At 38.6% G+C, this 144179-nt stretch overlaps 2 protein-coding genes across 4 annotated transcripts in view; one reads left to right on the top strand and one right to left on the bottom strand.

Moving 5' to 3' along the window:
- Window positions 1-32622, bottom strand: part of LOC113992575 (gamma-secretase activating protein) — a 44369-nt gene extending 11747 nt beyond the window's left edge. The window contains exons 1-24 of one of the 3 annotated variants that reach the window (XM_039383525.1): window positions 32380-32622; window positions 29308-29381; window positions 26405-26461; window positions 25612-25681; window positions 25145-25201; window positions 24924-25012; window positions 24445-24514; window positions 23745-23794; window positions 22367-22471; window positions 21394-21453; window positions 20671-20714; window positions 19753-19838; window positions 15253-15330; window positions 12979-13056; window positions 12416-12508; window positions 10909-11126; window positions 10539-10608; window positions 9819-9901; window positions 9150-9203; window positions 4784-4909; window positions 4305-4360; window positions 3854-3885; window positions 2245-2306; window positions 654-749 (exon numbers count right to left, since the gene is read on the bottom strand). In XM_039383525.1, the coding sequence (XP_039239459.1) occupies window positions 654-749; window positions 2245-2306; window positions 3854-3885; window positions 4305-4360; window positions 4784-4909; window positions 9150-9203; window positions 9819-9901; window positions 10539-10608; window positions 10909-11126; window positions 12416-12508; window positions 12979-13056; window positions 15253-15330; window positions 19753-19838; window positions 20671-20714; window positions 21394-21453; window positions 22367-22471; window positions 23745-23794; window positions 24445-24514; window positions 24924-25012; window positions 25145-25201; window positions 25612-25681; window positions 26405-26461; window positions 29308-29381; window positions 32380-32464 (1893 nt within the window). In that variant the 5' untranslated portion in view covers window positions 32465-32622. The remainder of the gene's footprint in view (window positions 1-653; window positions 750-2244; window positions 2307-3853; window positions 3886-4304; window positions 4361-4783; window positions 4910-9149; window positions 9204-9818; window positions 9902-10538; window positions 10609-10908; window positions 11127-12415; window positions 12509-12978; window positions 13057-15252; window positions 15331-19752; window positions 19839-20670; window positions 20715-21393; window positions 21454-22366; window positions 22472-23744; window positions 23795-24444; window positions 24515-24923; window positions 25013-25144; window positions 25202-25611; window positions 25682-26404; window positions 26462-29307; window positions 29382-32379) is intronic. The other 2 variants (XM_027730008.2, XM_027730009.2) reach the window with 2 other exon arrangements.
- A 37800-nt stretch (window positions 32623-70422) lies between these two features.
- On the top strand, window positions 70423-140558 carry PTPN12 (protein tyrosine phosphatase non-receptor type 12). Its single transcript, XM_027730018.2, has 18 exons — window positions 70423-70711; window positions 102314-102422; window positions 106025-106101; window positions 107132-107227; window positions 108254-108292; window positions 109039-109110; window positions 111488-111547; window positions 113216-113358; window positions 114836-114902; window positions 115486-115563; window positions 115654-115752; window positions 124051-124136; window positions 131439-132391; window positions 135280-135357; window positions 136689-136777; window positions 137734-137764; window positions 138541-138657; window positions 139249-140558. The coding sequence occupies exons 1-18, from the start codon at window positions 70613-70615 to the stop codon at window positions 139308-139310; spliced, it is 2355 nt and encodes a 784-aa protein (XP_027585819.2). The 5' UTR covers window positions 70423-70612; the 3' UTR covers window positions 139311-140558.
- The last annotated feature ends 3621 nt before the right edge of the window (window positions 140559-144179 follow it).

Raw genomic sequence — 144179 nt, 5'->3', positions numbered from 1 at the left:
CTGTGCTTAAAGAACATGACGATGAGACAAACAAAGACAGGTACAATAATTTCTGTGCACAACAGTCACAGTTTTCAGAGCTTTTTTTTCTTTTAAAGTTTCTCTTTAAGAGGAGGAAAGACAGAAAAATTTTCACCGTAGTTTACACAGATCTCTTCATGCAAAACTCTGTCTCCTGTCACACAAAAAAAGCCCAATGAAGGCAGTATGTAGGAGCGGTGATGCTTTACTCATGTGTCATATTGTAGTGAAATCTCTTTTTAATTAATTTGTATTTCCCCTGGTGGCACCTCTATTATTCAGAACTTGCAACGATGTTTTCTAAAGGCAACTAAATGGATCTAACAATCATTCTTTGAACTTAGCAGTTACCATTTTCATTTCTGTGAGTAGAGCATATTCGTACAAGCTGTAAAGAGAACAGTTTCTTCTGTATTCTGAGCGACCAGTATAACTCTTTTAAAAATACTTAAATATTATTAATTTCCTTTATCAATACATACAATATTAAACTGAAAAATATGTTTAAATATCTTAAAAACAACCTCATCCCATCAAATATATACATATATATACAAATCCTACATACCCAAGGATCTACCATTCAAATAGTGCATGCTTACTCAAAACAGTGACTATGAAATCCAACTAACCAGGTTTGCAACGTAATCCAAAACTATTTGGTCAATCTTCTTTTTTCCTACGTACTGTAGATGTCTCATAAGGTGATCCTTTAGCTGAGCAACCATCTAGGAAAAAAAAACAAACCCAACAATTCAGTGTCCTTGAGCATCTTCAAAGAGATACAAAAGCTGCAGCAGGTGCAGGGCCAGATCAATAGGCACTGGCTCAACAAAATGTTTCTGCATTATGAAACTCCAGTTCAGAGTGAGATCCCAAGCTACAATCCAGTCTTGCTAAATTCAACAGCAGATGTGAATATTCAAGATGGCAAATTCAGCAAATGAGTGCTAAGTTGAACTTTCAGTGACATCGAAGAGAAAAAGCTTACAGTTCTTACATCTCTCTGTGTCAAGCCAAGTGAATGGGGAGAAAGAAGGATTTAAATATGAGCACTGAGTCCTGAGAATCTAAGTATTACATAAAATCTCTCAGAGAAAACTAGCTCAAGTACAGTTCGTAGTAGTAGCCAAGAACCTGAGAACCAGAGTGATTAATAGCAGTTTCAGGTTAAACATTAATTGTAAAGCCTTTAAAATTGAGTGTTTGTTATCACACAGTCCATGCCACTCCCTACCCTCTCCTTTCTTAAATAATAACTGACCTTGCATAGCTTCAGATTGCAACTCAAGTCCATGCTGGCTCTTGGCTGAGAATTACTAAGCAGCATGATTTGTTTCAAAGCTCAGAGTAAAACTGGAGCAAATAAAAATCTCTGTCTCAAGGAATTTACATGTAGATTTATCTGAAATGTGTCAAGACAGCAACACAGGTATGAGGAAGGCATAGACAAAGGACAGCAGTGACCTGCTTTTTGGATCTGTCTGAATAAACAGTGGGGAAGGAATGCAGAGAAGCTTCACAAAATGAGAGGCAAGACTTGGAAACAAGGTGACAAGACTGAAAAGACGAAAAAATTGCCTCAGAGGTGAACAGATAGGACAGTGTTGATATGCTCTTCACAGATGCACTGCTGAGACTTTCCAGTGCATGCCAAAGAGTTTCCTTTGGGTTAAACAGTAAGAGAAAAAGACATAAGTAAAGATGTGTATTTAGACAGAGGAAGGACAGGCAGGAGTTTGAGACAGGATATATTACCCATAAACACATAAATGGTAGATCGTTTAGAGAGGTCACTGCTGAAAACAGTGCAGGAGATGAAGCAGTCCCAGCAGTGAGGTAGAAAGAAAAGGAGACAGTAAAAAAAAGCTTTTAAATTGAGGAGCAAGAAGATCTGCAATCTTCAATGTTTTAAAGATGTAAAATAGTCCAAAAAGAACTGACAGATTAAGATGAACTCCAGGAAGACAGAATAAGTTTCTAGCTGAAGTTGTAATCGGAAAACACATTTTGACAAATCAACTTTCAGTTGCTGTTTTTCCCCTATGCCTTATGATGACCTTTAAGATGGTATCCTGACTATGAACTCTAAAACTTAGGAACTATGTTTGCCCCATAGCTACTCTCGGTGAGACTGAGCTCAGCACTGGAACTTAGAATCTCACTTTCAATATATTTGTGGAGGTTGTGCGTCCCCTAGTGCACACTGACAAAAGCACATACCAGTCCCATTAGTAATTGCTGCTGATAATCCTCCTCTTCAAAGAGAGGTACGAGCCTCGCCTCTGAAATAAACAGAGCAAGAATCATTCAAGGACATGACACTGCAGAAATACCCCGAAACTTCAACCAGCTTCAAAAGCACTTAGAACACACTTAGAAACAACCAGAAGTTATGGTTTGATCTACTCAGCTACAGAACTAAGATAGTGAAGAATCATGGACTGCATAAGAGAACTGAGAAATGGAAAATCACCCTTTATCTGCTATCTTCTTCCTCTTTCCTCTGATATTTAAGAGTTGTCACAGTGTGGTGACTCAAGAAAGCAAAGAGACACAGAGAACCTTCTGGGAACACCAGTGCAAGTGCATATGCTATTTAGATCTTGTCATTTACAAACAAAACAAGCTAAAACAGCTGCACGGGTCTTCCAAAGAAATGGCTAGACAGGAAGGAAATACTCCAGGGAATCACCTCCCACTTTCTTAGTTCTCTCCCATGGTGTGGCTCCTGTTACTCAGATTTGCAGACCATTATGAAAAGAACATAACTTTCTAACTAAATGGAAGGAGGTTATAGTATCTACTAAAACTAATAACCTGTATTTCCTAATCAGCGCTTCCCATCTAGGAACAGCAAAGGAAGAAAAACAATCTCCTATTTCATCATGTAGCATAAAATCAAGTTAACATTTTACAGAACCAGGTGCCAATTTTTTACAAATTTTCAGCTATTTTTGCTCACATTGAAATATAATTACTTCAACATTTAGCAGTACAAAGATCTGTGCTGCTTGATTTTAAGGGACTTGAGGACAAATCTACAGGGAAGACACGCTACATTGATGCTTGTTACTGGCTGGCAGCTATTTAAAAATTCTCTATTAACAGTTAAACATCTGAATGCTTCATCAATCACCACCTTTGAAAGCATGAAGCTGAGGCTCACTAAGTTGATATAAGGCCCCTTAAAGTCAGAGACCACTGCAATAACTAGCAGCGGCACAGATGACTGGTGTTAGGGGCTAGAAATGAGTGCACTGAAAATTCATGGTAATAAAAGGTGAGAGCACCACTTAGATCAGCATCATTTCACAGCACACAGTGGCAGGGCACACAGAAGGCACTGATGTGTGAAGAGCAGGAACACAATTCACTACTAAATTCAGTTTTAATTATTTGTGACAAGAACTGAACATCACAAAATCTCCAGTGCTCCTGGCCTAGGGAAACTGATTACATCTGCCTTCTCCACACCATGATTTTTCACCAGCTCTAATCTCCTGCACAAGTTCTGATTGTTGCAAAGGCAGCTGTAAGCAGACAAAAACTCAACAGTAACATGGTGTCATAGAAGAAGAAAATCCTTAGGCAGGCAAAGTTCTACTGCTTATATTGTTAGATCCAATATGAAGTAGGGACTTTATCTTCAAGCATTTCCTAGTCAGTACATGAAAGTTTTCTTCCAGTTTAATAACTGCTTATCTTAATTCCTCAGAGTCTTCTGTGCTGAAAACACACACAGCAATTTATTTTTAGCAAACAACGGCTAGATGGAAATACTAAAATAAACCTTACAGCTAAGGCCTACATTGAGACAAGTTTTACTTACCAGAGTCCCAAGTGTCCAGATGAGAAAGCACCCTGGGGTTTGAAACAAAAATTAGTGTGCTTCATATGCAATACCCTACAGGATTTCATAAGGTCATAAAAACACTTTAATGAATCTTTTATCTTTCAAAGATAGCTAAAGAAATATGAGAACAGTACTCGTGACTACATTTAGTAAAAATATTAAAAAGCATAAAAAAAAATCTATATGTCTAGGTTGCATAAGAATAACTCTTCATATCGCTCATAAATTCCCCAGATCTAGAAGCCTGTGTGTATTTCAGATCATCCCATGGTGATTACAAGGACTCCAATAATTGATTTTCACCTGAATAATCTTCCTTAAAGCTTTCTAATCAGATATCTAACTAACCAATGAAATTACTCACTAAATCCTCCAATATTCTTGCACAAAGTAAGAAAGCATAAATACAATAGAAACCAGTACGTACTTTTTGGCATTTTCAAAAATATTCCTCAAATATGCTGTGGTTCTTCTCTCTTCTCTCTGGTTTGTAAACAAACAAAAATCCACAAATGCACAAAAAGTAGAAGACCAATTAAAGTACTCCCTGACAGAATGCAGATGAGAAATGAAGCTGTTTTTCCCTTTGAATGGGAATAATGCACAGTGGGACTTCAACCCACCTTCCAACTATCCATGCTCATAGGGACTCACACACATCTAACCCACACAACAATACAGTGCAAGCTCTGCTTTTGTTTAATTTCTTGCATTATTTTTAGAGAGTCAAACTTACACGCTTAACTTCACCTTAAGTGAAATGACTGCAAGTCTTTGCACTTCTCATAATCAGATTACAATTTCTTTATCTTCTTCAAAATAAAAAAGACAACTCGTCCATGCTTGGCTTTAAAACACCCACTTCAGAGGCAGCACTGGAGGCTGTTTCAGGGCACGTGCACTCACCTCTTCTGAAAGGTTACGCCATTCCCTCCTGAGCACATTATTGTGGTAGTGCAACTGTGGCTCTGCATACTTCACACTCTCCAAGTTTGAGCTGAGTTTCTCCCAGAAGCCTTTGGAGTTTTGGAACTGCAAAGTATTGCAGGGAAAGCATGAATACAGGCTGCACTGTTAAAGAAATACCTCATCACCCTCTCACTAAGTGACTGCAAAGACACGTGATTAATGTACCTTCAGAACAATCTAGGTGAAAAAAGTTAAACCAAAGCAGCTAAATTAATTTATCTTGATTTCATGGCAGGGGTAGCACTTACTTAAACTTGAGGTCAAGACTTGGTGCCTGTAGTGTAGATACTTTGCCACCTCAGTATCCTTTTAAGTCACTGGGAAGAAATGAATACTTCTGTATCATAATTCATCTGACCCATTTCACAAGTTTGGGATGGGAAGAACTGCACCACAGACTACACTGGCCATATTGTCTAGACTTCCTCTGATTGTAAAAGGAGCCTTAGGCAACTAATATAGATGTAAATGTTTACATTTGGTCAAATAAATCCCATTCTGGGTTTCTGGTAGTTCCAAATAGAGGAATATCACCATGGCCCCGACAGCTGCCACTATTTTCAATCTGTATTAACATTTAGATTACAAACATCCATTTACCAACCTCAAAATCAGTGCCTCATCCCAGAAAAGAAACAAAATCCAAACATTCCCATATCAATTCTAAAACATTTGACTCTAATGCTAAAATTAATTTAAACTCAGCTGTGAACAGACAGGAGGAAAAAACCCAAACAAAACCACACTGGTTTCCTGAGCTAGTTCTTGGACTGGGTATAAAGATTTGAAGCTGTTGTTTATAAATGTGGGGAGATGTGATCATGGCTGAGGAAGAGATGAGATTAAGGCAAATCTTTTTGGCAGTTTTAAAAAAAACAAGAGATGGTACGAGCTGTTCTTGCCCCTCTTAATATACATTACCTCCAAATACAGACACTACAGACACTACACTACATTTGAATAAAGACAAGTTTGAGTTCACAGGATTTCTCCATCTTGCATTAACATGTTGGATTTTGCTCTCTCCCCTCTACTTTTCTACAATGACAATAACTTTAAAAGAAAACCTCAGAAGGAAGAAACCACTTCCTACTATAAACTACAATTTGTCAAGGAAAATAAATTTCAAAGACTCAATCCTGCCAGCCACTTTCCTCTTGCTGCCAGTGTCTATTGTCACTTTATTATTGTAGCTGCAGCAGAGAAAAATAAATCTCGGGTTTTGCTTCATGTTAGTTATCTTTAGCAGCTGCAAACTAGGAGTGCATATGGCACCATATGTTCCCCCTGTTGGAGCTGACTTATGAGATCTACACTCTTACAATCTTACGAGATTCTACTACTGCAGGATGTTGCCTAAATGTTACCAATATGAAACCTGAGAAACATCAAATACAGCAAAAGAGTATCATCTAGTGACTGATCCATGCAACTGCGGCAGCACCACCACTGCAAAACTGTGTTCAGGCTGTACCGAACTTCGTTTGATATGTGGTGGTGAGAAGCAAGACAGCAATTTTCTTTCATGTACTAAATCTGTAACAGGAAGTGGTAGACTTCAGTGGTGTCTGCTTTTAATTCTGAAAACCTGCATTGCATTAGATCTAATTAAAAAGTCAAAAGTTTAAAATAAAGGATTTTTTTAATTATAGTTGTTTCTTAAGGATCATCAGGGCAAGGACTAGAAAGAGAAGGCTTCCTCTGCTTAGGTGTTTATTTTGCAGACATTTCTAGAGTCAAGAATACATATCCAAGCATGAACACCTAGAAGATGTTGTATTGCCAGAAGCCAAAGCAAGGCCTTACCAGATTGCAATCCATGAAAAGCTCCCATGAAGCCTTTCATAAGTAGTGGATTTTTAACTGAAGATAGAGAGCTCTCTGCTCTACCCCTTTGAAAAGATGTAGGGGAACAATTACCTCCAAGAGGCCCATGTCCTCTCTGGACTGTAGTGCTGTATCTCCCCAGCAGTGACAGTATTCAGAGAGCTGTGTAACAAACTGTGCAGCTGCACAGGCAGCTACTCCTTAAAACATCACTCTGTGCCCCAGTGGCTCAGTGCAGCATGCAGGAGAGGTTGTCTCTTCCTGTGCTCTGACAACTTCTCTCACTATCCATTCTCACCCTTCTCCTGGACCTCCTATTTTATTTTCTTCCCTTCTTTCTCCTGCCCCTTCCTTCTCCCTTTCTGATCAAGTCTGTTTGCACCCCTTCAAGTTTGTTTTTTGTTTAAAAAGGGAGGGGTGGCATCGGACATTAATTGCAATCCTTATGTAAAGCTTTTTGACAATTGGACTGACCGTTCCCCCTTTCTCCCAGACTCTCTCAATATATCTTGCTGAACAGGAATTTAGTGATAAAAACACAACTGATATCCAAATAGCTCAATTTTTTTGTGAATATGGACACAGCCCTCCCAAAGGCTCTCAACAACTCATAGGCTCAAGAACTCCAGAAAACCTTCTCAAAGTCACAATTCACCATTCTGTCCGTGAAATGCCATAAAATCTCTGCAGAAGAAATACTACTTGTAGGACCAGATCTTTCACCAGGGTCTGACTCCTGATGCCAACAACATGCACCAACTGAAACACCAACAGACCACTGGAACTTGAGCCATGGTGGGTTTGTGACACTGAAGTGGTACAAAGCAGTCAGAGCACTAAACCTTACCTTGTGTATTACCATCTTTGTCCTCATGCAAGAGTCAGAACAAATGCAGTCAAAAGTAGCAGGAAATATTTGTCATTAGTTCAACTCTGACCTTTTCAATCTGTTTAGGTTTCAGACAGAAATAGGAAATGAGTTCCACAATCAGGAAGTATAGCTGCTAAAGGCATGTGCCCCCAGGGGCTTGAGGTTCAATCTCACACAAATTAAAGGCTTGCTAACTTTGACCTCAATGAGTTACATGGATTATCTAGCAACAAATTTTCTCAAGATCTGATTTTCCCAGGTGTCCCAGTTCTCAGGGCAACCTTCCCAAACAAAGCATGTGAAGCCTGATTCCCTGACAGGAACCAGGAACCCTATGAATTTGTGCAGCACAGCTGTAATGCACTGCTGCAAAGTGAGGAAGCAGTGGACTATTTCACTGACTTTTAAAACATTTTGTGAAGAGTGAAGCTTTATGACTAATTATAAGCACTGGGAAAGAAACAGATTCTCACCTCTTCAAAGATGGAACAAATACTGTCATGTATCGAGAGCCTAATCCCATGTGTTGCTGGTACTGTTGTGTCTAAACTCTTAACTCTTCCCATAGCTCTCCACAACAAACTGCTTATTAAAATCCTCTTTCGGATTTTGTACGAGAATACTTAGAAAAATTTTAAGTTGCTTCTCTAAACTGGAGCTGAGGGAGTGGAACGGGAAGACAGGAAGAATCATTCATGTTGTTTTCAACAGAAAGTACAATTTCCTACCCAAACAGTGTGTGCTCTCCCTATCCAGCTCACTGCCCTTTCCAGGCTGTGCAGGAATTTGTCTAGATTTAGTAGCCAAAGCCCTGACATCAGTGCAATCACAGGATGCTCCAGACAAAAGAAAGTGAGAGGGGTCAAAAACCATTCATACCAATGGCAGCACAATGAAATATTCCTTAAAGTGGGCATATGTAGACATACAGAGAAATCCTATGTGCCTGTTATGCCCATGTCAACTCTTCCTTCAGCTACCAAAGTCACAAAATGAAGTGGTTTCATTCAGATCTAACGAGAATTAATTTTTGGAGAATCCTCCCTGTTGAACAGAAGTGTCTTCAGAAAGGGAATTAAAAATACATCTTTGAGCTAGCAAGCATCAGTCTGAATAACTGATAAATGCATAAATAATTTCAAACAGGGCAATTTTCTGTTCACGCCTATTTTTGGATAGGGCTTCAGGGACACTCATCATGGCTGGGCTTTGTGAACGAAGATTTGGGAAGGCTCTATCCGCATTTGCCACAGGCACGCTGGTGGCTTATGAGGCCAATACGTGACAGACATATCCGATTGCAAAAGGCACAGCAGAAAGACTCCTTAGATGGTGTATTCTGCAAGACACGGTTCTTTCTGCGTTGCCTTTTCTCCTCAAGAGTGATCCTGCATGTGTTCTCAAAGGAGACAGCTGCGTTATAGATGGTGTGTCTCCAGGCCTCCCGATTGGAGGCCAGAGTAGACCAGTTATGGTGATCAATATGGCCAAGGCTGAGATGTTGTTTCAGGGACACTGCTTCATTAGTATTTAGCATACCCCTCTCCCACAAAAAAAGCAGCTCCTAATCTGCAAATACAAATGTTGTTTTATACTGGAACTTACCTCTAACACAGGTAGGGAAATAATGTCTGTTGCACATATTACTCCAGGCACAACCTAGAAATACAGACAAATTATTTATAGTCTTATAATTTAGCATAGAACGTGGGCCTGTTTGGGATCTAGATGAATCTCCACTATCCATTTCCTCTGTGAAAGTAGCTAGCTAGCCAAAACCATACCCTCACTTTAAAAAAGACAACATATTAGAACAGTGTCTGATAAGAGAAATTAAAATATGCTATTTGCTCTAACTCTAAAGTCTTGCCTGAAGTTATTTTACTTCTGCAAGCTTACTAGCAAATCTTAACTCTATTGATACTGTTTGTCTTGGAAATAACTGCATGATTTTGCTGTTAAATGTATTCTGTATTCATTATAAACCTCATACGATAAAGAATAAATTAATACTTCATTATGAAAACTGAGATATTTAATCATCCATTTGATTGTAGTAGCTGTTCTTGTTTTATAAATGCTTTTGTTGCAAAAAATCTTATTTATGGAAAGCACCACAAAGGGTAAGACTTGGCAAACTAAAACAGGCATAAAGCAGAGATATTGATTTAGAGCATATCTATGAAAAGGTAAGACACACAAGTTAAAAGCTGTATTAAAGGAGAAAAAAACAGACCCTCTATCTATCAATTAAAGCACCAGCTGTTATCTTACCCCAATCCAGTCAAGCAATGATGTGTAGGGCAAAAGTTTATCCAGGTTTTGAGTTTCTGGACACATTCTGCAGTACAGGGAGGCTGAATGCAATGTAAAAACACTTATAAGGGCAAGATTGTATAAACTATCAGTTAACAAGAGTAGGCTTCATAGTTCATTGTCTGCCACTTTTTTTTGGGACAAATCCTGCTGCTGCCCCTGAAACAGCTTCCTCCATGGTGGAACTGGTCCCATTCTGTGCACAAAAGGAGGAAGAGAAGTCCAGATGGCTGCAGGGCTGGGTCAGCTGCTTGGCTACAGCTCAGCACTGCAGGGGTCCTTTGAAGAAAGACTATGCCCTGGCTAGACTGAGGAATCACCTACTAGAAGAGAATATCATGATATGCCAAATCCTTATGAAAAATGGTTTGGGCTAGGCTAGAGGAGATTTGTTACTCAGCTCCAATCTCCGGAGACCTAAAATAATGATAAATCCATTTGTCCCATTAGAGAGAAGAAGAATGCATTTGAAAAGTTTTACTGCCAATCTGATTTTGAGATATCTGTATGTCTTCTAAACTACTGATGATGTCTCTTAACACCATAAAATGCAGGTCAGTTAACATAAATCATAACCAAAAAGTTTGGAAATAAGAGAGTTTGTAACATAGTGGCTTCTTCTTCAGTGACAACTAGAGTGTGCAGGAAAACTCAGGACACAGGAAAAGAAATACCTACCGACGATAAATTCTTGAATGGGGTCAAAAGAATGACATGTCGACAGGTTCTCAGACATCCACCGAATAATCTGTCAGAATGAGAACAGGGAGTTTGTCCCAGCTCTCTGTTTGAGAATATTTATAAAAGACTAAAAAACTTTGGGTTTGATAGTAACACTTGGCATAAGTAGTGATGCAGATACAAATGTTTTCAGGACAGCCTAGACCAATAAAGGGGTTTAGGGCAGCCCAGCTGATGAGCCTCCTGGCACTGCCAAAAGGTCCATGTGAATCAGGACCTTTCATTGTCTGATATCATTTATGCCCTGACCCTGCTTCATGTAACCATCAGTCACTGAAAACAAAATTAGAGGAAGCTCCTTTCCCACCTGCATTTCCAAATCTTCTGTGTGTTGGAAGTAGAGCAGGGCACAATGTAGAGCTGCCAATCTCTCACTGTCTTGTTTGCTCTTCTGTAGGAGCTGCAGCAAGGTGCTGTCACTGATGCTTACAGCATACAGACTCCCTGCTTCGCAATCCAAAACTGTTGACACGAGTGGGGATCGGATGGGACAATTTTGTAACGTGTCAATTCTTGCATCCTCACCTGAAGGACAATGGTTTTCACAACAAAAAGAAGTAAGAACATAAAATTCAGCTGCTACCAGTATTTCTCTTAAGACTCCTAGGTCCCCAGCAGTAAGAAACAGTCTGCCTCTTGCACTAGCTGCCCTGGTATTTTTATGCTCAAGAGGAGGAGGATTGGTGCTGGCTGGATACAGGAAGTAGATAAGGAGCACAGCCCGTACTGAGTTCTCTCCTTCCCTATTGCTGACACAGAGAAGGTGCACAGATTCAAGACTCACTGTGCTGTCTTGAGGCAAAGCAGAGTACATGTGATAGAACAGAGAAGGGCACAAGGCCAGTAGTACAAGTTCAACACGAGAATTAGCACCTATTGGTATCGTTGGTACAGTTCAGAACTGCTCACATGCAGAATCATGATACAAACTTGTACTCTTGGATCTCTTGCCATCAATCACAGTGGTCACAACAGGAAGGTTCTGCTCTGTGATTACTCACTGAAGCATCAGACCAAAACCACTTTATTTATGCTAGTACTAAGGTTCACCACCATGGTACTGTACAGGTACCATATTTCAGACCCTTTGCATCAGAGGGATCAGGCCCACCATACAACAGTGATGCTTCCCACTCATTTTAAGCAGAACAGTACATCATTATCCATATAAAGCAGGTATTAGCTTCCTGTGATGCTGCCCCTGCACCAGTTTCCACAATCTCCTTCACCCAATCAGAACAACAGATTTCTGTTTTCAAACAGAGGCACCCCACTTCCAAAAATAAACCACTTCCCACAAGGACATGTTTGTTGGAAATGGAATAACATGCCTCTCAGATGAGACTCTAAATTTAATTGCATCAGCCTGATCAGGTGAAGGAAACACAGATTTCCTCTCTCCACACCCTCCAAACACACACATTTAGAGCAACTCAATTGCAGGAAGGAAATGTAAAATCAAATTTACATCTCCATGTGAAATTTGAGAACAGTGGAGGACCAAGAACCATGTGCAAAGATGGGGGAAGGGAAACCATGAAACCAAGGCAGAGAATTTCAAATTCAGTGAAAGGTCTTCTTCCATTTCAGAACAAGTTAGAAATATGTAATACATGAAGTATGAAATGTCACTTCATCTTTTCTTTCTAAAATAGAAAGTGGCAAAAATGCCATTCTTATTTTTTCAGTACCTCTCTTTCTTCAGAACACTGTGCAATAAAGGAAACTTTGAGAAATACAACTTTCATGTAAAGAGATTTGATCGAATTTCCACAACAACAATAAAATTATTTCAAGCAGCAGTCTTACTATACCTGTCAGAAATAAACTATGGCACAGCAGGTCAGGATGTTGAATATTCAGGAGGTGCAGGAACTGGCCAGGCAAATAAGCAGCCACATAATAGTCTATTTAAAGAAACAACAGTGGTCAATTTAGCACTTGATCCCTTATTTGCTTTAAGAGGCTGTTTCATATGATTCTCAATTTGGCCCAGTTCTCTGTGTTGGAATTGATTATATCTAGGAAGTATAAAAAGGAGTTAATTAAAAGCTGCTGTTGTATTAACACAGGAAACACTAGTGGTACATTTGAGTTTCCAGGGAAGGATTCAAGAGACTTGAGACACTCAAGAACTCAGCAGCTGATGTCCAGAGCAGATTCTGAGGCAATTTCAGAGGAAGCTGCTTACTAATAGTGAGGTGTTGCAATATCTAATGCCAAATATAGAAGTTAAGCAGAAAAAAAGCAGCAAAATAACATAACTACTTAAAGCCAAGAAAAAAAATCCTTTCCTTCTAGAGAAGGGTTAGTGATTTGTCTCACTACCAGGGACAGAGAATGGCAATCACACAGGGAAGTAACCCAAGTAACCTACCAAGATTCATAAAAGCTACTTCCTTCAATTGATGAGATTCTGTTCTTTCTAGAGAAACTGTAAAAGTTTTGTTGTAACCTGGGGAAAAATAATAATACTTTAAAAAACTCCGAACAATAAACACCATTTGTTACAACCCAACTTTATAGCTAGAAACTTCATCAGTGCCGATGCACCCAAACAGGGATATTTTAGACTGTTTTATGAGGTTGTCCGCACAGACAGATCTACTTCATCCTAAACAGACTCGCTGCACACTTAGCAGACTTGTACCTACATAGTGCAGTTCTTTACTGCTCGAAAACTAGCCATGCACTGCACAGCCTGTGTTTGTGTTTAAAGAAACATTCCATCCCAAAGCAAGCTTGTGTAAAAATACCTTTCCTCAAAAAAAAAAAAACAAATACAAATCCTCTATATAGGTGTGCTTCACATTTTGGTGATCTTTCAACTGCTCTAAAGAATTTCCAGCTGGTTTATCTGCATGCCCTGTTGCTCTAGTTTAGTTCAGCTCAGTTTAAGCATAGGCCAATGTCAGACCTGCTGTGTTTACATGGGCTTTGCATCAGCACAGCTGTTGTTTTATTCCAGACTTGTACCACACTTCTTCTGGTACCCAGCAAGAATGGCACAAAGCCCTCAAACTTCGTCTGTCTCTGAGAAAAGCTGAAGATTAAATAATGGTGTCATGATCACGATGCTACTTAATAGTGCAGGAAAATTCAATATAAAATCCACAGCTGACAGGACCACCAAGGAAAAAAAGCTGCTCATGAGCCACATTTCAGTCACTCATCCAGGAAATGACTTCCTGACCCTAGCAGAGAGATGTGCTTAATATAGGCTGCTAAAAGAGAAAAAAAGAGTCCTCCAAGACCAACAGCACCATCAGAGATGAAGGGGTATCAAAACAAATAGTTTTTCACACAAAATACTGACTGAAATTTGCTTGCAATGAGTCAGTATACTCATCATCACCACTTTGTTACTTGCCTCAAAGTGCATGCAAGCTAATATCAGCACTGCAGGATAGAACTGCAACATCATAATCCCCCTGTTCATGCAGCAGTGACAGCTTTAACAGGGATAGGAAGTTTCCAGATGAGTTTACAGATGCTGAACAAACTGAACCCCTTATACATCTCCAAAATATGGCTTATGGGCCCAATATACCACTCCTTCTGTGATCACCGCAGGACCAGTCTTAAAAGTCTCTTGTATGACTGGTCAATCTTACATGAACCCACAAACAGCTCTGCACCAAACATCTCCATTCCATGAAGGTCATTTCAGACTTAGCTACTCAATGTAACCATATTTATCTTCAGTTTCTTCCTAGTATAGATCAGGATGTACAAGGGCCATGGTTGACTCAAAGCAATGCAACCAGCCTTTGGCTACACGTCAAGCACATCTGGGCAAATCAGCCCCTCACAGCAGTGCAATGTACAGTGTGTCACACCCAGAAAGGACTCTTCCAATTCGTTAATGCCTTCAAGAACACAGAAATGTAGTTCATTCCATCCCAAAATGTTCCAGTAGCAAAGCAACATGTCAGTGCAGTTCTGACATAAGGAAAGCGTCCTGACGCAAGAAAGTAAACACCTAAGGTAGAACAGAGCTATTTTGTCCTCTTGAACACAGTTATTCCATACTATGCAGCTTCTCAATTGAGAAATAATTCGTATCTCTCATCCATGTATCAAACGAGAAAATCTTGCTAACAACAAGTTTTATTCTGCTCAAAATCAAGCAATGGTTTTTATTATTTTAAAACAAAGAAAGGTCTTAACTTTAAGAGTTAGAGCACCACTTACACAGCAACTATTCTTAGAGTCAGTGGGTGTTGCACCTCTTGCTGTGAAAATGACTTTTTAAACTGGAACTCCAAACAGACATTCAAGCTAAGAGCTGTTGGCTCTATTTCCCATACAGATGCCTTATGGCAGAAGTACAACACACCTGCAAGCTCCCACAGATTTCATTGATGTCTGTGCTCAGCACGCCTGAAAGTCTGGCTAGAAATAAGGGACCAAATTAATAAGCATTTACAAGGCCACTGGTTTGAAGCTACTCATTCAGCATCAGGCAGGAAGTCTACAGCAGGAAAGTCAACTTTGCAGCTAAAGGCAGCTGCTGTCTTTAAACACCAGCCACAGTAGTTTATTGTCTGCAGACTTTGGTAGTTATTTGTTTTGAAAGGCATTCTGTGACTCTTTCAGCACAGTGACATTCTCCAAAACAAAGCATAGTAAGTTAACAGGTTAATCTTACCTTTATGTAAAAAATATATGGAGTACGTGATTTCATCAGGAGTATCACAGGCTAGACTACAACACACACACAAGCCTCCTAAAAAGACAAAACAAGAAAACTGATTTGTTCACCTGAATATCTAGACATCTTTATACTGCAAAAAAAAAAAAAAGCATGACTGTTTCAAATCAGAAACTAAAAATAATCTCTCAAAAAATATAAAGATTAAAGAAATATCTATTATGTACCTTTAGCCATCATTTACCTAGCAAAACACAAAATCAAGAAAGAACAGAGGAGGCAGTCTGGCACAATGGAAACGTGGGTCCTGACATTGCCAGTTCTTCCATTTAGGAGAAGTACATTTTAGCCCTTCCCAGTAGAAATCCTGCTTGTAGCCAAAAACTGGATCAAGTCTTTCTCTCCACAGACTGCCTAAATCCAGATATTTTCTGTTCAGGGACTGTCAAATATTCTCAGAACAACATAGTAAAACACAGTTTGTTTGCTTTTCAAGTAATTTCATACTGGCAGCAGCATGATAGACTGCTAGAGCTTTCTCACACCAGAAATGATAGTCACTTCTCCTCTTTCTAGTCCAAAGAAGTGTTAATTCTTTCTCTAGGAGAAAAGTCAGTCCTTGGCACAAGTTTATTTCAGCCAAGGTACTGTGTACAGGAACGCTCCCTGCTCCCAACTTAATTCTACATCAGACTGATCCTGTTTTGACCCCACTGGATGGTAGCCCTGCCTCCATCTCTTATAAAAACTTTAATCCACTTACTCTGATGCTTTGGCACTCATGTTAGAAACAGCTTCCAAATCACATTATCCCAATACAGTTGGGAAAGCTTGGCCACAACTATGACCACTCACCTTTTTCCTTTATTGAAGGCTTATGACTTAAAGAAAAAAATAATACTAATACAGATACTGTTCTGTAAAAAAAAAAAAAGGCTATGTATACAAGGTATATAGAAAATGGCACAGTACAGAAAAAGCACAAGTACAAAAAAGCACAGCTACCAAGATATTTTATTTGATTTAATGCCTCATATTTCACACCCCAAAGCCGTACCATAGCTGTGACACAGATATGGCTGAGACACCTCACACTTCTGCCTTCTGTGGAAGGTAAATACTTTCCTCAGATGTAATTTTTCTTTCTGCTTATTCTTAGCTGACTGAATATTGTCTGATACAGTTTTGCTTGGATATTTGAGTCATTCAGACAACAGACAGGGCATTTTGCCAGAGCATTTGGCTTCTTCCAGAGCACGCATAATTTTTAAAGTAGCAGCATCAGGACCCATGAGGAAGACTGGAAAAGCTCCAGCAACCCACAATGCTGTTTTATTATCAGCAGCTCCCTTCCAGCACTGCAAATTTCTTTCTTGTATGCTGGAGGCTACTGTGTACACTGTTCTGTAAACTGCACACCATGCCAGTGAGTCTGTTCAGACTGAAGTGTCAGTGGGTAATATATGCAAGATGGTCACAGAAACAGCAGCTATGGGGGACTATTAATAGCATGTGCATCTTTCACCCTAAGGATACTGGTCCAAATGTCAGCAAACTGAACCCCAAACAACAGAATGGTGCTTCATTAATACAGATAGAAACAGGGTAGTCTCACATCAGCAAGGATCCAAGCTGTGTTACATCTGACACAGTCCCAGCAATTCCACTAGAGCAGCCAGAGATTGAGAATATACAACAAACTCCTTTCCTATCCTTACCAGGGCCCTCTGCAAATTAGAGCTGGGTTGTGCTGCTGCAGGGAAAGCTTGTTATCCTATTGCATCTGTATGGTGTTTCATGCAAAGGCAGAACCAAGTCTTCTACAGTACCAATTTCAAAATAATTTGCAAACAGTAAAGGCTGTAGCTGAATGCTTCAAGGTGAGAAGACTCACATGAAGATATACTTGGATGGAATCTTATCTTTCCAGAAATAAAAGGAAAAAAATATCTCAACCACAAAATTAAAAAAAAAAAAGAAGCATTTAAAAATTAAGTTCTGCTCCTATCTGAAACAATTACAACTCTTGTCACTTGAAAAATATACATCATACCACTGAGACTGTAAGAGTCACCTAGGAAACTTTAACTTCAAATTGCTCATTTCTGTTCAAGCAAAAGCTCAAGATGTGAGGTTTTTCCAACATCTCAACATGGCATCCAAGTGCCACAATTCAAATACAACATTGCATCAGGGCATTTTGTCTAGTTGTACTGGCTTAGGAGTGACTTGCCTCACTTCAGCCATCCAAACATCTCTCATTTAGACTCCTATACAGCAAATAAAGAAATATGGATTGAAACAATCATCCTCTGGAGATGCCTATTTCTCTCTAGAAACATAGTCCAGATGCCTAATTTTCAGGCAGATAGGTGATGGTAATCCACTGTTTATGTCCTCTCACCGCCTGCATTTTGTTTTAATGCTGACAAAATTTAATTGAAAAGTATTTCTAAAGCACTACAAGAAAACATAGCAGTGCAGTGTTTTTTAAACAATCACTGAATCCTGGACACACAAAGTTAATTCTGAGACTAGAACTGCTTGATCTCAGCTACTCAAGAAGTACATCAGGAGTTTTATCTGGAGACATTTTGTCTGTGCCGAGTGTAAGGAACAGAGCTACTTTTCTGCTGCGGAAGTCTGAGAAAGGAAGAGTGATTTCATTCAGAGTTCAGATTGGCAGGAGCCAATAACAGTTTTATTAAATGGGAAATTGCATGGAATATTCCAGTTTGAAGTTATGCCAATTATTCTTTGCCAGAGATGTCCAAATGGTACAAATAGGGATATTGGCCTTAATATCTGAGACATGCTGGCAGTTCCACAGAAGGCATAGTCTGAGCCACAAAGAAGTTTTGCAAATCACCACAAACAGAGGCACAAAAGGGAACTTTAATGTGATTACCCACAGTATTCTTCAACAACTAGATATGGGTTTAGCACCAAAATAATTCGCTCCAAACTGTTAGTTACCCAAAATGGGTCATGATAGGTAACCTTCAGTTTCAAACAACATTCAAGGAAAAGTCATATACGTTGTGATTACAAGTAATCTCATTTAGTAAGTACAATTGTCAAATTATGTGCTTTACATTAAGTGCAATGAAAAGCAATTGTGAAATGTTCCCCACAGAATTTAGATACTGTGCTGTCAGATAGAAAAGAACATTTTACTTGCGGGTAACCAAATGAGTCTTGTTGGAGGATGACTTAATTTCATCCTAAACTAAGGAGGTGCTTCAATCTGAACAAACCTCAGAGGAGTATATGTTTAAAAGGAAACATATATACAAATCAATATTATTTTCCATTTCTGGACAGGCTGTTAGTATAAGAATTTGTCTTGCTAACAGAGAAAAAGTAGCCTCATCTACATTTGGTAGATAGAAACTTGGCCCTCTTACTTCTAATTCCTTCCCTCTAACCTTTCTAAGCATGCAGTCTGCCTTGGTAAGAGAAAAATCCTTGTAAGGAAACTCTATTTCACTTGATTTGCATTAATGGTCACTTAAGTGCAACTGGCAAACAGCTCAGCAATTGGCTGGTGTGCACAGAACACAGCAGGCCTTGGGGAGCGAGATGTAAAGTCACTTCTGCAACACTTCCCTGTACAACTTTGCAGATGATATAAAGGTTAAACAGATACCATCTCTGCTTGTCTGTATGGTCTTGTCTAATTTAGAAGCTGAAAACAGTTGTGATACCTCTGAACAGATACCTCTTGAGACCAGTTTTCAGTCAAAAAATTGTTCATGGCATGCACTAGAATGTAGAGAGACTCCTAAATCCTAAAAGTTTAAGAAGCATTTCAGGTTTAAGGAATCATATATACGCTAAACTCTTGAGTAGCACATACCAAGTTTAGTATCAAATACTTGGACCTTCCAAGTACCACATATTAACAGCAATATTAAGCTTTCAGAGTCTGTAGTGCACAAACTCTGTGTACCTATGTCCACCCTGTAACACAATAAACCCAGACAACAGACCCAGCCAAAGCCTTCCTTGAATTTACTTTCTAACACACTTTTTGTCAGCTTTAACATTAAATTGCTTTAATGTAATACACAAGCACACTTTGATACACCTGTGTTCTGAAACTAGCAGGAAAATGCTAGTACAGTGTGCTTAGACTGAGATATTTCACTAAATGAGAGCATGATACCCGTTCTTTGAAGTTGGGCTACCAGAAAATTTCTGCGTGACTGTTTTGTTGTTAATATATAAAAACCTGGATACTTCAGCTCAACTTCAATGCAGCTTTCAGAGGGTAAAAAAAGTCACTAAGACAAACCACGGTTGCCTTCTGCCTCTCCTCACTGTTACCTGTCAAGTATATTCTAATGGAATACAAATCTCACACTCATATTATATGTATTTGCATTTTGTGTGTTTTTTAATGTCTGATGAAGAAATTTAGTAATCAATTATGATTATACTGCATAATAATCACTAGTAGAGGTAACTTTGACTATACTTGTATTTATTCATTACCTGCTTTACTTGTAAAAACCTGAAGGTTCAAAGATTTAGATGCAACACCTTGGTCTTGACAGTAATCATATCCAAAATTCACAAGTCTATGAGCAAATAAAGATCACTAAATAAATCATTTAATCCACAGAGATTTGTCACAACAAAAAGATCACAAGAACAGTCACCGTGTAATGAAAACATACTAATTAAATTATAATCAAATGTTCTCTAATGCAAGGTAAATTAGGCTTTAACCAGTCTGCTCAATGCTGTTAGAAATGAAGACTCCAAGACTGCACAGTTACCCAACAATTTTGATCACATCTGCCAACTTCAGGCAGACTAGGTTTTTCCTCAGTTAAAAGGGAGCCTTAAGGAGACGAGCTCAGATGCAATCACGTGCATGACAGACACAGACAGAATCAGACAAATCTTCATCTTTCAAAGTGCAGGCTGCCTGGAAAAAGCATGCTGGAGGAGAACAGAGTATAGGCAGTGTCTCATAGGCTATAAAAAGGAGCTACTGGTCTGGTTAACTGCCCAATAAAACTTGCAACAGCAATTAGAAATGGAGAGCTTCCCTTGGCAGAAATTTTGGCATCACCACTACAGCAAGCTCAAGATTAAACTAAATTAACTTAAGCAGGTACAGCCTACTCAAAGGTTTAGCCTATAGCTAGCTCTTCAGACAAATAATTTTTAAAAATGGTACTAAGAAGCAGTTAAGGATTAAATTACTTTTTACAGTTGACCCTGATGAAAGTAAGAACTAGAGGTTTGGACACAGTGTTCATGTTATTCTTACATTACGGTACCATGTAGGCAACTGGAAACAGAGATACCGTGGTTTGCACAAATTTCTCTTAGGTTTGTAAAACATTACCATATATATTGAAAGGAAAGCAAAACAAAACATTAAAAATACAAACAACTTACTTCAATTGTGTGTCATTTACAGAAATATCCAGGTGTGATTCCAGCTGTTAACCAAAAAAGAAAACAAACCTGTTATCTAGTGAGGTCAGTGTATTATGATTAGTATTAGTAAAATGTGTCACATTCACATTTCACCAGAATTAACATTTTAACAAAGTTTATTTATCCTCCTCCAATCCTTACAGTCACTCCAAAAATACCTATAAAATAGATTCCTTTTGAAAAAGAGAAAATAAATTGAGAGATATTTAACCTCCTGCGTTAGAGCAAATTTCAGCCACTGGGACAAAGGTCTAGTAATAATTATACATTGTAAGTTTTATGTTCTGTTCTCTGTATTTTGGCTGCAATGAATGTTCCTGTTTCACTTAAAACTGACACAAAATTAACAGGTGGTTTCTTTGTCTAGTGCATCTGACAGGTCTGCTTTTTCAATAATTGAATATAAGATCAGTATAGTGTCATGAAGGTCCCTTACTTTCTTCTAGGTTAATAACAGTAATTCCACTAAAGTTACTTTACTGTGGCACAATCTGACTCTGAATATGTTATTGACAATAAAATAATGTAAAAACCCCCAAAAAACAAATGGAAAACCAAACCCTGGTTTTCTTATGAAAACACTTCAACAAAAGATACTGAAACAGATCTCTGTATTCGTGCCTGAAACACATAATTACATCCCACTAAAAACCATTATATAATAAAATACTCATAACTTACTATTGAGTTAAAATTTTCATCAGGATAAAACTGGACACACCTTAAAGTACTCTTTGATTCCTGGAATTAAAAAGGATATGTTTTGTGACTAAGGAAGCATATTATATAGACTGAAAAGCAATTGGATACTCCACACTGTTCTCCACACTCAACTTGTTCTGCTAACAGATATGCAGAAGTTGGGGGACAAAAGCTGAATTTAAAAACCACATATAACCCCTCACAATAGCACTACAACATGCTTCCTTCCTGCCCCAGATCATTATCTGCCAATCATCTATAATTGCGTGGGCTCTCACTTGAAGAACAGCAATACATGTCTCACACATTCTAGAAAGTTAAAAAAAATGTTTTCCATAGTTACTTATATGGCAAAAAGAACTGTATCTTGGTTGGGTCAGTTCAAAAAGGGTATCTCAGAAACAAAAACAGGAATACATTTCTCCACCACAGTTCATTTCCTGTTACTTCCTAACACTCACTCCTTTTGTGGCTAAGAAGAGTTTAGAAAAATCAGTTTTCATTTACACAGAATACATCAACTCCAAATAGTCCTTCAGACAAAACAAAAAACCCAAACCCAAAGAGTTTTAAAGTTTCTAGCCAAGAACCTGTCCTCACTTGGTAACTCAATGTCTGCATACAAAATACTTCCTATATGTGAATTCTCTAGAACAGAAACATTATATTCACAACAGTTTTGGGTAGATTTAGATACTTCTGAATAAAAGATCTTTCTAAAGCCAAAAACCTAACAAACCCACCTTTTTTTATAGAAAGCACTAAGACCACCAATCTTCTTGGAATTTACTAAGCACAGCAGCAGCTAAAGCCAGTTAGACTTTTGTTTTTTAAAGGGAACAGGACAGACTACCCTCATGAAAACAAACTCCCACTTGTCATCCCACACACAGAACTTTGCAGTTTCTAGAGAGGCAGGGAAAAAATCTCCAAGAATGACTTTCATTCTCACCTTTGGAACAATGTAGAAGAGCCTCTGTTCCATCATATCCCACTGTGCCCAAACGAGATCATCTGCAACTTTGGCTCTTGGAAGCTGACCTGACTTTTGAATCACCTAAAGGGAAAGAAAGAGCATTAGAAGTTGGCAAATAAGGTTCTGTAACAATTATGCACAGCCTGTGCTTTAAAGAAAAAAAGCAATGACAGTAGTGGCACAAACACTAAGGTGCTTGTTAGTGGCACAAAGTCCACCTTTGTTGTGTGCAGGGTGCTCAGCTTAAAGAGATCGGAAGCACAGTTGTCAAGGTACACCTACTAACAAATCTTTTCTTTCAGACTTCCTTGCTTGCAAGAAATTCACCACTTAAGCTGCTCAAAGTGAACAAAATAAAACACACAGCACTCTTCAACATAGAGGAGGGAAATACCATAGCCAGTTCAGAATCAGCTGCATTAACTACTGAAAGATGTGTCAGCTCCAAAAGAGATTTCTGTCCAAAGTCTCAGCCACATGACAGAGAGTACTGGAGACAGGAAAAGGACTAAATTGTGGAAAACTGTTAGGACTGTATAAATGCACTTGAAAGATGTATGGAGATTTCATGCCAACCAAAAGAAGTCTGTTTGTTAGAAGGACATCAGACCAATCTGTTTCCTGATTACACTTAGTATTTACTCCATTACTGTGGTCTAGCATATAAAATCCATCTGCATTATGGGTTACGATGATAAATTTGGAGAAAACCATGAAAAACAAAGTGACTGAAATCAGGTCCTTAACTTTTCCTTCCAAGCCAACATTTGTCTCCATGAAGCAAAACATTGGCTTTTATGGTACAATTCTTTACTATATGAGATGTATGTTTATTAATAATAAGTCTTTTAAGCAAAACACCCACAATTTGTTGAAGACAAATTTATGTTAAAAACAGGACAAAGAAATGAGGTGAAAAAGAGATTGGAACATTCACTGTACTTGGACTATATCTAAGTTTCACATCTTTTGTTTGCTTACTTTTTAAGCAAATCCTTTACTGGGATTACACAGACTCACAAAAGACAAAGTTAGGAGAGTGACACTGCAAATACTTAAAATGGTTTAAAAATGAATATACATCATGTTTACTCCCAACTTCTAACACACAAAAGCATTCAGCAACAAATAAAATCCAATAAAATAAGTAATTTTCCTCAGAGATTACAGGGTATACAGGTTTATCAATCAGCTTTATGGTTATCTGCATAAGTTGTCATATTATCAATACTCTCTCTAATATACTTTGTGTTGTTCAAGTATAAAACTACAAAAACTGTTAGCTAAAATCACAGATTTTTACATTTTCAATTAAAGCAAAAAAACTCAAACCCCAAGATTTTTCAAGGCTTACCACTTTCTGTTCTTCTTCTGCAACAACACGAATGTCAAACTGTTCAATATCTTTAAAACATAGGAAAAAAATCATTACAAACATACATTTTTAAATGCTTTTATGCAGCTAATTAAACAATCTCACCTCTTAGACTTCTGTAAGAACACTATAAGAACTCTGCCCACCTAAGTCCAGCTACTCAAGGCTGGTGTCTAGCTCAGAGAAGATGGGCCTCTCCAAAGAGGTGGTAAAAGCAACCTCACTCTACAAGACTGAAAAGGCAAGAGCAATAAACCTTTTCCAAGTGTCCACCTTTATCCATTCCATGCCAACATGCAATATTAGCTGAATCCAATGAACTATTGTGCTATTCTTATCCCACTTGTCACATGTTAAATCACAGTCCTTCTTTCACAGTCAATTGATCTGCTCTGAATTTATATAGGCAGTTATAAAATGACTATTTTAGCTGTTTAATAAAGATAACTGATGAATGCATGAACTAAGCAACTAATTGCAGTCAAAGATGGCCATTCAGTTAAAAATGAAAAAGATTCCAGTAAATGATACAGTTCTCGAAAGACCTTCGGAATACCTAGAATAGCTTGCACCATTCTTTTTCCTGTTTTTTTCCCAATAAAAGGCTTCCAAAAATATAATCTATAATGATCACCTTGAAGTAAAAGAATGAATATTTACTTTGAAAATATTAACTCACATTTATCTTCTGAAACTAGCAAGAGGCGACTTTCTGTAGAAGCATTTCTGTCTTCAACTGGATAAAGAAACTACAGAGAAAGTTTCCCAAAAGTTAAGTAAATAACCAAAGTAGTTTAGAACACTCATCTAAAATGGGTGGGGTTTAGCTGGATATTTACATACGTTTAAATTCAGTCAGACAAAATAATGATATTTAATTAATAAGAATAACTATTATTACATATTAACAGTCACCAATCACTATAATGGCAAGCTTTGGGGGATTAAAGAGAAATAAAAAAGTAGCCTTCATGTCAGAGAAATATTCTGCATCAAACATTTTATGAAGTTTCATTTTTTTAATTCTATGAAGGAACACGGGGACACTATCTCTGTAACAGCTGCAAGATAACACAAGATATTTCTGCACTCAACCATGTTTTCCCCCTAGTATAGTGGATTACAAAGGCTTATCTTTGGATTAGTTGAATAATTTACCTGCACTCGAACACAGCTATCCACAGCCTTCAGGACTCTCACATTATTAATGGGATGAATTTCAATTAGCAGGGTTAAATACTTGGAAACTGAAAAAAGAACATGTTTTAGATAACACTTTTTTAAGTATACAATTTTGTTTTCTAAACAGAAATTATGTGGGAAAGCAAGCAAAAGGGTATGATATTACAAACAGTGTTAAAACAACCCACTTGCAGTACCTGACTGTAATAGCTGACTTGCTGTTTCGTCCTCTGTATAGTGACGGAAGCTGACAGCTAAGGGGGGGGAAAAACACCAACACAATTACAGTGAGTTTGCATATTTGATATAAATCTTATTAAACATTCACGAAGAGCAAGCATCACAATTTTTCTACCAGAAACATATATGCTAAAGGAACAACAGATGTTCTGCTGGAAGTAGGAGGCAGGCACAAATGCAGGAAGGAGGAAGTGAACAAAGGGTCAGTGTGTCTTAGACTTTCATTTTAATAAAACAGCAATATCATTACAGCTGTGTCTTTATATTGTTACCTACATTATTTGGTGATGGATCCACTGAAGAGCATAAAGTGCTGTGGGCAACAGATAGGTCAAAATAGATTTAACCAATTCTACACACAAATGTATGATCCTACTAAACTAAATCTTTACCAAAAAAATTTAAAGATAAAACACATATTTACCCAATAATGTCCTTTCATTATTGACCGAACAGCTGATTATGTGTAGATCCTTCTCAAACGTATAGAGGTGCTACAGAGAAACATGGTAGTGTTAATAAATGCAATTGCTTAAACTACATAAAGGAAACCACTTCTAATCACTAATCACTTCTCCTTAGGAAAACACTGCTGTCCAGTACACAGGTTTTATCTTTAAACCAAATCTTTTCATGGTCAGAAGAACCATATTTCAAGCCTCAGCTGTATCAGTTCTCCTTTTTCTCATTTGTTTTTTTCTTACTGGTTCTTGTGAGTTCTGTGTTGCCACTTGAGCAGCGCAGCAGGCTTTTATGTAAATACAAAATTTCACCCATTTCATACTGTTATGGGGACACCTGCAAAGTCCTGTTATCATGAATCTACTTACTGAATTGCAGTATGTTCAGTTTTAGAATAAAATAATTTCTTATAAATGGTAGCATCAAACTGACTGAGAATGCACACATAAAGAAAACCGCAAACATTTACTTCTTAGCACACATGTTCAGTGTGAAGAGAAGTGGAAAGGACTTGAATTGGTTGTTTTGAAATAAAGATTTCAGAGGTGATGCTTTACTACTGTTAAGCCTTTCAGATATTCTATAATGTTCTGCATTTTAATACTACTGAGAATCATTTGAATACCTTCTCCAGTCTCTTCTGTTTCAAACAAGGATATGCCTCTTAAGGACATAACACACTGTGTTGCAAGGCACCAAAATCTGAAACACTACAGCACTGCCTTCACCAGAGAGAAAACTGGTATTGCTCTCACCTCATTTTGTTTACTTTGAAGATCGTACAATCCAATATGAGTATTTCTCTGACTTCCCTATGGATGGAAACAAATTAGCACTGGCAATATAAATACATACAAAGTTAAACATTGCTTTTATTTTTTTTCATATCTCCTTCTTCTCCCTGCCCCTTGACACACATCTTTGCACACTTCCCTGTCCTATAAACAGACAGTTAATTATCTAATTCCAAGAAAGCAAATTCTAATTCCAAGAGAACAAAGATTTATTTTTTCCTTTTAGAACTAACACATGGGATAAAGCTGAAATGTGGCCAATCCACAGCCCACAAGCCATTGCATAAGCCAAGTGCCTCTCTCTCACTTTGCTTCTAAATGGGTTTTAGCTAAAGGCAGCAGGGTCAGGAAGAGAGATGTCTGTACAAGAATCAAAACGGATGCTATGGCCCCTGGAGATCTAAGGCTAGTATTCCAAACCTCACCAACTTGGTGGGTTATTGCTCCAAAAGGGAGCACAGAAACATCAAACATCCAAAAAAAACCCAGCTCCCAGTGATCTAGTTGCAGCCTGGAAAGAGGATTTCTCTCTGCCTTAAGAAGTGATTGTTTGAAGGCTAAACACATTTCACAAGCTTACCATAAGCCTTCTGCCTTTGAAGAGAAACATAATACACATCCTTTCTAGCTTATTGATAATAACATACAATAATTTTGTTTGGGGCACTTAGAAATGTTTGAGACTACACAGATCAAATTTTCTTCTTGTTAACTTTTACCATGCCTTAAATTTTCCAAATATATTGAAAAAGAAAATTCTGCTAGCAGCATATACTGTATATCAAATCAAACTGATGTCTATTAATGTACTCTAGGTATAGGCACTAAATCACTAAACTGTTGAAATTAAATCCAGCCACAAAGGCTTGTACTCAAACAGTGAGCATCATTGTTTTTAACTACAGCTTGGGGGAAGAGGGGAGAGATCTGTGGTTATTTACAAAGTTATGGCATCTTGCTTTGTGAAGTTAAAACAAAAGCCTGAGTATTCGCTTCCTAAGGGGTCTATTTCTGAGTGTCTCATTATTGTTGTGGCAATGACAAAAGTCTTTGACTTGTGATTTAAACAAGGAAAACAAAATGTCTTTATATTAAGACACAGGCTCCAGGCCTCCTAATTTAAGATTAAGCAAGTGCTTTCACAAATAACCATTCTTTCCAAGTGTGTCTGAAACGCTAACACCCTCTGTACTTAGACACTGAAAAATACACTTCACAAGACTGGTAACAGAACTACATCAATGCCCATAACCATGCATAAGCTAAGACACTTGTTTTCATGTGCTCTCTAAAGATTCTTGCATTGCCCTGCAAATAGAAGTCACTTCTGTTAAAAATATCTTCCTTGACACCAGTTATTAATGTCAGAAAAGACAGATACTGTCAAAACCACAGTACAACGCAATACTCTAAAATAAGCTTGAAAATAAAGCTCATTCTCCACCTTCCCCTAGTTTCACACAAAACACACTTGACTTTCTCTCACGCAGAAAACAAAGGTTGCTTTCTATTTGTATGTGTTAGGAACCAAGCCAGGGCAGCTCAGTTTAGTTTACATCCCCCACCCCATACAACAGCTCTCAAAAAACAAGCTACAAGTTCCGTGAACTCCATCCCCTGTTTTGACCAGACCCCTATGAACTACAGTGGGAGCTCAGACAGCCAGCATGCAGGCAGCCACCTGTGTTTGGCTGTGTGAACCTTGAGCTACAACTCATCCCTTGTGCCAGTTGCAAGAGCCTGAAGAGCGTACAAGGCAGTTAGACTGTCAAGAGGCCCAAAAAAGCTTTGTGTGAGATTCCACAGATGCTACAAAGCAGCAACATCACATACACACAGCACCAGGTCTCCTGCTGAGCTAGTTACTTGAACTAAGTCTTCCAGAGTTTTGAGCAATGAAAAAGAAACAACAATTCGATACATTTTTTAGTATTGTTTTTATGGTTACTGTTGTCTTGTAGAGACTCCCCTCCCTATGCTTGTACTAAAGGAAACATCCACCCACAGTATTACACCTTGATGAAGACCTCACCTCTTCCCTTAACCCTAGGCAAGCTGCAGAGTTTTAGCATTGTTGTGCCAGAGGGGAATGAAAGGCAGCCCTACTCTATTGGAGTTCATCTCAGATCTGCACTCTTAAAGAGCCAAGATCCTCCAGGATCCAGCTGGGTCTACAGACACCTCTGAGCTGCACAGTCAAGAAGCACAGCTTCTCTCATCAAGGGAACAAGACAAGGTGTCACCTTCTGAAACTATTTAAAAAATCTCTTGGAACTAAAAGCTAAACATATGCCATGGAGAGCAGAATCCTATGTTAAGGCTAATTCTACATACTTTGAGATATCAAATAAATAATGGTTACTTTACTTGCAATAAAGTGCTACAGATAAATCTTGAAGTCACAGAGAAGAAAGGTACATGCAGAAATAGTGTTAGATAAATGGCATCTTAACACATATATACTGGTAGGAGAAAACACTTAAGTAAAACAGTGCCATGAGTTTAATAGTTTAGACTTCCCTAAGAAATTCTGAGGGTGAAAAAATGTGCCACTTACGAAGAGTTAGCTGTTAAAGAAATTGCCTTTCATTCAGCGTAAGATTCTGGCCCACCAAAAACTCAAGGGTAAAAACTCTACGGACTTAATCAAGTCAGTACTTTACTCTCCATTTCATCATTCTTAACCTTTGTCTGAAGTGGAGACAGACACCTTCCTACTGCCCAACCCCCCAAGGTGTAATCAGTCGAGTTTTCGTTTTCTAAACCTCAATGCAAAAAAAAGAATTAAACTACGAGAACTTAATTAGATTCACACGTAGTGTTATTCTCAACTATATTTTTATAATGTTTCAAGAGAGACTTACCTTCCAGGTATAAATAATTTTTCCATTTCTTTCAACATTTACAACATATAGTGCTGATGAATTCTCAGAAGTATCTGAAATAAGAAGTATCAAAAGGCACCGGATTTTCATTTGAGCTGGTTCAGTGTACAATACATACACACTTTAGGAAAAGATGCTAAATACATGTAATGATTTTTTACATGTAAATACTTACTTACATTTCCCTCCTGGAAACAGAGTATCTTTTACACCATGATTTAAATCTGATAAACTTCAACACAAAAAGTTAAGAGATTTCAAAACAAACAGGAATTAATTATTTATCTAAACCCCTAACTCTTCATTATAATTGTGATTCTAATGGCCACTACCTTTTGTTATGAAAATGGAATGTACTTTTTCACAGAAAATCAAGTAAAAAAAAAAAAATCCAAAAACCTTGCATTTATTCACTATACATATGGGGTTCAAACAATTAAGTTGCACTCCAACACTAGCCTAAAGAAAGTGTCATTTGCTCCTGTCTGCCCCTTCAGCATCTCAAAGGAAAGCCTGGAAATAAACTATACCTTCAGAGATTAATTCTGTGTACTTTCCTCATGCTGTTTTTATGTTTTCTGATCACTGCAACCATGAAAAATGTGTTTATCTCAGATGAATTTTTTATTAAAATTGTAAATTTTGCCCTTAATAAGGTTGAAGCTGCATGATTGGTTGTAGTTTTATCATAAAGGCAGCCTGTAGTTCAATAAGCATCAACAAAAAGAATTGTCCACAACTCTTGGCAAGCACGTAGTCAAGTTTGACACTATTTATTTGGCAGTTATCACAAAGCCTTGATAGAAGGAAGACACTTAGTAAAACTTAGTTTAACAAGCCTGATAATATAAACTGGCTTGTACAGCTTTCAGTGATAAGGGAAAAAAACCTATTTACAAGTATTATCAGAAGGAAGTAAATTCTCCGTTTTGTCATGGGAGGACAATGAAAATCCTTCATGTACATTTAACAACGCATCACTTTCTATTTGTCTCACATCACTCAAAGTACACTACAATACCACTACATCAGGGCTAGCTGGTGACAACTGAGTCAGCCTCAGATAACCATACAACCTGCTCTTTTTTGAGTGGAAACTTCCTGGGACTTAACCACACCTCAGACTTTCAAGATGAGCACTATGGTCTACACATCTCTGCCTCATACAATACTCCCTCAGAATAGAATTTAGGTAGAGAAGGTCCATGAGAAATCTCCATGTCAGTGAACTTCCTTATCACCTGACACAGATTTCTTAAAGATGTTGAAAAAGTTCTGTGTCAGAAGAGAATTTCACGTCACTGAACAGTCAGTGGGAATATGGAGCCAAAGAAGAAGTGGCAATGGTCTCCACCCTTGGAAAGTCCTGCAATGTAGAACTACAACTTCTTCCTCACGCCCACAGCTGAGACCAGCAGATGAAGGGCTGCAAAAGGACCAACCCAACCTGCCTGCCCAGCAAATGGCTCTTATTGACAAAATCAGGAGAATGCAGTTTGATTTCCTGAAGGCCATTATATGCAGCTCATACAAAGCTTAGTGGAATAAAGAGAACAAGGCTGGTTCGCTTCACTTGCCGCTCCCTTCCTATCATCATAGCTACTCCCAGCTCTCACACAGTTATCAATTCTCACATGCTATCGAGAGCTTTCAAGACCTCAGAAAAAAAGTAATAAATATAACATCTGAAACCACTGACACAGAAGTACCATGACTCCTACAGATTATTTGCTTTCTGTGATTAGATATTTCTTTGATGTTTAAATGAATCTTTTCATTCCTACCTCCCATCTTCACATTCCTAATACAACAGCACTGCATGATGGGAAGAAGTCAGTACAGACAGATAAAAAGGAAAATGCAATACAGTAAAGTTGGTGTTGAATCAGATGCACCTTCCAAACTAGATTATTCTGATTCTGTATTACCAGGGGCATGTCCTGAACGAAGACTCTGTATTGCATTTTAAAAAGCTGAATATGATTGTCCCTTTCCCAAACACAAGTCATCACCATTTTGAAATCCTTATGCAATAAATAGGTAGATTTTTCTTTGAATTCATCACAGACCAACTGATAAATTCATAGATGAATCAATTATGTGTGGAGACTTTCAGAATTTTACCTCAAATCTCTTCAGTACACCATTCAACAGTTTTTCAGTAAACTGTGTAGAAAACATATAATACTTTCTAACTGACTTTGTAAGTCATGGCTTAGTAAATAATTTCCTTATTTACCAAGCTGATACTTCTTGGTTTGCAGCCAAACAAGATCTTATGAACCTATTGATCTTATGAACTATTTGATAACACCCCTTCAATGTGGTAAGCAAGTTGAATATTTTGAGTAAATTAAAAGCCACCGAAGGAGTTGGTTTCAAGTTCATCCCACAGTGCCCCCAATGATATTTCTACTGAAGCAATCATTATTACAGCAGTATTATTGTATTAAAATAAGGTTTCCATCAGTTTCTGAAAAGCAGAACTGGGCCAGCTGCTCTGTAGATGAATAAGAACAAACAAAAGCAAAAAGCCACAGGGCCAAGAATACAGGGGGTTCACTCTTTTTTCCAACCACTACCCAGAGCACTCGCCAGGCTGGATATCTCACAGTGCTGCGACAGCTGCCGCTGCCTCTAATTTTAACTAGCGCTCTTTTACCAGACAGACCAAAGTGTTCAGGCTATGGGGGTTTTTTCCTCCCAGAAAGGGGAGTAGCGTGGGAGAAGGAACCATACTAAAACTTTTGTTTGTTTGTTTTGGAAGGGGAGGGGGAAAAAAAAGTCCCAAACGTGTGAAGAAGCAGGAGAAAGAAACAAGCTGTGGAGCGCAGCAGGCGTGTTAGAAGTGTTTTCAGCATGTGAAAAACTCCCGGAGGACACCAAACTCGCCCACCTCGAGTCTCCCGGCACCCAGGGGTCGCTCCCGGACGGGGATCCCGCCGCAGCCCGGCTCCTCCCGCACGGAGGTGGCCGGGAGCGCCCGGAGGGAGGGAGAGAGGGAGGGAAGGAGGGAGGGATGAGGCTCTCCTGGCCTCCCGGGAGCGTTACCTAGAGCCGCGGCCCAGCCCTGCGCCGCCAGCCAGGGCACCACGTCCCTCCGCAGCTCGAACTCGGGCACCAGGCGCAGCAACATCGCCCCGGCCCGGCCCCGCTCCGGCCCCGCCGCCTCAGCCCGCCCCGCGGGGGGGCTCCGCGCCCATTGGGTGTTCCGGGGGTTCCCGGCGGCGGTTCCGGCGGGTCCCGGCCCGCTCCCGGCCCCGCCGGCCCTTCCGCTTCCTACCGAGGGCGGGAGCGGCTGGACGGCGCTCCGCGGAGGGTACCCGGCCTGCAGGTGGCCCGCTGCAAGCGAAGGCTCGCGTTTTCCTGGCGCCCAGGCTCCTCCCCAGGCACGCTAGAAGAATCACAGAATATTCTGCCCACAAGGATCATCGAGTCCAACTCTTAGTCCAGCACAGGACATCCCCAAGAATCACACCATGTGCCTGAGAGCATTGTCCAAACGCTTCTTGAACTCAGGCTTGGTGCTGTGACCACTTCTCTGCAGAGCATGTTCCAGTGCACATCCACCCTCTGAGTGAAGAACCTTTTCCTGATATCCACCTCCTCTGACACAGCTTCAGGCCATTACCAAGGGTCCTGTCACTGGTTGCCACAGAGAACTCGAGGCGGTGTTTCTGAAGCCTCTCCACAGTGTAACTCCAAGTGCTTCAGACAGCAGCCTCTCAGTGAGGGCTGATGTCAGGCTTTGATCATCTGGTGTTCACTGATCAGGAACCATGAGTGACCTGTTGCCCTCCTCACAATCCCCCAGGAAGGGTTAGGGTGTTTTCCAAGACTTCAGCCAGCATCCCTGTTTTCTTAGCTTGTGCGCTCTGAAATTGTTTGTTGAATAGATCAAGTCTCTTTAAACTGTTGGCAGAGCTCAGGATGTCCTCTCAGACTAGGCCTGGCCTGCAAAGGAGGTAAAGCTTTATGTATTCTTAGGTGTCTTTGTGGTTTGTTTGCTTGGGGTTATTTTAGCTGTTGAAAATATTTGTAGCACTGATAAGGTGCTACTCCATGGCTATCTATAGCCTGCTTGTAATTACCATTTCCCTTCTGACATGTGCTGGGTGATGTCAGCCAGCTAAAGGTGGCATAAAAGTGGAGAGACTGTAAGGACACACACCAAGCTTGGCATACCCAAGTACAGAACAGCTTGAGCCTGTTCTGAGAGGTGGTCCAATACCAAGTTTCTCCCCTTCATTGCTAAGCTTTGGAGCTGTATAAAGACCAGATGAGAAGCAGGTACATCTGCAATGTGTGGATGAAAGGCAGTTTGATAATGAAAAGGCAAAGCAGACATAAGCTTCCTCTCTATCTCCATATTGTCAACTTTTACAGTTTTATCACAAGTTCCATAATCAGCATTCTTCTTAAAGCTCCTTGGATCAAGTGGTTGTGCAAGAATTTCAGCTTATCTTTTCACTGTTGTGAAATAAAGCTTGAAAATGTGACTGGAACATTTATTTCAGAGACAAAAGGAGAAAATAGACAAAAGATCCCAAATGGATGCATTTTTTAAGAGATAAAATGGGGATAATTCATGAGTGAGTATTTGGAATGACACACCTGGGGGGCAAGCAAAGGAATAAAACAAAGCCAATTAAATGACTGACACTGTCATCATCATGGCTGGGCTTCGCAAACGAAGATTTAGGAAGGCTCTATCCACGTTTGTTACAGGCATGCTGGTGGCTTGTGAGGCCAATACGAGATAGACATGTCCGATTGCAAAAGGCACAGCAGAAAGACTCCTTAGGTGGTGTATTCAGCTTTGTGGGACCGCATTGGAAGAAGATGCCCGTTGGTCTGTGGTTAACCAACCGGGTGAAGGTGGAGATGAGCTTTGTTTAGGCCACCTTTTCTAGGCCCCTCTCCGAGTGGAGCAAGCAGTGCTGTCCTTGGAAAGGCTGCTTGGTTGTTCAGGGTGCTGCCCCAAGAGACTGTCATCTCCGGTCAGTCTCAAATGACCAATATCCTGAACCGCCTGCATGCAGGGTTGGGTCTGCGGCTCCCAGTGCACCTTTCACCTGCCGTTTCGACCCTCGCCCGTCGCTACAGGACTTTTTGCATGTGGGTAAAGCCTTCAAGCCTGCACAATGGATTTTTTTAGGTGAGATGCAGTATGCGTGGAACTGAACCCACCCTTTAATCCTGAGGTTCATCTGCCAGGGCCGAGTGAGCTTGGACGGTGGCAGTGAGGTCCTCAGGACGTAAGTTTGATTAGAGTGACCTTCTCTTAGATGGATGGCCTTACAGAGCTAAGCGAGCTCCATCTGCCCAGGTTTGGGATTAGAGTTGTCCTTCTCCTAGGATGACTTCCAGAAGGCTAATGAGCTCATCCTGCCCAAGAATGTATTAAATCTGGTCCTACGGTTTTGACCTGTCTGGCATGGGCGACCCTACTGGAAGCAAGTACCACATAGCTCGCAACCACATAGGGGTACACAGACTACGTTCCTATTAGAACGATTTGGGCAAGTCTTTCATTTCCTACTTTATTATCACCTATCTATAAACAATCTGAAGGAGATATGACTGACACTGTAAGTATGTGCAAAAAGGGAGAAAAACTCCTATACCCAGAACTAGAGTGTACTTAAGGCCAGATGAGGTCAACTGACAGAATTTTTGCTTCTGCTATAAAGCAAAAGAAAAAAATATGGAGATGGGTAACAAAGAGTGCCTATAAAAGGAAAAGAAAGAAAATTAGATATGGCTGTCTAGTACAATGGTTCTACATTAAAAAAAAAACAAAAACAAAAACAAACAAACCTGTCACTGTTCTTTTCTTTCAATATCAACCATGCCACTTGTTACAGTTCTTGAAAGAGAGCCCACATCACTGACAGATGAATTATTCTCTAATATTTACAGAGTGAGACCCATGTGACAATGCTGTTCTCCTAGAGTATCTTACGCAGGATGTGAAAGGCTTTTGGGACAGTAGGAGCTGCATGTAGTTAACATGTAGTCTGCTTGTGCCCTGTGCATAGGATCCATCCTACAGGTACTATTTGGGAAAGAACTGTAAGGATTTGTACAAGTTGCTGTAAAAGTTTGTACAAGTAAAGACTTCACAGTCAGGTGTGCAGTAGGAAAAACCTTTCTTGTTAAGGAAGTAGTTAATAAAATTTCCCCTCAGACTGTGGCTTCACTGCAAAGGACTCTTCATTATTTTTGTAAGCCATATTTGTTTGCATTATTTAACTGATGTTTCTTAAGACTCCTGGCACAGAATGGGACCTCACCTCCAGTTCCATACTGGGAACTTGGAAGCTTCTCTGGTGTTAGTCCCTGAAACAGAGGCAAGAGAAATTATCTCAGAAGTTTGTCTTTTCTGCAAAAAAGAGTAAGTGGCAGCCTGACAGATGAATAGATCTGAGAAACAGAAAGGGATGAGGTGATTCATGGCGACTATCAGGGTTTAGAGATATAGAAACATGACAGAAGCAACCATGTAGAGCTGGGAAAGACCAGCATAACAACACGAGCTGAAGGAATTGATAGGAGCAAGAAGCCAGAATAGAAGGGAATGAGGAAGAGAGAGTCTGGAAAGACAAGACAAAGCTTTAAAACCAACACAGAACTGAAGTCATTCTTCCTAGAACTGCAGTAAGGATTCCTAATTTTCTCTCCATTTTTTTCATTTAAGTGTAAAGGTTTCCTTGTGACTCTTAAAGGTCAAAAACACACACAATTATATAAAAAATGACAACAAACCCACTTTTGATTTAGATAACAGTCTCATTTGTTATATCTTCTTTCATTTCTAAAACATAATCCATGCTATGAACCAAATAAAAGGGGAATCTCAAGGAAAATGGACTGTGTACTGCCAGATGAATGATATTTCAAAGACAACTAAATAAGCTTGTATAAACAATGCTTTTGTGGCAATTTCTTGGTTTTGAATGCTTAATTTACACTCATATAGAAATATACATTAGGAATGCATATATCTGCATTCAGTTGCCAAAAATATATTTAAGAGAAAGGAGGTGGTTTGCCTACCTGTTTGTGTCTTTATATAGTACAGAGGCAATACTTCCAATCAAATAAATGAATTTCACAGTAAATGGAGGTTTTTTAATTGATTAATTTTAGCAGTCAGATTTCTTAAATTATCACAGGAAACATCATAAAATGCTGACAGTTGATGTCAGCATTAACCTTCATTTCCAAATGAAACACAGAGTGCCTCCTTTCCAAAATGTACAAGGTAGCCTGTCTTTGAAGAAAAACAATCACAGATTTGGGTCTGTACAGTCCCATGTTTAAGGAACACGCAAACGGTCTCACATAAGAATTTGCAATGCCATGAAGAAAACTTAATCCACTGCTGCTCTTTCTCCTCAAGATACCACTATCTGTTTGATACAGCCACTGTCAGCTGAGTAGCACCAAAGACTTAGAAGTGAGATGGGGCTTCTTGTTTCTCTTCCCATGGTGCCATTGTTATCTGTTGTTTTTACTTTATAACTTCTGCCTTTAATATCTAATTCCTTCACAACTGTAAAAACTAACTCACAGATTTGGAGCTCATTATGTAAAACTCCCTATTCCTTGAGCTGTCGTTCTGGCTGTGCACCTCAGAGGCAGTATCTACAGGCCCAGAGATCCAAGTTGAATTCCTAGAAGCACAACTCATTCCTCAGAAACCACAAGGCTGACTCATTCAGAGTATTCCAAGTAATAACTCAGTACAGTGTATCAGGTCACCTCAAACCTCATACATAAAATTAAAAAGTTGATGCAAAAGCCATAGGCATCTGAAAAGCCCCTTACACTTCCTTCAGCAGGCTTTGAATTCAGACAAATAGCCTGATATATTCTTGATAACATCTCCCAACTTCGCTAGATAGAGAAAGAAGCTCTTAGTTTAAAAAAACCCAACCCAAGTTCTTGTCTCTACCAAGTGACATTAATGTTGTAACCCATTTGTCACTATTGCTTGCACCATGAAACCGAATTGTGAATTATGCTCTTTATTTATACTGAGTTTTCCTTTCTGATTATCTGGCTCAGTTAGTTTTGATTTTTCAGACCCAGGCTTAAGCTGTGTGTAGGCACAGGAGCTGACCTTGATGGAGCAACTTCCAGGAAAGAAATGTGAAACTAAAGCTCTCATAAAAAAAAAAGACAAATTTTTCTATTTTTTTTTTTCAATCAGAAATTTGTTCCTGCCTTAGTAATGGGAGGATCTCCCTTGAATTTTTAGCTGCAGTGTGTCTTGACCATAGCCAGGCAAATCATTAGAGAGCAGTAGTGGCCCTACTGATTGCATTGTAACCAGCATTTTTTTACCACTAATAACAATTTTTGTGCTAATTTCCTGTGTGCCTGTCATCCCTTTTCACACAGGTCATGTGGTGAGAATTACAGAATTCTACCATGACACAAGTATGGGGCTGATGAGGCATTGCCCCATTGATGGGCATTGGTGGGTGTAACTACCTTTCACCCCTCACAACAGAACAAAGCTTTGTTCATGGAAAAAAACATACGGAGCCATAAACCATCGATGTGTTCCGCATCAGGAAATTATACTGCAGACTTCTTATGAAGAATGAATATTTGAAATAATTATTTAAGCACATGACAGCCAGGCAAACAGTTCATGACTTTTTTGGGAAGTTCTGCTTACTGGGGGCAACATCTTTTCCCGCCATCCCAGTAATAAAGGGTTTATTGTCATCATGTCTAGACAGTTGTTTCCTTGAAGAATGTTTTCATCCAGTCAAACACTAAATATATACATAAATTCTCTTCCTCAAGGAAGTGGTTAATATGTTTACTAAACCCTCTTGGCTACACAAAACAAAATAAGATGCAATGTGAAATCAATATTTTGGTTTAGTGTGCAATTCAAGATTGGTAGAATAAAATATCTTTATTTCAGTGTGTGAGAATAACTTTTTTCAGTCTCTTTAATCACAGAATATAAACATAAATGGAAGTAATTTCAGTGAAGTCTGTCAGCATCTGTTGTGGAAGCCAGTGCTCCATGGAGGTGCTTTTGTATGCTTTGTTTAATAATTAATCATAGGAAATAATCTCTTAACTACTAATGAAAAAAAATCATCTTGCTATTCATGCTCATATTGAACAGCACCTTCTTCTTTTAAATATCTTCATTGAAGTCAATAACATACTCAAGCCAGTAACATAAGTCAGCGAGGCTTCTGAAACAATTAAGGTATTCCTCAAAGTGAGGGAGGCGAAGAGAATGGGACTTAGCAAAGTCTCTGACTGTCATCCAAGTGGCCTTTTTGTTTCCGCTGCTTCTCCCTCTGTGTCCCAGGCTCTGAGGCTCCTTTGTTCTTTCCACAGACTAACCCCTGCTAGCGCCGATGAAAGCCCTGTGAGCACACACTGTCTCAACAGCTGTTGAAGGAGCTCTTGGCTCTGTGTTTATTCTTCCAGCTCCAGCCTCATTGGGACTCATAAGCAGTGTTCAGAAACTTACCCTTTTTTCCTTTGTGATCTTTCAGTTTTGACTTCATTTTGCATTGCAAGAGGACAATGTTAATACTGCAACAGAGTTGCAACCTTTTTGAGAAGTTAATGATGCATATATCAGCAGATTAGTTCCAATTTCTTTCATGTTTTAGATGTCTTTTCACTCTCATTTTTAATAGTAATACAAAAGAAATATTAAAACAAATGCATTCCTTCAAAATGTAAGAGTGCAGCACAGTAGAGTGGAGACTACAGACAGGGACAGCACAGGATGAATGCATCAGTTTGAATTTCATTTCACCGATCTTCAGAAGCTTTGAAACCAGGGTTCTAGTGTGACTTTTTTGTCTAGGCTCCTTCTAGTTAGTGAAGAAGGATGAGAACTTCAAAGAGCAATTGCTACAACCTGGGTTTGGCATTTACTTTAAGGTGCATTTTGCCTGAATCTGGATGCTGGGTCTCCTGTCCCCTGCCATTTGCTGTCATGCCTACCGGGAATGTGCAGCTGAAGGCCTGGAGGAAAGTGGGACTGTCCCTTCCTGTGTCTGCCTCCAATTAGATCATATACAATGTAATATGGAAGGGGACCCTGAGGGTGCAGTTTGATGAGCAGATGTTCTAACAGCTTATGACTGTTGAAAGGATGGGCCCAGACTTCCTTCCCTTCTCATTTTCTTCTCCCTTCGCTCATCCCCAGGTCACCTCTTTGTTTGCCAGCTCTGCTGCACATCTAATGCCTCTGTGATCCAACTGTACTTGCTAACCCACTTTTTTTAATGGTTCAATTTTCTACCAGGTTTCGGTGTCTCCAGTCACAGAAGGCTTTTGCAAGGCCACAGCCATTGCAAAGGGAAGTAGTGGTTATGTGCAGCAGGGAGGGGAACAGAATAGCAGACGACCTCCGTGTATTGGTAGCAGTGAACTGTTAGGCCCATACAGCTCGTTCAGAGCGTTTGCCAAATGCCTTCCTCTGACTTTCAAGTTAAAGGAAGCAGTAATTTTTGTCCAGCATTGCTCTGGTCCATTGCCCAGCCACTGCTGGCATACTTTCCAGACCAGAGAACTGATCCAACTGAAAAATAACCTTGAGGGGAGAAAGGAGGAGGTGGGAGGGGATGGTTTCAGTAATGTCAGCTATCTATCAAGGTTATTGAACAAAAATGAAGTTACTCTACAGAACCGGGAATAAACCAGTCATGCTGGGAAAAGGGCCTTGGGGAAACTGCTTTTCCCAATGTTGGTGCTCAGTTAGGCCAGTGTCAGTTTGTACCAAACTACAGCTTTAGGATGGGTGGGTGGAGGCACCTGCTTCCCCTGCCTTACAGTAAAAGGAGCATCAGCTCTTAGCTGATCCAAGTCAGGCAAGTAAATCCCACCTTTAGCATCCTTGGCCTGGTTTCTGTTTCCATCAGGATCACTAGAAACCACTAATTTTTAATACCTTATTTGTATACTGTAACAACTATTCCATTGATACAGTGCAACACTTTAGATATATTCAAATTATTCTCTCAAAATCTGAACACATTTCCCTGGCACATCCTAAAAATATCTTTTATTTATTATATGTTGCTTCCAAACAAATGTCACATTAATAAGCAGAGAGACTTGGGTAGGTGTACGTCATTAGTCACGCAGTGGTTTCTTCTTCCAAAATACTTCCAGAATTAGGTCTGACCTCTTTTAACAATGAACTATTTATAGGATTCATAAGGGCCTTATCCTCCAACCCTGACTCAGCCAAAACTCACCACTGACCTTGACCTCCTCTAGTCTATTCTTACAGCCTTACTCATGTGAGGAGCTTTTATTCGCTGACCTGACTTTGGGAGTGTATTCTCATGAGTATGATTTTAAAGGCTTGGTTCCCAGCTCAGTGGGACTTCGTAAATATCACAGAATCAGTTCCTGAGATGCAAGTATTATTTTTACAATGTTATAAATACAAAAAAAAGGGGGAAATATGCAGCTAAGTCCTGCTTCCAGTACTACAACAATAAACTAAGTGTAATTACTTTAGGTGTGTACAGCTACAAATGTAGTAAAAAAAAAAAATCTCATTTTGGAAGAGTGTGCACTTATTTTTAGAAGACAGCATTCACTAAATTTCTCAATCATAAAAATTATTACTAAGTAATTGATTTTTCTCAGGAAGATATAGTTGTTTTTAAGTAGAATATTATTGCAGTGTTAGGTGATTACACTAGCACAGTATGGCAATGGCAATTTTTTCCCTATTTTTTGCATCTTCTGTAACATCTAAATTACTCTATAACTAGCATCACCTTAGTAATTTTCTATTTTCCATTATGATGGAGGATGATAAATTTTAGAAGCTAACATACTGTCGTTAGTGGAGCTGTGTAAGATGTGTTTTCTGTATAAAAAAATTACTCTTAGCAGTATACTATGCTTCAGTTTGTTTAGAATCATAGGATCTTAAGGTTGGAAAAGACCTCTGAAATCATGGAGTCCAACCATTGACCCAGCACCATCATGTTCACTGCTAAACCATGTCCCCAAGTGCCACATCCACACATGCTTCCAGGGATAGTGAGTCCACCAGTTCCCTAGGCAGCCTGACCACTCATTTAGTGAAGAAATTTTTCCTAATATCAAATTTAACTGACTCTTCCCTTATATCCAATCTAATGACTCTTCCAATTATAAAGATTGTAAATATGTATACTTCTTTACAACACATATTTTGTTGCACATCTCTTTCTTTTGTATTTCCTCACTTTGTGGTGGGAGAGTCCAGATTTTTAGGTGCTTTTATAAGTCCCCACCCCAGTGTTTTTTTCATTCACATTTGAATCACTTCTTTTTGTTTTCCTATATCTTGTTGTGAACGGTGGGCACTATTTATTATATGACGGTCTTCTGTAGGTCCTATATTTTATTTATGCTTTTGAATACAAGCATGCAATGAATTTGCATGCTTGTATTCAGGTGTCTTAACGTAGCTGTCTACTAAGATGCCTCGGCCTTTTTCTCGAGTGGGTACAGTAAAGGTGGAATCCATTATAATTACTAGTAATTGAAGGAATTCCTTCCAATCAGCACTGTCACGCATTTCTCAGCGTCTGGCTTTATCTGTCTGTATTCATTTCACCAGCCCAGTCTTGGAAGCACATACATCTTCCCTTGCTTCTGAAGACCCACAAAAATCAGGGACACAGGCAGAAAGGAGTTGCCCTTTATCAACCATGTTGGAAGCTGGGGCTCAGCTTTTATTCTCTCCCAAGATCTGACCAAGCCCATGGTGGAAAGCAGGCCATGTCTGCTCTGACTATTCAATACTGGCATCAGGAGATAGTTCTGTTACTCGACCCCTGGACAATTCTTACCAGCTTGGTCAATACTTACAAACACTATCTACAAGGGGATTTACTTGTTTATTAGTTGTATAATGGCTCCATGTGGATAAAAGCTACTCTTAGACCTGGGTTCAGCACTTCTATCCATTCCAGCTCCTTCCCGCAGCGCTCACTTGCAACGTCCTACAAGCAGGAGTTTTCATGTCTTGTTTTTTTTCCTAAGTTCTCCAGCCTCCCTCCATTCCCTTCCTCTTTCTCTCATTTTGGGCCACTGGCTCCTCATCCCAATACAAATACCAGCAGTCCAAAACTGAGGAATGCTGCAACTGGGCTTGATTCTACCTCTTCCCACAGGACTAATTAATTGTTCTTGCCATGGGAGAAGTACAGAAAAAAAAAATTACTTCCATTTGCATATAGATGCATCATTGTACTTTCAGAAATGGTGAATTCCAAAGGCTTCTGAGAAATTTGCAAGTAGCCCTGTGGTTGTCAACTAAAAATACTATGCACCTGTCTTGGACAGTAGATTTCACTGTGATCTCTGATAGTCAGAGACTGATTTATACCTCGAAGTCTAACATTTAATATTCCAGGTTGTTCAGATTAATTAAAATTCTCAAAATCCATAGAAATGTTTTAACTTTTTAACTTTTAGACTCAATGACCTTTTTTATCCACAGTTTAATTATAGGGTACATAAGAAGTGAGACAGAAGTAAGAGAATTATTTAAGAAACTGCCATCATTTAATTGCTTTGAATTAATGTCAAACTCCTGCTCTATCTTTCCTATAGCACTTTTTAGTCTTCTGTGCTCTTTCCTAAGTTAATCACTCTTAAATTTTTCTTCAGAGAAGATGCTTTTCATACTCTGGATCATACTTGTAGCTTTCCCTGAACATGTTCTGAGGAGGGCCTTTGAAAACCTTTCTCTAAAAACCAGAAGTAAGGTATCTGCATTTGTTTTTCTATTTTGTCAGGACACATAGATGATAAGAAGCATAGTTTTCCTTTACATGGTCAGAGCTGTTTGGCCTATCCTGTTCATGGTTAGGCCTTTCATAAGTCTGTCATTAGAGACTGTGTCAACCATTTGACCTAGTGATATAGATTCTTATCTTATAATTCCTAGAAATCTTTTTTAGTCTTATTTTTGTAGATATATACACATTATTGACTTATAATTCTATTTGATAGTTAGAATATGTAAATGAGAAGGTTTGTATGTTAGCTCATAAACATTCTCATTCTTACAGTGTTGGATGTATCTTGCCTGTGTTTTATTTCAAATTTATCAGTTTATATATCTATGTTATTTCATCTGTAATCCTTCTGCTGGTTTTGTATTTTTATTATAAGAAAAATATTATTTTAACCAATGTTCTCTGCTGGGAAAAAAAAAAAAGCTAAACAAGGGTGATTATTTGTTTTGCATAAAACTTCAGAATAACTGAGCCAGTCTCTGATAGTAGCCATCTTGTCTCTGATAGTAGCCAGTAATAGATGCTAAGAGAAAGCATATATAAAAACATAAAAGATTATATTTAATTCTCTTGCAACTCTTCCAGATTATAAAATTAAGGAATCAAGACAGTCTAGAACATACTAGTTTATTTTTTTTGGCATCCAAAAAGTCTTATGATAATTAGTTTAATGATTTAATAAATGTGAAAAGATACATCTGTCTATTTGATTCTCCTGGCTGCTAAATTTTTGTGATGTACTCTAGTTTTTATACTAAGAAAATTCATTCTTCATTTAGGAGAGGAGTGTATTTAATATCTCTTCATGTAAAATCTATGCCCTACCTCTTATCATCCTTGTTATACTTCCTTGTATTTTTCTGAAACTCATATTTGAAAAGGCATACAGAGGCTTTATCCTCTGTAATTGCTGGTTTTATTTTCTTGGGAGGGCCATTGATCCATAATTTGTATCTTTAGTATTGTAATAAAGTTCCCTTTAATTTTTCTTATGTCAATGCCTATTTGCTTGTCAAATTCTCACCTAGGCCATCTAATTTCCATTTCATACTTTACTTTCCATAAGTATCTTTTATGAAGGCATGTAAATGAGTGGTTTGCTTTCCACAGGCTAAAAAGCCATCTAATGTTAATTATCAATTGTAGTTCACACATTGCTTTTAGCTTTAGCCCTAGGGCAGGAAGCAGCTGTCGGGGACAGCAGAGTGGTGGGGACAGCAAAACTGCTGCAGAAACAGTCTGTACTTGGCACCATCCACACTGAAGGCTTCAGAATATCAAGATGAACTGAATTCCTCAGCCCTATTAATAAGACACCATAGTATCATGTGAACCTCATGAGGTTTAACAAGGTCCTTCACCTGGATTGGAGCAATCCCCAGTATCAATCCAGGCTGGGGGATGAAGGGATTGAGAGCAGCTCTGATGAGAGGTACTTGGGGGTGCTGGTGGGTGAGAGGCTGAACATGACCCAGCCATGTGCACTCACAGCCCAGAAAGCCAAACATGTCCTGGGCTGCATCCCCAGCAGTGTGAGCAGCAGGTCAAGGAAGGGTATTCTGCCCTTCTACTCTGCTCTCATGAAACTCCACCTGGAGTGCTATATCCAGCTCTGGGGTCCTCAGCACAAGAAAGATATGGACCTGTTGGAGAGGTACCAGAAGAGGGTCACAGAGATTATCAGAGGGCTGGAGCACCTCATCTGTTAGGACAGGCTGAGAGAGTTGGGGTTGACCAGCCTGGAGAAGAGAGGACTCCAGGAAGACCTTTCTTTACTTAAAGGGGTCTTACATGAAAGATAGAGAACGATTTTTTTACTGAAGCCTGTGGTGACAGAAGAAGGGCCAATGGTTTCAAACTGTAAAGGAGTAGATTAGGTGGGTTATAGGGAAGAAATGCTTTATGATGAAGGTTGTGAGACACTGGCACAGGTTGCCCAGAGAAGTTGTGGATACCCCATTCCTGGAAGTGTTCAGGGTTGGATGGGACTTGGAGCAACCTCCCTGACCATGGCAGGGAAAGATGTCCCTGCCCATGGCAGGGGAGGTTGGACTGAGTGATCTTTAAGGTCCCTTCCAACACAGACCATGCTATGATTCTGTGATCAATACTTGCCAAACCCATTTTCTTACCTGCTCCTTACCCAGCAGGACAAGAGTGACCACACAAAACAGCAGTGCCTTGCAGTTGCAGTAGATTTTACATGTTCATGCACTCCTAGTGGGGACTGTGGGTAGAGAAACGTGCAGGGTGGTGCTGGGTACACAAACAGTAGGACTGTGGCTCCTGGTTATGAGAACACAAAGCTTGCTCAGTTTTCATGCTCTGAACTCTTTTAAGGACCTCAAATTAGATACTCTATACTGCTTTGTGGACTGAGAGCCTAAGGAGTTTAGCTAATGAGTTGTATGTCCCATGTTGTGCAGAGCAAATGTTTCTACACGGTTTTATTTTAAGAACTCTGTGAATAATAGCCTTGAGTGGTATTCTCAGACTGGGAAAAAAAATTACATAAAAATGTAAATAGAGCTTTAAAAACCAGTTTTAATTATTTAGAAGCTAAATGCACTGAAGAATGCCTTAATTCTAATTGTCTGATTGTGGTGTGACTTTGTGAAGTTACAGTTGTGCAGATGCCTTAAGGACACCTTGATATTTTACTCTTAAAAAGAAAAATCTTTTTTTTTTAATTACCACAGAATTTTTTTACTCTACACTTTAATTATTGGTACATAACCTGTACTGATATTAGTTTCTTTTTCTCGAAATCCTGAAATAATAGTTTTGACTCTCAATGTAAAGGTCAGTTTCATAGGTCATTTTAATTATCAGTACATCTCAGATTGCTTGAACCAAAGCCAGTGAAGTCAGTTGAAAGCAACACAGCCTACTGTTGCTCTGCTTTTTGTAATTTCTGGAAAGGTTTGAAGTTGTTTAATGTATGGAAAGTTGAAAAAGAGTAATCTTTCTTAAAATCTAGGTGGAGTTAGAATATTTGCTCTATGAAACAACCTGATGAAGTAATCATCAGGGTCACTGAGGAGGGCAGGCAGCATCCTGCAGAGCTGCACTTCCAGCTCTCTGATCCTGTTCCTGCCACTGAGGAACACGCTGAGGAGCACTGCACGAATGCACAACACACAAATCTAACCAGTTGTTGGTGCCTTTTGTAGTTCTCCCATGACTAAGAAGCTAATGATCATGAGTAATTTATTTCAGCCTTTTATCCTATGTCTTTTTACCTAAAGATGGGATCCCTAAGACATCACCTTCCCCAAACTGTGGAGAGCACAGAGCACTAATTTTTAGACATCCTCTCAGTGCTTCATTTTCAGCCGTGCCAGTCTGTAAAGCTGTCACGTTTCCAGCGAACTTCGAGGGCTCACCAGGCATGCACAGTGCAATTCTCACTTTCAAATGACCAGTGAAAACACATCTGTTTTGGGGGACTGCAGACACTATAAGAGTAACTCCGTGTCTGACAGATTTCCTTTTGCTCAGGACTGCAGCCCCAGTGCAATGACTGCCTTCTCACCGCCCTTGCAATAGGAGGTGTCACAAGCAGGAGAAGCTGAGTGTTTTGTAACACAGTGTTGTTCCTGGAAGACCAGTTTGATCAGAGCAGACTGGTCCTTTCAGGTGAAATGCCATTAATTCACTTAGGAGTCCTGGATGAGTCATCTGCACAGCTGAAGACGATGAGTATGAGGTGGAAGGTTTTGCTTTTTCCAATGGGGGCAACAGAATTTCAAAACAAGGCTGATGAAAACATCCAAGTCTTTAAAGAGTTACCTAAGAAACTAAACTTGTGAAACTATTTAGACAGTGGAGGAAGCAGGGAAAGAGTGGTCTGTCTGCCCCCCCTCCCTTCCCAAGGTGCTTTGTAACTACAAATACAAAATAATACAAAGTCATGCAAGGAATGTGTAAGACTAATGAACTCAACAGCAAAATTATTAGAGCCGTGAGCTGGGCCTGCTAATGAACTAGATGGGCTTAATAGTCTGCAAGGATGAATTGTGTTCATAAAGGTGGGAGAACTTGTGGTTTTTTTCTTACAGTTTTGTTGGGATTGGACTACATGAAGGTATAAATGTTGTAGAAGCAGGAAAATCCATTAATTACTGCTGGACCCAAAAGACAAATCTGCAAATTTTAACACAACTGTGCTCATGTAAGGCAGGTTTCATTTTTACTTAAAATGGAGTATCTTTGAACAGTAACAAGTAGATACGCTAAGGTCTGTGAAGACCACAGTAAGTATATTCCATTTTTATTTGCCCAACAGAAAATAGAATCTCAGTGTAAGTTAACCATATTATTGGTCTCAGACTGTCCCAGGTGCTAGATTCATGTATCAGCTGCTCTTACCTCATGAGCATATCCTCATAGCTACTAGGAGTTACATTTTACAGCATAACTTTCTAAACATTGTAATCCAGTCTTTCTCACCTGGGTTCTGCTTCTCCCAACCCATCTAGAATAAAGAATAAATGAAAAGAGAATTAGAGGCAGATATTAAAATCTTGGAAATATAGTTAATAAATATAAAAGCTGGGAAAAAATTCTGTGCAGCAAAAATAAATTAACATGATTAGCATGGCACCTTTAAACATTTTTTTTTAATTGAAACAATTCTAGGATTAAAGTCACTTAAGGCTTGTCTTTAAGCCAGACTGACTGGAAAAATGTTTCAATTTCAATAAACCACTGTTTGGTTTAGTCTGAAACTGGTAAGACGTGAAAAACTTCCACAAAACCTCATTTAAATATAGTAATGCCCAATTTCGGTAATGTAACATGTATAAACAAGATGTCCATCAGTTTACTTGGCAATTTTGAAAGATTTCCACTAAATACTCTGCAGTCCTCTGAAGCATTTGAGAACCACAAAAACTATGCACTTATTTTGTCTGCTATTTGGAGAATAAATGTAGCTTACTTTCTATTGTTATTTTATGCTAGTATTTTGTATTCCTGCTTCAGAGTGGTTGATGCAGTAAAGCTTTTTCTCAGTGCTGAGTTAGTCTTTTATTCTGTTGGTTGCTGGTTGTACATTTGACCTGCATGGGGATTTACTGGTACAGAACTGGAACATAATTTGGTTTTAGTTTAGACCAGAATCTGATGTAATGCTTTTAACATTTCTATTCTATGTACATCTTCACAGATTTTACTTATGGGCAAAGAATGGGTACACATTTGAAATTAGCTTTCTAGACACCAGCTAGACTAGCTAGTAATCTTGATGGTGGGAATAAAATCAGGATTTAAGGGGGAAATCAGCGAATTTTATCTCATGGGGTTTTTTGTTTGTTTCCTCTGATATTGATTAGAATGACTGTATATTTTTGAATGTGTCATTTCAGCTTTCAGTTTCTAATTTTACAGTATTAGATGGCCAAGACTGCATTGAGGTCAGGGTTTGGATTTTACAGAAAAAAGAAATTTCTGTCATAAAAAATACATGTAAAAACTCAGGTTGCAAATTTGCAAAAACTGAAGAAAGCAAAAGTCAAATTTACACACATCAAAGCAATTAGCAATGAAGAATTTGGTTTCAAGGCCAAGCTCTGGCCACTCAAAAGGATTTGCCCTCTCTAACGAGGTGCTGCAGACACCATGACTGCAATAGGGCATCAGTTTTCAGTCTGGTTAATTTAAACTATTTCTTTTCCAGAAGTGCAGGCAGTCAGCCATAAGAGTGGCCAATCCAGGAATGTATTTTTCTAATATTTATGCAGTCAAAAAAAACCAAGCAGAAACCCTTCAGCCATCTCTCCCACTTTGTCAACCCTTCTAAAGTTTTGCAAAGATAGGGTAATATGAAATATGTTTCATTTACAACAAAACATTGCCAGAGAAAATTCTGAGGGCATAAGCCACATTTCTGAAAATTGCAATGACTCAAGTGACCTCTTGTTCTGACAACAGCAATTTTAAGCCTCTACTACTCTAATCTGTAATCAAGATAGGGAAAAAGAACCACTGATGTGGGCAACACAGACAGGAGTGGACTGCATCAGAATATGGTGTTTGTTTTCTTGTCCCATCCAGTTTAATACATACCTTTGAGATAAATAGTAGTAAGAAAACTGTGAGGACATTTCTTTGCTCTTAAATTTATTCAGTTGTACAATTGTTTCAAGTTGATAATTTACCAGGACTGCTTGTATTGCACCAGTCTAAGAGTAGCCCTGCCCCTGTGTAATCACTGTATTTAGAAGCTGTTTGGGAATTCAAGAGATTAGTGGTCCATTCCCTATACTGAGCTGGTCAGCTGTATCCTAGACCATCCTAAATACAAGTATGCTTAACTGCTCTTAAAACTTCCCATTTTCTAAAGCCTTCCTGTCTATGGCCTTCCAAGCTGATGTATTTTGGTGTTTAACAATCCTTTAGGTTGGAAAACATATTCCTAATGTCTATGCTAAATCTCCCATGCTCTAAATTAACCCAGTTATTTCCTGGCTTTCCTCCTGTGGCCATAAGTAAGAATTAACCATCTGCTCTTCATTTAAGGAGAGACTGTTTCATTTTTTAAAATCTACAATTATTTAAATATATTTCTAGTATGATAAAATGCAATAATACTGGTAGGATGAGGATTTGCTGTATTGGACCTAGTTAATAGTCTATAGGGTCACTCTCCTTTCTGTGTGCCAGCCTACAAGTGTTCCTTAGCAGCAAGAGAAACCCTCCCTTCTGCCTGTATTTGCATGCGCGGGTACAGCCATGAGTAAATTCAGTAACATCTTGCCCTGCTCTGAATTTTTGCCCTTGTAGTGCAAATGTAGCAAGGACCTACCCTAGGGTGTTGGCAAAAACCTCTGTTCAGTGAATTTGTCTCAGGCATAAATTTTATCCCACAAACACAGAAACCCCTTACACAAGCTTAACCTCAAGTGAGCAGATTCTGCCATTGCTTAAAACTATGGAATCCTGTAAGACCACAGCAATGGCTTTGCAGGTCAGGAAAAGACTTGATTCAATGTTTTAACCTCTTTTAAAATATTTGTAAGCACTAAAAGCCAAATTATATTGTCATGTAATGCTGGACAAACTGACTTCTACTGAGTTAATCCTGAGTAACACTGCTGCCCATAAAAACAGGGTTGACCTCAATGTGCATAAGAGACAGGACTAATGAATTTAAAATGTTTTCAATATTTCAGAAACATGCAATGCTGTGTAAATGGTAAATATTGATTTCTCTAGTTGAAAATGGAAAAAAGTATTTACCTCAGTGACCAACATTAGATCTCAGTGTAAGTTACGAACTATAGCTCTGCAGAGTGGCTGTGGTCATCCTGCTCTTACTCTGTGTTTTGTAGAGGGAACTTAGTGCAAGCAAGTAAATGGGGATAATGAAAACCTTGGGACTGTAAAAGCTCAAGAGCAACTCAGCATAACAGAAGTAACCCTAAGATATAACAAATGTGTTTCAGCAGGTCCTTTTACTTCTGTCCCCCCACATGCTTAGGAGCAAGATTATCACACGCACAGGCTGTGCAATGGATCTGTGGCATTTAAGTGGCCATTTATGTGGCCTAACAACAAATCCAAACTGTCCAGAATTCACAAAAGGGGATTTTCTTTTTTTAGCTCACAGTTAAAGAAAAATCTCCAATGTGAACCATCCAGGCTGCAGAACTGATGCCACATTATCTTATGTAATTTGCAGAGATACCAGAGAACTCCCAAGTGTGAATATTTCTGCCTTTCTTTATGTCTTCTTGAGGTGACAATATCATCCATATCATCTAATTAGTTAAACGCTGGCCAGCTTCTACCCTTGATCCTTGTACAAATCATCCCCTGATACTAATTGAGAAGTGACTGGGGCAGATGTGAAGTGCAGACTTGGAAATTCTGCGTTCCCTTAGCCTTGCTGTATTTCCAAACATCCCTGCTGAGATCCAGCAACATATTCCTGAGTGTGAACTAATGACAATTGCTTCCCTAAAGGCATGCAGGCAACAGAGTTTTATTTATTGGTTTCACACAGTTTCATATAAACCTAACTGTCCTATTTAAAATTCAGTGAGATTTCTCCAGAAAATTTAAAGTAAATGGGTAATTCCATGTTGCTTAGAAGAACAGAAGTCACACAAAAATGGAAGCAACACCACATCTTGCCCCCAGTACTCTAGTGGAAAATCCAAGCACTCAGTTTCCCAGTAAAACTTCTCAGTGCTAATTTTCATGCAAACTACTGCTTAGCATGGTGATGTGTTTTTTGGTATGACTTGTGAGACATGTTTCACTGTATTATGATATTCTATTGCCTACATAAGATAATTTTCAAAATGTAGTATTTTTTAATGTATGCACCATTGTTCTGGAAATTTGAATTGCATATAAAATTAGTATGAAATTTTGCATTGTAAATTGGTTTTAATGTGCAAATTATGGTGCATGCATGAAAGTTTTGAATCAAAACATTGGGAAAATAGACATAATTTTTTTTTAAATTAACTAATAAGGAGTTATGTGGAGTATGCAAAAATATGTAAGAAAAGGAGAAAGGGTAGATAAAATGTCAGCACTGACATTTTTGTGACTGCTCATTTACATTTTTCACAACTGAAATGAAGTTCAATAAAATCCCAGATCACCTTTTCCCTTCCTCACCTTGATGCACCATTTTCAATAATCAGGCTTAGGCCCTTTCTATCTAGTGCAGAATTGCTCCTCTATAGTCCCAGCTTCAAGCTGTTACTTTCAATGAAAGTTTTTCAGGGTAAAGACTTTGAGATTTGGTTCTCCCAAAGCATGGCATAGAATTCTTCTTCGTGGAAGAATTCCTTCTGCTTGAAATGGGCATTTCTTCTCAAAACAAAGCAGCAATGGGATGGTACAGCTTTACTCTGCGCTCACTGCAGTCAGTAGGAAGATTTCTGTGGAACAGTAACATCCTCATAGGGAACATTATAACCAATGACAAGCATTTTCTGAAGCAGATCCTTGATTGCAAATTTTTCTTTACATAAAACACACAGTCACCAAGTCATCTAAATGCACTAGAGATCTTTGCAGCTGCAAAAGTACCCAGTGGGCTTTGAATTACTTCCAAAGGGCCTCCAAAGCTATCTCTGCAGTTATACTTGCCTTTGGACCTCTGCAAATGCATTGGATTAATTTTTTATTAGAGTCCTCTTGACTTATTGTGCACAGAGTACAAAAATGAAAATACGTTTTAATAATATAGCTACAGACACCTGAATAATAATTAAATATTAATAATCACCTTGTTTGCTCTTGCAATTGATAGAGGTGCTGTTCTAAAACAGGAAGGCCGTAGGAGGAGAAAGCCCATATGAATATATTGGTAGAAACTATGCAAAATAATACAAAAGCATAAACACTGTTCAGATTGATATGTTGGAGAAAAGTCAACAAAACCTCTATACATGATGTGGTGTTTCACAAGGTTATTAGACATGTTAGGGGTCAATAGGCGAGGGTCACCCAGTGTTTATAGTAAGTAGTATACTGGTATTTTCAAAGTTTTTCAAAATTTAAGTCCCTTACCAAAGTATTTGAAAGAAATGGAGGTATCATATAATAAAAGGAAAGTTCTCTTCAGAGATTTTATCTTCACAAAGAAAGGTAAGTCTCTACTGAGATGGACACTACTCAATAAACTGGCAATAAACAATTTTGAATAAGTAGAGATAAGTTTCGGAATGATGAAGAACTGTTCAAGATAGTCAAGTTTAAAGACAACAGCTTAAAATCTCAAACACTGAGCAGCTATAATAGCTCCTGTGTGAAGAAAGCCAAAATAAATTCGGACTGACCAGCTTACAGAAGAAAATTTAAGGAGAGATTTGAGAGACAACTCTGAATTTGTGAATGCAATAGAGGCTAGCCATCATTTTCTGTCATACAAGGATTTAGGAGGAATCAAATGAAATCCTATCAGATTTCAAATGAACAATGGGGATGTACTTTTTCACATAGCATATAATTATGTTACAGAACTCGTTACCACATGATGTTTTGGACATGAAATATATTGTGTCAAGAAGAGGAGCTGATACATTCACAGATACTGTTTGGTAACTGTAGCACAGAATGGTCACTGTATAAACTCCAGTTAAGGCTCTCCTCTGCTGCAAAGTGACAGTGCCTGTGGAGGACCACTCCACGGATGTCTCATCTCTTGCGTGCTCATTCCCTTAGCATCCACTATTGGCCACTTCAGAGACAGGTTACAAGGGGACATGTACCCAGATGGACTGTGACCTGACCTACCATGACCAAAAAATGTTGCAATACTTTCTTCATTGAAATTTTGGAAAGAAACAGAAATAAGTTTACTGAAATTCACTCTTTGACCTCTATGTACACAAATTACCAGTAAAAAAAAAAAAAAATAACCCCTATAATTTTATCCTATCTCAACTGGCATTATTGGAAAAATTTCATTTTTGTTGAACTCTTTCTCCTGATAGCAAAATTGACTTAGAAATGTTCTCTCCACCTGTCTCATAAATAGTCGTTTAAAAATATAGAACATAAGATTTTTTAAAAACATCTAGCTTTTTAAAGCTTGAGTCATGAATCTTTCTTATTCAGCTTCAGTAGAAATTAAAGCTTTAGTGAGTAGAAGTGTACATTTAGTAACCACCTACCATAACCCCTTGTGAATGAAAAACTCAAAAGGTGACAGCAAAATAACAATTGAAAATATTCTATCATAAACATTGCTGAAAGGTAGGTTCTTCTGTGAAAAGTAATTGAAATCACTGGTAGGACAAAATAATGTTTGCATTAGAGAAGTGTATGATGGCAATGTGCACAGAAATGACAACAAAGGAGTGAGAAGTTTAAGTATTTGATGTTCAGAGGCCATAGTCTGCATCCAATTAATTTATGAGGTAATAATATATTAAAAAAATTTATCTGACCTACAGACAACTATTTAAAAACACCTTTTTTTGTGACGGGTGCTTCACAGTTTTTCATGCAGAAGCAAGAAGTATTTTAAAGTGTTAATGCTTCTAGGTACATTTTCTGCCGAGACTCTTATGATATTTATGAGATTGATTTTCTTTCTGCCTTTGCAAATTATTGCTAATGGCAGAATAAAAGTGCACATCACAATCCCCTAATATTAATGTTCTTAAGCTTAAGTCCTAAGTCTTCATTTCTTGTGGCTGCACTGGAAAGAGGAGATTTAGAATTCAGCAGCTCTCAGTATGCCCTAAATAAACGACTGCCAAAGCCAGTGCCAACTAGACTCCAGCAGTGCTATCAGTAATTCCCTGGACACCTTTTCCTGTGGTGGACCCAAATGAGTGCTTGTGCTGGCTTACTCCACTCCTCCTCACAGAGCTAGTGGAACAACAAGTCTAAGCAGGGCTGACTTCCTCTGCCAGAAATTCCATATAGGACACAGGGCCACAAGGATCTGCTCCCAGATTGTCCCCTGTCCAGATGTTGGCTGCATAAGGATCTCCTGCAGAAGCTGGATTGCAGCTGCTGCTGGGGGTGTCTGCAATCAATATCTACTGTCATTCAGGACATTTTTCAGCTTAAAATGTGACTCTAAAATAGAAACTAGGCAATTCATTATTGATGAATTACATTTGCTTAAGCTTTTAGGAGATAAAATGAGAAGGATCTATAATAAGTATCTATATCCATGTATATTTCCATTTAGATAAGCCAAGCAGTTGAAATCAATGGAAGCTGCAGCTTTTTAGTGATTGACTACTTTTGCTGAGTTGACTGCTGAGAGTAGAGTGTGAGCTGGAAAGCCTGATAATTCCTTAACATGTGCAAAACAGGTTTCTAAGCTGCTTTGTAGGCAGCCCTTGGAGCAGCCTTGTGGCAGGAATGAAGGAAATGGAGAATGCTGATGATGAGGGAGCACAGTTATGCTCAAGCAGAGAAGGAATTATTTCACATTGTCTCTAGATGTCAGAAAGTTTATCTGTGGTCATTCAGCAAATGTCAAAAGCACCAGCCTCTCCCCAGTAGAAAGTCACATTGGTACCAGTATGAAAACTTCCCATATTTTGTTGAGACACACATGAAAATCGTAACATGCCTGAGTGAACTTTGAAGTGAGACACAGTTATATGGACAGTAAGGATAACAGTCTGGACAAGCTCTGGAGAGGTGAATTGTATAAACAATTCCTAGAAAATATTCTTGAGGAAGGTTTGGTATCTCTGCTGCTGACTTTTCTGTGAGAAAACTTAAAAGATGGAAAAATACAGCTTGTAATTGAGTGTGAGACTGGAGGCTTACATTACATTTTGACAAACAGGTCTCACTGTTCCAGAGTACAAGAAGATATAAAAGATGTAGGACCAAGGAGAAACAAGAACACAATACACTTACCCCGATCTACAAATCATCCCCCAGATGCAGAGGGAAGAAATGTAATGTTTTAAAGAAACAACAACAAAAAAAATCTTCTGGATAGCTGGTAGAAAATTTCACCAGTTCTTACAGGCATCTAAGGTAAAAGCAGAGAATTGGGTGTTGGAAGTGAACTAGTCCTAAAAGAAAAGGAAACAGCAGCCCTTTTCCTGGGAAATCTGACAGTTGAGCAATTGCAACGAGCATGCGCATTTGTGAGGGGAGGCTTGACATATGTTGGAAACCCTGGACATTCATAACACATTGGAGATTGTGGCTCCATGTGTAGAGTAGGCTTGATGTTTCTCCAAAATTGCAGCTGTGCTTGCACAGTTTGATGGCACAGCCCAGAAATTCCAAGTTCACTCTGCGGGGGAAATACAGAAGACTTTTCCTGTGCACATTGACTTGACACAGACAGTGCAAAACCCCAATACAAACTTGAGTAATTGCATACAGATAAGAGCAGAGTTTCATCTAGATCTGCACCCTGTTTCCACTAGTGACAGTAACTGTGTTTCCCAAAAAGATTTTAAGGGCCCTCCAGAAACCCTTCCCAAAATATTTTTTGAGTATCTGATGATCAGTTGTTCTGTGACTTCCTAAACCACATGATGTGGTTTTGTATTGAATAGCCCCAGTGTCCTTTTCTTCCATGAATTTGTCAAATATTTCTTTTAAATTCAGGTACATTTTTAGCATCCACAATGTCCTGTCACAATTTCTATTGGTTAACAGAATGATGAATGAAGTGTGATGAGTGAAGACATAGGTCCTTTCACTTGCCTGAAGGCTGTATGATCTGGCTTCACTTGATATAGAATCATAGAATCATAGAATCATAGAATCGATTGGGTTGGAAAAGACCTCCGAGATCAACCCTTGGTCCAAATCCAGTCCATTTACTAGATCATGGCACTCAGTGCCACGTCCAATCTGCGTTTAAAAATCTCCAGGGATGGTGAATCCACCACCTCTCTGGGCAGCCCATTCCAATGCCTGATTACTCTCTCTGTAAAGAATTTTCTCCTGATATCCAACTTTAATTTCCCCTGGCGGAGCTTAAGCCCGTGCCCCCTTGTCCTATTGCTGAGTGCCTGAGAGAAGAGACCAACCCCCACCTGGCTAGAACTTCCCTTCAGGTAGTTATAGACGGCGATGAGGTCACCTCTGAGCCTCCTCTTCTCCAGGCTAAACAACCCCAGCTCCCTCAGCCTCTCCCCATAGGACTTATGCTCCAGTCCCTTCACCAGCCTTGTTGCTCTTCTCTGGACCCGCTCCAGCACCTCAATATCCTTTCTGAACTGAGGGGCCCAGAACTAACACAATACTCAAGGTGTGGCCTCACCAACGCAGAGTACAGGGGAAGGATCACTTCCCTGCTCCTGCTGGCCACGCTATTTTTGATACAGGACAAGATCCCATTGGCCTTCTTGGCCACCTGGGCACACTGTTGGCTCATGTTGAGCTTCCTGTCAATTAGTACCCCCAGGTCCCTTTCTGCCTGGCTGCTTTCCAGCCACTCTGTGCCCAGCCTGTAGCGCTGCAGGGGGTTGTTGTGGCCAAAGTGCAGGACCCGGCACTTGGCTTTATTGAACTTCATCCCATTGGAATCAGCCCATCTCTCAAGTCTATCCAGATCCCTCTGCAGAGCCCTCCTGCCTTCCAGCAGGTCGACACTCCCTCCCAGTTTGGTGTCATCAGCAAATTTGCTGATGATGGACTCAATCCCCTCATCTAAATCATCAATAAAGATGTTAAACAGGACTGGACCCAACACAGACCCCTGGGGAACACCACTGGTGACCGGCTGCCAGCTGGATGCAGCTCCATTCACCAGCACTCTCTGGGCCCGACTCTCCAACCAGCTTCTAATCCAGGAGAGGGTACACTTGTCCAAGCCATGGGCTACCAGCTTTTCCAGGAGTATATTATGGGAGACAGTGTCAAAGGCCTTGCTGAAGTCTAGATAGACCACATCCACAGCCTTCCCCTCATCCACCAGGTGGGTCACCTGATCGTAAAAAGAGATCAGGTTGGTCAGACAGGACCTGCCCCTCCTAAACCCATGCTGGCTGGGTCTAATCCCTTGTCCATCCTGAAGGTGCTGTGTGATTGCACTCAGGATGATCTGCTCCCTAACCCTGCCAGGCACCGAGGTCAGCCTGACAGGCCTGTAGTTGCCAGGGTCCTGCTTGCAGCCTTTTTTGTGGATTGGGGTGACATTCGCCAACCTCCAATCATCTGGGACCTTCCCAGAGAGCCAGGACTGTTGGAAGATGATGGAGAGCGGTTTGGCAAGCTCTTCTGCCAGCTCCCTCATCACCCTGGGATGGATCCCGTCTGGTCCCATAGACTTGTTAGGATCCAGCTGGCTCAGTAAGTTGCTAACTACATCCTCCTGGAATACAGGAGGGCTATTCAGCTCTCTGTCTCTGTCTATCTGCTCTAGAGGCCAGTTGTTCTGAGGGCCACCTGTCTTACTGCTAAAAACTTCCAGATTTTGGAAAGAAAGAAACTGTTACTACCTACTCACCCTGTTCAGGCCACTCCTGATTTTATTGGTCTTTAGTACATGTTTTCTTAGTGATTTTCACAACAAAAAACTTAATCTATTTTACCGTTCTTCATCCTGTAACCACCCCATATTTTTAACCATACTTGCTGCATCTTTTACAGGACCTCTATATCTGTATTTAGAGGGACACATTAACTATGAACACTACTGAAGATGTGGATGTGTCATGTATTTATACAACAGCAAAAGGATATTTTATATTCTTGATCCCCTTTGTATTCTTGATTCCTTTTGTAGTGATTTCTAGAAATGTTTGCCTTTATTTTACATTCCTCTACAGTGAATCTTTGTTACCAAGTCATTACATGGGGGGGTGTTCTTATTTGAGTCTGCAATCTACTATAGTCTACATCACTAATTCAGTGCCATCAGCAAACATCTTCATCCCTTCTTGACACTGTTTTCTGACCACTTGTGATCTGTGTTGAGCGATGCAGACTTCAGTGCAAAGCCATGTGGGACTCCATGTGTGATCTCTTTCTGCTGTGAGAGGCAAGGAATACTTTATCTCCTTTCTTTGTATCTTCTGAGCATTTCTTCATGTCTGATTAGCTTCCTCAAGAGCCTCGGGGAAGGCAACCTTTTGAGCGCCTTCTGGAAATTCAGACAGATGGTATCAAACAGATCTGTGCTGCCAACATGTTTTGACTCTGTCAGAGGTAGATTAGCAAAGCACAACTTCCCTTTACATGTTAACTCTGCTTTATTGTACCATATTTACCCTGATGTCTATGAATTCTGTTGTTTATTATAGTTTCTTCTGCTTGAACCAGTACAGGTTATTAGTTCAGAGTACTGAAGATCTGCCCTGGAGTCCTGCTTAAAAACCAGTATCAGGATAATGAGCACTAAGTTTATCAATGGCTTCTCTGAGCAGTCTTTAAGGGATGCATTTTAAATGGATACACAGGCAGCAGGAGGTAACTCCAAGATGCTGTGCCCATGCTATGGCATGGGCTGAGTGTTGCTGCTGAAGTCACCATGCTTGAGAAGCCTCTTAATAAAAATAAAAATCTTGCTGAGTGTTTTCTCTCCTGTGTGGATCTCCATTTCTATGAGTAATATAGAAGACAATCATTCATGTTTCATTTAGAATTAAACAAAGGAAAAACAAAAAACCAACTGGGGCAGCATGTAGATTTGCACTTAACTAGAGATCAGGCTTTTCAGGAATAGCAAATTTTGCTGTGCATATTAAAACACTGTTTATTTGGTTATACCAGTTTTACAATATGTGACTGTTGATCTGACTGGATTTGTATAACGCAAGTAAAGGCTAAAATTAAAAGCAGATTTAAACCATGAGTACAGCTAACTTTGTGAGCACTCTGCTTTAGTAGTTGTGTATGGACTTGAGAGTAGTCTGGCTTTCTCTGTTTTTGTATTTAGTATTCAAAGCATTCGGCCATGGTATTACCTACTCGTTGAATGTGCCAGATAGATTACAGAAAAAAAAGTAAGTTCTTTACTATGTTACAGGCTCTTGGGTTCTTGGCTGTTTGGGAGAAAAATAATGTAATCCAAAGAGTTGCTAATGGATTCTGGAGGTATTTCCAGTAAGACAGCCTGTATGTATATATAGCAGATTTGATCTATTAAATGTTTGTCAATTATGTATCTTGTTCTGGGAGACTTCCTGGCCACTTATTCAGCAGATACATCCTTCCAACACACTGACACCATATTGATTTGTAAAAAATACCAACAATCCAGGCAGTGTGTCTTTCCCAGGGCATGTGCTGTAACTTCAAAATACATTAGTGGAACAGATTTGCCTCTTACTATTTTTGTACATTGCCTGTGATTAATGCTATCATAAATTGGAAGTACTCAAGTGTGTTCTCCATCGTGCACACTTTCAATGTGCTTGATGCTGTCTATAATGAAAGGCACAGTTTTATCTTTGATGCTCTGCCCACACACATACGCCATCGTTTCCTTGATATTAATAATTTACATCCAGTTAAATTCTTTGACACAAGCACTTTGAGAATACTTAGTATATGCTATAATACCTAACGGAGATTTTTATCTTGCTTATTTAGTGTGTGAAATTACATCAATACAGAAGGAAAAGCCATTCTCCATTTGTAAACACAACGTCCCTAGAGAACACTGTCCGGAGACTTTGTATTTACAACCATCCAGATGGCAGTGAGTGTGAATTTTGCATTTTGATTGAGATGGTTAATACTGATGTGAAAACAACAAAAAACCCCCATGTTTGTAGAAGATTGCCTACTGACTATGCATCTGGCAATGTAGCAGGTACATCATTTATTCCACATACAGAGAACATGTTGCTCTTAAAAAGAAGTAACCAAATATAATGGTATCTGACTCTAATCAAGTAGAGTTTCTTCTGTGATGAATGGAAATTGAGGCTTGCCAGGAGTCTAAATTGGTAGAAAAAACAGTAACGAAAAAGCAGTGAGCTGTTTCAAAGTTAAATAATTAACCAGCAAACACATGTACAATCAATACTGCAACCAAGTTACGTTAATGTTGAGGTCCTAGAACTTTCAAAAGTGCATGCTAGAAAATGACAGTCAAATACATGTGCAAAATAGTTTTATGACTCATTTATTTGAGTAATTACTGCATTTTTGTAAATAAGAGCTAAATAAAAGAAGGAAAAGAGATAATTTTAAAAGAGCTTGATGTTAATTTTCTTCAATGAGTGATGCTGAAATGTAACAGCTGCATTGTATTCTATGCTCATTCTTTGTGCAGATTTCCTTTTATCACAACTGAATAATTTTTGTCTTCCTCTTTCTATTTTAGTTCATAAATTTACAGATTTTACCATCCACTTTAGTTTGCTATGAAACTAAGAAGCCCAAAGTCTGTACTAGGAAAATAGAAAAGTTTTAACTACTGGACTTTGCATGCTAGTACTTTTTGATTTTTTGGATTCGTTTGTTTTGCAAGTGAACTTTCTCAGAATTCACTCGTCATGAGCACAGGATCATTCAATGGTACTATTAATCACCTTCATTAACGATCAAATATAAGAATATACTAATGAACATTTTGGGGGCAGAAGGCTAAATTATGTCAAGAAGAAGACAGACAATGCTTGGGGACATGAGGACTAGGAACAAGGTGGAAGTTAGAGTGAATTCCACTGCAGCGGAGTTCCACTACAGACCTCTGTCTCAGGATTTGCATTTATACCTTCTCTTCAGCTTCTAGATGGTGTAAAAATCCTTTCCCTTCAGAGCTTGCACATGAATGAGAACATGCACCACCTCTACTGTATTGTGATTTCTCTTTCTAATGGCAGTCACCTAAATTCTACCTCTGCCATCTAGGATGTTTTTTGTGAGTCTCTAGGTCAGAACTGTGGCTCCTGAACCAAGATGTTTGGCTCGTGGCCAAGTCCGTGTGGGCTTTTCTCCTTCCACAGCCTCCAAGTTTCTTGGGAAGTTCTACATTAAAGGGGAGAAAATACTGGGTACCTTACTTATTTAACCAACATTTCCAGAGGGCCTGAGGTGCCAATACTGAATCATATGGAGTGTTTTCTCAAGAAAGGGCCCTCCTTGAAGGCTGGATCAGTCGGCTTACTTTGTTCTAGGTCCTATTCCTGTGTCACGAAGTCTGTGCAATGTCATAGTCCTGATTAGCTGTTAATGGATTGTGCTGTGAATGGTTTGGGTTGGAAGGGACCTTAAAGACTTTCTAGTTCCAAGCCCCCTGCCATGGACAGAGACACCTTTCAGTAGACCAGATGCTCAAAGCTCCATCCAATGTGGCCTTGAACACCTCCAGTTGTGGATCCACAGCTTCTCTGGGCAATTTTGTGCCTCACCACCCTCACAGCAAAGAACTTCCTCCTATTATCTAACCTAAACCTACTCTCTTTCAGTTTGAATCCATTCCCCTTTGTCCTGTCATTACGTGCCCTTGTAAAAAGTCTCTCTCCATCTTTGTCGTAGGCTCCCTGCAGGTACTGGAAGGCTGCAATTAGGTAATTCTGAAGCCTTCTCTTTTCCAGGCTGAACAATCCCAATCCTCTCAGCCTTTCCTTGTAAGAGAGGTGCTCCATCCCTCTAATCATCTTGGGGATCCTCCTCTGGACTTGCTTTAACAGGTCCATGTTTCCTGTGCTGAGGACTCCAGAGCTGGATGCAGTACTCCAGGCGGAAATAATGACGGCTACTATTTAGGGTACCTTTGGCTATTCCTTGCTGCTGTTCTCAGCCATCAAGCATAGCTCTGGGAAGTGGCATGCTGCTCTGCTCTTGCTCACCAGTGTGAAATTCTAAACAAAAGCTTCATCCTGGATTTCCTTCCTTTCCCTCAGAATTTCATCTACTCAATGTCTTTTAGCTCTCATTCCCAAGCAGATCTTCATTAGCAAGCAGATCCAGAGGTTAGGGAACTTTTTCAATAATCTGGGACTTGGCACATATCTAATCTTCCCTATTCAAGAAAGATTGATTCAGCTTAAAGAATTAATTTGATTCTCCAGATATAAAGAAGACCATGTTAGACATTATTAGAAGTTTACAGCATAAGAGTAGCACAAATGCATAGCTTTGCTAGTATAATAAAGGAAAGATGGTTGTGATGAAGAGTATTTTGCACCGGAAAAAATACCCTTGAAAAACTGAGGTTTGAAAATAAGAAACCCTCCCCAGAGTTATAGCACTTAGGTTTTGGAACAGTCTTCTTGTGTGGCCAGTGGAGGCAAATAATGTGATTTATTTGGAGATGAAGCTTGACAGTGTTATTAATCGGATTATATTCAGATTTACATGTGATGGCAGGAGCTTGGACTTGGTGACTTTTACTACTCTTTTCCAGTTCTTACCCTATATTCACCTATTCTTAAAGCTGGGGAAGAGTTGGGCCTAATTTTAGCAGTCAGAGAATTCATAAGGAACTTCAGACTGCACAGGAACTCCCAGGTGAACTCCACACGATGGTCTTGAAGCAGCAATAACATTAGATAATGCTCTTACAGAAAAAAACCAGCTTCTTCTCCTCACTCTGTAGAGACTGCTTGAGAACTCCTTATTCTTCTCAGAATGAGATGCCTCATCAGTTCTCGATTTCACAGTCTGCATTTATTTATTCTTACGATTATGTTGTCTTTTAGCTTAAGTAGAACTTCTTTTTCCTTGATTTTTTGAATCCCTTGATATACTTATAGATCACACACATTCCTTTTCAGCTGTCATCTCCAAGTCCTTATTCTCTGGAAAGAGAGACTTGCTGTTGTTCTTTTCACACTAGTAGCAACTCTGGATGTGACTGCAACCTCATTACAGACATATTGATAGAGCAATAGTAACACTCATTTTATGTGAATTTTTTTATCAGGTCTTGAAAAATTAAAGTTGGAAAATGAGTTTGCAGAGAGAGTTGGCTTTCCTACCTCTATTCAACCTGTTTATTTTTAGCTGAATATTACTGAATATGGAAGCAGTCCAGTTTACATCCTGGTTTGATTTCCTGTTTACATGAGCCAGTCTGGTGTCACCATCGTATTTCTGGACCACTCTGGAAGCTTGTGTGCAGCCTTCCTTCCACCTCCAAAGAGAGCTGCCCTACACAATAGAACTATTGTTGTGCTGCTCTCTGATAATGAAATATGAATATTGTTGGACACAGTATATACTGGGCTTATGTCACTTTGTCAAATGTGCACAGCAAATCTCTCACAGAAATGTGGGGAGAAAACTCTCCTTAGAGAGTAAAGTCACAACTGTACCCATATTTGTTTGGAGTTAATATAAAAACAGATCTGGTCATATATAGGGTGGCTCCCTACAGTACAATTTTCATGGGCTTGAGGGGAAGGGCTGTCTTTAGTTTCCCTTTTTTTTTTTTTTTTTCCCCTTCCCATCTGGTTTTGTTTCCCAAACTATAAAGCTCATTATTTCCCTTAAGAGACTATTAAAAATATTTTTTTTTGAATCTACAAAATAGTTGGGAATCCGAACTGGCCATTATGACTACTAATGGTCGTAACAGCAGGCATTTCACAGGAGGGACTCTTAGGGAGCTCGGTTTCACCAGCGTATCTAATGCATTAGTAGCAGCAGTTTCTGTCCTTGTTGATATTATTTTAATAGGATTTTCAGAATAAAATGGAATAGTATGTACATCCAGAGAATGCTTGTGCTATGTAAAAGAGCAGTGATTAATAATTTTTGCTCAGATTTTGTCTAACAATTTTTAGTTTTATTTTCATTAAAGTGCATTTTAGAGAAGTGGAAATACTTCAATTTGTATTGATGAATACAAAACTAGAGACAAATATTAGTCTGAGATTTGTTTAAGGATGATACAAATGTTGCTACACTAATGGATAAGAACCTTGAAATAGAATTGGTAACAAACACATTAATTCTTTTGTTCTTGAGGCTGATTCACAATAACTAAATGCAATAAACGAAGCTCATTCAGTTTTTACACATCTTTCAGATTCATTGATGCAAGATTTTGTACTAAGATTTTATTTTTTTCTAAGGGACACCGCAAACTCAATTTTTATTCAATTACCTGTTTCAGAATCACATTTTGAACGAGTGCCTCCCATTAGAACATCCAGATTCTTCCCTGGTGTCAAAACACACCAATTTTATTTAATGATGCTTTTTCCGGTACTTGCAGGCACAGATTTGAGGGCACAAACACCTACCATGCCCTGTGCACAGGCTTACCTTCTGCTGCTGGTATTTCCATTTCAGATGTGCTGTGGCTGTGCCTGGGGAATACCCTCAACGAAGGCTTTGTCACGAGGAGGCAAATGAGGTTCCCCCAGAGCAGCCCACCATGGGGCTGCAGCTGGGCAGCAGCAACCCAGATCCGTGTCACGTCGTGTCAGATGCACGGCGTGGTCACAAGACAGAAATATTCCTGCTTCAGAAATTGTGTGTCCAATTTTAATAAGGTCAAAAGATACAGATGGAAAATGGCTCCTGATTTTCCTGGTCCAACAGCACGAAGCAGGTATTCTGCTACATTAATAGTGACATGTATAAATAACCCTCATCAGGGTTCTCTGTGATTTACAATGAGGTTGTTGAAAAGCAACTATCGAAAGGGGACACAGTAATTTATCTGAAACCCATAGGCTATTTATTTTAATACTGTTAAAAACTTGAAGAAAATATTAATTGTATTCTCAAACACCATTTTTTTTCACATTCACAAAAATCAAACAAACCACTTCAATCAGCAATCCTTAATTAAATGAAATTTAAAAAAAAAATAAGCAGAAAAATTTTAAGTCTCGACAGTGTTTCACAGCTGCTTTCTTTTTAGAACTGGTCATGGTGGAGGATTATGCTGATGATCATAATGCACACATTTATTTTTGTTTCACTTGCACGTTAGCCATACCTAAAAAACCACTTTAAACCTCAATGCTGTTACAGTAAGTACAGCAGCAAGAACAAAGTTTCTTCTATGTATGGAAACTGTTTTGGTATGGAGGGTTGTGTATGTATGTCACAGTTAGAGAGGAATCCAAATTATGCACTGGTCATGAAACTGAGTAATTCTGACCTAAAATATTTATTAGCAGCATAAGAAATGTCACATTTAAAAGGTTTTAGTAATATCATGCAATGAATCTCAGAAGATAGTAAGTAAATAAATAAAAACTAAGCAAGCCAGGTAAAATTAAATTGTAGTAGTAGCATTTTCAGTGGTAATTACAGGAGTCTGTCATTGCCTAACTGAGAGTAATAGAGGTAAATGTCAAGAAATCCAGCAGTCACATGGCACTTAATGAATATGAATGGAACATATTATACAGACACTGATCAGGTCTTTATGACTCATTTAAAATGAGATTAGTTTCAGGTTTAAATCAGAAATTCAATTTATTTGTTGCATACAAAGGATACTATGTATCTTCCTCAGATCTACTGTCCACAATGTCTTTTGTTTTCAAAATCAGTATTTTGAGACTCCATGAGGATTGCTGTCTGGTAGTTTGTTACTTATAATCTAAGTGGTCACATTGTAACTGAGGATCAGCCAGAAAACTTGATACATTATTTTTATCCTCTTCAGAAACAGAAGTGACTAAATACCAAAATGTTTTGAGGATAAGACTATACTTTAGTATAAAGTAGGTGATCCTGCTATCTCTGGATGTTTCATTTAACTCTTTTCAACCAGCATGAAACACATTGACATTTTGACATCTGTGGAAAGACACATTGCATTTCAGTTTGTCAGATCAAAGACAAATGTTTCACTTGGACTTAGTTTTTATGTGTACCCTTGAGCTGTTCAGCAGCTTCCTGGCATTTATACTCCGCCGAGTTCCTCGCCCAAGTTGTGCTGTCTTCAATGGTAAAGACATTTCTGCATCTGTAAGTGTAACAGTGCATTGTTTTTGTCAGAAAGCAGAAAAACATTGGCAAAATTGTTTCCTGTGGAAAATGTAACTTTCACAGAAACAGCATTTTCCATTGAAACACCACATTTTTAGAAAACTTCCAACCAACTGCACTTAGAATATATTTCAGGAGTGTTATTTTAAAATCTATGAAAGCTAACTCTATTTTTTTATCCTAAATGATCTTGATTATGAAAATGTTCCAGACTCTCAGTATGAATAAAATTAATTGAGGTTTTATGTATAGGATATATTGATCATAAATTAATTATAATTGCAGTATTCATTATTAATTACACAACACCATAATGTGTTATAGTGCATTATAGTTATTTTGCATTACTCCAAATGAAAGTGAAAATCTATGAATCTACAGATTATTGCAAAGGGGAGATTATTGCAAAGTGAGCTATCATTGCAACGTTGTCACGCCAAATGACAACGAACACACAAAATCCTTTTGCTGAACTAAGGAGAAATTAAAACCATAGGAGATGATGCCCTTACTCAGAGCTGTAGGGTTCTTTCAACCTTCCCTTCCAAACTGGTTCTTTGGTTTCTTTCTGAAATACACTTTTGGGTAGAGATGCACTGGATTTTGAACACAGTTCCAAGCCACAGAGGCACTGAAGTCAAACAGCTTTGAGGTGAGCCTGTGCTCCATCTCAGTCCTGAGGGAAACCTCTGAGGGTTGGTAAACTCGGATGTTTGGTACTCCCATCCATTGACTGGGCAGAACCACAGTATGCATACTGGGAAACACATTCACCAGTTTACCAGTTTACATGTTTACCTTGTGGGAACATGAGAAGCCACCTTTGAACAGAAAAAAAACTGTCTCTCCACCTTCCCTGCAGCAGCTGGGATAGTGCATGGCAAGGCAAAATGGGATTACAGCAGAGAGGTTACTTGCTTTTCTTCAAGGGCCAGACTTGTATGGATTGTTAAGACACAACCACAATTTTCTTCTACAGATTTGGGTTGCAACTTCCTGTTCTATCTATAGGGTGAGTAATTCACCCCGTGTCTCTGTTTTTCCGCCTCTCTCCTACGGCTACACAAATACACACTCATGCACACATGCCACATTGGTCAGATGTCTGAGTTCCATCCAGGCAGTTTCAGCCTCAGATCAAAAGTCTTGGTTAAAATGCTATTTTTGCTGCTGAAGGTTTAGGTGTCTGTGTTCATAGCACAGAGATGAGAACCTCATGCAGCATTTGCAGGCCTGCAGGAGATAAAACTGGTGCTGTTGGGTTTGTGCTCAGGACTGTCTGGCAGCTCTCGCAGGCACGTGCATGTGCAAACAATGCCAGGCACAGTCCTCCACCCCGCTATTTCTTTGTTTTGGCTAGTGACACATGCCTAGTTTGGGGGCTTTTTTTTTCTTCTGAGACTATATAACCTTCTTATCAGTTAACCCAAATGAAAGGTTGCTGTTAAACTTGCTAGTCTACAGCAGTTTATTACAACAGATCATGAACAAGGCTGATAACTGGGTCTTTTCCATGTCAGGCAATAACGACATCAGATTCAAATGCAATAAATCATGATCTTTCCTTTCCTCCTCTGTAACTCAGTTGAGTGAATAAACGAAGAAAACCATACAACATTCAAGACTTCATTAATTGTTTGCTTAGTCCCAAGTATCACTTTTCTAAAGTTACCTGCCATCTGGCACTGGGAGCAGTTTTTTGTCAGGACAGCTACTGAGCAAACAGCAACCTTCCTAAAGCAGATGGAAATCAAGAAAGGTGACATGGAAAGACTATCTGATGATCCAAGCCCCAGATGTCCTTGGTGATCTCTGAGCCCTCCCTCTCTCTCTCTCCTGCATTTCTCTCTAATGCTGCTTTTTGGTATTGTAGAAAAGGAGGCTTAGAGAAGGAAAAGAGGAGAGGGATTAAAGCAAGAAAAGCAGGCATCTTTGTGGGTCTTCGAGGCTGATTGATCAGCTTATTATGGAGGCTGGTGCGAAGGACATGGAAAGGAGACTGAGCTTTGATAGCTGTGGTGCTTGTGTGGAGTGCTCAGGCTTCAATAAACCTCAGCACAGAAGAACTGATGCCCTTTTCCAGTTCCTTAATGTGTCCTTTTATCTGCTGTAAATTAGGGTCCATGAACATCAACTGCTAAAAAACACAACCCTATTACAAGATGCTCAAGTCAGTCTGCAGCAAGTCATGTGAAAATGCTTAGCCTCTCAATTTTCCAACCTGCCCCTCTGCCAGAGATGACTCTGTCTGTAGCAGATGCAGGAGAAGGAAATGTGTGTCCATGCACCTGCAGCTACAGTTCAGGGTCCCATGTCATAGCTCAAAACCTGCCTCCACTCCGAAGACGGTGAGCTGATGGGCACTGAATTGGGCCGAGGGTGGTAACGTGCCATTGTGCTAATTCTGATGTGGAAGTGGTAACCTTTGGCTGTCATCTAAACCACTGACATCTTACAGCAACACAGGAAGACCAAGCTTTTTGTAGGTTTCTTTTCATAACACAGCCAAATTAATTGAATGATCTGAGAAGAAAACACAATGACTTTCTGTGGGTTTATGTTGCAGCTGAGTCGATTCCCTGAGCCCGTTCGATGTACTGTCCAATAAGGGGTTGTGTTGGTGTGACTGCAAGAGCAACACACTCCAGCAGGTGGGAATGAGCATTCGAGAATGGGTATTTGGGAGGAGTGCCTTAACCAGGTTATGCTTCTTAGCATGGACCTTTATCATTTGTCAGTGTGACAAAGTCTTATTGGATCAACTGCATCACTCAAGGCTGTGTAGTTCTTCCCCAACAAAACTATACTTTAAAATAGACTTCACTTAGTATATTTACTAACCTATAGGGCTATAAATACACACACCTCTAAAATTGCTTTGCATTGCTGAAGCAGAAGTTACAAATGTCCTCAGGACACCAAACATGAAGATGTTCAACTTTTCTACATAAATAAAGAACAAAATAGCACACTGCCAAATCATCCAGCACCACGTAAGGGAGAAATTTTAAACGATGTTCTGGCAGGAAGGCCCGTGGTGTATCTATACCTGTATCTATACTTATATATACACCTATATATATAAGTACATATATAGAACTACATATACTTATATATACATACAGATTATATATACTTACATACACACAGAAATAATTATAATTAATAAATAATATACATGTACATACATATAAGTACTTAATATATACATGTGCATATTTATATCTATATCTATACTTGACAGACATACAAACACACATGCGGGGAGCGGTCCCCGGCCAAGTATCCGTCCTCATCCCCTGCCCCGTCCCGTCCCGTCCCGCCATCTTCCCGCTGTCTCGCGTTCACCACCTCGGGCACCGCCCCCGCAGGGACCCCCGGGCGCTTCCAGCGGCTCCGGGCTCCCCACATGGGGTGGGAACCCTCCCGCTCCAGGCGTTCCAGTGGGACGCTGTGTGAGCCCCCAGCCCCGCAGCGCTGGGACGCGGCGCTGTTGCGACTACACGTCCCGACATGCCGCTGCAGAGCACCCACCGCCGCCCATTGTGCTCCGGACAGAGGGCACCGCACTCCACTCCGCTCCGCTCAGCCTCCCCCCCGCCCGGCTAGTGGTCCCTTCCAGCACTCCATGAGGCGCTCTTCGGGCGGTCCCATCAGCGGGAAGCGAGGGGGGGCGACGGGCCGCGGCGAGGCGCGGAGCGCACCGGGCGTTCCCCCGCGGCCGGGCCGTGCAGTGATTGGTGAGCGTGGCCGCCAGTCGGGCGCAGCGGCGGTCGGGAGAGCCAATGGGCGTGCGGCAGGGGCGGGTCGCTGGCGCGGCGGGGCGGGGTCAGGGCCGCGGGCGGGGCTCGCGCCGCGCGTGCGCGGGGGGCGGAGGAGGGAGCGTGTCGTGTCCGTGTCGGCGGCGGCTCCGGGGAGGGTCGGGCGGAGGGAGGGCAGGGCAGGATGGAGCGGGCGGCCGGGCGGCCGTGAGCGGGCCGGGAGCGCAGCCAGCAGGCCGCGGGCAGGCCTGGGCGGGGGACAGGCGAGGCAGGGCAGGGCAAGGCAAGGAAGGCAGCCGGGTGACGGGTCGTGCGGCGGAGGGGGCTCCGGGCGGAGAGGGAGCGGGCGGGCGGCCGGGGCTCCCCGCTCCGCAGGGCGGCCGGCAGGGCAGGATGAGCCAGGAGGAGATCCTGAGGAAATTCATTAAGCGCGTCCAGGCCATGAAGGACACGGACCACAATGGGGAGGACAACTTCGCCAGCGACTTCATGGTGAGGGGCGGCGGCGCGGGCGGTGCGGGCGCGGCTCCGGCGCCCCCCGGGACGGGGAGGGCGACCCGCGGAACCCTCCCCATCCCCCGGCGGGCCAGGGGTGCCGGGCTGGGCGAGCATCGCTCCTCCGGGGGTGACCTGCTATTGTGTGCCCGGGGCTCGGCCGGCTCCTTGTGCCCCCCAGCGCTGCTGGGCTCGGCGGGGGGAGGGAGGGAGGGAGTGTGTCCGCCTGGATTCGCCCTCCTTCCTGTCCCCCCCTCCCGTGGGAGGTTTGTCACCGCGGCCCTGGCCCTTCCCCGCGCCCGGGGAGGCGGTGGGTGACCGGCTCTTGCCAAATTAACCGGGAGGCTCCTCGCCCCCCCGCCCCGCTCCTCCTCTGAGCACATAAAGGAGACAGAGCTGGCTCGGGGGGGTAGAAAGGGGGGGGGGGCTGCGAGAGCGCTTCCTCGCCCTCGCAGCCCCTTTTCTCTGCAGGGCTGCCGTGCCTAATGTCAACTGGGGATAATCGAGCGCTCCTTCTCTCCTTTCCCCTTTATCTACCCCTCTAGCTGCCTGCTTGAGATTTCTTTCCGAGGAGATGTGTTAAATGTATTGATAGTCCTTGGAGGAATATTCATCTTTCCTTCCCTAACATCTCCCTTCGCTCCCATCCCCCATCGCAGCCCTGCCTGTATCCCTCGTCCTTTCTTCCTTCCAGATCAGTTCACCGTCAGCCTTTGGTTAACGTGTGCGCTCGGGGAAAAATTCTATTGGAGAATTAGCGCTTTTCCTGGTTTATTTTGGCTGTTTAATCGGGCTTTTAAAATATCTCGGTAGATTTATCTTTTGAATAGGTAGTCTGAGCTGCGAACAATAATTTTGATTGGGCAGATGTCGCTGGCACTTTTCAATATCGTTTAAATACTTAATATCAAAATGCAGTTTGACCCCCAGGAGAGCCGAAGGAGAGTGGGGCAGTGCCCTTCGTATTCGTGTGTCTTTGTAGCTTATTTTATTATCCCTCTCTCTTTAGGATTAAAACCACATCGTTAGCTCTTTAAGCTGTCAGTCTGTGCTAGTGGTCTTGGAACAAAAAAAAAAAATTCTCAATGTAAATGTCGCATCAGGGATTGTCTGAAATGTGGGGAGGAGGCCGCGGATGTTGTGCAAGACAAGGCGGAGGGGCGTTGGGAGCGCTGGCAGGTCCAGGGGTGGAAGAGGAAGTGGAGTGGACTTTGGGAAGTAACGAGTTCATCCAGGGTGGGGAGGGAGCCCGTGGGAAATCGGCCACGCTCTTTGGGCAGGATTTTGCAAATACTGAAAGTATGCTGCTGAAACATCTGAGCGTGTGGGAAAGGAAGAGGGAAATATGTACAATGAAGGACGGCGTTGGAGTGATAGGACCCTTCTAAGTCTTCACATGAAGGCTTAAAGGTTACATACTCTGACAGAAGCGTTTAATTAACTGATAGTTTTAGTAATATAATTGCTCTTTAACACAAATTGACTTCTTGCCTTGTACTGATGGGTCTGTCTTCTTCGTGTTAATTACATGTACTTTACAGAAAGGGTGGCCTAGACTAGTGCAAAATGCGGGAATTTTTAATAACCTTTATATTTAATACTTTGTACTAGATTTCCTAACCCACTTCTACCATTTCACATCTGATAAATATCCTAATGTTTTAGCTTTGTTATAGTCAAATGGTATACTATACCATCTTTTTTGTCATCTTTTCTTTGAAGTAGTGGCACCTCTGCATGGTAAAATAGCTTTTGTTTCAATTTCTCTATTTGACAGCATGTTGTTTCTGTAGCTTTCAACTGTATAGGCAGTGAGTTTTCCCGTTGCTTTCCTACAACAGCAAGGAAAGAGAATGCTGCTAAAAGTAGGAAAACAGGAACTAATGGGCAAGGCATTTCAGGAGAAGGATGTTATAACCTGAAACAGTGTTAAATGTTCCAGAGATAATTGTGTTCAAAATTTCTTTTGTCCTCTTAACACTTTGTATTTCAGACTTTTATATTTGATTTTTGTATTGTAAATTAAAGGGAAAGCAGGAAACTAAGATGCTGATCTTCAGCCTTAATATTCACCTTTATATAGTAAAGCAGACATAGATTAGTGTGGTGACAAGAATAATAATTGCTGATTTTTGTTTTTTTTTCACTATGAACATATTGGGGTATTTTGTTTTGGGGGTGTGTGTTTTGAGGTGTGTTTGGTTGTCTTAACAGAGCCATGTTTATGTGCTCTTTAAAAGGATTGAAAGGGGAGAATAAAGGAGGTGAAGGGGATATAAGTTTCAGTATTCTGTTTTCTTTAGAGAATTAGTAGATTATTTTTGGAGTGGGAAGGGAGGAAGTTGTATTTTCTCATTTAAGTGCAGGATGTACTGTTGCTGCTAAGCACTGGCAAGTTTGTGGAATAGGAATTGCTGTTACTCATCGCTTCATTTCCAAGTCAAAATGGAATCTGAAATACAGATGGTAGAGGGGGAGAACACAAATGATAAAATGATTCTTTATTTTTATGTTTTTTATTGCTTTTGAATTTGTTGAGTAATAGGCTTAAAGAGTTGTATATAGGCCTGGGTGAATGAACTGAAAGTACTTGATGGGTGCCAGGGAGTGCTGGAGGAGAGTGTAGAGAAGCTAGAGGTGTACACAGGTAGGCTGATAAGCCTGGCTGATTGCTATTGAAAGTCCAGAGTGTAGATGACTAAGACTACTATTTAATAATGCCACTGACATACCTGGAAACAGCTTCCGCCTTGGAAGGTGGAAAATCGATTATTACCCACTCCCCACTCCGATGATGAGATAAATTCTGTAATCTGGGCACCAATGGCAAGTTCGTTACTGGAAATCTAATATATTTAATTTGCTTGCACTAGGAAGTAAGCAGGACTTACTAGTAGATCACTTCAGTACTTTGAGTGTGCACAGTTAGGATTAAATGAAGTGGGTAGTCTGAAAACAGGACAGGCACGTCTCTGTGCCTTGTCAGTAATCAGGTATATGTGGATACAGGGACAAGTGGGCTTTTTGCTAAAATAATATAGAATAGGATTTTGCTACTATGGTTGCAGTACATCCAGGTACTTTTTCCTTGACTTCTGCTGGCACTGCTTATGCTTAAGTTTGAGTGTTGATGTATTTTTCAAGTTTTGTTTCCATTAGCTGTATTTCAGCTAGATGCTGTTAATTTGTATGTGGGGGGCGCACACCAACACATTACTTCATTGTGTGTGGTGATAGTCATCCAGGCCATTCATAAAGCTTCTTTGACATGGACTAAATCTGGATGGAGCAATGTGACCAAATAGTCATTTCAGTAAACCTGAACTTCAGAGGCTTCTGGAATTTTGTGAAATACTGTTCATTAAATGTTATGCGAAAATACAACTTTACATGAACAACCATTCAGCTTAAATGTTCAGTGGTTTTGTCCCCTTCTGAGGAAATGAGTGCTGTTTCTGTTGTTTCAAAGATGCCACTGAATTTTCATAGAAGCAGCTGAATACAGCCACAAAGCTGCTGCAGTGACCCTCGGGTGTAAGAACTCACAAACTCTGCCTAAAACTGCAGTTCTTTCAGGCACATGAAACTAAACCAAGTCAATTAGGCAATGCTCTGGGTTGTGTCAAAAAGCTTGTGTGGTAATAAGTTCTGTTTGCTCAGTTTCCAAAGACAGCAGTGTGTAATTCTACTGTTCTTATGGAGCAAAGGGTTGTGTATGGATATTGCAGAATGTTATAGAATCATTCAGGAGGAGCAAAAGGTAATCTCGACCTTCCACCTCATGGGCATACTACATGCACTCCAAATAATTTAAATAGCGTGTCAGATACATACTTCATTTTTATTCTTATCTCAATCCTACAGTGCCTTTTGCTGTATTTAGTTATACATATATAGATAGATAGATACATATCAATAGATACCTATATATGGATATGTCTCATGTGACCATAGTTCATCAACCCTAGACCCTAATCTTTAGATCTGTAGCGCTATGTGCAAGCTTATATACTTGTATTTGCATGGTTGTATGTCTGCATATATGTGTGATTGATGCTGTAGAAATGCTGTAGAACTAATTGCTTGCTTTGGAGTGTACACAGTTACTTTAAAACTGCAATAGGTTCAAGGTATTTTTCCTTGATGCTATTATAGCTGAATAGAAGTTATCGGCAAGCAGGGAAAGGTTAAGCAGATATTCAGATTATCTAATGTGTATACATTTTTTAATCTTGAGCACAACAAGAGTCTGAGGCTTTTATATTAATCTTAAAGCCATTGATTTGTAATAAACAGAAAATCTGTTTGATTTTCTTCACTGTTACTATTTAAGATTCGTGGATTTTGCTTTGTGTACTGCTACAGTTTTACTGTGGTGGGCTTAGTAAGTAGAACATTTGGCATGGGGAAAATAGTAATGCACTTGTTAGTAGTACCTTGAGTATGCATTTGTAGAACTGAAATCAGAAGGTAGATAATGTTTTTTTTTCTTGGTCTTATATTTAGAGAGGGTCATCAGTGTTAAAGGTCAGATATGGAACTGAGTAAAGGACAAGTTAATTGGGTAGAGCAGGAGCTTTTTGTGCTGTTAAAAAGCACTGCGTTTGCATCCTAGTGTTTTCCTCGGGCTATTGTACTCCACAATTGCTACAGTTATGCCACCACAGGCTCGGATAACTAAGCTATGTGTGTTTGCCCTCAGTGAAGCATGGACATGCATTTCTATTTCTGTTAACTAGCACGTGAATGTTGCAGAGAGATTAAGCTCTTTGTTTTCCTGCTTCATCTGACAAAAAAAACTTGCTAATATAAACTTAACTCATGAATTGTTTGTTCAAATTTGAGCAGTCAGAATGTGTTTATGAAAGAAGAGCCCTATGGTACAGCTGTGGAGTTTTTGATCCAGAACCTGTAGCCCCAGAGAGTGGCTCTGTGTTTGAGTTCTGTCTGGAGTCCCTCTGCATCTTCTAGAAACCAAATTGTGTTCAGATCCAACAACGTTGAGACAACACCAGCGCAAAGCCAGCAGCTTTAGTAGGGAAGCTGAGAGTGTTGCAAGATAAGTCGAGAGTTGTAAGAGCAGAAGGGCACAGTCAAGTCTGTCAGGCTTTAGGTCTGTCATTCTGGGTCGAACACTGTTGTTTTAAAGGATCTCTGAATACTCATGTCGGGATGTTTCAGTCACTATCAAGTTTGCGTAGGAAAGTTACTGCTTGTGTCCCTGAGGGCCTTGTTCTAGCTACCCTTTTGTCATCAGCTTTAGAGTGAAAAAATTCTTACACAGCTAAAAAGATCAAGTAGAGAAATATGCTTCCCAAAAGGTACCAGATAAATAGAGGTATAAATGGATGACCTAGTTTAGTTGACCTAATTTTTCCTCCTATCTGTCCTCCTACAAGCCAATATTTTTAATTTCTTTAAAAGGTAATTTTATTGGTGTTAATTTATGGGATGACTTAAAGGCAATATTGCCCTAATGGAAGCGTCTTGTGAAAGAAAAGCCTAGAAGAATTGAATTATCAGCTGTAAAATGTGGCAAGGTGATGTAGGCAGTTACTTCAGTGGGGGAAAATATCTAGCTATTATGAGAGGACTGAAGCTATGAGTATTGTTGCCTCCTGGGCTACATATATCATTAGGAACAAAAGCAAATAAAGAAACGTGTTTCATTCATTCAGATTTCTAGAAGGAAGCATCAATAATTTGAAGGAAATCCTACCATAATGCTTCTGACAGTAATTTTTTACAGTAGTTTTACTTCTGAGCTGCCTTAGTCCTGCAAAAAGAATTGAATTGCCTAGTGTTAGAAATGTGCCAAGGGCCACTACATCAGTAAACTGAAAGTTTTAAGTGCTGTATGAATCAGTTGGCTTGTTCAATTTTTAATTTGCTATGATTTGGAGAAATCCTGACACAGTTGGTAAGTGTTCATAAGGGTATCCATATAACTTAAGTTCCTTTATTTTTGGCAGAAGGGCTATACTCTTCATCTTTTTCATGTTGAAGAGCAGGCCTTGATTCCTAAATGTTACTGAAATGTATAAGTTTTAATTGTTTGATCTTAGCTGTGATTTTTGGTGCATAAAGTCATGGGTTGGAAAGCATCAGTCTCTAAGGGGAAGTTAACTTAGTTAAAACCATATTGCTTTAAAGAACGTAGGTACTACTTTAATCTCTTTATTTATGACACTGAACTTGTAATTTTCAAACAAACCTCTTTTATATTAACTTCCTTCTTATGTAGCTTTATAAGGTGTAGCTGGATTTGTTTGTTTTTCTAAGGTCTGAGTACAGTGGTGTCCTCTTGAAAAATTTTGCATCTCACTGCATTTGTCTGTCCTGCTGTCTTGTCCTTCTTGCTGCCTCATGTGGATGACATCTGCTTTTTGTTTTTCTTCTGAAAACACGCAGATGTTTTGTACTCTTCGTGATTACGGGAAAAACAGCTTCTATATGGATCAGTGAGATTTGAGAGAGGCTTTTTCTTGGGTTCTGAAGAGGTAGATGACCGTCTTTCAGCTGTGCAACCAGCCTGCAGTGGGAACAAGGGGCCAAGACTTGTTCTTCTGGACAGCTAATAAAGAACAGTCAAAGAGAGGCTGAAAAGAGTGTGGCACATAAGAGGCGTTGTCTTGTATTCCTGCTTTAATTGAGGTTGGGCAGTCAGAACTCTGCTGTTGTTGCTGTCCTTGCTATCTTTCATATTTGCTATGTGGTTAATATCATGGATGAGAAACCCATTTCCTGTGCTGAACTAGACTGGTTCTCTGTTCTAGTGCATGCAGGTTTTGCCTGGACTTTAGGCATGATTTCCAACTACTTGTCACATTTGAGAGTTTCAGGGGGCTGTTCTTCCAGAGTTTTCATACTGTTTTCCATTGTTGATTATATTTTTAAATACATCTTATCTTCCTTTACATTAGTATGGCATTATTTTTATTCCTCTGATAGTTCTTGGAGGACACAACTATCTTTGAACAACTGGCTTCCAAACTGAAAGGATGCTTCGTGGGTTTCCTGTCTAAGTGTTCAGAGTACTTGCCAGTGTAGATTATGCATCGTGTTTAAATGACTGATTGTTGTGGAAACTGCGCTGCTCTTGAGAAGCCTGAATGGTGTTCCACTCTGTCCTAAATGTTTCACTTCTTATTTGACTGTATTTGACTCTGTAATGCATAACCTTGTGATGGAACAGTGTCTTTTTTCCTCAAGGCATTCAGTGTTCTGGTAGCATGAATGGTACCTGAGTATAGCTTCCTACTTAGACAAATTTTTTTGTTGGATTAATTGTCCAGTATTTGTGTGGTCTCACTGCACAAAACTGAGAGATTGATTAACATAGAAAGCAGAACAGACAAAGAAAAACAAGTGATAGGAATAACAGAGAAAACTAAGTGATAGGAATAGTGCACTGCACTTAGGCTGTGGATAGGCTGGGTTTGAAGTTGATGACTGGCTGCACTATGAGTGAGTAAAACTAATCATGGAGATGTCTCAGTGGTAATTGTATCATGTCCTACATATTTTTTGCAGTGCATAGCTTTTTTTTTACTGCTTTTTACACATGTAGAAAATAAATCTTAATTCTTCCTTTATTTTCTACTTGAATCTTTACCATCAAGCATGGGAAGCAGGATTACAACTGGAAGCTATACTTTTGTTATTTGTTACTTGTTATTTGTTACTCCCTCATGTATATTCTGATAATTTTGGCAAATAGGTAATTGTTAATTGAAATGAATACAGTTGTCCAGTAGGAGTACTCAAGGGAAACATTTAGCTCAAAATAAAGCTGGAAAATGAAACAGTGTTCTGGAGGGAAGGGCATATGTAGGTTAGTTGAACTGCTTCAAGAAACTGAGAATTCCTGCAGAGATGAATTAATTATGAATTGTCTATAAGGCAGCACCCCTATTGCACAAACTGCTAAAGGAAGGAAATAACGTCTTAGATACTGTGAGTGTCCCCAGATAGCTCCAAGTATTTGACAGTTTCTTCTAAGACTTCAATTTTCAGTAGTTTAGGTGGTTGTACAAAACTGTGAGAAGTTTTATTATGACCAAATTATAATGTAAAATTAATTTTATCTCATTTTCTTTGACTTTGCATAAACAAAACTGTGACGTTAAGGACATACAAGTGAATATAAATGTTAATGGAAAAAAAATGACATTGTGGGCAGGTAGAAAGGACTTGGCAAGTACTACAGGCACTCACGGGGATTTATTTTAGTAAAGAAATGTGGTGTTTTATAGGTGCTTTATTTTTCTGTTTCTTCTACTTCAGGAAGACTAGGCCCAGAAGGGAGGAATGTACATTGTTTCTTTTAACAGCTCTTTTGCTACAGAAGTGAAACACTGACATTTCTCACTTAAAGCTTTGGACGCGAATCTGCTTTTCAAACTGAACGCCCTGAAATAGGTTGTCATTAAAGCTGCACAACCTTTTGTATTTTCCTTATAAACAGAAGAACTTTTCCAGAGGCTATTCCATAGAACTGCCATGGGAGTTGCCCTGGAATTCTGTAGTAACACTGCTACAATTGCTTCTTCGACTGGTGCCACATGTTTTCTTAATATTTTGATTAAGATGATGGAATTTAAACTTTCATTTATTTTCCCTTTTCTTATGGTGAAAATGCAGCCTGCAAGTTATCTGAGATGTCAACTCCCTGTTGTTCTGAAAAGAGCAGGTGAAACCGTGGCAGAGAGAAGCCTAGTTGTATTTCTTAGAAATTACATAAGTCTGTAGCCTGTTAATAAATTATTTAAATTGAGAGACCAATAACACTGAAAAAATGTGTGTATCCTGAAGTCAGCAAGCTGTTGCCATAAATTACTGTGATTTCCTACAGAGAAAGAATATTTGCTTCTAAAATGCTAATTCCACAACTAATTCTAGCATGGAATAGCCTGAATGAGAGCTTGCATTTGGTACCTTATACATGATTAAAAACTGTAGTATTTTCGGTGCAAAGCTATAGCAACGTATCTTTCTGGCACAGCAATTTAAAAAGCATTAGCACTGTTTAAATTGGTGATTGTGTGAAAATGAAGCCAGCATCCTGTTTCTCCAGTCTTACAGCATATATGATGGGCTTCCCTTCCTGTATTCATAGAAAAAATATTCCCTGTCTGGTACAGTAAGGCAATATGATCATCCCATGAAGAAAGTATGTGGATATGAAAACCTCAGCAATGGTGTTTTTAGCTCTCATGGATGAAGGTAACTTCCAGTTATATTCAATGTGCTTGAGGCCAGAAGGTGTTTAGAAGTGAGAAAAGCAGCAATGAAATAAAAAGGGAATGCAGTGAAGGGATATAATTAAGTATTGAACTGATTTATTTCTAGAGACAGAACCTTTGAACAGAAAATGACCATGATTTTAGTCAGATAAAGGGTCTTGTTAGGCGTGGTAGGGAGGAAGTGGAATTGACTTCAGTAAACAAATGCAAAAATTAATTTCTTCTCTTATTGCATTTTGCTTTACATTTTATGGGATCATTGTAATACTTACCACTTTAAAACCTCCAGAACTTGATCCTGAAGTCAAGACTTTCCCAGATCTTGTACTGAAGGTTTAGATGTTCAGATGTCCCATGCAAACTATTCCAAGGCACAGCAGACAGTATTCACTTACGAGATGTATGTGTTTCTTTTCCCTCCTTTCCCTGCTAACAGATTCTTGTTAGTGTGGAATTTGCCATTTATTGGTAACAACTGAGAAGGTGAAATGTTCTTTTTGTAGGAATGTAGCTATATTGGGTTTGTGTAGCCAGGTTTTGGTAGGAGGTGGAGGGGCTACAGGGGTGGCTTCTGTGAGAAGCTGCCAGAAGCTTCCCCCATGTTCAACACAGCCAATGCCACCTGGCTCCAAGATGGAACCACTGCTGGCCAAGGCCGAGCCCATCTGTGACAGTGGTATCACCTGTGGGATCACATAGTTAAGAAGGAAAAAAAAAAGGTTATTGCACAAATGTAATTGTGCTCAGAGAAGAGAGGAGAAAGAATATGTGAAACAGCCCCGCAGACACCCAGGTCAGCTAAGGAGGAGGGGCAGGAAGTGCTTCAGGAGCTGGAGAGGAGATTCCCTTGCAGCCCATGGTGTGGCAGCTGTGCCCCTGCAGCCCGTGCAGGGCTGTGGGGGTGCAGAGATCCACATGCAGCCTGTGGAGGACCCCCTTGGCAGAGCAGGTGGATGCCCAAAGAAGGCTGTGACCCTGTGGGAAGCCTACCCTGGAAAAGGCTCCTGGCAGGGAGGAGCCTATGCTGGAGCAGATTTGCTGGCAGGACTTGTGACCCTGTGGGAGACTCTCACTGGATCAGTCTGTTCCTGAAGGACTGCACCCCGTGGAAAGGGACCCACGCTGGAGCAGTTTGTGAAGAACTGTAGCCCATGGAAAGGACTCAGGTTGGAGAAGTTCATGGAGGACTGTTTCCTTTGGGAGGGAGCCCACATTGAAGCAGGGGAAGGACTCGTCTCCCTGAACAGTGGCAGGAAAAACATGTGATGAACTGACTGTCACCCCCATTCCCCATCTCCCTGTACTGCTGGCGGGGAGGAGGTAGAGCCTGGGAAGGAGTCAGGGGTAGGGGAAAGGTGTTTGGTTTTTTTGGTTTTTGTGTTGGGTTTTTTTTAAGATTTGGTTTACTTGTTATTACCCTGCTCTGATTTTAATTGTTAGTAGATTCAATTAATATGCCCACGTCGAGTCTGTTTTGCCTGCGGTGGCCATCGGTGAGTGATCTCTCGCAGTTCTCCTCTCAACTCATGAGCCTTTCATTATATTTTTCTCTCCCCTATCCAGTTGTGAAGGGGGGCATGGAATGGCTTGAGTGGGCACCTGGCATCCAGCCAGGGCCAACCCACCATAGTAGCTTACCAACTTCATATGCTTGAACTGAAGATTTGTTTGGATGGAGATCACAACCTCCTCTCCTTCCTGTGGTTAGTAGGTTTAATAGGTATATGATTGTCATGTTGTGTGGAAAGTTAAGCACATAAAGTCTTTTAGTTTATAAGCTGGGTTTGAGAAAACCTTTAGAAGACAGTTGGGGAACTTTGCTTATGCTAGGTATGTTGTGAATTTTAAGAGTATCTCAAAGGCCATGGAGGAAGGATTTTTGCAGAGGAAAAGACAGAAATGCTTGCTCATGCGAGCTTCCTTTTGTGTTCATACTCCTGTCTTTGATTTGTCTTCAGCTTGTTGGATCTAGCTTCTGGACATTGTATAAACAAGATATCCTTCAGGAATTCTGCATTTATGTCAGCTAGAAGTTGAATCATCCTACGAAGTGTGTAGTTTTCCACTGGGCATAGTACTTCTGTCAGATCTTATGCAAATTGCGACATGTATTTTGTGTTCGTATCAGCTCTGATCTGTCTTGAATGTTTTAATTTTACTTCTCTCTTTATGTTGTGGTTGGATTTTACTAATTTTTTTTTCCTTTCTACCCTCACCTTTACTCCTGTGCTTGTGCTACCTTATCCCTATGCTGCTAGAATGGTTTCCGTATGATTTTAAACCTTTGGCTTTTACTGGTTTTGGAGGACAGAAGCCATTGGATGATGAGGGGCAAACCATGTGAATAAGTTTCATATATTTCTTCAGCTTTGTATTTGCCTCGCTTTTAGACTAGAAACTCTTCAGAAGAAGCATTAGCTTTATAGAGGTTGTCATGGATTTAATGAACTGAGGGTAAATGGTTGTCTGTAGTGTAGTTTGCTACTCTTAAGCTGTGTGAGCACTGAGTGATCAGTGGTTGAGTTTAAGAAGGCACATGAGAGGGTTTTTTTGCCTTTTTTCTGAATTCAATGATAATAGTAGAACTGGCTGGTCTTTTTGGGTTTGGCTTTAAATTCAGAACAGAATAGCTTAGCCACACATTTTATTGACTTTGTTATCTTCTTAGAAAGTTAAGTTTATAAATGTTACCTGGCTCTGCTAATCACTGGTTTTTAATGACAATGGACAATGAAGCAAGAAGCTTGTGAAGCAGGATAATGAGGTTTAACCAGACTAGTTTAAATGGTCTTTGTAAGAATCTTCATGCAGTGTTCCTTATGAATTTTCCTGTTATGATTTGTTCATTTCAGCAGGATTAATATTCCAGGATTTTTATTGGACCAGGTAATATTGCTTATGGATCCCTCTCCTCACAAGAGGAACTGTAGTGTTGAGGTGTTGTCTAAGCTTGATTATTACAGAGATTCATGGATACTAAAGCCTAATTGGAATATTTAGAAATAAATGCTGGGTCCTGGCAGGTACAAGGAATGCAGTCAGTATTCAGAGGGAATAGCAGTGGGGCCATGATGCAATCTTGCAGTAAGTACTGTACTTGAGCATGCTCACATCCTGTACTATTCACTGTAATGCATCTGTAAGAAGCACTTGCATCCTGATAAGACCTTGTGATACTTCACTGCTCCTGTGAATTAATTCACTTTGGCTGTAGAGTATGTGTTTCTGTATTTTGCATTTTAAAGCCAGGACTTAGCAGTCCTGTATGTCTCATCCTATTACTTGTCATGCAGTTACTGTCTCTTTGGAACAAATGTGTATTCCTGCCTGGGCTTATTAGCATTAATAGCTGTTCTGGTTACCCAGTGGAATACTGATGCACAATGCTACAAACTGGGAATGAGAAGAAGGTAACCTTTAAGAGAAGGCACAGTGCAAGGATTTAAGACAGTATTGCTTTAGAAAAATGCTATTGTTCCTTAAAGTCAAACTGCAGAAGACATTGGGGCTGAGATTAAACTTGACTGACGTGTTGAAAATTAACTGAGATCTTTTAAAGGTATGGATTTTGTTTGGAATGCTGTCACTTCCACCAAGGGAAAATAAGATTGAGAAACTTGGTTTGAGTCCTACTTACTGTGCTCAAATAATTCTCCTCATAGTAAGTGTGGGGAGTTCTGATATTTGGAAAGGGTAATTGTTTCTCCCCAGTCCAAATTTTACACAATATCTAGCCTGTTTCCTAGTTAAATACACTACAATAGGCAGTTCCCAACACCTGTAGTAGCTTAGAAGTTTGGGGGTTTTTCTGACTAGAGGCACATCTGTTTCTACACAAGCAAGTCACATAGTTTTCATGGCTGTAAGCAGCAGAACAACCTGTTCCTTTTAAGTTGTTCAGTACTATGTAGCCTTACTTTTCCCAGTTGTTCTATGTTTTATATAAAAATGAAATTCACACTTTGCTTTTAGTATTTCCTATCTTATTTTTTAAATTTTTTTGATTCCATTCTCTCTATCTAACCTTTCCCAAGAGTAGCTTTGATAGATCGGAGGAAGTAACTTTGGTAATGCAACTTTCCTTGTTTCTTGTGTTTTATCTACTTACTTTGTCATTCTGAAGAGCTGTGACTAGCGGTTTCACAAAGAGAGATCTAAAATTGGACACTTTTGGATAATGGAAATGTAAGTTCAGTACTGAGTAAAATGCTATAAAGTGTAATGTGTCTTTAGGGAGGTGAAAAACCATTTTGAAGGAGAAGGCAGCAAAGTAAAGGTTAGGAGGAAGCTGTTCAAAAAGAGGAGTTTGTGGAGATTACATTGCATTTTAGCGAGCTAAACCAGGAAGGTGTTCATGGTTTATTTGTGTGCAGGTTAGCAGCCTGCTGCTCTCTGTGAGTAATGTGTGCTGGGCAATGTACTGAGTTGGAAGAGACAATACAAATATGGAAGAAGTTCTGCTTGTGCCATAACTGTCCTCAGTATTTTACAGTCACACAAGACCTGACCCTGGTCTCTGCAGGCAGTGGGGCTTTGTGATGCTGATCCAGTGGCTGCTGCTCCTCTGGTGCCTCCACTGTCACAGTCATGTTGTTAATTCTGTGGCTTTGCTGAAATGGTTTCTGGTTTTCCAGAATTAGAATGTGAATTTGACCACAGCTCAGAATTTTTTTTTAATTTATGTGTAAACAAGAGAAAAGAGGAATATTTGATTATGTTGAGCAGCTTTCCCCTTCCTAGATGGGGAAGTGTGGGCTGCAGCCAATGTCAGTAGCAGAGTACTGTACAGACATATGAGGAAGGAATGGCAATAAGGGAGATTAGTGGCTTAGAAAATAAGATTAAAGCAAACAGAATTGGAATAAAAAGCTAAGAGGTGGAAAACTGTTAAAATTGATGCAACAGCTAGAGAAAAATCTGTATATATAAATAGCTGTTGTTATTGATGTTAACTATTGCCTCCGGCACAGTAAAAACAAACCAGCTGACCCTTGGCAATAGGGGTGGATATGAACTTCTGTCCTTGTGTTCATAGTACCAGAAGTTGAACAGACTTGCATTGATGAAGCATGGCTCACACCAAACTTAAAAAATCCTAACGCTACAAAGAAAGGAACCCCTCTATCCATATCTTCTATTCATGTAGATCATCAAAACCTGTCTTTGCTGTATTCCATTTTTCGATTCTGCAATATATGATGGAAGGAAGCAGATGAGTAGGTTTATGCACTTCCAGTTTTAGCTGGAGGGAAAGTTTTTCTAAAATCTGAAGTATGCCTTAGAATTGTATCCAAAGTGGTTACTTGCCTTTCTCTACAAGGTGGAAAAGTCTCTAATCTACTTTTGCTGCTTTTTCCTATTTTTACTGAATACTTAAAATAAGATCTGTTTAGTCTTGCTAACCCTTTAGCATTTGTAACTTAGAGGATTGGGATGGGATCTAAACATTTAAGTATGTAATTAATAATCATGAAATCATAATCAATAAACCATGAAAGAAGTATTGCTTTGTAAAGACTACTTGTGTGCTGAGGTGATGGTTTTTTTACCTGAAAACCGTAAATTAGCTGAATTTTAATAATTGTGGTGTTTGGGACTATGGAATAATATGAATGGTATTGCCTTGCACTTCCTGGAAAGGATCTCAAAATGTTTTAAACATTTTGGGGTGTTTTGTTTTGTGGTGGTGTTGAAATTGGAATCTGCTACACATGGTACAATAGGTGTATTAATAACTGGGGAAGAAGATGAGTAGATGAATCTACAGATGAGTTATGTTGGTGCTGAGTATGCCTGTATTTGACCAACCAATAGTGTCAGCATGGTAGATGAGGGTGTGGTGTAAAAGTGTAAGATGAGGGTGTGGTGTAAAAGTGTAAGGCTTGTGTAAAGGTGTAGTGTGGTGTAAGGCTTGTGTAAAGGTGTAGTGTGGTGTAAGGCTTGTGTAAAGGTGTAGTGTGGTGTAAGGCTTGTGTAAAGGTGTAGTGTGGTGTAAGGCTTGTGTAAAGGTGTAGTGTGGTGTAAGGCTTGTGTAAAGGTGTAGTGTGGTGTAAGGCTTACAGGAAATGCGGAAAAGTTGGAGTTTGGTCAGAGTGCTCCCGTTGTTGCCTTTGTTGAGGTTCAAGAACCACTTGTTCATTAAAATTATCAAAAAAATTACCTTGAAAAGAGATGGAGCAGCAAGCACAGTGTCTTGCAGTGCATATATTCACATGGGAAATAAAACCTGGAGTTATTTCTGTATTGAGGGCAGTTTTCTTGAGATTGCTTTGGATTTGCAGCAAGAGAGCAAAAGGGTAAAACTGTCTGAGACTTGTTCAAGCAAATAGCACATGGGTAGAAGACAAACAGTCCCTTAAAAATAACTTGGTTATAAAACAATGAACAGCTAAAGTGATCATAACTGCAGTTGTGGTAGTTGGGACACAGCAGTAACATGTTTTTTATGCATTTCAGGCAGTGCAATACCATCTGCTGTACACAGTGCAATAGGTATATTATTAACTGGGGAGGAAGATAAATAGATAAATTTTAGGATCACATGATACATTTAGTTTGTTCAGAGTATCAGAATGGTGTAATGTGTCATGTGCACCTAGTCTAATATTTTATTTTGACTGGTGGATACTGAAAGAATGTCAGAAATGAAACAGAGCCATCCTCCCAGTCCTTCTCAGTGGCAGATTCTGAGTAGAAGCTCAGACTGTACATGGTAGCAGTGGCTTGATGAGCACAGGGCACCAGAATCCATCCCTGGTCAGGAGATCAGCAGGTACTGCTACTTGGCACATGTCAGCAGGCTTTGGCCTGCTTGCAAATGTTTTACTTTTTTAGCTCTGTATAATTTCCTATAATTCAACTTCCTCATTTTCTTTTTTTCTTTTTTTTTAAGTTCCTATTTCTAAAGGAAAAAGTTGTGGTGAATTTTTTTTTAGCCTTTTCCTGTCTGGCAAGGATAACAGATGTAAGTGTGCAGAAACTACATGTAGTTCTTGAGGACATTTAGCCAGCTCAAATTGGCTTCAAGGTGTTTTTCTTACCAGGGATGGAGTGAAAGATTCTCTGGCAAATTGATCTGACATCTTTAAAAAGAGAAATCTGTACTTTTTACCCCTTTGAAATACTTAATTTCAGCTTCATAGCTTTCCCAGTCTCCTCCTCAAGAACCATTAGGTTTCTTGTGTGTGCTGCCATACAGTGATTGTTTCCTTGATAGTATAGGTCTTAAATAATCCTGGGTGCATTAAAATATATTATAAAAACTCAGCTTGCTTTTCCTCACCTTCCTCTTGTTTGTCTGTCTGCTTTCATAAGCATGATGCTGCCTCCCCTTTGGCATTCCCTTGCCCATCAGCCACACGTAATTTGTGGGGGTGGCATTAGTTTACAAGTATGTGGTCCTGCAGTCAAGTTTGATTCCTTTTGTATCAGTATTCTCCTTTTAGACTCAAATTTAGACACCCTTGAAGGAGTCAGACAGTCAGACAGTAGATGATCACTTCAGGTTTCTTCCAACTGAAATATTCTATTCAAAACTTATAGTTTACCTTAATATCTAGATGTAATGCAGAAGAATAGAAAGACCTACCCATTTCTTCTGACAACAGGCACTTAATGTGCCTGAACTTTGACTTCTGCTCTGCCCTTTATTTAGGGTGTGGTGTTTCATGCCTGTCACGGAGGATTTCACACTGTGCTGCAATAATTTACTTTATTGCTTCCGAGTCTAAGCTTCCTTAAGCCTGATTTAAATTTTAGTAGAGGCAGAGACCATTCTTGTGTCTTCTTTTTTTTTCCTTTTCATCCAAAAATGCTGGTTTGTGTTTTGGGGTATTTCAAGAAATAGGAAACAGAGATACCTTTATCTTTCAGTCTTTTTATCACCCGTGTTCACCATTCTGTTGAACAATCTGCTGTTCTTTTAATCAGTAATGTTGCATGAAAGAATTCTTAGTGTTTTGCCTCTTAACCTTATTGGCAAAACTTTGTGTCTAGGACTATGTTTGTTTGTTGTCTCTTACCCACAAATGTTACTGTTACTGTCCTGTTTCTCTTGTGGCCCAGGGATGCTTCATAAAAATTTCCTCCTGTACAGTTGTCCTGATAGCCAAGGACTACCAGCTGCCCAGTTTCCGTTGGGAATCCAAGGTTTTCCTCTGCCCAAGAGGACACTGACATCTAGTGGGCGGGTTCCACTGACACTGGGCAAGTGAACTGCTGCTTAATGGCCATCTTTCTTACAGAATTTTACCTAAATTTTGTTTTCGTTTAGAACCTCAGGGTTCTTTCAAAGAAAAAAAAATATGAAGCAGCCCAGTCAGTTTTGTGTAACTTCTGGAGTTTAAGGAGTAATGTTTCTGCAGTCAAAGTAGTTGTGTTTTGTTGCTGAGTTTTGGGAGTTTTTGCTCATTCACGTTACCTGCATATGAGCCTCAGATGTTTGTAATAAAATTATTTAAGTTATTTCATTCCCCAGTCGGCCTCCCAGCCTGTGAAGAAGGTAAGAAGGTAAGTTGCCTGTGTAGCACAGCAAGAAGCAAATCATAGAGTGGTTTGGATTGGAAGGGACCTTAAAGATCGTCTAGTTCCAGCCCCTCTGCCATGGGCAGGGACATCATCTTGTTCAAAACCCCACCCAATCTTGTGGCCTTGGAACTCTTCGAAGGATGGGGCATCCACAGCGTCTTTGGGCAAACTGTTCCCATGTCTCTCAGTAAAATGTTTCGTCCTAACATCTAAGTTAACCTGCCCTCTTTTCACTTTGAAGCCATTACCACATGGCCTATGGCTACATGTCTCTGTAGACAAAGTCGCTCTCCATCTCTCTTATTGGCTGCTCCAAGGTCTCCTTGGAGCCTTCTCTTCTCTGGGCTGAACTACCACAACTCTCAGCAGGTGTTCCAGCTTCTCACCTCTGAGACAGACGGTGCCTCTAAGTTGAATTCAGTTCTGTGCCTGTTCTTTCAATGAAACTTGATACCTAATAACCACTAGTAGCTGCTTTGCAGCTTGTCCAGGACATCTGTTAGTTTAACTGGGAACCAAGTATCAGAAGAAGTTTTAACAAAACCACAGTTTTTCCAGGAATGTTCCTAGACAGGGAACAATGCTTAGAAATCAAACTTTCTGAAAATATTAATCAAAATGTTAGTATTTCTTTAAAGACAAAAATAGACATTTCAGTTCTTTAGTAATAAAATCCACATTTTGTTATCAGAGAAAATAAACACTGCCTAAAGCTTGACAGCAGGAGATGCCATGCTTAAGTATTGCTGCAGATTATTGTTTGATCTCTCAAGTCTTTAAATTATTCTGCACTAGTGTTCATTAAACAATAATGTACTGGGTTTGGATTTGTTGGCCATCTGGTAACTTTGTAAAGGAGGTTAAAATGAGACAGTTTCAAGGAACTTAAATCAGGCTTAACACCAAATCAAGCCTTTCAGGCCCCTTTAATATGGTGCGAGATAGAACGTATCGACTGACAGTGCTTAGGATGAGAGCATTAGACTTAAATGTTCAGGGACTCTTTTAAAAAGGAAAATATTGCTTCCTTGTCCAGAATAAATATTGATTTTTTTTTTCTTAAAGATGCTAATGTTTGCTAGCATTCTTTGTTTACATTGAAAGTATTGCCAAATAAAACCAGGCTGTCACAACCTAAACCACTGACATAAAAAAGAGTTCATGTTTTATATGAAGTACCAGAAAACAAAATGTAAAAGCTCACTTCTTGTGTGCTAAGGGACACTTAAGCAATGCAAGCAATAGATAAAGTAGAATATGAATGTTTCTGTCTTAAGAGGAAAATTTCAGTAATTTCAGGTTGAATCAGTCTTACTAATTTCAGACCACAAAGAAAATTGAGAACATTCAATCCATCAAAAAAGAAAAATCACAACTTTAAGTGACCTGTTATTAAGAAGAAAGAAAAAAATTAGTTTATGTCCTGTCATCTGTTGGGAATTTATATTGTCTCATCTCTAGAAGTTTCCCAGAATGCTGGACTTATTACTGAGTACAGGTTATTGGTAACTATTCTGTCTTTATTTTCTTGGTGACTACTAGAAACACTTATGAGTTGCCACTTATTATTTGTAATAATATGCATTTATGTTTTCTTCATTGTCAGCTTCTAGTGTATAACTTTATTTGGCATTTGTTGAGGTTTATTCTTATTTCCTTTACCCTGAAAGTCCATCTGCTTGATGAGTGTTATATTCTCATCTTCATCTCTTACTGTTTTCCAGTTTCTCATCAAATGTCTGTTAGTGTGCACTGCTTTACTGGCGAGGTCATGAAGGAAAATGCCTGCTTGGCCTGGGAAGTTTTTTTGAGAAACTCTGCTTGTGAAATCCCTTCAGTCAGATGATTTTATTTAAAAACAATTTTTTCCTTGTAAAAACAAACTAAAGAGACCAGTCTCGCCTGAATTCTTGTAGAAATTCACATACTCTTCTTTTGAATTGGCACCATATCAAATACTTACTTGAAGCTCAGATTAGAACAGCTTCCTTTTCCAAGAAAGGAAGTGGAGTCACATATTCCACATAGATGAGAATTATAGATAAGAATCTTGAGGTGGGATCTGAAGGTGTTCCGGTGTGTTTCTGAAATACCTGGAAGTAAATCTGTCATCCAGAACCCGGAGGTGTTGAATAAAGTTGTTTGTATATCAGATAAAAACCTGTGCAATTGTTTACCAAACAAGCCATCAACTTTAACATTCTGGATTGTAAATATTCAGCTTTTTAAAGCCATGGCAGCTGAGGGTTATTTTAAATATATCAGCAGCTTGATTGACAAGGCACTTGCCTGAACCAGATTCATTTTACCGGTTGACTTGAGTGCTTTCTATTTGTTGAAATTTGGCACTGCAGAAGGACTGTATTTCGCACATTAGCTGTGTAACAAATGTAACCTGCAGGGTACTTAAAAACCTTTAGATGATTGAGTATATACTTCATAGGAGGTAAATGTTTCTCTGCTTTTCAAAATAGAAGAACTGCAGAAATAGATACATTATAAATATCATAAAGGCATCCTACAAATATTTGGAAAAGAATTTAAAATTTGAACTGCAGTTTTGGTGTACAAAATAAATTTATATAAAGGCTTTATTTTAGAAGTATTAGGGATATAGGTTCTCAACACTGGCTTTAAGAAGATGTACACTAAACATTTGTTACTTGATCCTTTGGTGTGGTACAAGCTTTTGTGAGTCTTCAGAATTAAAAATTTCCTCAGGATTGTTCGTGATTTTAAAAAGGCTAAACTTCAAACTGTTTGATTAAAACAGTATTTTAATTTCTTTTTTGGTAACTTCACTGTAGTATTCTTGTCCTTGGGTGTTCTAATGAAATCATGATACAGGGCTGCAGAAGAGATAACTTTCTTTTGCGGGCCTGAGAATACCTGGGATTAAGGTTACCATGGAACTCGAAGTGTTAATAGTATGTCAAGCAATATATTTGAAATGGTTTTATTGGAGAAACATCACAACCTTTTCCTTTTCTTGAAGTGACTTGTTGAACAAAATATGAGGAAAGTAAGAAACATTCTCTTTGAGTGGTAATACTGTAATACCTTGAGTGGTAATATTATATTAATACTATAATATATACTCTTTATGGTGATACTAAATCTGTAACACTGTGTATATGCCTGTGTTATTTTGTGGAAGAGAACTGCATACAATATAGAATATATGGAGAAGATTTAGGGGCCTTTTTTAATTCAGTAGAAGCAAATTAAATAGTAGAGTTTGTATCGTTCTAGCACTTGAACATTTAGCAGTGCTACTTCCAACTCTTGAACGTTCAGCCATTAATGCAAGAACTTCAGTGGAGGGAAATAATCTGAAGTCATGTGTGTGAATAACTGGTTGTCTAGATTTATTGCTTCTGTACTAGCTGTTGCTGCTTTGGTTTCCTCTCAATAGTTGCTTTACAGCTTTTTCTTCCAGAATTACGATAATTTTGTTTGCCATTGGATTCCCTGTTCTATCTGTTTTTGAAACCATAATTGTGCTTGAAAGGTGTGTGCTTTTTAACTGTTGGGGACACGTTTGTTAGGCAAAAATTGACAGATATTGCAAATGTAAACAATTAGTACACAAAACTCCTTTGTATCTTCACAAATATTGTGCTGGTTATTAGCTGGGGTTATTACAGTTGAAATCTTAGTACAAGTTTCTATCTTTAATGAGGCTACTTCTTTCTGGCTCTTAAAATGCTATTGAACTCTGTCATAAATGGCCTCTTTATAACTAGCACATTCCTTGGCTTCCAGACACAGCCTCAAAGAAGGGGTGAAAATAGTTGTAATCGTGTTTTCTCCAGATAGTAGAAATGTATTTTCTATTTGCTACTTTATCTTTCTCTTTACAGTCTTATATATTCCCTGTGTATGTGTTGCTGCATGGAAGTACTGATCCAACACTTGTCAAAAATGTTGGGGTTTGTATTCGTTAGATAGTGGGGTTTTTGGAGGGGGAATAGTCATTAAAACCTTGTGGGTGTTTTACTTGCCAGTCATGAACTAACATAACTGTATTAGCAGTATCCTAATCTTGCCTATTGAATAGTGGGGGTTCTAAACTATGAAAATCACTAAAGATGTTTCTGTGCAAGGTTCAAGCTTGCTTCTGAAAAACAAGTTAGACTTCTGGGGAAAGATAAAATTGGAATATTTTTATTGGAATTGCATATTAGACACTAAACTCATGTCATTGCATAGCAATTCAACTGTATGCCCAAGAATGTCACACAGCTGAAAGGAACAGCACCTTTGAGCTCTAGACATGTTTCAGTGAGGTAATTTGGACCCCAAACCAGATCTCATTTGCAGTATTTCTTGACTGCACAAACAGCTATGCTTTTTACCCAGAGCAGTTGTTAGGCTCCAGCTTTTCAGCTTAAAGTCATTCTCAGTGAAAGTTACAGGGCAGGATTTGTGTTTTAGTTAAATTGGCAAGACATGGCTGTTAAAAGCCTTTTTGGAAGGCAGGACATAATGGCTGTAGCAGATTCTTTTTGGGGGGGCAGGGTGTGTATGTGCAGATTTATTAAAAGGCTTTAATAAGCTTTTAATAAGGCTCTAAGATTATTCTCCTGTGTCTTTATTTATGGCAGCTTTGTTAGTGGGGGACTAGCAGGTAGGAAATTCTAGTTTACTTCTGTTGGAGTGAAAGCTCAGTGTTTCCTGTTTCAGTTGTGGTGCATTTTTTTCCACCTCTTATGAATTGCTTCGAAAACAAACACTGACTTCAAGGAAATGTGTTCCAAGGCGTGGGAAAAGAGGAAGGGTTTTGCATCTTGTGAAGGAAGAAGGGGGAGAATTTGGGTTGTTTCCCCTCTCTTTTCTCTAGTGCTGAGCAGAAACAAAAGTGAAATACATTCTCCATGGATCTTAATGCTTCATTCCACATACTGTGAAGTCACAAGCAAGGGAATGGTAAAGACTGTGGGGAGTAATAGATGATGGAATATTTCAGGAGAATTGATATGGTTAAAACCCCTAAATATTCTTCAAGGACAGAGCCTTACCTCATGCCTGTTTAGATCCTCATGCTGTTTATTTGTATGAATTGTACCTCACGTGGATTTGCTATGCAGCTTTTCCTGTGAATGCTTGTCACAGGGCACTTTTCACTGTTTCAGACTGTTATATCAATTGAGACACAAGCACTGAAGCTCAAGAGCCACAAAGTTACAACCAATAGTGACTCATCCAGCCCCTCTTGTGTGGCCATGAAAAAGTATGGCTTGTGTTCCTTTTAGCTGCCTGATTAACATGCAATAAAACCTCTTGCCTTTGGGGTGTTCTTTGTGGAAAAAGTCTCAACTTGCATTTAGATAATTTCTTCTAGGCTTCCACATGCCACTCCTGGGGATGCTGTTACTTTGGTGTCTGTTCCTGTTGCATCAGAGCTGTTGGGTTTTGACTACCCTGAGAAACTTTAAATCTGGTGTGTGGGAGGGAGGTAGGACCAGTGTCTAATTCATCACTATTTGGGGCGAAGGACATGCTCTGTAAAAGTCTTCACTCGAATGTTGCACTGAGAATGTCAGCATCACATTCAGAATGTCAAAATTTGATTGACTTTGGAGATAGACTGTCTAGGTAGAGCAGACTGTAGTGTGGTCATCTCTCCTAGATAAGTCAGAGTCGCTCTTGAGAAGAAGTTTACCTGGACCTATAACCACTTTTTTGTTTTAAAATAAACAAAAACCACTACCCCCTTCCAGCATCAGACTGGAAAGTTAATCCCACCTGTGTCCTACTTCATCCTGGTTTTGGATACTTTATAGACAGACACTCTGGATTCAGGGTGTTTGTACACACTCCCAACTGGCCTGTTATTGTGGTGTTGCTGAATTGCCCCACGCATTTGGAGGTTGTCATGGTCTAGGGTGAGGTACACAGTTTTGTTGTGCTTACACTGAAAGTTTCTGCATTGATTGCACATATGGATGACATTTTGGAGAACAGATACAATACATACCCTTTCCTGTTATCCCTCACGTCTACTTAAACCCTATGCTATAGGAAGCTGCTGAAGGTGGAAGGATTATGCGTCTTTGTACCCTTGTTATGTGATGGTACAGTAATTTCCTGCAGCAAAGAAAGTATTAATGTAATGAAAACTGGACTGACTTTGACAATTTTTTTTGCAAGTTATTTGTCGCTGTCATATGCCAAGATGTTACATTTCTGACTCTGACCGAAGTGTGGATTCAGCCTAAATGTGTCATAAATACGCATCCATCAGTTTCTTGAACAAATCCTCAAGACTGGTGGATTGGTGGCAGTTAAGTTGTACAAGAACTACTAGTACACCAGATACCTACGGTGTTGTGACAAAAAGGTCTGGAAGTGGGGAAAACTGTCTTTTTCTTCCTTATTTCGAGATAGTTTTTGCTCAGTAGACTGACATTTGTAATTATTTTGCAATTTTTAAGTGTTTAAAATTTTTTAGATATTAATAATTCTTTTTTCACAAAAGAAACAATCATAATTCTCTTGTCCTTAAATGAATGGTGTTGTTGCCTTGAAAAATTGCAGAAAATTATATGAAGGTAACTCAAGTCTTTAGTCACCATCTTGACTTTTAAATTCAATTGCTTGTGAAAAATGAATCAGTGAGAAGATTGGTATAGAAGCCCTTAAATAGAAAGATGGCATATTTTATAGGCTACAAAATTAACAATTTTTTCTTACTACATTTAGTAGCTGTTTTCTTCAGTAACAAGCTGCTGGATTTTTTTCAGATGTGTTGGTTGATTCCACTGAAATTTTCGTCAGCTAGCTTAAAAACTTTCTCAAGAACTATTTGGTGTGGTATATTGTAGTATATGTGCTTTAGCGACATCTTCCCTTTTAATCACATAGCAAAATAAGACAAATAAGAGCTGCATATGTTCAAAAAAAGTCTTAAAGGAAAAACTGAGATTAAATGTGATGTTTTTAATATACTTGTGCTGTCAGCATGCATGAAACCTAGTATGGAAGGAATAAGAGGAAAATATCCAGTAACTTGGAAATCATGATTTTAAGCAAGGAGGTTCCCTGGTGATGAGTTTTGTTTCTATAAGTGCTTTTGGGTTTATATGATGCGGTCAGAAAATCATCTTGTTGCAAGAAATCTAATGCTTATTTCTGTTTTGAATCATCAACAGTTGTTCTGGAATTGCTTTAACACTCTTAAGAAGCTTGTTATTTGTAGTGTGTGCTAATGTTAACCTTTCCTGGTGTTGCATCAAGATGCTTCCCAGCTTTCAACCCAGAGCAGTCAATTTTCTAATCACGTGCTTTCCTACTAATGGAAACTTTTGTGATCTTCACTCATAGTTTTATAACTAACTGTTTCTGCTTTGTTGTCCTGCACGTTTTCACTTGTACTGTGTTCACAGTAACCACTGCAATAAAATGAGTGTGCTGAGGAAATGGTACAGTTCAGAGATGGAAAGTTATAATCTCAATTCTTAATGAGCGTGCTGCAGAACTTTCTAAAATATCTTAGAACATAATTTAGTAACCTACTAACTAGAACTTGATTGTGCTTTAGTAATTTAATGTTCTGCTTTGTTTGCTTATTTCCTTGCTCGTCACCAAACCACAGATTGACTTAGTCTTCTCCAACCTTGTGAAACTAGCCCATAACTGGCAGTAGGTATGTGGTTTAACTATTATGCTGAACATAAATTAATTGCAACTATAATTGATAGTACTGCTAGGTTAGACTGGGATTAACATGCAGATAGTATAAAAACAGTTTTAGAAACGAGGGAGAGGAAAGGAGACTTTTCAAGCAATCAGCCCACATTTTGATAATGTCTTTGATAAGTGAACTTTAATTATTAGCAGTGTGGGAGATGTGTCTGAAATCTAACACTTTTCTTACAGAAAATATAGGTTTGAAAAGATGGAAAATTACTCTGACAATACGTAATTCTTGAGAGTAAGCTACTGTTTGGGTTTTTTTACCTGTTTCTAATTTTAATGTGATACTGTAGAAAGTAGGATATACTCCCTAACTGGCTGCTTGCAGTACTGTCATTTTGTCTTGATGTACATCCTCTGCATGAGGATGTACTGGCTTTGTCTTCATTGACTGAAGCTTTCTTACTGGCTAGAAATCTCCAATTAATGCAATAACATGAATTCCCCTCTTTCCTGAGAAAATATCCAAGTTAAGATGTTGTAGAACTGTAGAATCATAGAATGTCCTGAGTTGGAAGGACCTGCAAGGATCATCAAAGCCCAACTCCTGTATAGAATACAGTATGCCATCTAATACTGAAATGATGCTGTTCTCGGTTCTCTGGCTAATTTTGGAAGGATTCTTCTTTTATGTGGTTCACACAAGTTTCCTGGAACGTAGTGGGGGTTTTGTATCCATCGTTGTCCTGCTATGAAACACAGAAGACAGAGCTCCCAAGGCACTGTAGTTATCAGGCTTGTCTGTTAGCCACTTCAGCCTTGGAGCACCTGAAGCTTGAGAGTTAGTAGGTGTTGCCAGAAGAAAATGCTGAGGCAATGGAAACTCCTCTATCAGTGCAGCCTGAAATCTCCTTTCAGGGCTTTGTTTCAGAGAAATAGGTTAAGTAGAGACTGCTAGCCTGGTTTTTTTTTGCAGCCAAAGCCATCTGTGAATGTTGAGATACAGTGAAGCTTTTACAGAACCGGCTCATTCTCATTTCATTGTTTATGCTGGACTAGCGCTTGGGAAGGCTTTTTCCTGCCATCACGAGGGCTAGGAATTGTTACAAACAGTTGCTGTTTGAAAGCTGACAGGAATCAATGGGGAAATATTGACATGGGTCACAAGTGGATACTGGTTTTCAAGTAATTTTATCTATAGTATCATATGTATGTGCTAAGTATGATAACTATTTTAGTTGCCAGCTTGGACTCTTTGGACACTTTTTTGCATGTAGGTCTTTCCTGTTTTCATGCTGTGTTTATTTGCAACAACAGATGCAGAGCATTTAATATACCAACATAAACTGCAAAGTGTGATACCTGAAATCATACTAAACTCTCCATTATTTGTGCTACTTAGCAGGGGAATAAGTTAACCAGTGATATCCCAGTTGGAGGTTGATTCAGCCCAACTGAATCCCACACAGCTCTTCTGGCAGAGTGACTAAAGGAAATCCAGCTCACTGTGGTCATTTATTCCTCACTGTTGCAACCCAGAGCTGCAGAGGCACTCCTGAACAGTCCATTCTCCAGCTGGGTTTATTACCATCAGCTACTCTCCGTGTTTCCCAGAGCCCTCAGTGATAAGAAAGTGGTGTAGCAAATCTCCAGTTGGATTTGCAGGGACTTGAAGCTAAAATACTTGTGGAACCAAGGCAGTTTTAGGAAGTCAGAGCCCCATTTGAGCAGTGCTATTTCTAAGTCTGCATTGAACTGTCTGCTGCCAAAGGCTTCTCTGGCATTTCTGTGTTCATAGGTATGGAATCAGAGACCTTTGTAAGTTGACCAGAGATAATCAGAAGATAGTAAGTAATTTGGACATTTCTGTGGTAATTTGGTTCACATTGCTCCATACAGGTACATTTTTCTCACTGTATAAAAGTACTAGGGGATTTATTCTGCCCTAGTAGTGTTTATCTAAATTATTTAAATGAGACCACAGTTGAACATAATTCTTGTGGTTTTTATTCCCCTCTTGTCAGTAAGAAAAATAAAATGCCTACCTTATGATAGAAATAGCTATCTTATTTCATGAAATGAGTGCATTAATACAACATTTTTTAAGTGTGTCCTAGTATTTTCTTTTATGCTTTGATTTTTAAGGTAACTTTTGTGGAAGATTTTCTTGAATTTTTTTGTTTCTTTGAGTATTTCTTAATGCCCTTAGGCAAATTTTGCAAAACAAAATATGTTCCTGTGTGATTGGTGCATTCTCAGAAGATCACTGCCAGAACTGTCCCTGAAGAGTATGGCAAATGAACTGTGGGTGTCCTGGAGTATTGTAGGAGTGGCATTTGAGACTTTTGTATTTACTGCCCCTCAGTATGGTCAGAAAGGAGATTCAAAAGAACATCACTGTTTTACTATCTGATGTTTTGCCAATTAGAAATGTCAGACAAGGCTTAGGAGTCAGATTGAGGATTTGAGATAAGTGAAACTGATGAAATATTTGTTGCGTTTTCCTTGAAAAGAAGCCTGGAAAGGAGTCACAAGAACTTTAGTATCTTAAATAAGGTTTATGCTTTTGAAGTGAGTTCTTCAAATCTCAGTAGGCTATATAAATGCTTTCTTTAAGTCACAAACAGCACTTCTATGGTATTAGGCAATGTGCCTTTACAGGCTTTCTGAAGTGTTAAATAGATAAATAAATTGACAATTAAAGTCAGAGATCTGTATTTCCTGAACTGATTGGACAGAGTTCTTATTAATATGGTAGGATTCCACAAGTTGGCTTTGAAAAGCTGGTTTGTCTTTTTTTTTAAAAAATACTAAAGTAGATTTGTAGTAGAGACTATAAAACCACTGTGGAAGTTGGAAGCATGCTTCTGAAACTTAAGTTGTTTCAAAGACTTATCTCCCCACTGTCACATGTGGTAAGTGTTTGTCATCACCCCACAAACCACTTCTGTCACACAATGAATAAGCAGAATTAAAATTGAGCTTTTCTAATCAGGATGGAACCAAAGGCCTCGTGAATGTAGTTCTTTAAGTGCATGTCTATGGTTCATCATACTTAACTTTTTGACCATTTTATTCCTTAAAGAATATACCAGTGAAGTTTTTTGTGGTACCAGAGTAGCAATTCCAATGAACAGACATGTCACGGAAGCGCCCAGTATTGTCTGCAGAGGCACCAGGCGGGACCTCTGTCCCTGCTGTTGGTGTCTGAGTATCTTCTTGGAAGCGTTTTGGCACTTTACTGACTTAACCCAAATGAGTGCTGCTTTGTACTGTAGACAGTTGTTTATTAAAAATTAGCGTGAAACTGGACTGTGACGGATCTTGCTGGCTGTCTTGCCATCAGCTTACAACAGTCTGAACAAAATTCTTTCCTCTTCTGCCCTGTCATTACCCCCTTTCTGCTATTGAGTACATTCTCCTCCTTCTGGTCACTCTGGGCTGTAACCTAGGAAGCACTGGATCTTGTGCATCCCCCAGCAGGCTGTGAGCACACTGCAATAGCTTTCTACAGGAATTTTCTATTGTGTGTAGGGCGGAATCCTCTGCTGAGTCTGGCACTTTTCCATTCCTGTGATAGTTTGTTCAAAGTTCAATTTTAAAACTTCTTCCTTTACTCCTTAGTCAATTCTTCTTCTTCCAAAGCACAAAGTAGATATTATTCTATGTAGGGGGTACTACTATAAACTGTAAAGAGTGCTCCTTACTCTTTTTGATTGCTCTCAGGACTGTACTTACATATCTTCTATTACCCATGTCACAAAACAGCTGGCAAACATGCATTAAAAACGTGGGTCCTGAAGTATTTTAGGAACAGATGTGTGTTAAAATCAATCTGTATTTCATTTTGAGCCTTTGCCTTTGCCTATGCTAATCCTCCTTTCTGGTCTGTTTAGCAGGTTGTAGAGTAGGGGAGGGTAGATCATGCAGGGGAGAAGGCAGTGCTGAACTCTCATAGCATCTCTTTCTAGAAAATGAGAGTCAATACTAGTCACTCAAGCCTTTTTGGCTTACAGCAGGTTCAAGTTGTACCTGTGAAAGTATTTTTTTTGCATGCCTTTAAAATGGGCTAAAGCAAAAAGGATCATCTTACTCATGTGCTTATTGTTACCTAACCTGACTTCCTCAAGCTTGTTCCTTCTCATGCAAAATAACTTTTGCTTCTAGTCGTGGTTTGTTGAGGTAGTTTTTCTTTAAACTTCTTTCTTACTTTTTTCTAAGCAGAGTCATGACATTTGTCCCATAAAAATAAGTAAGATGGAGGAAAAAACCCTCTCTAAAACTCACAACCACGTTGAGATGTGGAACAATACACAAAATCATATTGGTGACTGTGTGTGGAAAGTATCATTGTTGCTCTTTGCTTCCCCCCCCCCTTAATTGGAGGCTTATAGCCTATCTCAGCCTCACAGTTCATAGCAGATATAGCTGAATTATGTGTATTAATTTCGCTATTTATAGACTCCTGGTTGCTTTCAGTCTAAGCACAAGTGGCATTTTTCATTTTGACACAGGAAAGGTCAGCGTTACATTGGACAGTGTCTTCTGTGTGCAGTGGTATTCTTCATGCTGAGTTACAAACCAGGTTTCTCTGCCTGTTGTGTTCACAGGTTGTGCTGTGAATTTGTTTTTAGTGTTGCAAAGATGAGTGTAGTTTGCATGGAGCCTTCCAGTAACTGTTTATGTGCCTTGTTAAGAATTGCATCTTCCTGTTCCTCACTGTAGCAACGTTTTCAGATAATATATTTAGCACTTTGGTCACTGTGTGGTCAGAGACCTACTGCCCTATCTCCAGATATTTACTGGTTTTACTTCACTGACTAATATTGCAAGTTTTTTAATGCTAATTCTGTTACTCTTTTTAGTGTTCAGGGATATAATCTGAGAAAAAATTTGAAAACTGTTACTACTTCATGTACCTTTTTTTTTTTTATCTTAATTTACCTTGCCATTTGTCTTGGCTCTGTAAATGCCACTTTTCTGGTTTATTAGACACGTATTTTTCAACTAAATTAGTGCCAAGTTTTATCCACATTTGCATAGATAATTTGATTTTTTTTTTTACTATATCCAGATAAATTTCATGAAAATGTTTTTCTATATGCAAGAGAAATGCTAAATTTTATGTTATTTTTTCTTTTTCTCTTTTGCTTGATGGATTATTGGGGGACTTGAGTTGCCAAATTGGTGTTTTTTTTTTAATTGAAGTGTGCAGTGAGTGTCCCAAGTGTTTTAATAGTTTTAGAAGAATTCAAGAAGAAAACTGGCTTTCCAAGCAGATGATCTTATTTACAATGCCCTTCTGCCTGTATGTTTTTGCATAGTCAGTGACAAACAAGATTTACATTTTTAACTAGCAAAAAACTTCCCCCTTCCCCAAAAGAATACAAGTCATGGATGTTTTGAGTCTTCAAGATGATAACGATGCATTGAATATAGAGGGAGGGAATCATGAACAACCTCTATTTTTCTACTTGTGCGGAATACCATTCACTGGAGATGCTAAACTTGTTTGAAGCTGTGTTCAGTCTTCCTCTTGATAGTCTTACACACCACCACCATGTCAGTGTCGATAGAATGGCTGGTTTTGCAACCACTAGAGTTAAGTTTCTGAGTTCTTTAGTGTACCTTTTTAAATCTGGATGTCTGCACAATCTGAAGTAACAAGCACTGCTGACTATTCTTGTATTTTTTATTTTCCAAAGCGAACTTACAGTCTTCTCTTCCTCCTCAGTTTTCAGGTTGCACAGGCCTAATTTGTTTGGGATGATAAAAGCTGTATTGCTCTTGTTATTTCCCAGGTTTCTGAAAGGCAGGGTCTTTATTATCGGAGGTTTTGACTCTCTCAAATTTCTAGGATTTGAAATAGATGGAGGGGAAAAAAAATACATACTGTTGTGAGTACAGCAGACCTCCTGTCACTCATCTTAATTGCAAGTACCTTGTACCTGAGAGACAAGTATAGTGGCTTTTCCAAAGTTCCATGTCTCATGATGTATAGAGCTAGTTTCAGCTTGGTTATAAACTGCTGATGTGCTAAAAGTACTGGATAATTAGATTTTTAAACTTCATCACAGTGAATATTGTAAAAGAAGAGAAGAGGGTTTTTTTTCCTGAGTGACCTTCTTCATCAATGAAACTAATACCTTGTGATGTTTGTTGAGACTTTAAAATGAATCTTTTATTTCAGAGATTAAGAAGATTATCAACAAAATACAGAACAGAGAAGATCTACCCAACAGCCACCGGAGAAAAAGAAGAAAATGTTAAAAAGAATAGATACAAGGATATATTGCCATGTAAGTCTGATTTACATGTTAATAGAAGACAAAGGAAAGTGCTTGTTATTCTTCATGTATTTTGAATTTTACTATTTAGTTACTACTGAAAGGCAAAATTGGAGATAATTTACTGAAAGATAACCTTCTTAAAATTTGTATTTTTAACTCGGAAGGCAAAGTGAATGAACATTTTTATATTTTGAGAGAGGTATCACCTGAAGATAAAAGTGCTGGTTCTGAAGCCATATCAAGCCAGCACTTTCATTTCAGCTCAGAATAGTTGAGAACTTTGCAAGGTGCTTAAATGTATTTTTTCCTTAGAAGCACATTATTCATGGTACAAAACAAACTGCATGAACTCCAGATGAAATTTTACAGAGCCTTAAAACTCTGTAAGTTTGAAGTAAAGTAGATCTTTTTTTGGTTGTTTGTATCCTACAAATGGTGTTGAAGAACTTTCAATGCTGGATTAACTTAGTTTCTATTTTGCTAGAGCCTAAATAAAATTCTGTTAATGTGTAGGCATAGAAAAGTCATAGAAAGCAGTCAGAACAGAATTTAAATTTTAAAACCACCAATGTGTGGATATAACAGATCAGTGATCTGAAATGACAAGATTGTCTGTTGCAAGCTCACTTTGTGTAGCTCATGAGGCCGTGCATTTCCGAAGCTCTTACCATGCCCTTTGATATGAACAGCTGACAGTGAGTTTAAAGGCTTCTACGCTTCCCAGGTCAGCAACAGGTATATTTTGCTCTGCTCAGCTTTCTCTGAATTGTTAGGAGGTTTACAACTAGTTTGCAGTAGAAAATGGTTTTAAGCATCATTAGCTTTCACTTTCAAAATGTGTTCTAGTAATAAACTCCAGTGAATTATTGTGTTTAAGGTTGTTGTATACCTGTGTGCTGGGTTTTTCTAGTGCTGAAATTTTTACTGTTTATTAGTGCTTGGAGCAACAATTCAAGCAGTAAACTTTAGCCTAAAGCCAAGGCCCTAGATTGTTTAGCAAGGTGGGCATGGTGCTTGCTGCTGCGCTGAGAAGGAAATACGGATGTGTTTAGATTTCACTGGGGGATGTACATATAACATAGATCACATCTTGAAGAGTAGTGTGTCACTGAGCTGAACTGCAGCAAAATAATTAAATATCATTGATGTTTTTGTCTTTGTTTCGGGTTTTTTTTAGTTGGGAGGAAGTGTTTAATAGATGGAGTGAAAAGAGAGAGGAAGTGGTTATTGTCATCTTATTAGCAGTGGTTATACTCTTTCTTCTGTCCTGGCATTTTGGTAGATCATGAACAAAACAGCAAAATCATGGTAGCACCCAGGCTGTTGGGGAGACAGTAGCACTACAGTAGTGAATGGCTGCAACTAGAGCAGTAGATCTGCATATCTTTCATCTGCATGAAAATAAAACCTGAGTCATTGGGATCGCAGCTCACAGTGGGGAAATGAATGAACCTCAAAGCTGACATGGAGGAAAATTGAAGGCATATTTTCAGTTCTCACTCATACAGTGAGAATGTCTTCAAACATCCAAGGTTTTCGGCAATAAATTGATGGGAGACCAGCTTGACAGAAATGAGAAGAACCAGGAGAAAGGTGATGATACTTTACCTATCTCTCGTAAATCCAGGAAAGAATGTACATTTGTAACTTAATCAGAGATTAGGGCTATGTTTGTCAGAAATTGCTACTGCTACCAGAGTGATTGGTTCTAACTCAACACTGGCTTCAGAGTAAAAGATGCATGTTTCTGTTACAGTTTACTAAACCATCTTAAATGATAGTTAAATGAAACATGGTGTTCACTGGTCACCTGAAGAACCAATTAGTCATCAGGAACTGAACCTTTAAGTTACATGACAGTATCCAAGCACTTAATCTTCTGAAGCTGAAACCTGCAATGGATTTTTTCTTGGAGAATTCTGTTCCAGACCTAAAACTCTGTAGCAGCTGAGCTGTGGAACATAAAGACAGGCTGGAAATGTTGACATTTGAAAACTGCTTTAGAGTTTTGGATCTACTGGGCTGGGAAGATAGGATCCCTCATTAGCCTGCTACTTTAATTAGTCTGTTCTGCCACTTAAAAGCAGCTTTTAGTATAAAGCTTGTGACAGTACTGCACGCTTAGAGAGTGTTCTTGCTTTAACCTTCTATGTATCAGAGTGTAATACAGTTAATGGGTTTTAGATTTCTCTAGACCTTTATGTGAGTGTGTTGTCTTTAGAATCTGTGATCTAAAAGTCTTGTGCTTTTTTAGGAAGCCTTTCATTGTAACACAGATATTTTTTTGCATGTTATAAGAAGTCTGGCAGAAAAATTTCACCATCTTGCAAGTTTTTTGAAAGACCTTTTTATATAGAAGTTACTCTTAGCATGTAGTTCTTGTGGCCATGATTCATTGTTTTATTATCAGTGGTGTTTTGACAAAACAAAACCCCCAACTTAACCATATTTGCTTTTTTGAAATGTATTTGTTCTTTGTTTCTTTTTCTTGAATTTAGGTCTAATCAAATGCTTAGCAGCTGTTCTGTGGTTGAGGAGTTGACCCTGGGAGCAGAAAGTAGCCTAAATTGCTTGAGCAGATGCTGTTTCTGCAGATACTTCTGTTCCCCCATTTGAAGATAATTTTTTCTTATCTGGATTTATGACTAAAGGAGCCTCTATTGTAGAGATAGGGTGAATGATTTTTGTGTCATAGCTAGGAAGTATTGTTGTCAACAAGAGCTGGAAGGACTGGTGAACCTGCCAACCACCTACCCCTTTTTAGTAACAATCAAGTATTAAAGATGCAGGGTTTTTTTTTCAATGCCAAAAAGAATACCAAAATGTTTAGTTTATTCTATCAACAAGTAATAAGGCTATTTTTAAGACTGCTGAGGATTTTGATCTCCAAAGAGCTGCTATTTTGATAAGCAGCTTTCTCTGAGTCAGTCAATAATGTTTGAGGCAGAAACTTGACATGTCAAAACCCCTTAAATGAAAGAATCATTTAAGGAATCATTTTAAATGAAGGAATCATTTTAAAAGAAGGAATCACTTTAAATGAAGGAATCATTTAAACTACTTTCTAGTTCAGAAGTGCCCCAGCAAAGTGCCCAGCCCAGTGTTTGGTGGATAGAGGTCAGTCTGTGCCTGAGCAATAAATCCCAGTCAAGTTTCATGTTGTAATACCTGACAAAGTACTCCTTGGCAGAGACTTTAAGACCTGCCAGCTGCATTAACTGCACTGGCATTTTATTCTTTCTGCTTTCCATAAGTGTGCCTTTAATTCTGACCGTCATAATCTGTGGTAATGTTGTGTAGCAAGAATTAACTACAATTTTCATAGCTTCTGATTAACTGATTTTTGACTCTTTGTAATGATGCATTCTTGGAATTCCAGGAGATGGTACCCTGTGAACTTGAGCATCAGAAGCACCACATAGCAGTAGGAGCTGCTCTGCTTATCTCTACCTGAGTTGATTTATTCATAAATTAAATGAACTGACTTGCTTATGTGACTAACCTTTGGGAAATGTTCTTTAATGTACTGTATATATATTGTATTTACTGTTACATACTCATTTACCTGTGTTGTAATTCTTGTTTAAAAAAAACCATTATTTTCCTTTTAGTTGATCATAGCCGAGTTAAACTGACCTTAAAAACTCCCCCACAAGATTCAGACTACATCAATGCAAACTTCATTAAGGTATGTATTACTGATTTAACAGTTCTTGAATTCTTTTTTGGCTTTTATTTTGTGTCAGTACAGTTTTAATATTAGAGTATAAAATGAGAATTTAAAGCTGTGAGGGAAGATATTCTTTTATTATGACTTGAATAAATTTGCAAACATGATGCCATTTCTAACACAATTTTTAAAGCTTTGATATTACTCTTAAGTGAAAATATAAAATACTTTATTTTAAAGTGGCAGGCAAGCAAATTGGAAATTTATACCATAGGAAAATTGAGATGCAGTTGTTGTGTTCAGATGCAGTTGTTAGTGATAAAAATACCCCATTTTAAGACTGTTTTTAGGGACTATAAATGAGGTGTTTGACAAAATGTGTATATTAATACACACTTCTTGCTGTTCATGGCAAAAGTGTGCCAATGGAATTATGACTAACATTCTAAAAGAGAAGCCAGAATTTGACTAAAAGCCAGTTTTGTTTTCAAAGTATTTATGTCTTGAGCTGTCTCTGTACTTTATTCTGATGTTTTTACCCAGCATTTATTATTCAGAAACAGGTGTTCCTGTAATTCTCCCTGCTTGAATATTTAGCTTGAAAGGCTGAATATTAATTTCTTCAAGATTTATATTAAACAAATTTCAAAACTTTGTATTTTTTAAATGTATTAGTGGGAGCAGGGAACTTAAGTTTGTTCAACAGGATGCTTTTTAGCAGAAAGATTTTCAAATTTTCATTACTGAATGTTTGAAGAAAAAAAATGAGGACTTATAGGGAATCTTCAGAATCTGAACAGAACATACAGAAACTTGTTTTCTGCGACAGACTTTGGCAGTGCTGTAGCTGTTGTAATCTTGGGCCCCCTTGAGATGACCAGCAAAATTCCCACTAATGTAATTGGGGCTCATGTTTGATATTCACCCTTCCTGCTGTATATCAAAAAAAGGATATTCTAATTTTACGTTATTATAATGGAAAGCCTCTTTCATTCAGTGCAGATAAATTTTCTTTATAAACATTAATGGTTCCTTTGTGCAATCCCAGGGAGTCCATGGGCCAAAAGCATACGTTGCTACGCAGGGACCCTTAGCCAATACAGTCATAGACTTCTGGAGGATGATATGGGAATACAATGTGGCTGTAAGTACCTACTGAAAAACTGGGTGTTACCTTATAGCATAGCAATTGTCTATTTTTTGCCCAAGTTGACTTTCATTACCAAAAAATATTGACAGTGATCTTGTTCATTTACTTCCCAAATCTTGTTTTTTTTATTTTAAATAGCATTCTATATGTAATTAATATTATTTATTCAATTTAACAATGTAAATTCAAAGTAATAATTTTATTGAATGAATGTTAAATTCTTCATGTTTATGAATAGGTTCTTGCTTGGTTACATCTGTCCCATGGGAGACCTTACAACTCTGACTTTATGTGGACTGACAAAATCAAATACAGAAGCAGCATGTGAAGCAAAATACCCCACTTACTTTTCTATTTATGCTAGTTTGGGATTACTTACTGATTTGTATATTCTACAACTATTTATTTACAAACAGCTATTTTCAGGAATACTGTTAAAATTGCATATGTTCAACAAATTATTTCTGAAAATATTTTTTTGTTTTATCAAGCACCTAAATCATGGCTTACTGTAACAAATAGCTTACCTGTTGGTGCATTTTTATTGTACTATTCACAGTAATGTATCAAAAATAGCTTCACTTAAGAATTTTAATTCTTGGTCCTTTTTTGGGTGCTTTTTTGGGGGGTTTGCTCCTATTTTATGCCATCTGTATCACTTTAAGCAAATATAGCTATGTTTCTTCCAGTTGGCAAATGATTCTATATTTTTATGATTAAGTTTAGAGTTTACATTCAGGCTGAATAAATAAAATTTGTACAGGATTACAGTGAATTTGAATTAAGTAGCCTTAATATGTTGTATTAGTGATGTAGATTTTGCGAAGGATGAAACTTTGTTACTTTTTTAGAAGTAACAGAGCATGCCTATGCAGGTAGGAAAAGAGTATTAATTAGTCTCTTCTGTAGTAGCTAATTAAGGAGTTTCAGTATCTTCCTGATAGAAGCAAGTAGGGAAGTGTTGGTTGAAGTTACTTGATCTAAAACCAGCTGACTTGGAACATCTTTTTTTCTTTTCAGATAATTGTAATGGCCTGTCGAGAGTTTGAAATGGGAAGGGTATGTATCCTAACTGCAAAACTGAATGAATTGTGCTTGTGTGGGGCAATACTGGTGAAGCTTCATATGCCAAATCCGTAACTGTAATAATATTAATATGTTAGATGGAATGAGAATGCCTATCCTTACATTTCTATCCATAGGAAACAGTTAATGAGTCTGCATTTCTTTGCTCCATTTGTAGTGTTACTTTATTATTTAGGTGTCATCTCAGTGAAATATATGTTTGTACACAAAACTGTACCAATGGTTTGTTTCTGGTCATGTCACTATGGAAAAAACGTGTCTTGCTCTTTGTGGGATGTGGGCCAACTATCAAAATCCTGAGTCCTTCTGAATTTCCTGTCAATTGATACAGCTGCAAAAACAACTTTTTTTAAATCTCTCTGCTTTACTCTTATGACCTTAGAAGGAAAAAAAAAAACGGTCCAGAATTGTGAATTCCCAGCTTTCAGAAAAAAACTAAGCTTTCATTGCTCCCCTCTGTTTGATGCAAGCTTGTGCGTGTGTGTAGGCAGACGTGAAGTTCACGTCCTAATTTACATAGTGTCTTTTGGCTGTACTTACTGGTCATCTGGGGTCTTGGTTTTGTTTTCCTTTTGTTATCCAAAAGAAATGTTATTTTACTATCTTAAAAGAAGTCCAGAATAAGGCATTCGGGGTTATCATTTTGTCTGCTCTGCTTATGTTAATCATCATCCTTCAGTGCTACGCATGAATTAAATCAGAATTCTTTGCTTTAACAGAAAAAATGTGAGCGTTACTGGCCTCTGTATGGAGAAGCAGCTGTAACTTTTGGACCATTTCGTGTTTCTTGTGTAAGTATGAAGCTTTGTAAATTAATTTTGTAAGGATTTAGTGCTTTTGTACCTTAAAATAAATGTTCAACAAATGGTTTATATTATAAAAGAAGTGCTTTTCTGATCATTCAGTACTAAATTTTACACAAGGATTCTCAAAGGAATGTGCACAATTAAGCTGTGTGGGTTTTTTTGAACCCCCCACGATTGTTTTGTTTCCTTTTTTTAAAGTAGGGGACCTGTGTGCCTTGGTCTTATATCGTTGTAGTTATTACTTCTTCAGCTTTACATGATGTAGTCTTGAATATCTGTACCATACTCAAGAAATCAAATACTCGTGCAGTTGTTTTGTCTGTGATGACTTGCACGTTCTGAAGGTGCATGAGAAATTGTTGCTTTTAAAATCAAAACAAAAATGAGTAGTGGGTCACCATGAGGTCTCAGTCTTTTCCTGAAGGATTCCTAAGGGATAACTGTGAGAGTAAGAGAAGCCATGATGCAATTGCCATTTACAAAAGGAAATAGCAGAAACTGACTCCATTAATTGTGAGGTTCTCAGGGTATGGGTGAGAATATGGCATGTGGGACCATAGCCACCAAAATCAAAATGATCAGCATTCCTTAGGTGTGGGATAGTATCCAATTTACCTTTTTCCACACCTGTTTATGTATCTTTATTCCTTCCTGCTTTAAATGTGTTTCTGGCCTATTTGTCCAACTTGTAGCTCTTAGGGCTGTGATCACATTCCAGGTGAAACCAAGGTCCATCCAGCCCATCTCTTGTGTTCAATGACAGCCTAATGACCTAAGGGAAGAGAACAGAGAAACCATGTATAGGATGATCCTTCTCCTTGTACTTGTCAGGTTCTAGCAATGGACAAACAGACTTCCTTAGTTGAGTGTGTCTCTGGATTGTCCATACTTTTATAGATCAGGCAGTGCATGATTAATTTGATAAATTTTTTGTTTGAGTTTTGCTTTTTATCACCTGCTGTTTCTGACGTTGGCCTCATGTTGTTGGAAGAAAACACTTCCCCGTGTCTTTATTTTTAATCTTGCCACAGAGTAGTTTAATCAATGTCTACCTTGTGCTGTTAGTTACTGTTAGGGTGGGAATGAAACATGGCACTGAAGTGATGAGCATGGCTCTCCTTAGTGTGACTGATCTTACTGGGAACTTTTTACACTGGAGTTCATCATTGGCCTTAGCTGTTCATAGTCTAAAAGAGTGGAATTGATCCCTTCCAGATTGATCTCAAAACTGTTTTTTACTTCTCCTTAAATAAATTACGTGGGTTTGGACAGAAATTGCTGCTGTTTTCCAGCTGAAGTGTTTTAAGGTGTTCAGAGAGAGCTAACATGCCAGTTTATTGAGCTGTTAATACTACTTTGAAATAGTCTACCAAGAATTAAGTACACTTCAAGTTCATCTTGTCAGGAAATATATATACTTGCAAATTTTAGTCTGTAAAAGGTCTGAGTAGCCTTTTCCTACCTTAAATTGATTTAAATTTGGCTGGTTTTTTCGCTGTACCTAGTGGTTTTGGAGAAAAGTGTTTGTGTGTATGGTGTAGTTGATTTCTTGGCCACAGCTGAGAATGTATTACCTGTAGGTCCACAAGTGTCCCTGGGCTCTGTTGCTATGCACCATCTCCTTTAAACCCACAAGGTGTTGCAATTGTTCATGGGAAATGGTAAATTCCCAGTAGGAGACAGAGATACATTAAAGCATATATGCAATCTCCTAAATTCTCTGTGGGTAGCTGTAATGCTAAGCTTTTCAAGGCATCTTCAAATTCTGATGTTACTGATATTTTAAGTACAATAATATTGTTTGATGTCTGCAGTATAAACTTTCCTTAGTATTCCAAAGGCAGATTTGAAAATTCTGTGAGCCTAGAAGCCAGGCTTTTTAGACCACAACCAAGATAATTAATGATTCATTCAGATGCACCCTTAACTGAAAATAATGAAAAGGGAAAAAAATTAAAGAAGATAACACAGGATAGTGATAAGAAGCTGAAGTTTACACAGCAAAAGTGTTATAGAGAGATGGCTGTGGAAGGCAATCTCTAAATTAAAAGTATAGAGAAATAAACCAAAAGAGATACTTAGAAATATTCTTACAAGATTTATTGATGATTTCAGGAGCAGACTAGACATTCATTTCAAAACTCACATTTTTACGTAAAAGGAACTTCTTTCACACATGTTATGTAGCAAACTTAGTTGCTGGTATGTTAATGTTTTTATTGGCCCTCTTGAGGAAATCATAGATACAAAACCAGTAAATTGAAAAAGGGCATCTGAGTTTAAAGTTGGAGATTTTAGTTATATCCTGTATGCTGCATATTGATTCCCCTCCCCCAATTCATTACTGTTTTCTTGTGTTTAGGAAGCTGAGCAAGCAAGAACAGATTACTTCATTAGAACATTATTACTTGAATTTCAAAATGTAAGTACATGGTCACTTCTGGTCTGACCTTCAATGATTGCTCAAAGGTCTCTAAAAAGATACAATGGTGGAAACTCATAAAAATATCTTCACTTCTTTACATGCTGACTCTGCATGTGTATAAATCATAAAGTTTAGAAGTGATGTTGTAAGCTTAGTATATAAGGGAAGAGTAGTGAAACTCTTTGTCTTTTATGTATGTTCTTGTTTATCCTAAGGTGTCTTATGCTATTGAAGACCATATGGTAACAACTAAAAAGTTTCTGCCACCCTAAGAGAATTTCACTGTTTAATCCAATTGAAAATATGATGACAAACTCAGTCAAACTTGTAAAAAAAATCCTGTTTCTTCTAGTTTGCGCCTTTTGGGGTAAAGTCTGTGTGCTTGTTGGAATTTGCCCTACACTTTGATTTATTGTCAAGAGGAAATCAGTTTGACTGAAGCTTGATTATATTCAAGAAAGAACTTTGGTGTTTTAGCTTAAAAGTGGCAGTAAAAAAAGGACTAAGAAGATTCTTTTTAATTTTCAATTTTCATATAAAAAACAAATTCAGATATGTTTTTTCTGATAGTTCTGCTAATGTGAAAAATCACTGGTCTTTTTAAAAGTAATTAAATGAAATTTCTTGATGGACCTTAATAGGCAGCTGTAATTCTTCCTTTTTTCTGATGACCTTGGTTTTACATAATCATCTGGATTTTAAAATGTGGGTTTTCTTAGGCTGCATTGTCTCTGGTTTTTACTATCTATGGCATTTCCACAGGTCTGGCAAAAGTCAAGCATCAAAAATAGATAACTTTCCATGCTCAAGAGGCTGCTATGTTGCTTCTTAAATAACTAAATAGAAGGTAGCTTAGGTCTTGAAACTTGTAGCCTGTAACACTGATCAGAAAATTCATACCCTCCAGTACATTACTTTGAAGGGTGTACTGCAATCCAGAGGTGTGACCACAGCGTGGAAAGGTGCAGTAGAACTGACTACCAGTTCTACTGGTAGCTGTGGATATCATTATCATTGGATAATGATGAGGAAGAGGATTTTCAGGGATTCAAGTAGCTGAGTAACTAGGCTGTTCTAAAGCCTGCTTCCTACCCTGTCTTTAGTACTATTGTAGCTCATGTTACTAGAACAAAAGTGTACCTATTGTTGTTGCATGATCCATACTTAAATACAGTCTTAATTATTTCTCTCATTTTCTTAATTTCTCTCTGAGTGTGAGCACGTGCACACACACTGTATTTTGTAATATGACAAAACAACACCTCCCTCCCCCCTGCCTTTTCTTTCCCAATGTAAGTTACTAAAGTACAGTTAGAAAAAGAAATTTTCATGTGGTCTTTCCCTTTCTTTCTCCCTTTGCAAGTTTATGACTGCAAAGACGTAGAATCTTTTAACGTGGTCCAGTTTTGTGGGTCCTTTATCCCATGTAATAGAGGGGCTTCTCTGAACTGTCCCATAGTTCATTTTCTTATGCATTAGCAGCCCTCAAAATACTACTTCAGAATTCCTCTTTTGTTTTTCAAAGTAATATAAACTGTAAGTATTTTTAATACAGTAAATGACTTTGCTTGTCCACAGAATAAGTGAAGGTTCATAGAACTACTTCTTTCATGCACTCTCAAATGTATGTTGTCATTAATGCCTTTCTCCCTGCCTCTCCCTTAGGAGACTCGTAGTGTCTACCAATTTCATTATGTTAACTGGCCTGACCATGATGTCCCTTCGTCTTTTGATTCTATTCTGGACATGATCAGCTTGATGAGAGAATACCAGGAACATGAAGATGTACCAATTTGCATACACTGCAGGTATTAAATATATTTATTTTTCAAATTTATGTACGTCTTTGTTTTTTGAAGTCTAGGCTTTTGGTATGAGATGCATTAGTTTGGTTCTAAATCAGAATTTATTTGTTTACTTCAGTTTAAAAAAATTCCTTGACTCAAAACTTAATTCAAAATCATACAGCCTTCATTTTCTTAAAGCTGATGCCACAGTGAGATTTTGCTTCTATTTCAGTTTAAGACAGAATATCAATCAGAAAGAATGAGCCTTTGAAAGGGAAACCATTTTGTGGTTCTTAAGACACGTAAATCCTCATGAGGACAAAATAGACCTTGAAGATGATTGCAAATCAGTTATGGAAGTGAAAGCTCCATTCGCAATAGGAGAGACTACAGAGCAGGTGCATCACTAAGAACTCTGTCTTTTAATATGACAAAAAACATCTTTAATGGGCAGACTGTAGTTTCCAGTTGGGAAGTCTTTGCTTCTAAGCAACTATTTCATCCTTGACCTGAAATTTGGCAGACAGAAGGACTTGAAACTGAACTACTGTGAAGATACTTTGGTGAATTCACAGTTTCTGATAATTTATCTGGAAAATTTTTGCCTATGATACTTGATGCTTTTTAAAGCAACAAAAGTTCATGTATTATGTCAGGAAAATAATGAATTCAGATTTGTAAGCCAGGAAATGTCAGTTGTTGGGGCTTATAAACTCTTTAGAGTTTAGTTATTCTCCTAAAATGCATAGAAGTGTACTGACTTTAGCTGCATTCTTTTTTAACTTGTCACTCTTAAGTAATTGAGATCTAAACCCATAAAAAATTTACTTAGCACTGAAATCTATTTCACTTTGTCCTGTTTCTCTTGAATGTCAGTATAGTTGTAAATGTTGGCTCTTTACAACAGTGTAATTATAATGTAGTAGATATGCATGAGTAATAACTTCATGTGTAAAATGGGGGAATTCATGCTATTAGGAAAAATAAATGTGATAGTTGATTGCCATTTTTATAACTTTGATATTTATGTTTTTTAGTTAAAAAGCAGAAAATATAGATGTAATACTAAATCAGAAAAATGCAAGAAGTCTTTAAATATATTCTGTTCTGCCATTTAACATGTCTGTCATTAAACTTGGGCAAGATCCCTACCGTTGAAGCTAACTACCGTGGTATTACTGTGGTAACTGGTAATAGTGTGATGAAAGAGAGAGCAATAAAATTGTCAGCACTGAAGCATCTTTTGTGAGCGCTCTTCCAAATGGTTATGAAAAACTTGCATTAAAAACTTCAATGCTCCATTTTGCATTTTGCGCTGCTGATTTTTTTGTTTGTTTGTTTTTAAGACACACCATAGTGTCAGGTTGAGTGAGCTTAAAATGATAGTTGAGGGATTTGGATAATTTTTTTTTTAGTGTGGACTCTGGAAATATAAAGCTTAGAGTGTGTTTTTAACAAACTAAAATAATTTCTAACACATAACTGTTTATGTTCATAGTGCAGGGTGTGGAAGAACGGGAGCCATCTGTGCCATAGATTATACATGGAATTTACTTAAAGCTGGGGTAAGGAATCTTAAAAGTTTTGTGGCATTCTGTAATTGCATAACTGTGATTGATTGAGCTTCCAAGTGTTCTAAAATAGTGAAATGTTTATGACATTCTGGAACTCCCTTGACAGGTTGGATGTTTAGTTTCATTGCATTCATGCTTTAGTATGAACTTACTTTCCTTTAACAGTGAGTTTTTATCTAAAAAGGTCACTAAAATTCCAATTTTTAAAAAATATATTTCAATATGAAGTGATTTTTCAAATTCAACTTTCTTAGTCTCTCTGATTATGTTGCAGCTCCTGAAGACTGATATTTCAAATATGAAGGGATAACTTCATTCTGGGATTTTTAGATAATGAAGCATCATATTAATGACTTTGAATGTCTCATTTTGAAAATACTTGAAATGCTCTCCTCTGGTCTAAATCAAATGTCAATTTGGAGTTGCTTTTAAAAAAAAATTAGGGTTGCAGTGTGGAGAGAATAGATTAGCTTTAACTACGAAATTAGACTTGGTTTTGGATGTCTAACAGCTTTTGTATTGTTTTTCTGGCAATCAGCTATGTTAATCTAATTGACTTGCTTCTGTATTTCAGAAAATACCTGAAGAATTCAATGTATTTAATTTAATACAGGAAATGAGGACACAAAGGCATTCTGCAGTGCAGACAAAGGTATAGTTTGTTTTAAAATGAATGTGATAATATATCATTATTCTTTGTTAAGGTCTTTTGCACTAATTTTTTTCTGGTAATCTATTGTAGGAGCAGTATGAACTTGTCCATCGAGCCATAGCACAACTATTTGAAAAGCAACTGCAAAAATATGAAAGTTGTGCAGACTGGAAGATTGCAGATGGAGTGGTATGTGTCTTTCCCATATGAATTTCAATCAGCTGTAGCTGTTACCTTCTGATCAAGATTTTCCTGTGAAGTCTAGTTCTTAAAGATAAGTGTTCAGTGGTGTTAAGGCACATAGAGAACTTGTTTGAACTGCAAATGGTTTTTGCTGAGCAGGGACAGCTGGTCTATACTCAATTTACACTGAGGACTTGGTTGTAAAAGTTGAGTCAGGTTATTATAGGAACACTTACAATACACACCAAATGCATTTGCAGTGGGGGAAGAAATGGAAAGAATTATAGTCCTGATGAAATGGAGGACTCTTAACTCAATATTGAATTGTGAAATGTGCCCTTACCTTGGTGAGGTGACAGTAGTTGTCAGCTGATCTGTTGCTTGAATTGTCAGTGTTTAACCCAATTCTGATATATTGACAGCAAATGAAATTTTGTGGAAAGGCTGACCTTCTGCAAATTGCTTTTTAAACAGTGTGCTGAAGAGCAAGTGAAAAGTAAAACTCCAGCCTACATATACATATATTTGTATACAAATATATGTACCCATATGTTTGCATACAAATAAAAATAAATTAACACACACAGTGTGTATATCGGTGAATTCTGTCTGATCTATGTTTAGGTTAAACTCCCTAAAGGGGAAAACCTTTACTGAAGTTTTTTCTTCCTTCCCCCCAGTGTGGTGTTGGGCCCAATTTTAAAGCAGGAAATAGGTGTTAATCGGATTCTTCACCTGAGACTTGGGTATTGAATGACATTGCTTCTACCTTGACTTGGCCCAACAGTCTTGACAGAGTTGAGCAGGAATAGCAGTGAATGATCTTACTGAGTTCTGATGTCGTGTTGAAGTACTGTTTGCAGTATTGGGGGAAAGAAAAAATGAGTTTAAAATGCCTTTTTCAGGAAGCTTCGTGCTCTATCCTTTTAATAAAGGAGAAAAGAAGTGGAAAAAATAGTGTTTTTCATTGGTAATCACAGTATTTGAGGATTTTTCTGTCTTTCTGTACTTTAGCTTTAAATTTCACGTCCCCTTTAGTTTTTTTCCCTATTTTATGTTTAGGTATGTCTTCTTGTCGTCTACTGGGCACTATATGAAAAGTGGCTTTTTTGAATCAATATGTTCTTTCTCTCCCACAGTCCAGAACTCTGTATCATCCTTCATCCCTGACTGTGTTTTGTGTATTCAGTGATTCTATCTGTCCCTTCAGTACCTAATTGTTGTAGGTTCCTCAGGTCTCTGAAGGGAGTATGAGTAGTAACTTCAGGACCCTGTGAAATATCTGGAAGCAATTTTAAATCTGCTTTTATTAACAAGCATTGCTTTAGTTTTAGGGGTTTAGCTGTTCTATACTGTGCTTTCTAGGAAGTCTGTAATGTTTTTCATTCTTGGAAAAAAGGCATACATCCTTCTCTTAACCCCTAAGAATTTATATCAGTTAATGCAACACTTCTGGAATCTTAAGTCATGACGAGAAGCCTGTGGACTAAATGAAATATCGATAGGGCATGCTGCTTTTATTAGTTACAAGTTTGATTAAGCTGATATATGAATTTTTTTTCCTGAGGAATGAGTATGACAGGGTTTGGAATGTGCAGATTTATTAGCTTTGTACATAAGGGATTTCTAGTTACTTGAGTTTTGGTCATAAAATAATAGGTAGATCAGTCTACTGTATCTTCTGGTTATTTGACTTTCTTTTGACCTGTGTCTGTGCTCTTATATAGAATCACAAAAGGTCTTTCATTTGCCTATTACTATATTACTTATTTATGTATTCCAGAACATGAGTAAGGCAGTGGCACAACAAACTGATACTGTTTCTGTAACAAAGGCAAGTGCTTTCTGTAGCAGAGCTTGAGAGATTTGCTGGCTGAGTAATAAAACAAGAGCAAATAGATGATGGGTGGGTAATGTACATGGAAGTGAGACAGGGAGAAATACTAACTCTGAATGGCAGTGATGGAGTTCGAGTTCTGAGTTTTCTTGGATATAATCTTGGTTTGTAATCAGTAAGTTGAAAAGGAAATAGAGTTTTAGCAATTATTTGGAAACTAATAAGAGCAGGGAACGTAATGTCATTGTGTGGGTACCTTGCAACTGGAATACTGTCTGCGGGTCAAGTCTGCTTATCTCAAAAGTATATTACAGAATTCAAACATTAAAAACCTGGACAAACATCAAAGGTTGTTCTTTGGATGGAGCTTTGAGTATTTCTGCAGAAAGCTTGATGGGAAAAAGGTCTCATAGGTAAAAATTTTTTGTATCTAAAAATTTGGTACTTTAATTTGCTATTGTCCATTTGTTAGGAAATTTGCCTTCAGGGAATTAACTGGTTTAGGAAAGTCTTTTACCTCACATATGCCATTTAATGTTTTCTTGGTAGCTTTAACCTGATTCTTAAAACTCTGAGACTTACTTGAGACAGTGTTTTTGCTATTCTGAAAAAACTCCCTTTTTTTCTCCGAGGGTGTTGTGTAGTATCTGTTGTATATAATGTCTGATTTTCCCTGCAAATTTTTTAGTTTGCTTTCTCTTAAAAACCAAACAAGCGTTCTGGTATGTATCTTAGTTTAAAAGCTGATTCCGATGCAGGAATTTTTCAAATAACTTTATTAAATACAATGTAATATTCTAAGGTTCCTTCACAGATCTTACTCTGCCTGCAGATGGTACAGTAACTGTGGAATCTTGAACATGTGAAGGATTTTAATTATGTCCAGTGGAAACAATTCCAAATAAAATAACGTGCTTACTTTGGATATATTACTGTTAGTTAAATAGGAGATACTACGGGGCTGAAGAGGAAGTGTTTCATTTATTCTATTTTGATAATACTCTGAAGAGCTGGAGTGCTCTGTAGGGTTTGGTTTCATGGTTTTGTTGTCCAATTGCTGTTCTCATTTCAAGCAGTGTTTGGAATGAATTGAGTTACCGAGGCCTTTGTAAGCAGGGCTTGCCAGTAACATCACAGTGAAAAGTTAATCTGATTGGCAGCAAGCACAGTATTCATAGGGAAGTAGCTCAGACACAATCCTGAATGTGTGTTCCTGTGAACTTGCCAGCTTTGCCCTGCTGGAAACAATAACGTAAAAAGTCAACAACAAGACATGCAGTGTTTGAAAAGAGACTTACAGGGTTAGAACTTCTGTTAGGATTTGATAGAAAGATTCGAAACCATGTAGAGAATGCATATATGATATACTATAGTAGTTGTATACTCTTACCATAGAGTTATACATATTGTAATGTATAGAACTACAAATGTACTTAAAATAATACTAAGTATGGAAATTAAATGAAATGAGAAAAGACCTGCTCAGATACCAGTACTTTCAACAGTCCCCCCAGTAGTCAAATTTCAGAGTAAAAAATTGCTACTCAGAAGCAATTTTTCTCTGATAAGAAAATAATTCAGATGCTAAATTTGATAATTAAAACTATCCACACCCCGCCCCCCCCCCCCCCCCCTTAGTAGTACTCTTAAATTTCCAAAAAATTTAATTGGAACAGTCTTGGACTCAGCCCCTTTCACACTGAAATTTTTGATCATATTGTCATGTATTTGAAGTCAATAACTGTGCTTTTTGCCATCATTGGTTTTGTTAGTACTGCTGTGAAAATATAACACTTGGTGTTGTGTTTGGAAACTTTGAAACATATGTGAGCTGATTAGTCTTGATCATCTGATAAGATATCAGTCAGATTTGTGTCAGTAAAATATCTTATGAGTTTTTTGAGAAGCTTCTTCATGATCTGAAGCGAGCCATAGCTATCTTGGAAAGTCTGAATTAGATGGAATTCCATCAAGTTGGATGTTCTGATTGGATGTAGGAAAAGGAAAATTGATTAAAAAACAAACAACCAAGTTCACTATCACTTCAAAAATACTTATTAAATTTTTTCTCTTGACAGTAACAAGCATGTTACAGTACTGCAAGTCCTTGTTTTACCCTTATCCACAAGTAGAACCTTGTGTTAATAAGCACTTTCTCCAAAATCTGGCATTGCTGATACTCTCCAGTGTCTCTTGCATTTCTTGCTGTAAAAGAGACAGAGTTCTGTTGCTGTGGTTGATTGCACTTTTAGAAGTCATGGAGGAATCAGCTGCTATAAGAACAATGTTGACATTTGAAACATTAGTGGTTTAGAAACTGTAAGTCAAAAGACCTTGCTGTTCATATTCTCTTTGCTGTTTTGAAGCTTGCAAAGATACTTTTTCCATCATAGCATTCTAAAAAATCATATATGTCTTCAGTGACATTTATCTTGTTGCTTGTGCTTAGAATGTTTTATTTAATCTGAGTCACTTGAGTGCATCGTTTCAGTCTGAAATATTTCTCATTTTATCTACTGATTCTAAGTGATTCCCATGATGCTTTATTATAAGAGCAAAAGGAATGCCTCAATTCCTTTTAAGGGATTACTTCTGGAGGAGTCTTTGCAGTAAATTTGCCAGTATTTTATCAGTACAGAAAGCTTCTGAATGACATTAAATATTTCCACTGTGAGTTCCAAAAAAAAAAATTATACGTTGCAATTCCTGGGCAAAAGGTTTGCATTGTAGGCAGTGTGTGTGAAATCTCAGTCTAAGACTGTGGTCCTCTATTTGCTTGAAGTTAGTGACAACTGTCTTTGGTTATTCAGCCATAGGGAGATAGACCCACCCTTGGGAGATGATAACAGTTTAGGTCACTTCAGCAAATTGAATTCAGACACTGCATCTGCCATGAGAATTCCTTGTTTCTCTGCATTACTACAGGAACATGAGTTGCTCTGTTAATGTAGTCTTTCATATGTAGTTATGCACACATTTCTATATATGTGTGATTTAATAGAATACCTATAAATTCTTAACTCTGAACATTGATCTCAGTAGCTGCTCCCTCAGCGAGGACGTTGAAACTCTTGCACTGTTGAGTATTTGATGCATATACGCACAAAGGTTGGGGAAAGATCTTTTTCTTTTGTTTACCCATCTATTGTTGATGCTTCTGTTGCAGTGAGAAGTCTGCCAGGGTAGGATAAGTATCTTCTGTAAGAAAGCAGAGTGCTGCACTGAGCACTTATTTCACTGAATTGCACATTTGTTAATCCATTTTTAAAAAAATTATATGTGAACTATGTATGTTGTCCTGGTTTGTCTAAGCTGATACTTCTAAAAACTGTATTCTGCCTGAGAGTGCAACATCTGTCTAGAGAAGCAGGAGGGTGTTGACTGATGTCGATAAGCTGTGATTAGGAAGGCTGTGGAAGGCTTTTTCTTAATACTGCCATCTGCTCTTCTCAACAGATGTGGTCATTCCAATGAGATACCCTATATTCACTTTTAGGGTTGATCTTCCTCTTTTCTGCTCTGTGCTAGTTTTTCTGCCTGTTTGCCTTTTCTCTTCTTTTGATATACGACAGGGAAATCTGTGAGTTGATATCACTCAAGGGTGCCCAAAATACCAGTTATTCCCTATTTCTTGTGGCATGGAACTGGAAACAAGTAAGAGCCTTGCATTAAGAGTTCAGCCAGCAGCATTTCTTTGGACAAAAACAAGAAGAGAGCCAGTAGTAACAGCAGCACTGATATATGAGTACTCTCTTCTTTCCTGTGTGTGTTAGTGCATTTGGCTACTGCTTTAAAGTTTTATCATCTTCAGCCTTTGAAGTAAAAATCTTTCATCTGCTTATCTAAAAGTAAACAAAGTCGTCAATCCGTTGAGCTAATTAAGACAAGAGTAGTGAAGTACCTCTTTTTTTTGTGACAGTAATTCCTATAACATTCTCGCTCCTCATTTAATGTGACTAAAACAGTGAATGGATATGGAGTTTAACTTAATGCACAGATGAAAACTTCTGAACGCCTATCTACCTGAAGCTTTCCCAGTGTACAAAGTTGCAGTAACCACTGACTTTTCTGGGGTTAAATTTTAAAGTACCATTTTGTGTGTGGATTTTCTGTTGTTTTTTGTTTGTTTGGGGGTTTAAATTGGTTTTTTTCCAAGTAGTTGTTTTTGTAAACTCTGTGGTTGTGAATGTGCCTTGGATATTTGAGTTTATACACATTTCTGTAAGATGTATCCATACCTTTTATTACCAGAGGCAAAAATGGCTATGCCTCTTCAGCTACTTCTTGCTATCTCAACTAGAAACAGCTTCTTACTGTATACATGGAGTTTTAAAAAGCTTTGACATATGTTAGCTTCCTTAATAAGCTTTTTCTTCCGCCTGTGAGAAAAGCATATCTCAGGAAACATTCTGCTCACAAACACTTCACTTTACAAACACAGGAGGACAGGGATGCAGCTGCTGGTTTGTTTTCTGGACAAGTTAGTCTGCACCACAGCCAACAGGCACACCCTTTCCCTTGCCAATACCCTTTAGAAAACTGAGTGCATAAATAAGAAATCTGTGCTGGTGGAACTGAAGTGGGAGACTTTTCTGATCGGATGTAGGATAGAGAAGTTGATGGTCAAGGGGAGGAACTCTTGTGAAGTCTCACTCTTTCTATTATCTTTCTCCCTTATGAAACTTTGATTGCTGTGGAGCTGAAGCAAGGCTATATGGAAGGAAGAAATGTTTTATGATGAGTGTGATGAAACACTGGAACAGGTTGCCCAGGGAGGCTGTAGATGCCTCAGCCCTGGCAACAATCAGGGTCAGGTTGTAGAGGGCTCTGAGCAACTTGATCTCATTGAAGATGTCCCTACTCATTGCAGGGGGGGTTGGATTACATGGCCTTTAAAGGTCCCTCCCAACACAAACCAAACTCCTATGATTCTGTGAAAACCAACCAACCTTGATTGACAGTAGTGGGAGCTCCAGTTGTGTTCATTTAAATGTGAGTGGCTTTTATCTGCTAATTGAATCTTACTCCAAAAAAACCTCACTAGTTACAGCTAGTGGTCAGCAGGACAATGAACTCCCTGTGCAATTTCTCTGAAAGGGCTAACACAATCCATTTATTATGGAACAATAGGGTATTTCTGCTGGAGTACTTGTGCAATATTGTATTTGACAGCAAGTTAAGGGGGGAGGTTGGTGAAAAACAGTAAGAAAGATCAAAAGATTTAATTTTTTTCTTTGCAGGTAAAGCTCCACTTAGTACATTGAGGAATAGAATTTGATAATAGACTCTTCACAGTAGCCAACAGTGGTATGGTAACTTTTAAGACTAGCAATAGAAATTAAAAACTTAAAAATAATTAATCTAAATTTAGGTGAGGTTAGTTAGCTGTTGCGATAACTTACTTGTAGTTTGTCTTCCAAAGCAGAAATTGCTCACTGAATTGAAATGCAACTATCACATTTGAAGCAGAAATTAACAGGGAATTCCCTTTTGTTTTGTAAGATTGAAGAAGGTCAGTCTCTGTCACCAGTCTGAGCAGGTAGCCTGGCAGACGGCAGACCCTATTACATGAACCTGGTATTCTGCTTTGCAATGTATTACACTGATTTGGGATGTTTGTTCTTTTTTAAAATTACTTTTTGAAAGAGAATTCCTGCAAGAAAAGCCATTAGGTAAAATAGGCATTATATTAAGATAACACTAAGGTCTTCTTTGGTTTTGTTGGGTCTTTGGCTGTGGCACATGTGTGTCCAGGGTGGGGTGGAGAAATGAGTGAGTGACTTTGTGGGGCTTAGCTGCCTACCAGGGCTAACCCACAACAATATTTTATATGTCTATACATAGAAGTGTGTATGGATACATATATTTATAAATAAATACGTATATAAAATATCTCTTATATTTATGGTCCTCCTAAAGCAAAATTAAAATCTTCATGCTTTGCTGAATAAATTAAACTTCATTGTACACAAACGAGAGATGATTTCAAAGTGTTTTAGATCAACGCATTAGATCTTACCCACTTGTCACTTTACAGTAGCTGAAATTCTCATTTTCGTACTACAGTGTAGGTGAGCCTTATCTCCAGTGGAGTGATTGTAAAAGCGAAAATAATTAGACTGGAAAATAAATGCTTTCAGTATGAATAATTGGGAGAGTGTAACAAAGCTTGCTCACTACTAACCTGAAAGATCAGCTTTTGAGAATTTTCTGCAGTAGATTATTCAATTACAAGCAGAACAAAATCTTTAGTCAGAAAAATCTGAAGTTGGATACACAAGATACAGAATAATATTTTGCACTTAGTAGAGTTTTGAAAGTGATCTCTATATGATAGACAAAAATAGGTTGTGTTGTTATATATTATTGTCAAGTATTATTATGAATCTTTGAACTTCACAGTTCAAATATTGTGTGTATCAGCTTTACAGCCATGAGTAAAAAAAAACCCTTTTTCTTTTAATCAGGATGAAAACAATACAGAGAATGCTGTCAGTTCTTCAGATGCTGAGAAACAGGATTCTCCTCCACCAAAGCCTCCACGGACCCGCAGGTAGTTAACTATGTTAATAGACTGTTTTAAGCTAAAAGACTGAAAGATTGACATGTTTCATTAATTTTAAAATAGAATAAAGCTACTGATACTAAAAAGATTTAAGAAAATACGTTTTTTTCTATTTATGAATAGAAATGTACATAATGCAGATAGAAATCTTGTAATTAACTCTAAATAGAACCTTTAATATCTTTGAGAAGTCTGTGTTTGAATATCTCAATCTTGCAATGACTATCTGTGAGTAGATAACTGCTTTTGACTAGAGTATACCAACAGAATGCTGTTCTTCTTGAGAAGAAAAATTGATCTCACCAGTCTTTTCATACAACAGAGGAAAAAGAAAATCCTTTCTAGCTCTTAAAATGCATAGACTTAACTTTAAAAAAGCCAAAAGTAAATCTGAATCAACAGATTCATCAGCCTAAAATGGGTACCCAACCTGAGTGTTAAGAGAGCTAAATAAGCAACTCTCCTGAACTAAGTGTCCAAGTCCCCTAGCTAGTTTGTGGAAGGCTTATAGGACCTTGCAGGTGGTCTTGCCTGTGCTACATGGCCTGTCATTACACAGACATAAATAAGCACTTGGGTTTCCTAAAGTTGTGGAATGACATAAGGAATCACCAGCCAGTTAATATTCTTACGTAATAATTAGTCATAAGGAAAGTTTTATTGCTATAAAATAAAAAAAGAAAGAGACATGGAAATGAGTTGGGGCTTTTTACAACCAAATGACACAGTTTGTGCTGTGTAGGTAATATATTTTTTACGTTATTTAGATTGATGGTAATGTGATTGTATTCAATTATGTAGATTAAGATGGTGACAGATGAGCTGTGTTCATGATGAGTTCCAAGCTCTTCTTGAAACTTAGTCACTGAAATTAGAATTATGATTCCTGTTCAATAGGTAATTTCCTTATTAATGTTTCTTGAAATAATCTTAGTGCACATTGCTTTTTATAATTTTATATATTCATGTAATAATAATATATGCATAATTCATGTTTTAGCACACATCTGTCTTATCGGTATTGCATTGTTCTTTACTTGCTGCATTAAGTTAAAATCTTTTAATCTCTCCTTAAAATCCTGGTCTTTTTTGGACCTGTTTCCATAAATTCATACTTTTCCATCTGCCAGCACTGGCAGGCAGATTGGTTCCTTAGAGGTGAATAAATGGAAGCTTTTAGCAAAGCTGTTGTCTTTCTAAAATGGAGATTATTTTTGAAAAACAATTAATTACACCCCTCATGGAAGATGCTTCCTAGGAAAGACTTCATTTACTATTAGTCACATCTGCTCAGAATACCCACTAATAGAATGGTTTTTTTCTTGATGAGGGAGGTAACTTTACAAATCTGCAGCCTGATTCAGTCAGGACATAGAGCCAGGTTTTGTGTATTGTGGATGTTCTGGCATAGGTTGACATGCTTTTCCTGGGGAGGATGGGCAAGAAGAATCCATGAAAGATTCTAATGTAATCCCTGTATGGAGAAGGGAACATTTTTAGGTTGCCAGCCAAATGCGTGCTCGAGTTGTGTGCGTTGTCTCTAAAGAGGTTACAAGCAAGTTGCTAAAGCTACTACTTTTGAAAAGAAATAAGGCTTTTAAATTCTTTATATTCTGTGTTGTAATTGGCTCTAGAGTGTGTAATTAGTAAAGCAACTTGCATTTTTTTAAGGGAAGACTTAGCAGTTGCTTTGTTTTCTAAAGCAAAAAGGGCTGCAGTGACTAATAGTGCAGAGTACTGTGGGCCGGCTTGGTTCCAGGTGAGCCTGCCCGGGATGATCCTGACTGAGCAGGAGGAGAGTTGGTTTATGTCTCCTGACCTCAGGGTGCTTGTCTGCCATAGTGCTACCAGACCAAGCCATGTTTGCTTACACAGTAAAGCTTATGATGCCTGGCAGTTCTCTGACAGCCCGAAGACTCTTTGCTGGATGAGAGGGTGACATCTCCTCTACAGCCCTTTTCTCTGGCCAACCTCTCAGTAGGGGGTAGAATTTTTCTGTGAAGGTGGCTTTCTCACCTGTCTCTTCTCTGATTTGTGACATTATCATGACGTTGTCTCTGTATCTTCTTTAAACTTGTAGATCTCTTCCTCTTAAAGTGTTTGTGCTAAGCAAGGATGAGATGTCACTAAAGACTTTTACTATGTAAGATAGGAAGCTTACTCAGAGAGGGATAATTAATCCTTTTAGTACTTCTGTTGGCCTGGCCGTGTGTTGGGGAAGGAGTGCTACAAAGTATAACTTCTAGGCTGCTTTTATGTCTGTCTCTTCTTGGAAGTTATGAGTATCTTTAGGCTACTGATAGTAATTGATATTTTATTTACTTAGCTCACCATGAAGCATCTAGCTATATTTGTTTTGCAGGGGTTTTGGAATTGTATTGCCTTCCAATCTATTATCACCTTGTAATACTTCCATGTAATTAATATTTGCTGTACAATATATAAGCTTAGTCGTTTAGCCTAATGTCTCTCTCCATTTGATGTCAACATAAAAAAATTCTAATATTATCCCTTGATTATTACAGAGGTAAACAAGAGCAACTCATGAGTGCACACATCAGCACCTTATTCTAGAAATTGCTTGACTTTGCAGTTGATGATCACTTCTAATGAAAGTCACCTTGAACTGTTAAATTTCTTTGGAGGACTTGAGGGGATGCAAAGTGTTCTTTGTTAGACATATTTAACTATTTTCAGATGAAGGCAGGAAGAGTATCTTAATATCTTTAAATATTAGTCCTTGAAATATTTGTGTATTTAGTAGTTAATTCTGAAGTATTTAGAAGAGGTGGTTTATTTTAATCAGGCTTGGTTACAAAAAGTTCTTTATTTTCAGTTTATTTTCAAGTTCAAATGCAGTTTGAAATAAAAGCAGAAACTCAGACATAAACTCACAGAAAGCAAAGATGAGGTAACAGCTTTTTTTGTATGCAGTGTAATGAAGAGCTACATGCTACTGTCTGAAGGAGAAAAGGTGAAATATGTAGCAGTTTAACTTCTCATCAGATTAGTTGGACTTCAGTCTAGTGACAGTAAACACATTTCCAGGGTTAAGTGTTATTCTGTTTCATATCAAGCCCTGCAAACTGTCTCTGCATCTTCTGCAAAGCTAAGATTGATTGGTGTTCCATCTTAGTTAGCTGTCTGTAATTTGTGTGCCACAATTAAAAAACCAAAAAGCCTTGGTAAGTAAATTTTACTAGATAAATTCACCAGTTGGTTATTTTTATTCATTTGTTATACTTTCATATAATTTTTTTAACATACAAATTATTTGTAGTACAGTTTGCGACAGCTTCGCTCACTGAGCTGCAGCTTTTCTTTCGCGTGGATGGCAGTGATTTAATGCTAAAGTAGAATAATGTGGTTGTCTAGCTTCAACCTGCTTATGTTTAGATTAATTTTCCTATTTTAATTATGAGGGAGGGTGTAGAGCTTGGTATCTATTTTTGGTTGATCATAGCAGCTGCATTCCATGACCTTGGCATCACTCTCTTTTATTTGAAACACCCCATGGTATGCTGCATAGAATAACTGTGGATTACTTAAGGCTTTTTTTTCTTTTGAACACTGGCCAAGTTTCATTTAAATCTGAATCCATGGTGCCCAGTTTTAATAATATAGCTCTTTTCCTAATGGAATTTTAAAACATTCTAAAAATTTATAATGCATTGCAGAAAAAGCAAAAATAATGTTACTATCACTTCATTTTAGTTTTGCCTTTTTTCATGTGTACGTTTTTGGTGGAAAGCTGTGGGAGGGCTTTTTTTTTTTTTTAAACAAATTGCAGTACTTTTGACAAACTGTTATTATGACAAATAATTTTAAAAAGTCATTATCACGTAAATCATGGTTTACCTGACACCTCAGAAGCCTTTGACACCAGGGCACTGCATCAGCTGCTCAGGCTGTGTGGCAATAAAAGGGTACAAAAAAGCTGCCTTGATCACCTCAGGAAATTCCATATCCAGTTGTGTATGAGGAAGTGTGAAGGTAGTCGTATTCCAAGATGGTTAGTAGCAGTGAAGAGACACTTCAAGGCTGTGTCATGACAAAGCTTTCTATCTCTTTAGTTCACAGTGGGGTTTTACAAATGTACGTGTGAAATGCTTGCTTTTGCAATATATAAAAGCAATACAGGATTTATTTAAAGGTCTAATACAGGAGAGCTTAATTCTCTTTCTTGACTGGCCTGGCTTTCTTTGGTTCACCGGCTCTTTTCTATCTCAGTATCCTCTTTCATGAACTTTCTATTAGTTTCGTGGTATTTTAAGTCAAGCTGGTTTTACTGTCTCCTGCTGTTTGTAACAGTATTAGTAGTTCATCTTCAGATAATTTTCTGCCTCTGGGGGGAGAAGTGTCTGTGGAGCACAGCTGTTGAAGGACATGCCCAAAGAATGCATTATGCAGCAGCACAAAATGCCCAAGATTGTCTGGCAAGAGTTTTAGAAAAAGCTACTGCCAAACAGAGACCTTCTGAATGTGTACATATCCTAATACTTCTGCTGTGTGGAAACAAACAAAAGCATTATTTGCAAAGCAGAACATGTGAAATAATAATATTAAAATGTCAGTAAAATGGAAAAATTTTTACCTGTTGGCATCTGTTTCCTTATTTAAAGAGAAAAACTACATTGGGATGCTATTTGGACATCTTGATTTCTGAGGACAGATATCCTTCAATATTAATAAGGGAAAGAATGATTTTGGCAAATAATTTCTCATTTGATTACTGTAAGCTCCTATTTAAGAGTGAAGGAATGACATCTAACTTTAAATATCATGGAGAACATTGTAGTAGTTCTGTTGAGCTGTGTACAGGGAAGCTGTTTAATCAACTTTTAGGTTGCTGATTTATGCAGCATTTCCCGTGTCATCAGCTCTATGGATACATGTGAGGGAACAGTTTGTATGCATGTGGGTCTCTGTTTACTAATGAATCAAAGAGAGTAGAGTGATTTCATTGAACAGTAATTGGTGAAGAACTTAATGAATTTTGACTGGTATTGTGGGCCTGTAGCCTTGTCATATCTACTTTAATGCTAATTTACTCCTTTAGCTAATTGTAATGCTTAATGTTATGTCTGTACCAGATAAGAAATTAGTTTTGGTGATTGCATGTATAACTCTGGGTCAGGAAAATGAGGTCAATAAGGGAAAACCATTATTTTCAGTAGGAGGATTTAGTAGAGATTACTGATGAGCATCACTGCTGCTAAAGGGGGCATGTAAACATTTGTGCAAGTACACTCTCTCTCTCTCCCTGTCCATGTCCCCCTCCCCCATTCAGAACTGAGGAGAGAAATCCAAGAGGAGGGAATTCTCCTGTCCTTAGAGTGTACTAAACTGGAGCACAACTTACATCCCCCCTTTCCTTGTCTTTTCTTTACTAATTCAAGCAAACAACTTAGTCTCAAGCTTATTCATTTTTCAACAACATCTAGAGGCAAAAGTTCCCAGTTACTTCTGTTAAATTGCTTTGATGTGCTTTGTATTCCTCCTGTTTTAATGTAAAGAAAAATAGTGATATACAAGCACAGGAAGGAGAGAAGGAGAAGAAATTTGAGGCCCAACTCTTTGTGACAGGAATCAAGCAGACAATGAAAGAGGTCACTCGGGAGAACTGCAAAGGGATTTGGGATTTTTCAGATACAAAGATACAGTAACTTTTAGAAGATAATTTGGAAGCTGTGAAGCTTGCAGTACTTCTGGGGGTTGGGATTTTCGTAAACTGAGAATCCAAACAGTTCTCTTTAGTATGGAATCCTTTCTAAGGATTTTAGTTCTTCAACCCATACTGCTATAGCTTGGTGCTAGTGAAGTCACAGGGATGAAACATGTGCTGTAGCCTGTCCCAGGTCAGATATGCTTTTAGTTCTGTACAAGACTGAAGTGTGAGGCAGTCCCCTGGGGTTATTTTGTTTTGTTTTTCTGAAGGTCATGGTGGTCTCAAGAATTTGCACTTGGTGAATCCATTTTAGGCCTGGTTTGGAAGCAGGGGAGCAAATCAGTTTGTATCACTTTGACTTTGTGATGTGACATGCAGACAAGTAATGAGAGCCTGCGTGATGCCTTTCTCTTGTAGACAGGCAGAAATTCTTGTGCCATTGTGTGGTCCTTCACATGCTGGAGTGCCCAAAGCTAGATGGGATACTCCAAGTGGGGTCTCATAGTAGCGGGGTAGAATCACCTCCCTCAACCTGCTGCCCACGCTGCTGGGGATGCAGCCCAGGATACAATCGGCTCTCTGGGCACATTTCCGGCTCATGTCCAGCCTCTCACCCACCAGCACCCCCAAGTCCTCCACAGGACTGCTCTCAATCCCTTCAGCCCCCAGCCTGTGTTGATACCAGGGGTTTGCTCTGGCCCAGGTGCAGCACCTTGCACTTGGCCTTGTTGAACCTTGTGATGTTCCCATGGCCCCACTTCTTGAGTGTGTCCAGGTCCTTCTGTTTTTTTAAAAGCTCTGAATGAAAATTATAAAAATGGCTAATTTCCTGTTTGTAGACAAAACTTTAGTCAGTTATGCTAAATGCTTATAGTCAATTACCCTGCATCTAATCTGAAAGTAGAATGACCATATGCTTGAAGAGCTTCTTCTTTTAAGTAGCTTGAGATGAACTGCAATTGTAAGTGCTGTGGTCTCACTGATATGCACTGTATATATTTAGATCATATATATTCTACTGTGAGTGGTCTTTATACTGTATGCACCTCATGTCAGCTAACCTTGGTCTGCTGCATTAGCCTTACAACTATTCACAGACTATTAAATACAGCAATATAAAAATAAAATCCTCCTGGGTATATGCAGAAAAATAAAAATGAAGGAAGATATTCAGTATCAAGTGGGCTGTAAGGATTTTTTATTTTTTTTTTGAAAGAAATTTTTCTTGGCTTTATTGAAATTTAAATTCCATGTGTCAAGTTTCTCTGAGCTACTTCAGAAGGAAAAAAGTAGTGAAATGCTGCCACAAGAGGGCCTGTCTTACAGCATCTTTGAAAAAATGCTTCTGGGAAAGGATGTGAGCAATCTTTGAACTATCAGTGAGGATTAGCTGTGGCCTGAATGCATGTCTTTGTGATGTTCTGAAAGATGTTTTGAGTGTGTTGACTTAGTTCTTGCCTACCCCATTAGTCATATTCTATAACCATTGTCTGTATGCACTGGAAGCTCTGTGTGGAGTTTGATATTGGTACGAAAGCATTACTGCTGCAGAGGGAGATAGCTACCTAAAATCTTGTCAAAATATAGAAAACTTAGACAATTGTGTTTTGTTTGTTTTGCAGTTGCCTTGTAGAAGGAGATGCTAAAGAAGAAATCTTGCAGCCTCCAGAGCCTCTGCCAGTACCACCAATCTTAACACCATCTCCCCCATCAGCTTATCCAACAGTCACTACGGTGTGGCAGGACAATGATAGATACCATCCAAAGCCAGTTTTGCACATGGTTTCATCAGAGCATTCAACAGACCTCAACGAGAATTATAATAAGTCAACAGAACATTCAGGGAAGAACGAACCCAGCGAACGTGCAGAGAAAAGGCTGGAGCGCAACTTAAGTTTTGAGATCAAGAAGGTACCTCTTCAGGAGGGACCACGAAGCTTTGATGGGAACTCCCTGTTGAACAGGGGACATGCAATTAAAATTAAGCCTGTGTCATCCTCTGTAATTGATAAGAGCTTTAAGCCACAGGAACAGATTTCAGGGGATTCATTTGTAGATGCTTCTCAAAACTCACGTGTGGAATACAATGTGCCACAGTCTAATACAGCCTTAATACCTTCACCAGAAAGTCAGCAGGTGTCTGATACTCCACCAAGACCAGACCGTCTGCCTCTGACAGAAAAGGGACATGCCACGTGGTCACTACATGGGCCTGAAAGTGCGCTGTGTACGTCAGCGTCTGGAGACACATCTTCAGACACCTTGTGTCACGGTGTTAAAACTCTCTCTCTAGCATCAAACACCACAGTTGAACATCCTTCCAGTGATAATGTTGATCATACCCCTATTTCTGTCCGAGCACCCCTCTGTTTTACTAATCCTCTCCATTCAGATGATTCTGACACGGAGGTGAACTTTGATGGAGCCGTGAGCAAAAGCGCATCTAACGTGTCAACCGCAAGTGCCACAGTCTCTGCTGCCACTAGTACTGAAAACATTTCTGCCAGGAAAGTATTGCCAATGTCTATTGCTAGGCAAGACTTAACAGCTGTAACGTTTTCTGAAGATGGCAAAGGTAGGTTTCATTGAGGTTCAGAATTGCTACATTTTAACCTACCTGCATCTGTAGAGATGGACAAAATAAATTGCTTTTCAGTGCAATTTTCTAAATGTGAATTGAATCAGTGCAGTGTGGCAGCTTCAGAGAGGGCACAACACTTTTCCTGCCAACTTTCAGTTTGCATGTGAACTATTTTTGTTATAAAGTACTACAGACCTTGATTAGCTGCTTCAAAAGCTTTATTGTGAGCATTTATTTGATGCTTTATTTATAATGTGTTCTTATTTGTAGGTTTCTGTGTTATTGGTTGGCACATTTTTTTCTCAACTCCTAGTTTCATGAAAGTGTCTATAATAATGGAGGTTTGACTAGTCAAAGTATTTTCAACAGACTTGTCCAAATACAGAACAAATTCATGCTTACTGGTTGATGTGCTGTTCCTAAAAATGTAGATGTAACCTCATTCACTGTGCTGGTCTTTGAACTTGCTCATGATTTGGATCTTGCATTTTAATAGCATTGTAAATATTTAACTGTGCTTTCCTCTTTTTCTGTACGTGGCCGGGGTAGACAAGCTAATATTGCCGTTCGTCTAAAAATCCAAGTTATGCTTTCTTAGTGTTTTGAAAATTATTTAGTGGCTTTTAATCTTTTACAACTTTTTAATTTTTTTTTTTTTTGTGAAAGGGAAGTTTGCAAGCTACAACATTGTTTGTCAAAGGCAAAAGGGTCCCAAAACATGCAGATGCAGATTTCAGTCAGGCTGGCACACTTAGATCAGATGGAGGACAGAGCTGGGAAGAACAGATTAGGCCTCAATAACTGCTTGTGCAAAGGCTGTGGAGCTGAAAGGAGAACATGAGCTTCTGGATTCAGCTTAGCTCTTGTACTTGGAGCTGCTTACAGAGATGGCCTCACCTCAGGAGTCTGTGCAGACTTCATGACTTTGAGGTGAAATGGGGCTCAGTGTATGATGTGAGGTGCAGAACCAGCTGAATTAAAAATACTGGCTTTGTGAACTAAACTTTCACCAAAAGTCATGTATTCAGCAATGTGAACTGTTTTGCAGCCTTAAAAACAATCTATTTCTATAGATTTTTGTTACATTATGTATACAGACAGAACAATACTTGCACATACATGTATGTTTTTTAGATTGTGACACTTCAGAAATGCTCTGCAGAGCTTACGAGGCCCTTTGCAATTGTTATTTCAACTTTATTAAGTAGTCTTGCTTGGATTTGTTTTTTTAGATTTACAAGCTATAGTATTTTTCCAATACTCCTTTTAGCCAGGATTTTTTTCGTCTTTCCCAGGGCAATAATTGTTTATCACTGTTTGGAAATCATTACCTCTCCATGCATCTCATTATGTAGATGCTATAAGAACATGCAAATAAAATAAGTGATATGCCATAAATGATAAAGAATGGGAGGAATGTCACTCTAGAGTTTGTTTCATGTAACTGTGTATCAGAAATGTCCTGAAATAACAGTACAGCCCTTGTGCTGCTGGTATGTTGATGATTTCACAGGAATGGATTAAAATTTTGACATTAATTTTATATCATTTATCTCTTTTTATTTAGGGTGTATCTGATCCCTTTTTGTATGATAGTGAACACTTCCCATTTTATATTCTGGTTGCAGGTCTTGTAATCCCTCTGGAACTCAAGAATATAGGGTTATATGTCTTTGCACCAGTGATTCTAAGCCCTGTTTTACAGTGACTTTCTCAATTTCATACTTGCATAGGAATCTTCTGTCTGAAGCTGGGAATATGGGTGCAATCATCGGGTAAACTTGCCTGTGAACTTACCAGCAGCCTAATTGCTTAACCATAACTGCTGGCGTGCATGATCTTACCACATGGTTAAATCCTCTTTTTAATTCAAATGAACTGAAAAATAGTTGTACCCTGAGCTAAAAAGAAAAAAACCAAACAGACAGAACAATAAAACAGCAACAACTCCAGAGCAGCAACAACACCCTAAACAAAACCCTAAAAACTCACTTTCTGTTAGTGCATATCTGTGCGTATGGCTTTATTTTCTGGTTTTATAGAGGTCATTTCCATTAATGAAGGTTTTCTTAGGCTGTATAGTAAACTTGAGATGGAGCAGGTCTCAGAAGTCACTTGGAACACAGTGGCTTGTGCAACTTGTTGGAGTTCTGTCCCTGCAGCAGCAGGGCATGCTGGCAGGTCAAGCTCCATGGCTTCATTAGCTGAAATGTGTCTTCATATTTTTGAATCCTGTGCAGAGTACAGTTGTCAGATGAGATTTCTTATGGCAGCAGCTACTTTAAATTGTTTTAAACCTTTAATTACTACTTCAGATTTTCTAGCAGGTCAGAGTGGGGCTTTTGCTGCCAGACGAGCTTGTGTTAGTACACTCCTGAGAGGTGAGAGGGAACAGACTGGGGACAGGATGTGGTACTGGCACCAACAGTAGCCATCTCCTCTGGCTCCTATTTACCCTTCTGGTTGATAAACCTTGCACTAGACTGTTTAACTAGGTTATATCAGTGGTGTGGAAGCTGATGGACTTGAGAAGCAAAACTGGGACCTGAAATAATGAAGAAAAAGTATTAATCAGAGTTGTTGAGGTCTTTTTCCTCCAAATTATTTAGTCTGGAAATGTGTTTTCCTTTTCTTTGTTGCATAACACACAAACTGATCCTATTCTCTTAAGGTGAACTTAGTGTTGTTAGTATGAAGTTGCTCCAGGGCATTAGTTTGGTAAACCAAAATGTTTTATAATATTAAGAGCAAACTGTTCTTTTGCTATAAGTTTTTATACCAAGTTTAGGATTATCTCATGTATCAAAAGATCAACTTCTAGAAGTTTAGGAGGAAAATCTAAGTGTGTTTTTTAACTTATTTAAATATCATATTTGATTTAGATGCTGATGCTAGTGAAGAATCCTCTCCCCCGCTCCCAGAAAGAACACCAGAATCATTTGTATTAGCAAGTGAACAGAGTGAGTTTTTGATGTTTTGTGATAACTGGAGATAAAATGTGAAAAGCATTTCAGCATTGTATTTGAATACAATACAAATACTCTCTGCTTTTGGTTAATCTGTTGGAGCAAATTATAAAATGGAATGAAATCTAGCATGTGTACTAGCTTATTTTGAGGTTTAATTTTCACAAGCTCTTGAACACAGTGAAATTATTTTTCATCTTCTGACTAAACATGCTGTTATATGATATTTAAGTAATTGGAGACTTTGATATTAATGGACCTGGTTTTCATTCTGAAGGGTATGGAAATGAGATACACTGGGGAAATGCAGTACAGTTAGGGAATTTCCCAGCTATTTTGGTTTCCTGCTGCTCCCAGGTAGGGAATGGGAATGCACATGAACAGTGCTTATCTGATTCCCCTTTCTTGGGGAAAGGAAAGATGATGATGCGTCATACTGCACTGCATGTAGTGAACAAGCCCAGTTTGTTCCAAGTTGAATGCAGTTCACTCTTTGCCTGTATCAAAAGGGTAACTGAAAGAAAAAGCTGACTCAATTGATGTGCTTCTATTGTCATAGTTCATTCATCAAGCTAGTAATGGCAGAATATGAGACAGATTAATTGAAATTAAGTGATAAATTAGGCTGATGCTTGGTATCTTCCAGAAAACCTAATATGATGCAGTTATTTACTGAGGCTTTTGCTTAGTGTCATTGTGAAACTCAAAAATTTTTGGCCCAAGTAGTTAATCTAGATGCTTTCAGCATAAAAACATTGAAGTTTTGTAAATGTGTCCCTTGAGCATCATAAGCATAGGTAGTTCAGAGTCAAAGTCATCTTCTGAATATTATGGACTTGCTCCTTTTCTGTGACAACACAAGAAACAAAGCTATTTCCTTTAAAAAAAAAAATCTTTCTGGGACTGGAATAACTAAAAACACTTGCATTTTGTTTGTGTTTTTGCATGATGTCTGTAAAGGACAGGTATGGCTGTCCTGACTTGTGTGTGAACTTAGGAGATCTGAAAAACACATACTGTTACGGCACAGCTGATGTAACAAAATTTCTGAAACATCCTTAAAAAAGAAGCCAATTCCCCTGTTGGTTAGGAACCCTCAAAGGAAGGCAATGAACATCCACACTGCAAGCACTGCAGTTGTGTATTTTGAATTACATTGTGGCATTTTGCCTTATCTTGAACACTTTTCACATAAAGAGATTTTCATGTTTTTACAAGCATTTAATCTAAAAAAAGTTGCTTTAGAGCACATTTCTAATGCTGTGTACTAATGCCTGATCATGGGGAGAGCTCAAGTATGTTGAGTTTGATTTAATTTTTCCTAGGCACACCCTTGCTGAAGCCAGTTGTGATTGCGCAGTCGGAGTGGAGCATATTGCGTGATCAGCATCTCCCTGAGCAAGCAGCCTCCACAGTAAGTGTAGGAGACAAGTCTATACTAATCAGTCATTTCTAGTTCGATGGGGAGACACAACAAAAAGCAAAATACACACTTGTGAGAAGGTGCAGCTGTTGGTCTTCTCCGACTGGCCAGTTTTTCCTCCGCCCGAGCTGCTGAACTGATGTATTAAGAGTGTGTTTTCTTTCCAAGGAAATTATCCGGTTTTCTAAGTTCAGCAATACTTTTAAGAGAAGTCATCCTTAATATACCTTAAATTATGGCCTTCAGAGTGTAAATGTGCTGCTTTTATAGAGCTTTCTGTCTGCCCTTAATCAATCTTAAGTCAATTTAAACTGAAAGAGATCTGCAGTCTCTTGTCTAACCTGCTGCATGAAGCAGGGCCTAAGCCCAGGCTGACCAGGGCTTTATCCAGTTAGGTCTTAAAAACCTCCAGAGACAGACACTTGATATCACCCGTTTCACTGCCTGATAAAGGTTTTCCCTAATGTCCATATTTATTTTAAACAAACCATTTTTTGCCCATCAGATTTCACTTTTCAGTCATCTAGCTTGAAGTCATCCAGCATGAACAGCTGGCAAAACTTCAAAAGCATGTAAATCTTTTTTACATTTGTGCCTTTTTTTAATGCAACTCCAATACCTCACTTCAAAATAACAAAAAACATAGATGTGAGTTTTCAGGGGCTATAAACGTAGTATGAGAACTAACCTACCTAATTTTGCAACTGATTTGTAGTGTCATGTTTTCAAATTTTTATTAAATGCTAAGTAAGGTTCTAATAGTAAATTTTCTTATTAACTACTGTAGCATTTTTGTCAGCGTTGAAGCAAGCCAAAAATGTGAAGGAAAATAGGTATTTCCACAAATGTACGTTTTTGGAGGTGTTTTCATAATTTTAAATCTTTTATTTTCTTTTAGTGTTTTGCAAGTGGTTTATATAATTATTTTATATATCTCTCATTAACAGAGTTTGAAAACAACTTCACCTCTACTACCTGGTAAGTAGTGGAAAAGCTTTTCTAATTTTTTTTTTCCAAAATATGTTTTTCCTACTGAACAAAAATTTGCTTTTGCTCTGAAGATATCTAAGTAGATTGTCAAAACACTGGCTTTTCTGAAAAGGCCTTCTATTTTTAAACTGTATCTATATGTATGTTGCATATTTATCCAAGTCTTTAGTTTTTGTTCTTCTGAAAAGGCTTCGATAGGAAGTGTGGTCTACCAGCTGACATTTAACTTTGCAGCAACCTGCTTCAGCTGTAACCTGATTGTCTGCATGTTTCTTCTGTATCTGCTTGAATGGGCTTGTACTGTCCACTTGGAGCTGCCTGTTAAATACCTGGCAGTTTATTTTAAAATAAATTAGTTTAGGAAATATTACAGATTTGCTACTGGAGTGGTTATACAAGTAATGCAACACATACTTACCTATCATGTCTAAGCACCTTTAGCTTAGAAAGAACATGAACAGATGCATTTATGTTGATGGCATCTTGTGGGTTTTTGCTATAAATAGATGCTATGTGGGATTTCAAATATCCATGCAAACTGTAAGACAAAACAGTAATCCAGATTTGGCAAGCAGGAATGTGTCACTGTCATTGAACATTTGCTTCATAAACAGTTTTGAAGTAGCATTTTTAAGAAATGGGAAATTGACTTTTAAAGCTTTATTTTTGTAAATTATATTTGATGCCAGTTGTTTTCTGGACTTCAATTACAAGTGGCATTGCCACAGTGGTGACCAAGTGATTGTGGTCTGTGTGTTTTCCAGATCATCCTGAAAGAAGCAACAAAACACCAACTGACATTTTACCTCAGATTTCTTTTTCCGGTTCCACTGATACAAGAGGTCAAATTTCAGAATTTCCTGCAGAAGTAACAGATATTGGTAATTACAATTCATTCAAAACATAATCACTAGATGAATTAAACAGAGGATTCATTAACGGTACTAACTTGGATTAATGCTACTACCATCTCCCTCCAGCTCAGTGAGATGCAGACAAATAAGCCTGCCTTGTCTCTTCAGCATTGCTGAAGGAATTTTTCCCAGAATCAACGACTGAGTAATTCCTCACTTCATTTTTTTCAGAGTGTGTAAAATATAGGATATGTCAAATGGGATATAATGTCTCTAGAGCGCTGAAAACTTTTGGAAATAATACCTGATAACTGCTTTGCTGTGCATAGAAGGAGAAAAGAAAGATAACAAGGGCTATAATACTGTATTTACTGATAAATACTTTCCAGTGAGGTTTAAATAGTGAACTATAATGATATACAAATTCCTCGTATTTCTATTTCCTGTGGCCATAGTGCCTTTAGAACTCCTCATACTACAAAGTTGTTTTCTAGCCCTGAGAATAAACCTGTTCTGTAAGAGCTGGAGCGAGTCTTAGTGATCCTTCTGACTGCTGCCAGCATTTGTGAGCCTGTGTTGTCTGAGTGGACAGAATATTAAATACATTTCTTTCCTTAGGTTTTGGTAACCGCTGTGCAAAGCCCAGAGGACCAAGAGAGCCACCCTCAGAATGGACATGATCCAAGAACGAATGGACATACTATCATTAAGTTCTACTGGAAAACTCAAGTGCCACTGAGAACTAGAAAAATAGTATTCCACTTTTCTGGGGGGCAACTAACACAGAGCAGTGTAGATCTAACTATCCATGGTACACTCTTTGCAGTACATCCCACGCAAAACCTGACACATGGTTCACAACAGTGGATTCCAGTATTACAACTTAACTTTTTGCTGGGGCCATCTACCTGCCTTACTACACTTAGGAGAAAGTATTAATATGATTTATTTTGTAACTTCAAGTATTATTGCCTTAATGTCTTTTAACCCTGTTACACGCTGCTTGTAGACATATGTTAATATAGTAATACTTTTGACAGATTGTGTTTATGGACTACTTTTTGCTAACGTTTGAGTACCATGTATGCATTATTTTGTATATGTACAGGGCAAGTAAGTATATAATTTGATAAAGTTGCAATCATAAAATATTAACAGAAGATGTAAGAAATCTCTGCATGATCTAAATTTTTGTGTACCTTATTTGTAAATTATTTGCCCTGAAGTTTTAGAAAATAGTTTCTGGGGTTTTTTACAAAAATTGCTGGACACACACAGCCAGAATTGCAGGTTAGCAGAGATAAAGATTGTAATACATTTTGTAAATTGTAAGCAAAAGGTTATTTTTATATTATATACTGTTTAATTGTCAGACCTAATTTGTTCTGGTTTTCATCTAGTCATGGAGATTCAGTAAGTGCCTTGGAACAGTATTGAATTCTCTTAGCCTGTATATGTTACTTCAGTGTTTTGAGTTCATCTGGAACTAGATTATCAAAAATATTTGTACGTTTCTTAGTATATTTGAGCTGAGAGTAAAAGAGAAACCATTTTGCATAATCAACACTCCTTAGTTTTCATTTTAGTGTTTCATCAGTTGCAATCTTTAGAAAATTCATCTCTATCACCTTTCTGTATAGTAGGATTTTACAGGTTTAATATGGCGTGTTTCTGATTTGGGAAAACCAGAACATACTGGTAAAAGGACTGTTTCAATACCACTGTCTTCTCTTACAGATGGGGAATACCATTTTTGTTGTTCAACGACTGTGTATGTAAGAAAGCAACTTATATGAAGGTTCACCTGGAGCCCTTGCAGCTACACTGTATCTTGGCAATATATTACGTCAAGAGTTAATCCTTATAAGGATTCCTTTATTAAACTTTTCTGTAATACAATCTTTAAATTAAAGAAAGTAAAAATCTCATTATGGGTGTTTTTACTCTTAGGAAAGAAAACTGTGTTCGGAAGCGAAGTGAAACAGAGTGAAGTGTGGCAGTCTGGCTTTGCGTGTAGATCTTGTACTTGAACAAAATACTGACACTCAGGACCTTAGTTTTAGTAACTGCTTTAAAAGTTCTGGCCAGCAATAATGCCAGAGAAGCAGAGAAGGGTGTTTTGAGGAAAAATGTTCATTTTAGGTAGCGAAACTATTAATCTGGACTTTAGCCATGGAAACATTATGTCTAATTTACTGCTTGTACCTTTAGGGCCTCTCTGATAAAAGACAGCATTAGCTGCCCAGATAGCAGCCCTGTAGTAACTTCCAAAAGGTGCATAACTTGCAATTACTGTCTCTGACTGTGGATTAATCACCATGTGCTTGGTACACGTGACAGACTGTCGAGCTGGGGAGCACTTTCAAAGAACTGTGTGTGCTATAAATGCTTCCCATGGATGTAGTTTTGCAATTATTCGTTTAAAAATAAATATTTCAATAATATATGCCATCTGGGATAACCTATATCAACGTATGTATTCCTGATTTGTAAACAGTTCAGAAATCTGGACTATCCAGCAGTTGGCAGAATAAAGTTGGCCTGAACTTTGTTTCCCTTCCCTCGTGTTGCAGATGATTAGCTTAGACTTTCACTCTTACAGAGCTGCAGTTTTGTAATGCAAAGCGGGCTGTCATCACCCCTGGACAGGCAAAATTGTTGTAACTTTTGGGGAAAAAAAAAACTTAAATAAGAAAATTTCCAAATATGTTTTGGCTGTGCTTTTCAATGATCATTTCCATATTTTTCTACCATGCAACTACAGAACTGTGCAGGTAGTAGATTTTCTGCTTTTCACATATGAATTTCACTTAGAGCAAAGGCTGACCCAAATCCGTGCACTATATACAGGCCATCTGGCAATGTTTAATTAAAGAACATGCGGGTTCATCTTTTTTTCCCTTAGATTTGCATGGATTTGGATCATATTCCAGACTGAGTTTGTCACAGAAATTTTGCAGCCTTTCTTTGCTTTAGCAGCAATTGTCCTGTATGAATTTCTGTGCCTTTTGACAGAGCTGTTTTACAACTCACTGTTGCCTGCTTACATTCATCTGAGTTTTATATTTTCACCTATTGTATTTCAGATAAGCTGACAATTTTAAGTGCAAGGTGAAACCTGCTCAATGTCATTACTTTCTGTATTCACTCTTGTGGGTGGTACGGAGATAACTGCAGGGCTGGGTGCTGTATGCTGGGGAATTTCACATCATAACTTGGAAATATTATCCAATCTTAACAACTCCATCAAAAAAAAAAACAAAACAAAACCAAGACCTTTCTTTGTGGTTTATTTGAAATGGAATCAAAAGGAGTTTAGAGTATCCTTTGCAAATTATCACTGAATACAGATCTAGATCAAGTAATTTCGTACATGTATTGAAATCAAATCTGTTTAGCTCCAGTTTTCCGTGTTAATTTTTCTGAAAGCAGTCTTCAACTTCAATCTCCAAAGTGCAGCTTTTCAGACATACAATTGACTTGATCACTGTAGCAAAGTAATGCTACTCAACCCAGCTGTTCTTATTCATAACCACTGCATTAGCGTGTTTGTTCCTTCAGTATTTTTCTAATATTCCATTTCTTGTTTTTTCTAAATGTATTAATATTGAACAAATAATGCCGTAAATTATCACATCAAAAGAAGGATGAGTACTCCGTGTTTTAGAAATGTGGATTCTCAAGTCTAAGAATAAAGCTGACCTCTACTAATATCATTGCTTATCTCTATTACACAGCATATTTTAGGTTTTGCATTGATTTGGCAGGTGGAGTTCTATTTTGGTAAGTAATTAGAGCATTATGTCAGCATTTTTATTTCTTATCTGTTAGGAGAACCTGCTGTGTTTAGATATAAATTGCCTTAAAGAAGTTTCTAATTTGGGAGCTGGGCAGAAAAATTAAAAACTCTATCTCTGGGGGTTTGTGCATTGAAATTATTGGGTTGGGTTTCTTTGGAGACAGATCTGTAAAAGAAAGAATGAGATCGAGTGTGACACAGTGACTGGGCAGTGCGATCACCCCATGCTGCTCCCGGAGTCGTTGTAGCTGTAGATCACACTGTTGGGAAGCACCCACCTATGAAGCTCTTGCCTGCAGCATAACCCTGGCACAGTACAGCCAGAGACAGAACCCAGCAAGCCACGGTTGGACTAGGGAAAGACTAGTAATGAATATCACAAGGGGAGTTTGAGGAGGAACAAGGAGTTAAGGATTTTGGACAACGTAACTGAGCAAATACTCAAGCAGATACAATTGCACCCAACTACTTTGTGAATTTTTTCAACGCTTGAGGGAGGAGTAACAGCTCCACAGGATGAACAAACAAGTTGCAGTTACTGCAGCCCTTCGCCAAAGAAGGGCCTTTCTCGTAATCTCAAAATGCTCTTCAACTCTGAGGAGTTGAAACAGCTTCTAGGAAAGGTTATCCTGTGTGGGCTAAAACGCAAAGCTGAATGCATGGAACGCATGAAACTAGGACAGGGCATAGCTGGGACAAGCCAGTGCAACACACTGTCTGCCCTCCTGGAACCCGCAGTGTATTTTGAGCCTGTTGAGACAGAAAGTCTGCAAAGTGGTTATAATAGGCTTAGTAGCATCCAGTAATAGGCAATCTCTCTCTGATGTGACTTTTTCTAACCATTTCAGTGCATGCACTTATTAAAACACAGGTTTGTCAAGTGTTGGGCTGAACAGAGGTAGAAAATACTGTTTTCTTGACTTCAATGCTGTGGTGTCCTTGAGATCTGTATCAAATGCTTCATTTCATCACTTCTAAGACTACACAGCAAAAGGTTAGTATTTGCAGTCTTAAAACAGTGAGTAAACAAAATGTTGTTTGCCTGTGTGCTCAAATCTCAGAATCTGAACTGCTGGGGTAAATGGTCTTTCCTTGAAGAGACTTAGCTGAAAACATTTTCTGGTTTGACCTATTTGGTCACTGTTGCTGTAACAGTCGATTTCTTTAACAACTTGACTGTTGCCTCTGAAATTACACTGTATCTGCATGAAAAACTTACTGTAGTGAGGCCAAGGTAAGAAATTAGTTTTGCATTTCAGCTTAAATCCCGTGAAGTTACTTACCTTGTGTGTGTAAACAGCCATAGGGAGCTCAATGCAGCCACTCATCTGCAGGGTTTAGTGTGTGTGTCAGTGTTTGCAGTTCTAGGACACTCATAAGGAGAGTGGTTAGCTCTGTCTTTGGCAGCATGGCTGAGCTCCATGGATTTCAGCTAGTGAGCTGGAAGTTGCCTTTCACATCTACAGTTCCCACTTTGATCTACAGAGTTACTGTCCTTCATGTAAAAGATCACAGGCAGGTAAGGACATTGATCTTTTGGGCAGGTAGTGCCAAAATCCCATGGAGAGCTTGACTGTCAAGTCGAAGGAAGAGCTGGACTTGGATCAAAGAGGATCCCATTGTTCAAACATGGAGTATCAAAGACTGTGAGGAGCTTTTCTGTGTACTTGACTCTGCTCACTCCTCACCAGAAGATGCCTGGTGTGTGGTTCCATCCCAGTATATAATCTACTTGCTACATCTCTGGCCT

This window comes from Pipra filicauda, unplaced genomic scaffold (genome assembly GCF_003945595.2).
Source record: "Pipra filicauda isolate LSUMZ 115617 unplaced genomic scaffold, ASM394559v2 scaffold314_size1190085_pilon, whole genome shotgun sequence".
In the NCBI taxonomy this organism is placed as follows: domain Eukaryota; kingdom Metazoa; phylum Chordata; class Aves; order Passeriformes; family Pipridae; genus Pipra; species Pipra filicauda.
Note: the sequence above shows the minus strand (reverse complement) of the source record. Positions and strands in the feature narration are given on the sequence as shown.

What these genes read in the sequence shown, in the direction of transcription:
- PTPN12 (XM_027730018.2), top strand. Translation starts at nt 70,613, where the DNA reads ATGAGCCAGGAGGAGATCCTGAGGAAATTCATTAAGCGCGTCCAGGCC. An exon ending in ACTTCGCCAGCGACTTCATG is followed by an intron (nt 70,712 to 102,313) that starts GTGAGGGGCGGC and finishes CTTTTATTTCAG; the next exon opens with AGATTAAGAAGATTATCAAC. An exon ending in ATACAAGGATATATTGCCAT is followed by an intron (nt 102,423 to 106,024) that starts GTAAGTCTGATT and finishes TTTTCCTTTTAG; the next exon opens with TTGATCATAGCCGAGTTAAA.